Raw genomic sequence first — 132,023 nt, 5'->3', positions numbered from 1 at the left:
AAAAAAAAAAAAAATAAAAAGCTACAAGGAGTGGTTAGTCTTGAAGCTGCAGAGAAGCCTTGTAAGGTAAGGAATGAAAAGGTGTGTGTGTGTGTGTGTGTGTGTGTGTGTGTGTGTGTGTGTGTGTGAAAGAGAGAGAGAGAGAGAGGGAGAGAGAGAGAGAGAGGGAGAGAGAGAGAGAAAGTGATGGCAACTATGGGGACCTAATTAGAGCCAATGGATTGGGGAACACAAAGACAAATCACCAGTAAATGAGAAGGGAAGAGGAGGTGAAGAGGTAAAGATGGTGGGCAGAATATGATGCAGGGCTAGAGGTGAAGGACAACATTTTATTTTTGAAGGAATGGAAGAAGCTAGAATCTTTTAAAAGATGAGGCTTGGAGATTCAGGGGGTTGCGATAAGAGAGGGAATAGGAGAACCAAGATCTTGAGGAATTTTGAGAAGAGACTATTCCAGATATGCAGGGGAAACTTCCACCTCCACTTTGCCAGGTTCTGATTAAGTCTGAAGGTGGCAAAGCAGCAAATGAGTGAAGTCTCACCTGAATGCATTCACTTTCCAAGTGGAACAAGGTCATAGTATCGGTCATGCTGAGAATAGAGGGGCGAGATGGAATAGTAAGCCCAAGAAAAGTGAGAAAAAAATGGAAATCTGCAATATTCCGAATGGGAAACGAAAGCAGAGGAGAGAAACAAAGATTTTTCCGGCACTGTTTATATGCTATGTTCACATGTTAGGGGGGTGGAGGTGGAAGAAGAGGCAGATTGAATAGACAAAAAAGAGGCATAATTGATGACTCCTGGAGAAAGTGCTCAGCTTTGCATAGGGGGAGGGTAATCTTTTCCTCTGACATGAGAAGGAAGAAAGTGAAGGTTTCTGGACAAAGCCATGTACTTTGTAAATAATCCCTTGAGAGCCTTACAAACAAGGTGGAAAAATTTGGACTGGATGCAAAGGCTATTAAGTAGACAAATATCTCATTGAATCAATGCTGATTAATGGTTTGATGCCTGTGTGGAGGGAGAATTCTATTTGCATGGCCAAGAATTCTGTCCTTGGCCCTGTCCTGTCAAGCATTTTTTTTTTTTTTTAATTCAGTGCCTTGGATGAGACACATAAAGCTTGCTCATCAAATATGTGGATGACATGAAGCCAGAAGGGATAAAGATGACAGAAATATGGGATGACAGAATTAGGATCTAAAGAGTTATTGGCAGGGTGAAATAATTGGTAGAATCTAATAAGACAAAAGTAAATAAAAATACATATGCAATATTTTACCCAGAAGAAAAAATAAAACAAAAATCAACAATGAAACTAAACAGTTTCAGGAAGGTGTAGGAGGTACTTAGTTAAGCAAGGTCACACATAAACAAATGTTTCAAAATGTCATTTGGAGTAAATAAGTGATATGATAAATGACCATATGAACTTTTGCAAACTAATTGTTGAATTTTCAGGAATTTTGCAAGCTAGTTGTTAAACACAGTCATTATTAAAAGTTAAACTACACAAATTTAAAATTAAGTAAGTTATATTAAAAACAAATTAATAAATACTCAAAATGTATCACTTGGTTTGATTTGTTTTTACTACTGTCTAAACTGTGCAGATTATTTATTTCTATTGTATCTATTTGCTGGGAACACTATATAATGCTGTTTGGCTGTGCATGTCTTCCCAGCTCTACATTCGGTGATGACACATTTGTAGCTTGACATGGGACATGGTGAGAATATTTACACCATTGAAATGGGCAAAAGCTACAAATCATTTCTGCCTTACCCCTAACCCCTTGAGAACCAGTTGTTAAACATTTACCAGCACACTCCTGAATAGGTTCACAATTTAATGGTATGGTGGTGGGACACACATACACACAGATCTTACAGGTCTGTGATGTATTGATTGATATTGAACATCTAAAATTACGGCACTGATTTATTCCTTTCTCACTTCAAGGGTAATTATTAAGTAGGGATGCTACATTTTAAGGGCTGTTGATAAATTATAGTATGTTAAAAGGAGGTAGGAGAAAGCCAGAATGAAAGGACTCAAAATCTTGTTAAATGAAAAATAGCTCAAGAGATGCTTGGTATGCAAAAGTCAGCGAATATGGATGAACTATATTAAAACACTTGCTGAAATAGTATGTGAAAGAGATATTACCCAAAGTGGCCCCGAGGTTTACAAACAGAACTAAAAGTGGGAAACAAATATCAATTTCTATAGGAATAAATAAGGACAATGAATAGGGACAACAAATATCCCAAGCATTCTCAAAAGTTAAAAAAATGAAAAGCTTTGGAAGTAACATACTTTCCTTCAAGCACAGCGTGTTTTAACATTTGGTAACATCAAACAAGGACCTGGGCCAGATGACCTTACAGGTATCATCCAACCTTCTGGAATCTTTGAAGTTCAGGAACATTTAATGCAAATGACTGAAGACATGCCCAGTCTAGTTTCTGTGAAACCAATTACTTGAAGACTTATTAAGAGGGGTCCCATATCCTCATTTTCCTTCAGACCATTAAACACATCCATTCAATGAAGGCCTCCAGAAGACAACAATATGCTAAAATGAGGGGAAAAGACTCCTTTAGGAGTGAGGATGAGATATTAGGAGTGAGGATGACAAAACCTGAATGAGAAACTCCCTCATCTTAAAAAAAAAGTAAATAAAACTTGAGTCACTAGTTAGTTATAGGGACATAGACAAGATGATATTTTTGAGCTCCCATTTCAGTACCTCAAACCTTTCAATGCTGTGCAGTCTAAATAAATGGATTAAAATACATGTAAACTAATGTGAATATAATATCACTTTCTAGTAGTAAACATCTTTATTGGGTCAAAGAGACTATGGTGTGGACTGAAGTGTAGTGCAATTATAGATGATCTGGGAGAAATAGTGCATGCTAATTTTGCCTGGGAAAATCAGAGAGGTGTATTTCAAACAACAGAGAATCTTAAAACTTGAATGGTGGAATTTTTTTGTTGAATTTTAGAGAAGTTGGAAGCTTTGAGATGAAGGAAAGAATAGAGACTTGGAAATAGAAAGCCAAATAATCAGCAGAGCAATTTTGGAGGAGCTAACAGGTACTAGAGGGGATTTAAAGGAATACCAGATGAAAATTGTTGGAAATAAATATCCCAGAGTCTTAAGGACAGAGAATGGGGAAGCCTGTTCAAGAAAATTCCGAGGACAGAGTACATTAGCCCCTCTAAGTATGTTTTGGATGGCTTCACTATGAAGAATTTTAATGTAAGGAAGAGTAGATTTGGATTTCAGACAGAAAAAGATCAAAGTTGTGTAAGCACAAAAAGCTGAGTTCTAGACTTGGCAGAATCATGGTGGACAGGGGAAAGGGAACAGAAGAAAAATAAACCAAGGGATTGTATTATAGGATGAGCTGCCTGTTTGAATGAAGTTTGAAATTAATAATGTTTAAGTGAAATCTATCAATGCTTCAAGTCAATGTGAGCAAATTAAATAATATGAAGCCATATATCTGAAATTTCTCTTAATGTCCAACCACACGTTGTAGACTATACAACACTTTCCAAAGCCTATAGTCTATCAAAAATAGTAAAAGAGGTATCACAAGACATGGGAGAGGATGAAAGGTGATGAGTTTAGGGGTATAGTCTTTGGAGGACACTTCTCTGACTCCCCACAGAGTGGCAGTTAACATTTAATGGAACACAAATGGGGAGCCTCATGTTCGGACCCCACCAAGAAGGCTGCATTTTGTCACTTCCCCAAGCCATGTACACTCTAGAAGGAAGTTTAGAATGGGACAAATTCAGGATAGGAGTGGAGTTGGTGAGAAACAGCCATTCTGTATAGAATAAAAATCACAATTACGGATTAAAACAACTGGGGATCCTGAAAGTTAATGTTTGAAATTTAGTTTAAACAGCCTTCCTCCCTCTTTTTTTCCCCTTCTCACCTCCTTTTTTCCCTTTTACTCTCCCTTTTTCCCACCTTCTTATTCTTCAACAAGGGTTTATTGAAGACTTAATGGCTCTGTATCAATACTAGAAACCAGAAGCAAATTTACAAAGAAGCTAATTCAGCTTAAGTTTTAGGGCTCCCTACTCACATGGGCCATGAGCCACAGGTTTGTACATTTGTATAAAATTTGAAAGAGTCAGATATCTTAATAACAACCCATTCAACTTCTGTCTGTTTCTACTCAGACTTCCCCTCAACCTCATTTCCCCTCAAGTCAGGTTGTGTTGAGTTGCTGTGGGCAGTTCCTGGAACTGGGTAAGATGTGGCTGTATTGGTGTTACATTTAAATTGGATTTAATGGGATATATTTATGTTTCTTCTCAGGGTTTTTATGTACATAAAGTTATTGCTAGCGATTCATGGCTGCAAGGAATACAGGGAGCCAACTCACTGGGCATGGTCACCTGAAGTGCAGAACTAGAGGCTGAATTCAAATGCAAACATCACTTGGCTTATGTCATGTAGCGCCTGAGTCATGTGGTAAAGATGAGAAACAAGATTTGAAATGTATGAACCAAAATCCAGTCTGTGGGGAATTTTTCCAATCATCGGCTGTGTAAAATTTAATGTGAGAGAATCAATTTTTACCAAAGCCTAACCAAAACCGAAGTTTTTTTCTGTTAGGAATAAATTTGATAATGCCACATAATTAATAATTCATAATTTATAAATGTACCATGCATATTTTTTTTCTCTTTCTGGAGCAACTATTTGGAATTTCTCAGAATTCCTGTTTTGTATTACCTCTTGTGCCCTTTACCAAAAACACATCTGTATGTGGAAGTCTCATGGTTTAAGCCCCACAACTATCAAGAATAAAAACAAATCCAGTCAACTGTGTTAGAGGAAAGACTAGATTATCTTTCCATTCTCCTTCAGAATATTGCATTACAAAGTCATTGTTATACAAAGAGATGATGAGAAAACATGCAGACAAAAATGTAGGAATTATAGAGATATGTTAGACATGTAGTATTTTAAAATACTACATTTTGTTCTTCTGAATTTTGTGGTATTTATGGTAAAAATCATTTTATATATATATATAAATTCTTATTCCAAATAAATATCCATTTTCATACTGAACTTGTATACTTTTTCTTAAGGAAGTCTCCCCTAAATCATAAAAGCTTTAAGTCCCATAAAACCCACCTATACCCCTGCTAAAGACAGGAGAAACAAATTTTTAAAAAGTGGGGGGGCTCAGTTGGTTAAGCCACTGCCTTCAGCTCAGGTTGTGATCCTGGAGATCGGAGTTGGGGGATGGAGTACCGCATTGAGTTCCCAGCTCCACGGAGAGTCTGCTTCTTCCTCAGACCTTCTCCCCTCTTGTGCTCTCTCTCACTCTCTCTCTCTCTCTCTCTCAAATAAATAAAATCTTAAAAAAAAAAAAACAACTAAGACGTGCAGTCAGAAAAAGACAATTATCATATGATTTCATTCATATGTGGAATTTAAGAAACAAAACAGATGAACATAGGGGAGGGGAAGGAAGAATAAAATAAGATAAAAGCAAAGAGGGAGGCAAACCCTAAGAGACTCTTGACTATAGGGAGTAAACTGAGGGTTGCTGGTGGTGGGGGGATGGGTAACTGGGTGAGGGGCCTTAAGGAAGGCACTTGATGTAATGAATCACTAAATTCTACCCCTGAGACTAAAAAAAAAAAAAGAAAGAAAAAAAGAAAAAGAAAAGAAAAGTAAGTCACGGTTCTTGCCGTCCAGGAATGCACACTGCAGGGAGGAGACAGGCTGGCAAATAAGCTATCACAAAACTTCAGGGGGAATAGAGAAGTATGAGAAATATTCTGTGGTTCTTTTCATGACCAATTCAAATGAAACTTTCATTTCAGCCCCCGATCCTGTGTTGGTGGTGGAGGTTTGTGTAACCTGATGGAATTTTTCACATCACCTGCTATTAATACACTCCCAAAGCCCCTGAGTTAGATCTGTTCGCTCAGGCAATCACAAGCTTCCTCAGGAGCTGCGTGGGGACTGAGTCTTAACTTGGTGGGCCACAGGTCTTCCATCTCCTCCGGTGCCACCAGCACAGCACAGGTCTCATCACTGAGATTCCTGTGTTCTGGGATATTGACTACTCACAGACTCAGATGGCCTCCAGTGCGCTGCAAGGAGAAACTCTGAGGGGATTTGAGGCAAGTTGGGAACGATGGATCGAGATCGAGGGGGTCCTAAAAACCATCCAGGTCCTTGCCTGTCAGCAGGAAGCAGGATGAATTCTGGTGGTGAGGCCATACCGAAATGCTATCAGCCTAATTAATGTGGTGACATCATTTCACAGAGGCTTCCCTCTCTCTGGATCCCAACGCAGCCACGTCTGCCTGGAAACCTTTGGCTGTCTCAGACAACTTCTGAGTCTTCTTTCTTACAACCTGATCCTGCGATACACTTGAAACTTGAAATGCTTCCTGAAAATGGATGCTTTCAGAACTGACTCATCACCTCCCTCACGGTACCAGCCCGTTTTCTGGACCTCCTCATGCCTGGGTTTGGTATTTTCAGTCTCCAGGCTGCCAGGCCCAATCTCCAAACCACTTTCAGTTCTCCCATTTTCTTCTTCCCCTAGGAGATTCTTCTGTGAGGTGAATGAGACAAAACAGGGAGAGTATGATATACATGGTACCTGGAACATACTAGGCATCAGCAAGTGACAGTTCACTTTTTCTCCACCTTTCCTCCCAGAACTAGGCATTAGAACAATTCCACGATTCTCTCACCAGGTCCCAGTGTGTCCTTCTCTCTATTCCATACTATACAATATTACCACAAGTGTTGTCTAAACTATCCTATAACAAACTTTATGTCTAATCCCCTGTAGGAGGTTGACTTATATTCCTCAAAAACCTATCTAAATCCTAACCACCCCTTTCTATGAATGTGACCTTACTTGAATAAAGGATCTTTGCAGATAATTAATTTAAGGATCCTGAAATGAGATCATCCTGGATTTAGAATGGACCCTAGATTCGATGACAGTTGTCCTTATAAAAGAGGAAAAGATAGAGGGAGGGAAGGCCCATGTGGAGATGGAGGCAGAGATTGGAGTGATGCATCTTCAGACCAAGGAATGCCAAGGACTGCCCACAACCACCAGAGACTAGGTGAACGGTATAGAATGGATTCTCCCCCAGAGGCTCCAGAAAGAATTAATCCTGTCAACATTAAATTTCAACTCCCAGAAATGTGAAAGAATAAAACTTTTTTGAAGATTTATTTACCTCAGAGAGAGACAGATAGAAAGAGCACAAGTTGGGGGAGGGACAGAAGGAGATGGAGCAGCAGGCTCCTCACTGAACAGGGAGCCCAATGTGGGTCTCAATCCTAGGACCCTGAGATCATGACCTGAGCTGAAGGCAGATGCTTCACTGAATGAATCACCCAGGTGCCCCTAAACCAATAGTTTTATGTTGTTAAGCCCCCACGTTTGTGGAAATTTGTATAGCAGCCCTAGGACACCCCGTTTGCCCATCTGGATGTGCCTGCCCTGCTAAATTTCTTTCTTATGACCATCCTGTACAACTGTCTCTCTTCTCCATATTGACAATCCCTTAATCATGCAGTGAGACGTGGTACATTTTACCTTTTCCAGTATGACCCCTTTCCTTTCTCTAAAACTCAACATGTCTTCTGTACTTGTCCAAATCCTAATCATGAAATGGAAGGTCAACCCTAGTCCACGGTGACTTCTCTTATGTTCTAAATTCTTGTAACACACATGTGATATTGAATCATGTTTTGTCCAAACGGCATTTGTTTCGTTTTTCACATACGTCTGTATCTCTTTGAGGGTGGGATGTTTTTGTAATACAGAAAATGTTGAATAAGTAAGTGATGTCCAAAAGCACTGATGGAGAATGCAGGAATTATGGGCAGAATTGGGTCCTTCGAAAGACATGTTGAAGCCCTAACCAGTACCTCAGAATGGGACTGTATGTGGAGACAGAGTTTTTTGAAGAGGGAATTGAGGTTAAATGAGGTCATATGAGTGGGCTTTAACCCCATACGACTAATATCTTTTAAGAAGAAGATATTTGGACACACAGAGACACCGGGAATTCAAGTGCATAGGACAACCATGTGAGAAGGCAGTAAAAGGGTGGCCATCTACAAAGCCACAGAGAGAGGCCTGGAATAGATACTTCCTGTATAGCCCTCAGAGGAAACCAATCCTGCCATTGGACTTCCAGTTTCCAGAAGAGTGAGAAAACAAATGTCTATTGTTTAAGCCACACAGTTTGTGGTATTTTGTTATGGCAGTCTTAGCACCAGAACACAGCAGGTAAAAAGCTAAGACTGAAAATCAAAAAAATAAACTCCTAAAAGGGGGAGTAAAAAGATGAACATATTTTCTACCTGCACTGCCAACACTCTTCTCTCAAGTGCCAGTCTCATTCCTAAAATGACATACTCTCTGATGGAGCCCTTCATAAAGCCCAGAGTCTTCCAGGTTTATTATGAAAACAATATCACTTTAGTATGAAGTTCAAAGAGAACTGAGAGTGGAACTGGCGCCTGACCTCCACCACTCTTCACCCTCTTCTAGAATGATGTTACTGCCTAATCTACAGGTAAGAAGTTACCTGACAGTCTCATGAGATGACGTGCCAATTAAATTATATAAAGTTCAACCTTGGGGCTTAAGCCCAGGCATTTTCTGGGATTGGTTGTCAGAGGATGAGGATTAGTGGCTCCACGGAACAGTTGGCAGGTGGGCATCAGGACAATACTGATATTTTATTTTATTTTTTTATTATCTTATTTTTGTCGTTTTGTTTTATTTTATTTTATTTTATTTTATTTGCCAAGATCAGATCAGTGTGTGCTTTTCTCCTTCTCATTCTTTTACCATCCTATAACTTCCATTGCTCAGGATAAAAATGTATTGGAATTGATTCCATAATATTTAAACTGAATTTGGAATTCTGAGCTCACGTCTGTAAAGTAATTTTAGAGTTCATTGACTGAAGGTAGTATGTCCGGAGGGCATTCAGAATGGCAAAGACCCCAAATACAGAGGCACCTGGGGATGTTTGAAGTATATGATGTTCGGTCAGAAGTATACAGAGGGCTCGCTGTTGGGTGAGGGTATCAGCTTGTTCTCCATGGCTTTTGAGGTGAGGGCTGCATCTGTTAGGTGGACCTTGCACAATGCTGGTGTCCTTTCAACACAAAGGCTTCCACTGCATCATCTAATCCCCTAAGGACCAGAGGTAATGAGGTGGTAGAGGTCCATTCAACGCCATGTAGCTTAGTGGATAAGAGGGTTTTGGAGTCCTAGTTTTACCTCTTATTAGCCATGTGACCTAGGCTAGGTACTTAATTCACCTAGCTTTAGTATCCCTACCAAAATGGGATTAACAATCACACCTCCCTCATTTGGGTATTAGAGGAAATAGTGCATGTCAACCACTGGAGAAACTGGTGCCAAGAGGGAGGTTTAATGTATTTAGTCACAGAGTCCATCCACGCCTATGCCTGGTTTTGAGCTCTAGTCTCTGCCTGACTTCATTATGTCACGATGTTTCCAAGGTCCCTTCCAAAAAATAAAAGGGAAAACAAGATATAATTGAGAGGGCGGAGGGGAGTGAATTGAAAAGGAAAGGACTTGTCCCCTTTCTATGGCCAACTTGGTTGCCATAGTTGACAAAATGGTCTTATCAGTGAAGTGATGTATCTGTTTAAACACCAAAAGAGGCCATTCCATTTCTTCTCCTTTGTCCCCAGTCCTCATCTCCTCAGTTCCTTTCTTTTCCACTCTTCGGCCCCAGGCAGGCAGGTGGGACCATCATCACCCGTAACTGGAATGTCTCTGATGGAGCTGGTTCTTACCCATTCTTTGTCCTCCTCTACCACTTCCAAGCAGAGAAGGTTGTTTTTGAAAGCTGACTCTGACTAGACTCATTATAACATCAAAAAAAATATTAAACTCAGAGTTTAACTCTGTTTCCTATCATAAAATATGAAAATCAAGAAGTAAATGGGAGTAAAAGAACGTCATGCTCAGAAAAACCTCTGGGGGTAATGTATAACCATCACCCCTTGGGTGTCTCTCTGAGATAGTCCATTCTGAGAGGGATGTACCTTAAATTTTGTTAAAATGTATTAAGCACCTATTAAGCTCAGTGATCCTGATAATATGTGTGATAATAAGCTGTCTGGTTGACACCTATTAACTAGGCTTGTGTCTAGGAGAGACTAGAAAGAATGTGAGGTGTTTAATTGGGGATGCTGTCACTAATGGGCAACAAGAAATAGTTTGGTAAGTTCTTTGAGATATTTACTTTAAAATGCCATCAAAATTTCAGAAAAGTACAGTCTCAGAGGTAAAGCTAGTATGTAGTAAGAATGGCTCCATTCTAATATATGCTTTACATACATTATATTACTTGGTCCTCACAACTTGTTGGCATTATAATCCCTATCTGACAGATTAGAAAATTAGGTCAGAGAGGGTCATTAACATTCTCAAGATCACACAGTACCATACATCTAAAAATCATTTTATATACACTTTTTCTTAAAATATTTTCCTTTACTCAAATTATGAAAGAGCATAGAAGGAATTGAAGACATAGATATCACATTATATGGTTTCTTCTTATAACAATTAAGTTTTTAAACTTTTTAAGGATTTTATTTATCTATTTGAAAGAGAGAAAGAAAGGGAGAGACAGAGCACAGGCCAAGGGGGAGCAGCAGAGGGAGAGGAAGAAGCAGACTTCCCAGTGAACAGGGAACCTGAAGACATGGGGCTATCCCAGGACCCTGGACTCATGACCCGAGCTGAAGGCAGAGGCTTAACCGACTGATCCACCCAAGCACCCCTACTTTTATTCTTCTTGGCCAAACTATAAAATATCATTTTGGGTGCCATTAGTATCACAGACTTATTTTTCAAATGTGTTGCACTTTTTAAGTAAAATTAGAAGAAACCCCAATTTTCAAACAGGTGTGAGTGCATTAAAAACCACCATGTGATTTTAGATATGAATGCTGACTCTAAACATTAATTATCATTTTCTTACCTTACGTGCTTCAAATGTTTAAAATGCTACATATTCATGTGGATTTCTCAAGGATATTTGAGCATATATGAGATATGTTTTTTGTGCATATTTAAGCTTATATATATGTGTTTTAGATTATATGAAGACTGAGAACAGTATACATAAGTGTCTATTTACATATTACTTCATTTTTTTGAGACAACATAACCTTCACAATTATTAAATGCACATAAAATCTAAATAGCAAATATAACTTATATTGGTACAGGTCTGACTACGGTGTCCTTTGCTCTTATATTATCAGAAAAGAGAAGAGTTAGTAAAGAAATACAAGCTTTCCTCAAGCCCCTCTTCCCTAAAACACATTCCATCCAATCTCCTGAACTGGCTGGAATATCCGTCTCTACCCCCACCCCACCATCTTCTCAATGCAGTGGGAAAGTCGGTGGGTAATTGGGTCCAGATTGGAGATATTTAAATATTCATGAGGCTGGCAGGGGACTGGGAGGGGGTGACTGTTTAGAATAGGGGTGGGGGCTGGGGAAATGATTAGTCATTGAAAGCTAGTGAACAATTCTGAGAAAGAGAAAGGGAAGAAAAAGACAGACGGGGGGCAAAGGGGGAGAAAAGAGGGGTAGAGAGGGAAGAGGAGAGAGCCCGAGAGAGGGAGAGGGAGCGAGAGCGAGCGAGCATGTGCGATGAGCAGTAGCTGTGGACCTTACAGTTGCTGCTAACTGCCCTGGTGTGTGTGAGGGAGAGAGAGAGAGGGAGGGAGGGAGAGGGAGAGCGCGCTAGCGCGAGAGAGCGAGTGAGCAAGCGAGCAGAAAAGAGGTGGAGAGGGGGGGAATAAGAAAGAGAGAGGAGGAAGGAGAGAAGGCAGGAAGAAGGCAAGGGACGATACAACCATGCTGTGCTGTATGAGAAGAACCAAACAGGTAGAGCTAAAGATTTTTACTTCTTGCTGTTGTGAAATTACCAGACTACAATATTTCCCTGTAAAGGCAGAAAGAAAAATATTTTAACTGCTTCTGCTCTGCCCATGGTGCTCGCGTTTCCTTAGCATATGGTAACTGATGGTTGCATCCCAGCTTTTATTCCATTCTGTCTTTCATGCTCTGGTTTGGGAACGCTGCTACTAACTAGGATGAGGTTAGGGGAAAAAAATATGCCTGTTTGGCTAGAAATAAGATTTGGGGGGTTCTTAGTGAATGCTTAGCGTTTTAGCTGTCTGGTTTTGCGGGTGTGGGTACAGAAAGGGGTGTGGGGAAAAGATGTGGACTCTACCTACAAGATGGGGAGGCAATCCTTTAAATTCTTTGCAAAAAGCGGGGTTGAAGGAATCATATTCAGTAATGAGTGTTGCTTGTTCTGTCGTACAATTTTCTCACATGTGCTGCGGAAGAAGCCTTATTTCGTACATGCATGAGCTTTAAATGGGCGCAGGTATTAATGGAAAAACATGTGAGGATTTATTTATTTATTTTTCAATGAATGAATGAAACTGATTTGGAAGATTTTTTTTTTTTTTAAAGTAGATTTTAAAGACAACTGGGGCTGGGGGAGAAATTGGCCGTGTGGAGGGGGAAAATCCCCTTCCCAAGATCGTAGCCGATTGTGCACCAGCTGGTCGGAGGAGAGGGTGGACCACGCCCCTAGGAGCTTTGGGTTCCGATGGGATGGGAAAAACGAGCCGAGTATTACCTGTTGGAAATCAGGTCTTTTCCCTTCTCCCTACCCTTGCACCTTTCCCGGGATTGTCAGTGACCGGAGATGGGCTAACATTTTGGATAATAAGCATGGTGACTCATTTTCATCAGAAGAGGGACACATAGAAGCTTACCGAGAATCCGCGTCCCTCCCTCCCTCCCCCACTACCCAGGTTTCTCTTCTATTTCAAATTGCTCACTTATTTCTTGAAAGACATTTTAGAAACTTGATTGGGCTGAGGGTGGGGAGGAATGACGAGTTCAGTATTCTGCAGCAACCGACAGTGCCCTGGCATTCTCCAAAGGAAGCTTTCAAACATTTATTGGAACATGTTTGAGTGATTTTGGCGAAGGTTAAAGAGAAAAATGGGTGTGAGATGTGGGTGAGTGTGTGTGCGCCTGTGTGTGCATACTCGTGGGAGGGGAGGCAGGTCTTGGTCAAAAAAAGCCCTTTGCAGATTGATTGCCTTAGGGGTGGGGTGCAAGAGATAGGATTTGGGCATTATTCCTGTGCAGGTATTGGATATTGGGCAATTTGTAATACATTCGCTGAATCCGAAGGGGGTGGAGGGGAGCGCAGAAGAAACAGCCTGCCAGCTTTGCACATTTAGCCATCGCCCTGGAAGGAGGGGTGGGTGGTGATGAGATGAAAAAGGAGAGGAAGGGGAAGGGAAGCAGAAGCAGAGTACCAGAGCAGTGGGTGCAAGGGATGGAGAGGCATGAGAAAAAAAAAATAAGTTAAAATAAATAAACAAATAAATAAAATTTTCAAAGCAGCAGACACCCCAGGGTTTTGTGTGTGGTGTGTGTAGGGGGTGTTTGAAAAAAAGCATGTGGGTTTTACGTGTACCACTTCCCTAAACTGCTGTAGGGTTCCAGAGATTGATGCTTCCACGGGCTCATTTCTCAAACCAGGACATTTTCTTTCCTTGTCTTCCTCCATTCTAATCCATAAATGCAATGGATACAGGTGGCTGGGTTAAGCACACTGTCAAGGAGACGTTCTGAGGTTACCCCACTGGTGAGCCGAGGAAATAAAATTTAGGAAGGCGGAGCCCTAAGGAAGCCAATGCTATTCATTAAAAAAGGTTTAATTTTGGATAGAAAACTATGCCGGTTTACAACTTTTTGCCACCCCATGTAGACACATATAAGTATACACACACCCCCTCCAACAAAAGAAACCAAGCATAATTTTAGAAAGGTAATTGAAGCTAAAAGAATTCCCTTCCCCAAAAGGGGGACAGCTGCCTTCGCTTGGGTTCTATCTCACTAACAGCCCCAAGCGTTCACGGTGATGTGCAAAGTGATACAGCTGAAATTGTGTTTAGGGAGTTGTAGCAATTCACATGTGAATGTGCAGAGCATTCGCATACTTCATGTACAACAGTCATGCATGTACTCTGCACAGATCCCACATGCCCGCATGTGGTTTCGCATAAATCATATTCAAGAGAACTAAATGAAAGGTATGGAAATGGTCATATTTGCGCATGCATTTGATACATGCGTACTTCTGTGTGAAATGGCCATGTGCCCTATTGAGTACTCTTGTGTCTCATTCACGTAAGTCAGGATTTAGGATAGCATTAAATCAGACAGAAGGAAATGGTGTGTTCAGGGCGTGGGCTCCACACTACACCGACTGGCATTTATATAGTGTGAGTACTTAAGTCTCACACAGGTTTCCTGCTTGTGGGTGAAATGATCCTCTATCGTTCAGGGCAGAACCCGGTTGTGTTTATCCTTCTGCCATCTATTCATCATCCTAGTCCTTAGCGGGGAATAAAACAAGGGCAAAAACCTGCAAAGGTCTAAACTCTGCCACACCCATGAAATCCAGCAGAGACGTGGGAGGGGGCTGGAGGGACTGCACTTCCTTCCTCTTCCACTTGAGCGGCATAAAAAAGCAGTCTTGCTTGGATTTCTGAGTGGTAATACATGGCCAGTGGGTGAGAAGAAAGCGTTAATGATCTTTATTAGCCATTAATTACCACTATGGATTATTATAGCAGGAAGGAGAGAATGCAAGTGGGGTGGCGATGAGAACATGGTAAAAGAGTGGGCAAAGGGGAAATAAAATAAAAGAATCCCTGAGATTGTATTGGTTTCTGATTTTCAAATATCTTGGGGCTAACTTTAAATAGCTTAATTACCATGCGTATTGCAGATGATGAAAAACTTGCAAGATGTGATCTGTGTCCACAAAGCCAGAACGCTGAGGTGTTTCCTTTGTTTAAAGATAAGGATTTTAAATTGTAATCGAAGTGGAAAGAATAGCAGTGCAAGCAAGGAGCCCCTTCATCCCCCACTTCTCAACCCCACCAACATCTGCTTTTTTCCTCATAAAATAAATAATTCTCATCAGAGAGTGTGATCTGTGGTTTGGAATTCCAGCCTCACTGCGCCTTTTCCCTTGCAGTGCTGGAAAGGTGTGGAAGGATGCCGCCTTGCTGCCCGGTGCAGATGATTCCTCCTAGTGATAAATTGGATTCCTCCTAAATCTCCCTGAGCCACACCCAGTGTCACCCAGGGACTAAGTGAATTAATTAAATAGAGGCATTCTACTTAATATAATTGAAACTGTATTTTGGTTTTTTTAATGGTGATTTCTATGACACATTTCCAAATTTAAACAGAAGAAAAAAATCATTTAAGGGCTTTTTTTTCCCCTGCCAAATTATTTGGACTTGCAGAGAACCTTAGAAAATTCATGGTAAATCTAGAAATGAGTTCATATCTGGTGACTGTAATTCCTTCTAAACCATGCCAGGGTGCATACACAATGAGCCCAGCTCCCTCCTGCTGTCAGTGTGCAACCCCCACCCACCCCCCACCCCCAACACCCAGGCTGAGGCAAAGGGGATAAGAAAATGTAGGGTTAATTTTCTCTCTTGCTGAGTTGGCAAAACTACAGAAACTTCCTTTCATGTTTTACACGAAAGGGAAGGGCCGAGCTCCAGTTCACTGAGAAGGAGAGTAGCTTGGGTCTCCTTTGCCTCCATCATGGTGAAATTGTCAGTGCATTGCCTGGGGCTGATTAGTCCACATACTTCAGTTTTACCTGACCCCATAAAGAAGGCGGGGGTGTCTTCCAGTCAACAGGAGTGCATATATATTAACCAAATGGCCCCCTATTTTCATTGATAGAGTAAGACAAGTCTAAAATCATCCTCTGATATGAAAGGAACATTTCAAAGGATGTGCATATGCAGGTCATCTCAAGAGAAGATACAGCATCTAATTAATTAATTAATTAATCTGTTAGCTATTAGAGGCATTCCGGCATCCAAGCATGTCTGTTATCAATCAAGAAAGCGATTGCGGGCAGTTCTGCCTTCTGAATTTCTGAAGTGCATTTGGATTGCCTCTGCACCCCTGTATTGAAGTCTGCTTAACATTCTCTGAGGTGCTGGGAAGAGCACTGTGCTGGGAGTCCTTGATATCTGTTTGGCATTTTGTGTTGTGGTCCGTTCCTCTTCCTGAAATTCTTCCCTTGGCTCCCATGAGAGCTGCCTTGGGTCTCCTCCCTCACAGATAAGCTTTTCTCAGTCTCCCTTGTGACTTTTTCTTTCTCTTCCTCTCAAATATCAATTTTTTCTCGTTAATGATCTTGAGCCTCTTCTTTTCTCATTCAACACATTAATTCTAGGTGGTCTCATCCATGTTGGAAGTTTTAACCACCAGGGTGATTCCCCAACCTGTAGACTAGGTATCTTCCCTTGGTGGCTGATCCATGGATATCACTAGGTCTAGGTATTTCAGAGACACCGAACTCCTTAGGTACAAAACCAGACTCAGTGTCTTTTGTGTGGTACCATTTAGTCTTCCTCCAATTCCAACCCTTATACTATAACACCACCTATCCAGCTTCCAAGCTCTAGAGACCTGGGAGTAATCTAAAGGCAGTCCTTGCTTTCCTTCCTCACATCTAGATACTAAACTTTTTGATTCTAGGTTAAAAAAAAAAAAAAAAAAAAGCTTTTGAATCCATCCTCTGCTTTCAACTCCATCACAAATAACCTGGTTCCAACTTTTGTTACCTCTCATCTGGACCAAGGCAGTAGCTTCTTGCTTGGACTTCCTATCTCCACCTCGCTCTCCAATTCTCCTTGTATAGAACACCACACTTACCTTTACCTAATGCAAATCTGGTCATATTATTTTCCTTGTTAAAATCCACAGTAGTCCCCTGTTAACTATAAGCTAAAATACAAAGTTCTTGCCATCGATGAGATGATCTAGTCTTGCCTACTTTTCCAGTCCCATCCTCAAATACCCGCTCCTCCAACCTGATGATACCACATCTGTATTTCAGGCCTTGTTGCTTTTGCTCATACTGTATACTCTGCCCACATGACAGAGTATATGGCTGGAAAATAACTCTGAGGTTAGCAGAGTGCCAGGTTAGACACATGGTTACAAGTCTTGGGCTTCTGATGCCCTTCCTTTAAGACCCCACAGTGCTTACACGTGGTGCTTTGCTCCACAACCCTTCCAAATAGAATTTAACTCAATCTCTCGATACTTAGTTGATTTACCTCATTGATAAACAAACTTCCAAAAATACATGAAGTGTTGGCTTGTGCCTTGGGGTCTGTGCTCAGGAATCAATTTTACCTTCACTTGGGTTTCTTTCCTTCCCACTGAAGCATCCAATTACTATTCCACAAAGGGAAATTTCTCATAGAGGTAAAAGGAGGTTGAATGGTAAGTAGCCCCTCAAATGTCTGTTACATGAATGAGAATCAGATCAACTTTATCTTTCTTACATTTGAATGGACTGAAGGGATTTGGATTCTGAAGTGGGCCTATTGTGGTTAATATAGGGCAAATTGCAACCACAGCTCTCCATGAAAATGCTCTTTGCCAGACTCTACGTGGTCTATTTTCTCTGACTGAGTTGGCATGGCCTTGAGAAGAGCAGTAAGACAAAATGGTTTATAGGTTAAGTTTGTCTTCAACCACTAAAGTTGGGTAATGTTTTCTCATCTCCACACCTTTATTCCATATCTTGCTCATTGTTCTCAATCTCTTTCAATCTCTTTCTTTGAGTTTTTCTTTTTTTCCCTTCTCAGGTCCAGGGAGAGTTTTCTGATTATGTAATACCAGCCCATGCTAGTGTTTGAGGCATGAGGCTATGAAAAGAGAACTTTAAAAAAAAAAAAGAAAAAGAGGGCTCCTACCAACTTTCCAAAGAGGTGTTTTAGACAAAATTGATACTTTAAGCTATGTCTAGCACATAGTAGCTTCTCAATAAAAAATGTTCACTGAAGGAATAAAAGTAGGAAAGGAGAAGGGGCACCTGGGTGGCTCAGCTGATTGAACTTCCGACTCTTGGTTTCAGCTCAGGTCATGATCTCAGGGTCCTGAGACTGAGCCCAGGTTAGGGCTTCCCACTCATCAGGGAGTTTGCTTCTTTCTTTCTCCCTCTGCCCCTGCCCCTGCTCGTTTGTGCTCTCTCTCTCTTTTTCTCTCTCTCTCTAAAATAAAAAATTAAATAAAATCTTAAAAAAAAAAAGTAGGAAGGGAGAGATCATCATAATGGATAATGGGCCATTAGGGAAGATGTTTTGGAAGCAAACTATTCCTGTGAGCTTATTCAAAGCTGGCTTTGTGTAAATGCATACTCAATTCCATTGGACCTCCTCACAAGATGGTTGTGGTCAAAGTTAGAATTCCCTTTCCTGTCTGCTGAGATCAGAGTGCCACACTTGCAGAGAGTTCTGGTTATAGTATGGGAGTGTGACCCTCCAGATTTCTTATCCTTAATTATTTACAGATCTTATTCTTTTAGATGTTCTTTGTTTAATGTCCTGTTTCATGTCTTTGTAGTGAAATAAACCCTTCCCCAGAGTTCTAGACCTGGCTCTGCCAATTGCTTGTCGTGTGACCTTGGGTAAGTAAATTAATCTTTCTGAGCCTCAGTTTATCCATCCATAAAAAGAACACTCCATATTTTGACTTGCCTTTTCTACTAGGTTGGTGTAAGTCTCAAATAAAGTGAAAAAAATAAAAGTGTTTTGCAAACAATGTGTTTTTCAAGTGTAAGATATTATTAACTGAGGAATTCCACATACTGAAGCCCAAAGTGTTCATGGTTCTATGTAAAGAAGTACCCTCGCTTTCTGTATAAAATACATATATATGTGTATTTTATATATATATTCACATTCCCACCTCTCCTTATTCTCTACAGAGTAAATAGTAACCAAGCTAATGGATGGGAGCATAGTATATCTTTATCATTTCCTTGAAAAACTTTAGTGGCAGAATTTAAATAAGCCAATGTTCAAACTGTCATTCAACCCCAAGGGTCAGCTCAAATGCATTTAGAAATCTCCACTATTTTCCTTTTTATCTTTTTCTGTTTTAGTCTTTACTTCCATTTAGATTTCTTCTCTTCTGCATTTGCTGAACTGGCTGCTTCTCCCCCATCCTCATCCCCACCCCCACCTCACTTCTAAAGCAGGTTCTCAGCACTCAGATTACCAGGCATGCTGTGCTCACATTCATCACAAGAGGGCCCAGTCAGGCAGAAGAATAGGAATGTGGGGCTGGTTGGGAGCGACTGACAATGGGGATGAACCCTGATTGGTGGAAAGCAGCGTTCAAAGATTATCACCTGAGCACCATCTTGATACAACTTAAAGGTTCCTCAATGCATCAAGAGTTAACCTTGATCAGAAGAAGTGATATGCAATCCTGAACCTTTTCCAACCCAACTCTAATGCCATACATAATCTTCTAAACTCTCAGGATCTCTACAAAGGACATTTCAGTTCTCCTGTGTCCCTGATTGATAGACATAAACTACCAATTTAATAAAAACAAATTTATCAAAGTCTCATATAGACAGTAGAATTTTGCAACCTAAATAATTTGATTTTTAATATATGGATAATATTTGAAAATATTTTAAAGTGTAGTAATTGGATCAAGTTTGTCCAGGAGATTCTGTTTATCCTAGAAGTAAAAGTCTAACAGGAAAATTAATATCACGTTTCTTTTGGAAAATCTTTCATATGTCAGGCTCATATAGAGTTTAATAGAAAGGCATATTAACTAGAAATTTCAAAATAAGCTGGTGTCCAGAGAAAACAATCATATATTTGATTATGTTTAGAGTTTATTAAGGGTCAGTATCACTCCTTAATCCCTCACTCTCACCACTTCTCTCTCTCTGTCTCTGTCTCTCGGTCTGTCTCTCTGTTTCCCTCTCTCTCTCTACACACACACACACACACACACACACACACACACTTCTATTATTTATGTGTACTTTGATGGGGTATAAGTAATGGAAACCAACTTTAAGTCTATAAAAGGAACCTCTCAAGGGGAAACTAGGTATCACACAAAGTTAAGAAGTTGAATAGCCAAGCTTATAGAAACCAGAGTCAAAGTGGGAACCTCAAGAGAGGAATTCATAGACTTTATTTCTGGAGACCTGAATTTAAAAGACTCAGTTACTAATAACCTTAGCTTTTGTATCTCACAATTCAAAATTCTAAATGAGAGATAAATATATGTGTGTGAGTGTGTGTGTGTGCGCGCAGGCGCGTGTGTGTGTGTGTGTATCATCTGTTCATATTCAAAGAGAGAGAGGATACAGAGAAAGAACTAGAATGAATGAATCTGATTGGTCCTTCTTGGATCAGCTAGTTACCAGTAGACCAATGATCTCTGATGGGCGGAAGGGCCAAGTCGAACTCCAGACACAATTTCTGGAGGCCCACACCTGTGAATTTAGTAAGAGAGTAAATTGGCTGAGAAGGAGTCTCCTGTATATATATGTATATGTGTATAATAGGGTAGCTAACCAGATCAGGAGGCACTTACCTCAGATGTGGTGGACACTAATTTTTCCCATTGGTTGCTTTTAATTTGTCCTGTATTGTGTATTCCTAGTATTGGTAGGGTTATCACCCTGACGATTCAAAAAGGAAGCAGTAATCACACAAACAACTGATCCCATAAAAAAGAAAGTTTAGGGCAAATCTTCACACCTGGAATTGATAAGCGCTGGGTTTTCAAGGTCTTCCTGGAGCTGAACTCTGGCAGATACTACCTGTCTAAGAGGAATACTAGTTACAATGTTTCTTGCTAATTTCATGTAGGGTAGCTTTGCTCTAGTTTTTATTTTTTAGTTTTTGGGATCCATTTCTGCAAAAGGATTGGGCAATAATGGGTATAAAACATCTCCCTTGGATTTATATCAGAGAAATGCTACCCCTTGATATTAGTCATCTCATTTTGAATGTCCTTGAATTAATTCCAGCAATAATCATCATATTTATCTATTTTTAGCAAATTGGCACTTTCTAAAATATTGAGCTGTTGTCTCCATATGCACCAGTTTGCTCTAAATGTAGAATTTTGGTAATTAGCCTTACATCCATTATTTATAATCTCAGTTCCAATAACTATTCAGAAAATGTTATTTTTAAATGAGAATTTGAAAGACCCTAAGATCATTCCATTAATGACTGTATAAAAGAACTAGATGAGGAAAATAAAAAATAAATTAATTAAATGATCTCCAAAGGTTAAGCAAAAATTGGCTGCTTCAGAATCTAAATCTAAATGGATTCAGAATCCAGTAGCACAACTGGTCTAGGAACTGGCCTAGAGTAGGAGCTGTTAGAATGCAAATCCTCTTCTCAGTCTTTGTTTTGGTTCAGAAACCAACTTACCTGCTTGAGGTATAAGATGAGAAGTAAAATCTCCTAATTACCAAACCAGGTTCCTAACAGCTATTCCAAAGATGCCTTCCACAGTTCCATCTAAACTCCAGTAGAGGAAATTGTCTCCATTATTTACCTCCCCACCCCGCCAATCAAAACAGGATTTCTTTAAGAAGAAAATTCTCAATTTCTAATAATCAACTTGCAGTTAAATTTCTAGGTACATGTCCTATTGAGGGCAGCTCGATTTGGCTATCCAGACTCTCGCATGTAGGGTTCTAGCAGGGGAAGGGCAATAGGCATTGGGTATGATTTGGTGAACATTGCATTGAAGGTCCTTTCTCTTTAATAAAATCACTTTTAACAAGGTGTAATTTTATTTGAGAGATGTAAAGTAATTGTGAGACTTTATAAGTGACCCATCGTCAACTTACCCCATTTCATCTTTACCCAGGCATTTGGAGAATTTTTTCTTCCAAAATTTTATTGGATTGTTTCTAAAAACTTCTGAGATTTTCAAAAGGAAGGAGAGCATGATATCATCTCATTAAAAAAAAAAAAGTCGCTTTTTCTTTAGTTGGATCCGACGTGGGGGTTTGGTTTGTTCAAACGTATTTTGTTCTGAAGAGTACCTTTTGCAATCTTCCCTTCACCTTGCCTTTCAAGGACTTGTTTACTCAGATCACCTGGGAAAGCTACTCTGGAGAAATCAGGTTGGTATTTAGTATTCATTTGAATAAGTCTTTCATGCTAATATAAATTCAGTGTTCCTCATGGCTTTGATTGCCTTTGATTGAAAGACACTGGGGAGATAGCTTTTGATAACTCAGCCAGATTTGTGCTCCATACTGAGAGCTGTATAGAAAACACGAAGACTTAGTTTCTTGCATATTCTTTCTTCCATCTTGAAGTTCATGCCTTACACCTCTGGGGTGAAACCAGGATAAAGGAAGGAAATGAAGATTACTATAATTGAAAAGGGAGGAGGAGCTATAAAACAGAATTACTCAGTTTGGAATTGGGCCATAACCCTTTAGTAAAAACTGTCATGGGAACTTTAATGACCACAGATGGCTCCGACTTCAGATGGCTTCTGAACTTCAGCTGGAAGATGCAATTAAGCCCACAGTAAGACCAAGAACATGCGTCTTCAGGAAAGAATCTAGGAAGTTTGGGCATTAGTATACTTAAGGATGTTCAAGCACACTCAGGACCAAATTCAGGTTTATCCTCACTTATGTGAGGAGCTGTGTAGTAGTGAAGACACTACTGATTCTTTTCTCCTACTTTTTTTCTTTTTTAAGATTTTATTTATTTATTTGAGAGAGAGTGAGCAAGAGAGAGCCAGAGCATGTGCAGGGGGAGGAACAGAAGGAGAGGGAGAAGCAGGGTCTCCGCTAAGCAGGGAGCCTAACGCTGGGCTTGATCCTGAGACCCTGGGATCATGACCTGAGCCCAAGGCAGATGCTTAACGACTGAGCCACCCAGGCACCCAAAACTACTGATTCTTGACTTAGAAATGCCAATTTTGTCATACAAAGGTATTGTCCTATTTTACACAAGACTATATCTTTCAATACTTATGGGTTTTTCTGCAGGCCTCTCTAACTCTATGTTATCATTAGTAACGTTGGAAACTGGCTCATGAACAAAGTGAAACTTATTAAATATATTTTATCAATATTGTTCGACGGAACTTGGGTATATTGTAAAAATCCATCCGTAAAGAACCAAAGTATAAGAACCATAGGAAAACCAATAGAAAATTTAATTTTCCCTTAATCAAGATTTTCAGATACTAGAAATATTTTTTTCTTTTTATTCTTTTTTAGTGCCTCAGAAAGTCTCATGTTAAACTAATTATCTTCTCCCTAGATTAGAGCTCTGACTCCTCTACTCTTGATAATGTCTTTGAGAGATAACAGCACATTCCCAGTTTCCCAGCTCATAACCTGGGAATAACTGATTATTCTTCCTTCCCTCACAAAAGCCAAAATATCAGCTACCAAATTCTACTTGCGGTAACTCTCATATCTGTCCTTTCCTTCTTCTGCCAGCCTTTTTCAGCCAGCAATCTAAAAGACAACCAAGCCCTAAGGCCCATGATTATACATAATGAATTAACCTCTTTCCTGTGCATCTAGACGGGTACTAGAAACACAAGATCCTTGTAAGAATGGAGAAGATCATGACTCAAGGCCTTTATTTATGTTCTGTGGTTCACATGAGAAGCCTCAGGTGAGAAAGGCTGGATAGTCACCAAAATTCCTTGCTTTTGGCATTGACTTTGCACACTGCCTGCTGGTTAATCTTATATTTCACTCCCCTTTTTCTCAAAATGTCAACGGTGTATTTGTTTACAGAGTCAATTCCAATTTGTTTATTATGATCATTTTTAAGGGCTCCTCAGAATCCGGAACCAATCTCCTATTCTTGCCTTACCTTCTACTCCTTCTGTCATTGATTAGGCTTGTGGATCTAAACAAATTTAATCTTTCTCGATTGTCATCTCCTTTAATACAAAACAAGAATATAAGACTAAGTTGTGTCTAAGGCCTTCCAACTTACAAAATAACATGTTTTGTAGCTAAGCTGATCCCCTACTTTGGCATTCTGTCCCAGCCTGACTTAATATGACTTTAAGTATTCATTCCCCTGTACTTTTGTTCACTGTCATTCCCACTACTTGCTAAGTCCCCTTTCTGCCTACTTCAGTCCCACTGAATCTGAGTCCTGAACCAAGAGTTATCTCATTTTGATGGCCTTTCTGACTACCACAGTTCTCTGTGACTTCTTCCCCTCTTAGATCTTCAGTAGCATATACCACCTGTCCCGTTTCTTCCACATACATTAAACAGAGCTTCACTGAATTGGCCATGTGCATTTATATGTACCTGATTTCTCCCAACTAGTTACAAACTCTTTGAAGGTAAGTTATTAAATTCAGTGTCTAGTTCAAGAAACATAGTTCAAGAAACATATCGATTGACATCTTGATATCTCCTCTTCCATAGCTCTGCATTAGACTCTGAGGCAGTATAAAATATGAACAGAAGTCTCAGTAAACTCTGGGAAAGACAAGTGGAACTATCTGATCTTGCTGGGACATCTGAAACCATGCAACATGTCTTCTCTCTTGAATATCTTTACTTTCTTGGCTTCCATAATCCCTGTTTTAGCTGCTTTTTCCTCTCTTGCTGAAAACTGAAAAGTTGATGTTACCCAGGCTTTTGTCCTTATTCCTGCATGTTCTTTCACAGCAGAAGCTCCATGAGTAATCTAATTCATACCCACAACACCTGCATGGACTAGTGGGTGTCAAATTCTCTAGGCTTTTCAGTCAAACCTACCTAATGGGGTCTAGAGCTTTATATCTAATTGGCCCATAGAAATCTTTTCCTTCAGCCAACAGGTTCCCCAATTTCAACAAACGTTAAAGATCAGTCATCATTTCTTGTCCCCAAATCTCTTCTTTCTCATCCAGTCATTTAAATGGAAACAGAATCCTAATTCATTTCTCCCATCTCTCTTTTATCATTAGATGCCCCTATTTTTTCCAGTTTTTATAAGTAAAAAGCCCCTTTCATTCTTCCTTTCCCTCACTCTCTACCTCAAAAATATGTCTTGGCTCTCTCCACTTTTCTCCAATTTCTCTGTCATTGCTAACCCATTCATCTCTCATGGAGACAAATGCAATAGCTTTGCGATCCTGGTGGCTTAGTTGGTTGGGCATCTGCCTTCAGCTTAGGTCATGATCCTGGGGTCCTGGGATTGAGTTCTGTATCTGGATCCCTACTCACCAGGGAGTCTACTTCTCCCTCTGCCCCTCCCCCCAACTCAGGTTCTCTCTTTCTCTCTTGCAAAAATTAGTAAATAAAATCTTTAAAACAAACAAACAGGGGCACCTGGGTGGCTCAGTGGTTAAAGCCTCTGCTTTCAGCTCAGGTCATGATCCCGGGGTCCTGGGATCGAGTCCCGCATCAGGCTCTCTGCTTCGGCAGGGAGCCTGCTTCCTCCTCTCTCTCCTGCCTGCATCTCTCCTACTTGTGATCTCTGTCTGTCAAATAAATAAATAAAATCTTTAAAAAAAAATAAATAAATAAATAAATAAAACAAACAAAAACTCAAATGCAATAGCTTTCCCTTCTAATCTCTTTCCTTTTAACCTCAGTCCCTTACAATTGTTCTCTCCTCAGTAGCTAGAGTGGTTCTTTATAAAGAGTCTATCAGATCATGTGACTCTCTCACTTAAAAACTTTTGATAGCTTTTAGACTGCCTGGGTGGCTCAGTCGGTTAAGTGTCTGACTCGATTTTTGCTCAGGTCATGATCTCAAGGTCTTGAGATCAAGCCCTCCTTGGCTCCATGCTGGGTGTGGAGCCTGCTTAAGATATCCTCTCTTGGGACGCCTGGGTGGCTCCGTTGGTTGGGCGGCTGCCTTTGGCTCGGGTCGTGATCCCAGCGTCGTGGGATTGAGTCCCACGTCGGGCTCCTTGCTCGTCGGGGAGCCTGCTTCTCCCTCTGCCTCTGCCTGCCATTCTGTCTGCCTGTGCTCGCTCGCTCTCCCTCTCTCTCTCTGACAAATAAATAAATGAAATCTAAAAAAAAAAAAAAAAAAAAAAAAGATATCCTCTCTTTAGGGCACCTGGGTGGCTCAGTCAGTTAAGTGGCTGCCTTCCACTTAGGCCCTGATCCCAAGGTCCTGGGATGGAGCCCCACATCAGGCTCTTTGCTCAGTGGGGAGCCTGCTTCTTCCCCTGTCGGCTGCTCCCCCTGCTTGGCTTGCTCTCTCCCCTCCCTTTCTTTCTGTGTCGAATAAATAAATAAAATCATTAAAAAAAAAAGATTTCCTCTCCCTCTGCCCTGCCCTCCCTGTCATACACTCACTCTCTTCAAAAACAATGAAAACAAACAAACAAAAAAACAAACAAACCAAAGAACAACCATTTTTTAAAAAATATTTCATTTATTTATTTGACAGAGAGGGAGATCATAAGTAGGCAGAGAGGCAGGCAGAGAGAGAGGGGGAAGCAGGCTCCCCACCAAGTAGAAAGCCCGATGCGGGGCTCAATCCCAGGACCCTAAGATCATGACCTGAGCTGAAGGCAGAGGCTTAACCCCCTGAGCCACCCAGGCACCCCAAAACAACCATTTTTGATAGCTTCCCATTCCACTTAGAATCAAAACCAAACTACTATCACCAAGGCTTATAAAATATGTTCTTGGTCTACTAGACTTTTAGTTTTTAAAACTCATCATACAACATTAATTTTTCAAGGTTTTTGCATGGATTACTCCCTCTACCAGGAATGTTCCTTCTCTGGCCTTTCCTTGAGAGGTCTTCTGTGACAAATATATCTGAGTGGTATCCAGGAAGTCACTTTCTAACACATCACCTCACTTTTATTTTCTTTTAGGATTGCCCTCAATCTGATATAAAAAAAAAAAAAAAAAAAAAAATACCTGTTAAATTTTTGGTCCCTGCATATCTCGTTGAACTTCAAAATCTACCACTCTTCACATCTACACTCTATTGCAATTGTATAATTTCATGGAATAAGCCCATATTGTTTCATCTTTTCTCTCTTTCTAAACACTGTTCCTTTTGCCTGTAATGTCTTCCTTTCTCTTCTTTTTATATAACACACTTCTAATTTATTTCCATAACGTGGCTGGAGTGGTTTTCTTCTTTGTGGAGACTCTCTCATCCTCTGGGCAGATATGATGATCCTCTCCTTTCTGCCATATTGTATTAGTATACATTTCTGCTACAACTTTCAACAGACTTTATTATAAATATTCATTTACATGAATGTGTATCCCTTTTACTATACCAGGAACTCCTTTAAAGTAGTAATCATGTTTTATTTATTGCCTATGTATAGATAGCCCTAGTTCAATGCTTTGCACACATTAGGCTCCCATTGAATAAAAGTTGAGTAAATGGAGCCTATGCAAAGGGACAAATATCAGTGTCTAATGAGTAGTATGTGATGGCAAAATTTGGTTAGATCTAAGGCAAAAGTCTCCCAGTTCCCACTGATCAATCATGGAACCTGCTCACTCTGGCATGGTTTATAATTGGGCACCTAATAGATATCTCACAGAACTAAGACCACACAGACTTGGATTTCACCCAAGTAGTGCCAGCTGGTTGCTTCAGCAAATAACAGGCACCATTTTGTAGAGAGATACTTCAACATTGACAGAAAGATAGCCATACTTGACGCTATGAACTTCTTATGATCTGGGCTAAGGATGAGATAGCCATTTAAAATATATTGCTATAGTCTTTTTCACCCATTAATCTGCCTCCTAAGCCTAGTGCTAAATATCAGCCCTTTCCTGATGCCTAAAACTGGTGTCTTCTGGTATTGCTCCCACAGGAATCTTGGTGAGTTTTCGTATCTTCATCTTTGTTAATGATCTGACCTAAATATCTATATATACATGTACACACTGTCCCTCTCTTTTCACTCTTTTAAATTCCTAGTTAGAAAAAAATATGCATGTTTAATTTTTTTTTTTCTGGTCCCTATATATGCACTATGGAAGCATTCATCTGTCTGATGTTGTTGTATTTATCCCCCAAATTGGTAAACAAATGGAAAGACACTAGTCCATTTTCCTACAGGGGAAGGAAGAAACAAATGGCCAGGTAATCATTGCATTATCAACATCTAACTTATGTCTCTCACACACAAAAATATTCTTCTGGGGAATGGAGCTGAAAAGGAATGGGCTCTCCCTTGGGATTCTGGAGAGCGAGAAATGTTCTTCAGTTTAGTCTGTCTCCTCTTTAAGAATACTTATGAGAATCAAGAAGAGAGAAGAATGATCCATGCAGGGATCCACAATGACTAGGGAAGGGGGGTCCTTTTAAACCAAAGGTCACTTTAAAGGGAGCAAGGGGGTCCCTTTAAACCAAAGCTAAATAACATAGAGATTAAATAAACTTTTTTGGTCTGGAAAACTTAAACACTTTTTCAAATTTATTTCTTCAGGAAATGATATTCTAGGTTTCAAGCTGCTAACTTGCAAAACAAACTTTGGAAACACATCTCATTTATAGGTTGGGGTAATGCTCACTCTAAAATCATATTTGGGAAGGACCAAAGAATATAATTTGCCTGCTTAGGGAATGGGTGAACATAAGGAAGGCAAGATGAAACAGACTTCAGCTGAAAAAAAAATGAGTCACTTTTCTCAGTTGTACATTTTATTATTTTCGTGATTATGTGGGAGGAGAAGATGCTTGAGTAGTTCGGGTTGCTGAGTGAGTAGATGAGAGAAGCAAGTATTCAGCTTCGGAGAGGTTGGTTTGGTGGGATATGGCGGAACTTTGAGAGACCCACCACACGTAGTGGGACCACTTTGAACCATTTCTAGAAGGGGATTCATTTTCCGTCCCACTAATCTAGCCATATATTTTTTGTTTCTGCTTTCTACAGAATTTTCTATAGACTTTTCTCTCAACAGAGCCCTTAATAGGGTGGAAAACCATTTTCCCATCAAGGTTCTGGGCTTCTCAGTTGATGTATACCCAGAGACACTGCATTGTCAGGCCACTATAAATTTAAGTTGCCAATAATTTTTTTAAAAGATTTTATTTATTTTGACAAAGAGAGACACAGCAAGAGAGGGAACACAAGCAGGGGGAGTGGGAGAAGCAGGCTTCCCACTGAGCAGGGAGCCTGATGTGGGACTCGAACCCAGGACTCTGGGATCATGACCTGAGCTGAAAAAGCAGATGCTTAACGACGGAGACATCCAGGTGCTCCTGCTGCCAATAATTTTATTATACTCCAGGAATAGCCAGTGAATCTGGGTTGTTCTGATTAAACCAAATTTCAGCCACACTGGAGATAAGAGTTTCTGGATTCCAGTGGAAGGTCTATAATTTGACCTATAGACCTTGTACCTCTGTCAGTACGAGAAGACTAGAGGATAGAATGGCGAACCCTTCAAGGCACTCTGTATATACAAGTTTTATTACCTCCTACAATTAAGCGGTGCTATTTTCTCCACCTGAAAGATTTTCTTTTCCTCCATTCTGCCAAACCATGTTCTGCCTCCAAATATTCTGTTGATATATCACCTTTATAAAATCATTTCAGACATTTCCTCATTCCCCATCTGCTTCCATACTGCAATCACTATAGTAACCTCCCTAGTAATTCCTCCTCCCCCATATTGTTTGTGTATATGAGTATATGTTGCATAAATAAACATACACACATATACATAGTCAGAGAAAGAGAGAGAGCATTTATATACACTTTATATATGTATTTGTGTGTTGTCCTTTCCTGTTTCCCTAGACACTGCTTCAGTGTCGTTCCTGAGTTCTCTTTTAGATTTCATGAGGCACTGTACGATATTTGCATATCCTGGGTCTGCAGTTTACCCTACTCTCTTTTTATTTATCTCCCAGGGAAAAGTTTCATTATAGTCTGATGGTGATGGTTATCATTGACTAGTAGAACAAAAGGGATTTTTACAGTTTATGTAGTTGTTTGTTTATTTAATTTCTCTTTAGCCACAGAAACTTTTTGTCCCAGATATTTATCAGAATCCTAAATACGTAAAACAGATAAAGATGCTGATGTGACTATACAGAGTTTGGTGGTTCAGAGATCTGTCTGGTCAGCACCCCTCTCCTTCCTCTGAGACCTCTCTGAGAAAACCTAAGGAGCAGAGTTTTGGAAACACTGATCTACGCCCAGTCCTTCAGGGTGCAGATGTTGGAAGCTGTGTGATCGAGGTCATTCAGCACAGGGAGGACTGAACAGAAATTCCTTCCTATATCAGTTCTACTTCTTTCAGAGGATGAAAGAGGATCATGCTCTCAATTTCTACATGTACAAATTCCTAAATATTCCAAATTTGTGATGTGAGCATTTATGTGGCTCATCAATAGACAGGATTCTTCTATAAATGAAGACAAAGTTATTTTTCTTTTGTCCACTTTTTGACACCTTCATCTTATTTTTCAATTAGTCTTCTTTGTCAGGATGAATTTTGGGGGATAATATTTTCCTCAAATATTATATGGATGTCATTCATTCATTCAGCAGACATTTATGAATCATGTACTAAGCCAGACACTATGTGAGATGCTGGAAATAAAGAAGTAATTTTTTAAAAAGGAACACTCTTTACCCTCAAGTGTATGTGGTAGACCTATGTGTGTCTCTTTTAAAGTCTGTGTTCTAGAAAGTGCTCCTAAATCATTTTACTAATTTCAGTTGTATTTTCCTATTGCTCAGGGAAGCTTCCCATTATAGGAATAAACTAGTGTTTCTTCTCATTAGATATGAGTACCCAACTTGCCTTGGAGGCCTGGAAGGTGAGTTTTATGAGTAAGAGAACATTCACAAGTATTAATGCTTAAATGCCAGAACTCTAAAGGGTTTTTAAGGATTACGTGTGTTAATTCATATAAATACTGAGAACTATACCTGGCACATATAAGCACTTAATGTTAGCTATTGTTTATTATAGTTGATTTTGTTGATGATGGTGTTGTATCTGTATCAAACAAATCCTATGTCTCAGAATCTTTTGGTAGGAATTCTTCAGGGGCCAGTTTCCGGACTTTGGGGTGCATGTGTGTGTGTGTATGTGTGTGTGTACATGTATGCATGTCTGAGGTTTAATGAACATCCATTGGTTGACTGAAAAATGAGTTATTAATGTCACTGATTTAGATTTTGTACACTCTGCACTCTCAGTGCTCTTTAAGGCTAATTAATATATATTGGTTCTTAGAGTCTAGAACTCAGGGATAAAATTAGCCTATCTTACAGACATGGCCAATAAAATAGGAATAGAAATTTGAGCCTGCCTCATGCTTAGAAGCTAAAGGAGTCCGTCATTTCCAGGCAACTGGAAAGAGAACATTTCAAGATCTAGACTCAGACACTTCGAATCTTTAAGGAAAAATGGAAACATGCAGTGACAATTCTAAATTATCCTCAGTGGTGTGGGCATCCAGGATCCGGTGGCTCTGGTGCCCATAGTCTGATGTCCTAACCAGTCGGTGGTCTTGGCTTGTCTGTGTTTCCTGGGTTTAGCTTGCTTCTTGCCTGTTTTTCAAGTGGCGTTCTCTGCCTTTCCCATTACTAATGTCAGCTCTAATATTGTCCTAACGTAGTCTAGTTTCTACTGCTTGCACTCCGAGTTTGACTGATGCAACCCAATACTCAAGAAATCAGGCCCAAGCTACTATTTTTCCACCTGGATTACTGCAAGAGCTTCAGGACTTTGCCCTTGCTGTTCCTTCTGCCTGAAATGCTTTGTTCACACCTATTCTCTTGACTCACTTCCTGACTTCCTTATGGCTCTGCTAGAATCTCACCTGTGTAGATCTCATCAAGGACACTTTCTCTCCTCACTCCATATAAAGCAGCACCCACCCCAACACACCCTTTCCGGACCCTTTTATACTTTTCATTTTTCTCTCTAGCCCTTGTATCCACTCAAAGTATTCATTTATTATTATCGGCTCATCCCAGGGCCATGTAAACACCCTGACTCTTAGTTGCTGATATTTTCTGACACCTAGTACAGTGCCTGGCACTTATTAGATGCTCAATAAATATTTCTTGAATGAATGAATGAATTTACATTCTGCTCAGATGCAATAATAACAGTAAGCTAAAAATGTGCTATAGCTAATACCTCCATTCCACTTCCTCCATATCTTTCTTGATTTCTGTCCTTGAATCTTGCCCAGTAGCATCCTGTATATGTCTGCCTATGTGTCAGTCTCAGACACATGATACAGTAGATTTGCTAAGAATAATGAAAGAAAAATTTGGCCCTGTCTACCACTACAGAATGCTTATTTATTTCTTCTCTTACATTTTAATTGTTTAAATATTTGAGGAGGATTTTCCTGCTGTGGTAAATTTATACTCATTAAATTGTCAAACGTGACGGTATTAGTTATTTATGTATTGTGGGCGCTGTAAGGGGAAATGCTTGCTTTTGCCACAGGCACCATCTGGCTTTGACTGATTATTGTATTTTACCTGATAGTCTTTGGACAGGACTATCAGGGTGATGAATGGGTGAGAGTGGGAGGGGTTCAAACACTGGTTGAGAAAGGATAACAAACCTGTAGCAGTAAGTCAGACACCAGGAGGCATTCTAAACACTGAATAAGATAGAACATCCATCGCATGTCCTATTTGCATTCCAGGTTAATCTTCAAAGAGCCAACATGGCAAAAACATTCCAAGATAAAAATAGCAAGATCTTCTAGAAAAGATTCAAGTTGCAATGAAAAAAGAAGAATCCTTTATGGTTACTGATGAATTCTGTGTATATCTTTTAACAGCATCGGTGACTTATAAATGGAAATTTTTTTTAAATGAACCTTTTAAAGACATTCCAAGACATTCTAAGAAGAAATTCAATTTGTAGGAATTGAAGATTAAAATGTATAATGGCAAATGGCACCATGTCAGGCACCGAGTTCTGTGGTTATAAGCTGATCTTGAATCAAAATCTAGTTCCTCATTGGCATTCTCAAAGTCTGGTTTTCATCAGAGGCTTTATTCCAGACAGAAGTATGGTGATAACTCTGCTAATGTAGGTTATCTTCAGCCTAGCTGGATCATTCTGACAGTCTTGTGGAAGCAGGAAGCCTAAAGAAGCTATTATTTAATCTTTCACCTTTCCCCAGAGAAAGATATCTTTAAGGCACATGTGTGACTGTTCCTTATATTATTTTGGTTTATCAATAGATCACTTAACTCTTTCATAGTGTCTCAATGTTAGAAGAGACTTTAGAAGTCAACTCATCCATGAATCCTTCATTTATTCATCAGGAAATATTTATTGAGTGCCTACTACAAACTAAAAGATGTAAACTGAACATATGAATTACATATGGTTGTCCCCTCTATGGGATTCATTAATTCCTCCTCATGATATTCTTGTTAGGTTGGAGTTCAACCTTTGCTGGAGTTATCTCCAACATTTCTTGTGTTGCTATTCATTTACAACACTCTTCAAATGAGAGAAATTAGGTTAACCTCACTTACAAGAGTAGAGAGGCCCAACTAAAAATGTGCTTACCCCTCATCATTTAAAAAGTCAGATGCAAAGATCAAAGGAGACTCCTTAATGCTCTGAACAGTTAATTTAGTGACCGTTTCTCCTTTATATTCTTGTCTTGGTCCTGTCAAACTTCACTGTACTTGACCATTCTCTATATTCACCCAGAGATGGGAGATAAATACTAAATTTTTATATTTGTAACCCAATGAGTATTAGTCTCCTTTTGCCGCAAAGAATTTCCCTAACCCTCTTAATGTATTTCAGAACACTTTCCCTTCTTATTGAATGAAACCTCATTAACTCACATTAGTTTTATTTGCATAGAAAAATTAAGCTTTGGAATAAATCTATAGTATTAAAATGAAATTGCTACATTTGTAAAATGTTTAGAAACATCTCAAGAAAAACATTTCTTAAGGCTTCTCAGCATTGGTCTTGGCAAGAATTAAGGCATTAAAAGTTCCCACAAAATGAAAAGTAAAATGGCATGCAAACACATATATATACACACAAACTCCAAGTATGGAATTTTCGGGATTATTGAGGTTTCTAGATTGGGTCTAAGGTAATGGTCAGTTGTCACATATCAGAACATTGGTTCAATAATAATTTAGAAAAACTAAACATTGGACTAACTTTTAAATTTAAAATATGATACTAAAACCAAAGCTATCAGATTATGCCTCTTGATAAGATTAAACCATGATTTCAGATTCTCTTAATATTTCCTCCCTGTCAGGGTCCAGAAACTCAGGGCCAAGGGTAAGTCAGCCTTAGATAAACAGATTGTCTGGCCTAGGCCACCAATCTGTCCAACATTTGTGACCTATAAAGATTTTTCCTGCAAGCAACTCTGCTTATGCCAACTGTTTATATGCACAGTGGAAACTTCCAACACTATCATTCCCAGGTTTGCTTTCCTTATACAACTAATTACTACTGCACTGGGTCATTCTTTCTATCTTTCTTTATCTTTTTTTTCCTTTCCTTTTCTTTTCTTTCTTTCTTTCTTTTCTTTTCTTTTTTTTTTTTTGCTATGTATTGGAGCCAAGAAAGGCTCACATAACCTATGCCTATGCCTATGCCTTTTGGTCAAAGATAGAAGCCAAAGAAGAAGACCTAAAGATTATAGTGTTTAAGCTTTGCATACTATGCCTTGGTCATGTAGCAAGGACTTAGGAACGATTGCTGTAGGTGGAGATTCAGAAAGGGTATAAGGAGAGATAGGGAGAGAGAGACTGAGCACATGCTTCAGATCATTCTGAAGAAATGGAAAACAGTAGAAATAATTCAAGACAAAAGAGGGAAAGCTCAACAGGTATCTTGGATTAAACATAAGCCCTCAGAAGTATTTGTGGTGCCCTAAATAGATTGCCATTTCTTATATTGATGATATAATCAGGAAAAACCCTAAACACAAGAGACCTCTCCACTGAGACTCACTTGCAATTTGATATCAGATGATATGTTAGAAATATTCTCTCACATTGTTTTATATATTAAGTATCTTTTTCCAGGAAAGTAACAACCAACTTGTGTTTCCTGAGCCCCTGCTGTGGGCCGAACTCTATGAGGACATATTGTGATGGCTAAGAGAATGTAAACCCCAACATTTAGGAGAGGAAAGAAGACTGATATTTAAGAAATATATACAAACTGAGGAATGACACTCATGAAAATAATGAAATAAACCAGTCTGTAATTAAGGGACACAGGTGTTATGACAGATCCTTGTTGGAAGAGACAGGGGAACATGAAGACTTAAGGATGGGAAAAGTAGAGAGTGGCCAAGATGAGAGAGGAGAAATGGTATTCCAGTTACATGGGATGACACAGGGCAAATTGTGGAGCTTTGAGGGGACTATCCTGAGAAAAGTGAAGAGTGTTTGATGGTAAGAATTAGGAAGGGAAATAGGCATGTAGATGAGGCCTAGCCCCACCCCCACCCCTCCAAAAATGGCCTCTTCTGGTAAAAAAGTTGTGTCATCAGCAGCTTTTGGCTAAAGGAGTGACATTATAGAAGAGGTATTTAGGGCACAAGTGCACTTGACATTACCTGGGGAGACTGGAGGTGGGAAGGTGAATTCAGAGCCCAGTATTTTTTCATATATGTGTAGGGAAATGAAACTGGAAAGTTAAGAGCTGGTTTGTTAAGGAAGACCATGGTTTTGATTTCTAGCATGGGTTGTATGAGTAAGGTATCCAGAAATAAATGCTTAATTGAAGATTCAGAAGTGGTGGGAGAGGAGACAGGGGCAAGTGACTCAAAGGATGATTGGAATCTTATTCAGCTCCATGGGCTTCAGTTAAAGAGAGTTAGAAAAAAAAAAGCTGAGAGAAAGGCTTACTGTCCCCTCAATGCCAGAAGATACTTCATTAAAAGAAAATAAATAGGGGTACCTGGGTGGCTCAGTTGGTTAAACATCTGCCTTTGGCTCAGGTCATGATCCTGGAGTCCTGGGATGGAGCCCTGTGTTGGACTCCCCGCTGAGCAGGGAGTCTGCTTCTCTCTCTCTCTCTCTGCCTCTCCCCCACACTCTTGCACTCTCTCTCTCAAAGAAATAAAATCTTAGAGAAGGAAGGAAGGAAGGACGGATGGAAGGAAGGAAAAGAAATGAGTTAGTAAAAAACTAGCATACAGAATCAAAGAAGCCAGTAAGGAGAAAGCTCCAAAATAGAATGGTCAGCATGATTAAATCAGAGTGATCAAGAGGGATGAGAATGGAGAATAGACCACTGCATGTGGGAGGACCATTGATAGCCTCCAAGTGGGCAATTCAGTAGAATGGTGATGATGAGAGCCAGATTGGAGGGACATAGGAGGGGATTGAGGTGGAAGAAATACAGGCAATTGGCAGAGACCACACACAAGGAATTTGGCACTGAACAGAGGGAGAGAGATGAGATTGTAGTAAAAGAGTGTTTTTTTCTGAGCTGGGGAGAAATCTATGTTAAAACAGAGAGAGGAATAGAGAAGGGAAGACTGAAATGCTAAGGCAGGAAACAAAAGTGACATCAATGACCAGACAGTTTCAAATTACTAAATTTCAAGAGGGTTCCTCGTGGAGAAATATCTTTTGGAATAAAAGGGAAAAAAAAGATGATGAAATATTTGTTGGATTGGGATGGTGTATATTCAGGGGATCCTGTCAAAATTCTAATACCACTTCCTTTTTTCTCTGGGAAGAACTTCGGTCTGTTGCTCAGAGTGAAAATGAAAATTAAACACGGTCAGGAGAGCTTACTAAGCAACAAGAGTGAATTAAGCAGCATGTTTCCCAGTGGTTTATGAATTTGCATCACCTAGAGGTTTTTAAAATGCAGTTTTCTGGAGGAGAGACTTCATTTACAAGCTCCTCAGATGATTCTGAAGCATGTGAGGTCAGGAGCCAGTGCCTCACTGAGAGGTGGAGCCATCTTGAAAACACTGAATTTAGGAAGCTAACAAGAATCTACACTGTCTTCACCCTGTGGCCATTTTCATCCTCATAGTCCTCAGAGTGCTTCCTTTACTAGGTGTATTTGCCTGAGAAAGAGAAGGAAACTCATTCCAGCCTCCACTGGCAAGAGCTCTTGGTTAGGTCTGTAACATCTGGGAAAGCGCCAAGGTGTACCAACAACCAAGAAGAAAATCTCAATACTAATTAGGTACACACCTGAAGTTTAGAGGATGAGGTAACCACTTATTTTTTCCACTGAATTTCCTTTTAGTTCATTAGGAGTTTCCTTTGGGCAGGCATCTTGGAGTTCCCATCTCTGTCTGGGCTCCCTTATTTTTTTCTTTCACTCATCCCCATTTTCTACCCCTTTGTTCCACCTCTTCCCAGACTTGAGATGGGATATTAGATCTCTGTAGTTTTGTACCTGCTCTATTCTTGAGGGTCAGTGTTAGAAGCTTCAGACATTTGGTCCCTACAGTTTTCAAAGCTGCGCATCTACATCAACTGACATTTGCTTGGTAATCTTGCCACACTCTCTGTAACATAACTTTGATAGATTATTTTATATTTAAGAAGTCAGTGTTTCTTAATCTTGTCTTATTCCTCATAAAGAGTAAAGGGAAAGAAAAAGTGTGTAGAAGAAAGTAAAATTCAATTCTGCCACACGGGGATACCTTTCATTATTTGAAACTCATATACCAGGAGGCCCACAATAAGAGGAACATAGGATTTGTGGTGGAGTTCTGGGAGTTGTAGCATTATTAGTTTCCTACAAAGTGGAGTCTTAGTCTCTCCCTCCCTCTCTCTCCATCTCAGACGTACATATTTTATTTTGTTTGAAAAGTTAGGTTTAGTGTTTGAAGGTGATCTCATTAGTTTTTAGTTTGGTTGGTTGGTTGGTTGATTGGGTTTTTTGTTTGTTTGGTAGAAAAAAATTTACTACATTTAGGGTGAGGGAACATTAACACTGAATGCTGGAACACCGAATTGGACCCTATCATCAAAAGTAAACACATCTTAAACTCATTTCATACGAAAATTCTATATTTTTCCTTCTTTACACTGCATTCCATTTCATTGACCAATGCAGAAATGGGAGGTTTTAGTTTCTCTATTTCCTTCAACCGATATACCAGAGAGTATAGTAATTTCCTCCATTTTTATCTGTCCCATGCTTCTCTTAAACACAGGTAACTGGTCCTCCTCACCCTCCTTCCCTTTTCTAAAATTGCTGTCTGATGTCCTTGGTGACCTCTGCATTTCCATTTCCGAAGACCTTTTCTCAGTTTTCTCTCAACATTTTCACTGTGTTAGACTCTGCTGGACACACCTTCTTAGGATTTGCTCTTCTCTTGGCTCCCATTCTGGTTCTTCTCAATGCTTATCCAGCCTGGTTTTCACTGGATCAACTATCTCCTCCTGTCTTCTGTATACAGATAACCCCCAGAACAAGATCTTCATCTTTCTGATCTTTTACCTCTAATTTCTTTGTCAGAAATCTCATTCACCTTCCTACCTTCAGTGATCACCTTTTCCTAAAGGACTCTCAAGTTTATGCTTCCTGTATTAAAATGCTTCTTGGGGCACCTGGGTGGCTCAGTGGGTTAAGCTTCTGCCTTCGGCTCAGGTCATGATGTCAGGGTCCTGGGATCGAGCCCCACATTCGGCTCTCTGCTCAGTGGGGAGCCTGCTTCCCCACCTCTCTCTGTCTGCATCTCTGCCTACTTGTGATCTCTGTCTGTCAAATAAATAAATAAAATATTTTAAAAATGCTTCTTACTGGGTATCTCTAGTTGAATTCTCCTTCCAGACCTTTGTGATCAAAACTGAACCCATCATCTTTCTCCAAAACCCATCTTCCCTTTTGGAATCCCCTCTTTCTGGTATTTCCTCCAGTCTCAGTGATGATTTCCTCATGTGAATTTCTAAAGCACATACTAACTGTATCACCCATTTAATTCCGCTACTTTGTGTCATTTATTTAATTCTTTCATTTTATTTCTTGTTATCATTTTATTGCTTGTTTACTTAAACACTAAATCATTTGAGGGCAAGAATTGCATTTTTTCCATCTCTATATTCCTGATTCTGATCTAGTGTTCAATAAATTATTGTTAAGATGTTTCAATGAAGTTGCTAATATTTTGTATATATCTCTCATTGTTGTTACTTTTGAAAGGTTGACAGATTTTGATAAAAATTAGTAGATACGAAGATTTAATTGTGTTCAGATCACCATCCTGAGACAAAATGGTGGCTAGTAAATATACCGTAGGAGAATTTCTGTAACATTATTAACAGTGGATTCTTTTTTTTTTTTTAAGATGTTATATATTTATTTTAGAGCACATGTGCATGTGGGGAGTGTGGGGAGGGGCAGAGGGAGAGGAAGAAAGAATCTCAAGCAGACTCTGCAGCTGAGTGAGGAGTCCCACATGGGGCCTCATCTCAAGACTCTGAGATCACTATCTGAGCTGAAAAAAAGTTAATTGCTTAACCAGCTAAGCCACCCAGGCACCCCAAACAGTGGATTCTGTACATTATACATGTTTACACTGAATGTGTCCTGTTATTCATAACCTGTGGTAGAGGGAAGCTACAAGTCAAAAAATTTATGAGGCAAGCTGAAGGGTCCAGAGTTAGGTTAGGTTAAACAGACAACCAAATGAGAGGTAAGGCTGAACTAAGAATTGGACACTGTAATTCTACACCACATTTAGAAAAATACTGACATCAGGGGACCTGCATTTTCTTATTCTTTTCTTGACCAAATTATGGGATAGTTTTTCTAGTGTTAAAGGAAGCTAAGGAAGGTCTGAGAAATCGTTTCTCCTCTTGCTTTGTGTTTTGTGCCATTAGTTTACCAAGAGTAACCTCTACTTTAACTCCTCTCTTAGGAGTAGGTTTATAGATTCTTAGAATTAATGAGCTGGAAAAGACTTGACCATCTAGTTGAAATCCCTTGTTTACAGATATGCAACCTCTAGGCCTTACCCCTTAAGCCTCAACTTAGTACTAGTCCTAGAGTTTGGGTAATTCCATCCAAATGAAAATATTGCTGTTATATTAAAAACACTTTAAATTTTAAATGCTTTGCTTGTAGGTTAGGTTGAAAAAAGTAGGTTCACTTATCACTGTTCAGACACTTAACATATGAAATTTAAAAATTACTCCTAAAGAATATTTCCCAAAATAAATGTTCAGAACAATAGCAAAAAGGAAATACACTCCCTTTCTCCTGTCCACTTTTCCCTCTATCCCAAATCCACTGTATATAAGCATTTATGCATTGCTTCTGTGATAAGATAATTCTGCCATTCTTAAGGCTGGAAAACTCAGTTCAGTTGACTCTTACTGGTTTTAAGTTTTCTGCTCCGTTGTAAAATAGTTTTCCATTGTTTTCACTTTAATTTTTCAGTTGACCACTAACTATATAAAACAGAATTGGTGCTCAGAGGAAAGTACCAAGTGATTCAAATATTGACTATTATATTCATTTTTAGTATGACTTTAAGCAAATCGCATACTTGTCCCCTTAGCCACCTGCAGTGGATGAAATAGCAAATCACACAAGTTTATCTGAAAAGTTCTTCTCTGGAGAAAGAGACTTAGGAAATACAAACTCTCTCTTTGTTGAAGAGCTCAACTCTGCCCAGGAAGATCTGAGGAAATGGTGAGCAAACCCGATACTACTTCAGCACACCTCTCTCACAGTCTTTTTTTTAAAGCCCTATTTTATTTGAACACTGTGTTCCTGAGTCAAAAGAGTACTTCAGCACAATCTTCTTTCCTGGGGGCAAAGCAATCTCATACAGTCGCACTCTCAGAAAGGCAGATACCGCTCAACATTGACTGGACAAAAGATGTTGTGTTGTGTTGTGTTTTTTTTTTCCCCTCCAGCAAAAATTACTCAAATTGCTTGAGAAAAAGACACAATATGATGTTTATCCCTGTTTACAGATGTTTAACCAGTGCCCCTTCAGAGGGTCATGTGCCTATGAACATTATCGTAGTAATTATATCCACTGCTGCAAAGAACAGATGTGTAAATTGGTGGTTTCTTGGGGGAAAATAATACCAAGTCCACTTTCCAGAAATGTACACAGTGCAGTGCAGCTGGAACATTCAGTATGGAGGTCTCTTTAGTGTCTGTAACTGAATGTGCCTACATTTAAAGAGTACGACAGTTCCTTGGGGCATCTAGTAGGGATGTCCAGGGGCACCCAGAAAATAATTCAGGTTGTTTGGTGGGTTTAAAAATTCTAGTGATATTAGACAAATTTTCATATCCAGAGAAGGTAATAACAAATATTTGATTCTAAAGTTTTTAGGCAAGAAATATGGATTGAGGAGAAAGTGGAATTAGAAACCGCTATGCATTTAAGATATAAAAACCAGACTTCAGTGAAACCAGATTGCATCAAGGTGATCATACTTCTTCTGACCTGTGAACACCAGAATATTCCTAAACTCACCACTGCAGGGGCTGTCAAGGATTGGGGGTCCCTAGATCCTCCCCGACAAGTAGAATTCAGTAGTTCCTTATTTTAAAAGCCTATGTTACCTTGGATAGAAGAAGAAATAGATGAAATTATTTCTACTATTGGATTTCTTGTACTAAAAATACTTGCTCTCCCTGAGAATGTATATTTATGTGACTATTTGGATATCAGTATTTAGACCCCTAAAAATTAAAACAAAACACAAACTGAACAAGGTAAGCTTATTGTTTTGGAATAGCTTATTGAACAGGTCTGTTATCACAGATATGGATATCACTCTAAGCCTCACTACTGTTTTTTTTTTTTTTAAGATTTTATTTATTTATTTGACAGAGAGAGATCACAAGTAGACAGAGAGGCAGGCAGAGAGAGAGAGAGAGAGAGAGAGAGGGAAGCAGGCTCCCCGCCGAGCAGAGAGCCCGACGCGGGACTCGATACCAGGACCCCGAGATCATGACCCGAGCCGAAGGCAGCGGCTCAACCCACTGAGCCACCCAGGCGCCCCCACACTACTGTTTTTCTGTATAAATTACCTTCCTCTTAAAATGTGTCAAATTTCATGTGTAGAATGTTATACAGTGATTCAGTGTGTGCCTCAAGGATGTGATTTCTCCTGGACCCAGGCTATCTGTACCTTCACATGTTCCAAAACTTTGCAGAAGATCAGTATGTATCCTACAACTTAGTAAATGTGCTAAAACATTGTCAGTTAATTTGCATTTACATTACAAACTATAATAAGCAATGACATTATGCTGACTTGGGAATTTTGCTTCTGGGGCAGAAGCATAATCTTCTTTTTTCAAGCTATGCTTTTCTGCATTCATGATTCCATACAAACTACCCAGCAGCACCAAACCATGGGTCTGTGATTGAAATGTAACAGAGGAATGATCTAGTGTGCTAATCTGGATCATTCAGGACCAGAATGAAAGGATTATAAAGATACCTGCCAAATGCCTTAGGCCAAAGCATGCCTTTTGACACTAATGATCTAATTCCATTACCTACTTTGTTCTAAATTCAGCCTTCTCCTTTCTTTGCAGCCTTGGGGACTCAAACAAAAACACAGAAGGTGATCAGGCTAGCCCCAGCTCTGCCTCACCTCTAGTCTTCTGATGCCTCACCTCTAGGTCTCAGTTCCCGTGGCTGTGAAATGACATGGTTTGATGACCTCTTCAGACTTCATGTCTGTGTTCACTGTGTCTGCACATACTGGAATTTAGAATAGGAATTCTTGGTCCTATGCGTGGGTTAGTGCCAACTGTCTCTAAAATCAGGAGACAATGGGGTAGGAATAGAAAATTCTCACTGTTGCTTAATACAGACATTTTCAATAATATCAAGGAAGCTATTTCCAAACTTGGAGTGTAGGTCAGATTGGAGCCCTTATTTTGATCTAAGTCCGTGGGTGTATTTATTAAAATGCATTTCAGGTGCTCTGCAGCTAGGTCTATACCAAACTCCCTCAGCGAGCATCATGGGAGGCAGGGCCATGAACCTGATTTACTTAAGCACTCGTGGTGGTAAATATGTATGCGGAAGTTTGAAAACCCCTAGTATTGATAAAAGAGCACTTTTTCTGCTAATCTGAAGTTTTCTTGGGAGCAAAATCATTTAATTTGCCCTAAACCTCAATTTTGTAATCATGGAAATATAATGGAAACAGTATTAGGGCATCCGGGTGGCTCAGTTGGTTGAGTATGACTCTTGGTTTCCACTTAGATCATGATCTCATGCTTGAAGGACAGAGCCCTGCATTGGAATCTGGGCTCCCTGCTCAGCAGGGAGTCTGCTTCAAATTCTTTCTCCCTCTCCCTCCTCCTCTGCTCCTCCCCTCCAGGCTCATGGCTCACATGTGTGGGCGTGCTCAATAGCTCTCTCTTTCTCTCAAATAAATAAATAAAATCTTAAAAAAAAAAAAAAAAAAGGAAACATCAGCCTTTCCCAATTTCCCGGAAAGTAAAAGAGTTAGTGTCTTAGTGGAACAGCCTCTTAGAAAACAGCTTCTTAGAAAAGCAAGCAATTTCCTAGTTACAAATGGATTGTATTTCAAAAGTGCAATGTTAAACCTGAAATATACAATGCTTTCTCCAGAGAAATAACATAAAATAGTCTTAAGATTTCTAGACCTGTCTATAAAATTCAGGTTAAGCCAAATGTAGCTAAAATTCAGTACATTTGTAATGGAAGCACAGGAGAAAACAATAATGTTACTGGGTTTTGGAAGGTAATAGAACCAGTTTTTTATATCTAATTTCATTTGAAAAAAGGAATACCCAAACTTCCCTATTCTGGTAAGGTGTTTTGCTACCCCAATGAACAGTGGGAATGAAAACTACAGCAAAATTCTTGTTTATTAGGCAACTTTGGGTCACAATGGGATTCTCTCTCTCTCTCTTTTTTTTTTTTTTTTTTTTTTTTTAGAGAAGGAGAGAGGGAAGGGGGCCAGGGAGAGGGAGAGAGAATCGTAAGCAGGCTCAAGGCTCAGTACAGAGCCTACATGTGGGGCTTGATCTCATAACCCTGAGATCATGACCTCAGCTGAGTCAGACACTTACCTGACTGAGCCACCCAGCAGCCCCATATGGGATTCTCTCGAGGAATGAAAAGAGGGGGTGGTTAAAAGGAAATTTCCAATGCTGACTGGGTAAAAGTTAGGAGAAATACCATTGGTATTGGGAGTGGGGTAAGGTCAGGGCAGTGAGAAAAAGAGGAATTGAGTGGTTTATGCGAGTGTGTGATGACCTGAAGTGGAAGTGTAGGAGAGGTGAGTTGCTTAGGTCTAAGGAGAAAAACTTCTGGTGCCTGTTTACCAACCCCAGACAGAAGAAAAGAATGGTGGGTAAGAGATTTTGTCAATTACCTATATTTACCACCAGATGGCAAAATTGATCCAAGGCCTCTTGGGTACTGGTCAGTTTATAGAGAAGGGATAAGATTATGCAGTATTATTTTTGGTAATTCAGTTATCTACTCCACAAATAGTTATTGAGTTCTCACTTTGTCCTACCAACTATGCTAGGAACTGGTGTAGAAATGGCTAATGGAAGTTCTTTTCCTCAATGAACTTACAGTTGGGTGCGGGGTCAACCAAGCACAAGAGTGGGCCTAGACTATTAGTTAATATTCTTGTACAGTGAGATACAGGCTTGCTCCTTCGGTGACTTGCCTCAGTGTCAGCCCAGACAAAACCAAAGATAGGCCAGGAATTCTTTTTCTCCTCTCACTTCCGCGTCCACAGGTGGCTGGCGGTCCCTCCTGAACTTCTACTCCAACCGCATTTCTTGGTCTTTCAGAACCAAGTCTTCGGTCTTCCTTCAAACAAACCTTACCAGCCTTTGGCCTTTTTCCTTCAAAATATCCTGGTTAGGGTGACGGGTATTAATCTGATTATCCAAAAAGAAGAGGTGTTCCAGAATTCTGCCACCCGGGTTATCCTTTGCATGTTAGGTGCGTTTGTTCTCTTTTTCCTGTTCTTTCCTACAATGCCTCTGTCTAGTGGCATTTAATCTCTTGGGGGGGGGGGGAATGGACACCTCTTACATTCTTAGTAAAGGTATGGACATTCAACAGAAAAATAATCGTACCAACACAATTATATAAACAAACTACATCCCACACTCCTCCAGATTCAGGAACCCATCCTTAGAGCACCCCAGGCTTTTTTTTTTTTTTTTTTTTAAGAACTGACAGAAATCGTGGGAGTTTGTGGAACAGCATGCCGGGGAGCAGCGGCGAGGGTTTAAGCAAACTTTTTTTATTTTTCCTGGGAAAGCTGGTTCTGCCTGGTCTCTCCGCACTCCGTTTCTCAAGGCACAGACAACTGTGTGCCTGGCCTCCCTTTCCCGAGTCGGGCGTCCTTGCTCAGCCTTTTTCCCCCGGACCCCTCCCCCTGCACTTGGACTCAGGTTTCCTTCCCACTGCCGGGCTTCGCGTCTCCTCCGTCCCCTTTAGGCGTTTCCTCCTGCCGCTCTTCCGGGTGACCTCATCCCTTTGTTTCTCCCCGGCTGTACCGCCGGCCCCGCCTCGTTCCTCTGCCCCGCCCCGCGCCACCGCCCCGCGCCACCGCCCCGACTCTGGGCGGAGCTTCAGACGCGGTGGGCGGGACCTGATCTTGGAGCGCTGCTCGGACCGCACCGCCCCTCTTTTAAAGCCAGGCTTCGTGGGTTGGTTTCCTGTTTTCCAACGCGCCAGGAGTGCTGTTTTACCCAACCTCCGCAAACTCCTGTTTGGGCGGTAGTTGTTGCTCTCGGTGGCCCAGAGAACAAAAGCCCGGGGCCTGGCCACGGTGGAGGAGTACGGGGCGGGGTGGGGGGGGGGCGCGGGCTCCCTCCCTCGCCCTTCATTAGTCTTTGGCGTTCACCCCTCGCTTGCAGGAGCCCCCGCAGACGGCTTGCAGGGACTGAGCCCTCAGTCGTGTCAAGGTTATTCTGCGGGTGGGGAAGGAAAAGAGTGAAAGGTGGGTCAACTGGAAGTCGCAGTCGTGTCCCTCCCAGTTTTCCTTGCCTGCAGGCTGCAAAAAGCACATTAGCATTCCTGAGGCTGTGCGGGCCTGTTTCTCCAGTACCGAAAGGGAGGAGAGGTTTCTGTTTGACGGCAAAAGAGCTTTGGAAACTAAGCAGCAATGCCTTGTCATTAGAATATAACAGAAGTGAGAAAACCAGCTAGGTCAGGGCCAGAGACAATAATCCTTAATGATTTAAAAAAAAAAAAAAAAATTTTTTTTTTTTTTTCCTAGGCTGCTTCATTTGAGCTTACCATTTCCGACGACGAAATGGAGCTCCATAGACAATTGGGGAAGGATGGTGACTTGAAGCAGGCCCAGAGAAGTTAGATGACTTCTGGAGATATGGTGGAATTTAGACTTGATGTGAGATTTTCTCTTAAGCTGGACACACATGGTACCACCATGTATTTGTTCATTCATCCGACAATATTGTTTAAAAATAAGGAAGTCAATTTAGGTGTTAAAAACGGACTTTATTTAACACTTCATGAAGCCTGCAGTCTTTGGTCTCAAGGGTCCCAGGGAACTGCAAAATGGGATGAAAGGAAGCTTTTATAGGGTAAAGAATGAGGAATACGGAAATAAATACAGAGCCTAGAGATGGCTTGACATTTGGGGATGGGCTGATGGGATATACCATGTTTCTGGTTAAGTGGAGCACTTACAGGGACATGAAAACAAACTTTCAGGTTATTGACATGGCGCCCCAGGCAGGAGTGTCTCCATCTTGGGCCTAGAAGTTTACTTCAAAAATATGTATTGAATATTGAGCGCTTAGTCTGTAACGGGCTTTGTCTCTGGCTGTTACTTCAGGTCCACTTGAGAGGAAAGCTCCAAGGAAGAGGAGGGGAGAGCCAGGGTGTGGCGTTAGCTCCTCTAGGGCCTGAATGGGCCCCTGCCCCAGGGTCAGAAACTGTAAAGCAACCTGGAGAGGAAGACCTAAGTGATGAGGGTAGGAAGCTGATGGGACTTAGAGTTTTCTCTCTTTTTCTGACCTTTTTTTCTTGTTTAAATAGGTTAAAACCAACTGTGGCAGAGAGTGAGTGACTTGCATCTTGTATTTGTTTATTTTTAGCAGTCTTGGTTTTTCCCCCCAACTAGGACAGTAACTTTCATTCAGATTTTCCACACAGACTGATAGTGAGGCCTTAAAAATTGTAGAGTAAGATGTCCTTGAGAATAGCTTCACTGTCTCACATCAAGGCTTTTGGGAAGGTAGGGAAGAGGCAAGTTTTGGCCGATTGAGGAATGATGTGCTCCCGCATTCTGAAAGGGTTGAAATTAGGCGCCAGAGGAAGGTGATGTCTGCTTTCCTGATGAGGCAGGTCATGACTAGTTCTCAGAAGCACGTGAGCAAAGTCATCCTGAACTGCGCAGACTCAAGAGTCCTAGTGCATGGGAGGCTGGTCAGTGGACAGACCCTGGGCGCTCTCGGTTTGGTGATTCCCTCTGGAGATTGGCACATCTTGAGAATGGTCTTAGTCTCATTAATGGTCAATGTATATGGTTAATTTTAGAAGGTAAGTGACTGTGTGGGGGAGACCCTATCCATTCTAGGTAGTAGGATTGGATGACAGCCAACTTCTCTGTGACCCTCTTTTCTAGGGAAATAGGAAAATGGAGCATATATCCATTTGTACACAACTAGGACTCTGATACTTAGAATGTTTGAGTCTTAGATCTCCTAGTCAACCCTGTTCATATACAGACGCAAAAGCCAAGGCCCAAGGAAGTGAAGGGACTTCTGTGAGTTTGCAAGTTTGGGCTGTATGATGTTTCTAGCCCTGCTCTCCTGAGGGCTGCTCTCCTGGCAGGGCCACAGCTTCTGCTACTCTACCTGCAGCTTTCTCCGTGCTTTGTAAGAGAAGAGAAGCCCCTCTGAAATTATACTTCTGTCGAAAGCAATATTCAAAAGAAACTGTAGATTTCCTCGGACGGGCCTGTTTGGTCTGGGGGTTGTAGGCCAGTACTTTTCACATTGTGATGTGTGGAAGATTTGTGAAAATGCAGATCCTGATTAGTAGATGTGGGGCGTGGCTCGAGTGCACGGCCTCCCAGCTTTTGGCCCTACAGACACTGTGGGTCCAAGTAGATCCGAGTGCTAAGCGGCAGAATGGCAAAGAGCATTTAGTCCTCACTCTTCTTTCTCACAGATAGAACAGCCCTGGGAATTTAAGGAGCCCCTTTTCCCCCTGATACCAGGTCACTGTGTTCCTTCCGCTCATCCAAATGCTTTCCACTCCCTTGTCCTCACTCAGCCCCGAGACTGTTAGAAACAGTACCTGGAGACAGGTAGCTTGAACTGGAGGGTGTGATCTTTTGTCTAGTGACTTAGCACCATCTAACTTGGTTACACAAAAGCTTTCGCACATAAGCAACTTACTCAACTCTGACGGTAAAAAAAAGTCTTTTTTTTCTCTCCCACAAGTGTCCTCCCAGCTTTAGCTCATTTCGATCCTTCTGGGAGTGCAGCTCTTCCGTGAGTGGCTCACAGGCACGGCCCTTCCCCTGGGGCTCTTCTCTTCTCTGCGTGTTTTTCCCAACGCTTGCTTCTGCCCTGCATTTCTTCTCAGGCTGTGTGTGATACCTGGATTCAGGTCTCAGTGTCTTTGTGCCCCTTTTGAGTTGAGCAGGCAGCGAAGGGATGACAGGACAGAAACACCTCTAAGGTAGGCAAGCTTCAGTGTCACTCAGTTTTCAGTTCTCTGAAGCTTTCCTGCCCTGGAAGGGCCTCCGCCTTTGCTCTCTAAGTTGCTCTATGAGCTCACTTTCAATCTGCCTTGTTATTTCCTCACCCGTAAAAATAATAATATCGTTTCCTCACTAAAAATAATAGTACCTCCCTCACACAGTTGCTATGGTACTTTCCATGTAACACGCTTAGCTCAGTGCCTGACACAAAGTGACACAAAGGCTATAAATGTTAGCCTCTGAAAGGGTTCTGAACCCAGTTCGGGGTGCGGGGAGTGGGTGCCCTGTATTAGCAATGCTCCAGACACCAGCTGAGTAAAATTCAGCTCGATTCTGACACTGTTTATTTGGAGATAGCATCAGTTTCACATTTAAAAAGGCTCAGCCCCCCAAAATTGCCTTCCTCTTCAGACACTAATGGCAAGTTCGGGTTGTTAACCTGTACTTCTGAACAGCTGCCTGTAAGTCAGAGGTTCCTAGAACCTCCTCTTTGGGTTCAATTAATTTGTTAGAGTGGCTTGCAGAACTGGGGAAAACCATTTATTCACTAGATCCCCGGTTTATTATAAAATGGTATAACCCAGGAACAGCCCGGCAGAAAAGATGCACAAGGCAAGGTTTGGGGAAAGGGTGCAGGGCTTCCATGCCCCCTCCCAGGACGCCTCTCTTCCCAAACCTCCATGCATATAGCAACCGGGATATTCTTGAAACTCTGATCTTGTGTTTTCATGGAGGTTTCATTACTTAAGACGAATTGATTAAACCACTGGCCACTGGTGATGGATTCAATCTCCCGGTTCCCACTTCTCCCCAGGGGTCAGAAAGTTCCAACCCTCTAATCACTTGGTGGTTTCTTCAAGCCACCCATTCGGGCTCTAGGTGCTCTCCCAAAGTCACCTCATTAACATAACAAAAGCTGCCTTTACTGCGAACAACTTGGGCAACTCAAGGGTTTTAGGAACTTTGTGCCAGAAATGGGGAGAAAGACCCAATATATATTTCTTAATAAAAGTCACAATATCACAGCCTCCGTTAATAAGACAATACTCCTGCCCTCAAAGATCTTATAAAATAAAGGAGTTTGGGGAATAAGTCCACCAATAACTACAATACAAAAATAGTTAATGAAAATACAAACAAGGATGCTGTGGGAGCTTAACGTAAAAGTATACCCTACCCCAAGATTGGTAAGTGATAGTCTGTAGGCTAAAAATGTGTTGTTGTTTTTTTTTTCCTACATTTTTAAGTGGTTGACAGGAGATCAAAAGAGTAATGATATTTTGTGACCCTTTAAAATTACATGCAATACAAATTTCAGTGTTCACAAATAAAGTTTTATTGGAACACAGCCATATTCATATTCATTTACACAGCATCTAGAGTTTTTTTACACTACAACGACAGAATTGAGGAGTTGTGACAGACACCATATGGCTCAGAAAACCAAAAAAGGAAAAAAAAGAAAGAAAAAAGAATTACTTTCTGGCCCTTTGCAAAAAAAATTTACTGACTGTTCATTTACGGTGATACGAGAAAACTCTCTTCCTGCCAAGGAGGTAAGGGTTGGGATGAGCCATGAAGGGCAGGTGGGGTTTCAGCAAAGGACAGAGAAATGTTTGGCATATTATAAGTGAACTCAGAGAAGCTGGGGAGTGAGGCGCGTGTTCAGTCAGCAGCATATCAGTTACTTGGCTAAAGTAAAGGGTATGCTCACGCAAGAAGTTGGAAGGGCAGACTGGGTCCATTCCATGAATTTCTCGAACGCTAAAACAATGCATTTCTGTCTAGTAGGATAAGCAACAGGAATATTTTAAGTGTTTTGGGAGGAGCAGAGAGGGTGTTTTGGGGTGGCAGAAGTGAACAAATTGTAAAACTGTAATTCTGTTTTCGCCTAATCTAATAAAATGTGTAGCAGAGAGTGTCTGTAGTTTCAGCTTTCAGGGAATAAGAATAATAAGGGAATGAGGAAATCATGCTCCACCGTGGAATTTCAGACTCTTGGCAAAAGAGAACCTTTGTTTGCGTTTTCCCTGCACACCCCCTCCACTCCCGTTGCCAGCCACCCCCATTATTCCCTTTACTCTCCACAGTGATTTAAGCCTTCTGTTGCTTATTCCTGGCTTGCTTGTACACCATGGGCAGCCAGACTGTACACACACCAAGGCCACAGAGGTACAAAGCAGTTTTACTTTTTTAAGCTCACTGGCTTTTTTTTTTTTTTTTTTCCCCTTAAGATTTTATTTTTAAGTAGTCTCTACACCCAGCCTGGGGCTCGAATTTACAGCTCCAAGATCAAGTCACACATTCAACTGGCAGAGCAGCCAGGGGTCCCAGGCTCACTGGGCTTTTATATGTGACTTTAAACTGTGAGTTCAGCCTGGGTAGGAAGTAGGGAATTATTCTAGCTTGGAGCTGTCAAGTTGCCCCAACTTGAGTTGCCCCAACCACAAGGGAAAATGCTTATTGGATTGCCCTTGAATCTTTTATTCGTAGTCTTGGGTCTAGTCCTGAGCAGACACAGGCATATGGGGAATCACTGACTTCCAGTGAGTAAATTGGAAGTGACGAAGCATGGGGGCATCACGCTACCTTCGTGGGACTTTGAAGCTCAGGACAGTTTCCAAATCCTCTCTGTGTTGTGACACATCTGTAAAGCCCATCATTTTTTGCAGTTTCACAGTGCTGGGCAGACTTGATGCTCTGTGTGGCTCTCTGGGTTGTATGATACCACTTATGAGAGGGTTATGGCACACCTCATAGCTGTCTATGCCTCAACAAGAAAGGAAAGTAATTTTCATTCACCTCAAGACCTCAGAATAAAACTTAATATTTCCTTATTTTTATGAATTCAGCCTAATTATTCTGGCTCAAAGATCAGATTATAATAAATCCCTGTACGGCTCATACAGACTAATTCAGAAGTTGTAGAATTTGTCTTGTCTAGTTTCAAAAACAGAGTAGAAGGAACTTTCTTTCTTTGGTGGCTCTAAATGTTGCATTGTTTTTCCCTACAGAACCACAAAGTGGGAGGTATGCTGGTTCTTTGTGCCATGATGAGCCCTGTTACTAAATTCCTCCAACGAACTATGTGGCATAAATAGTATATGACAGTTTTTGAGAATATCATCAGAGCAGTTAGTATGACATCCATGGAATGTTCTAGATGGATTTCCCTGTTTGTTTCACTACAATTGTGAGAGAAAACACAGAGTAAGTAGTTGGTTCAAGGAAAAGGCAATGTCTAATTCAGGAACTCTGGCTGAATTAAATCCTCAGATTTGGGAATAAGTCACAGAACCTGCTCTGTACCACCTGCTCAACCCCTTCTTTTTTTCTCATGTAATTAAATAGCCGTAATTCCCGACTTGGAGTCCTCTCCCTACCACTTTCCCCAGTATTGCTTTCTCTGATCTCTGTTATTTTCTCTCTCCTGCTCCCAGTACCCAGAATTGGGTAATTCTCCCAGTACCAGAATTAATAAGGAACCTGGTCTCTGGGCCGTTCTCAACATCTCAAGTGTGACTCTTCCCTGTCAACATCTTCACAAGGAAAATGAGTCATGGCATCACCTGGGTGATGAGGTCACACCGTCACAGCCCAAGCTTTGAAAATGTATTTGTGCTTTTCTATTGTAAAGAGATTTTTGAAAGGGGAAGATGAAATTGTGGTGACAGCTCTGAAGCCTGGTCGTTTAGACACTCAGAACTAGCCCGGCCCTAGCAGGTAGTGGCCTTGAGAAAGTCCTGCTCTGAATCTCCCCATCTTCCTCTCCACATTTCACCTTACTGGGAGCCTGCAGGGAAAACCTGGCAGATCAGCCCTGTCTTTCTGGGATGATTTTATTTCACATGCAACCTATACAAGTCTTTTGAATTCAAATCCTGACTCTGCCACTTACCAGTTGTATGATTTTGACCAGTTACTTAATGTCCTTGTGCCTCTGTTCCTTTACCTGTAAAATAATAGTTCCCACTGTATAACCTTGTTAGAATTAAGCTGGTCAACATATATAATACATTTAATAAATATATTTGCGTGTGTGTATAAAATATGTAATAAAATACTTGTAGTACTGGGTACATAGTACTATATAATTTTTTCAGTTTATTATTAGTATTATTTCCTTCAAGGATCTGATGGTATTTTATAGTCTTTGCCTTTAAAAAGTTTTGTTGTTGTTGTTTTGGAGGGAGGCATTTATTATTTTTATGAAATGTGCATAGCCCTGAAAAAAAATTCCTTCGTGAGCTATCAAAGAAAGAAAATCACAAAATATTTATCAAATAATGCGCTTGGTCCCTAGTCTCCAGAAAGTAGTAGTTTTCACTTCACTCATAATATCTTCTTCCAAACAATTATTTATGGAGTTCTCAAGTATCAGGCACTACAAATACTATTTTCTTTCATCTGAAAGAAAATTTTGGGGGCGCCTGGGTGGCTTAGTGGGTTAAGCCTCTGCCTTCGACTCAGGTCATGATCTCAGGGTCCTGGGATCGAGCCCCGCATCAGGCACTCTGCTCGGCAGGGACCTACTTCCTCCTCTCTCTCTCTCTGCCTGCCTCTCTCATAATCTCTGTCAAATAAATAAATAAATAAAAATATTTAAAAAAAAAAAATCATTTAAAAAAAAAAAAAAGAAAGAAAATGTGCCCAGTAGGTATAGTATCCCAATCTGAAGATGAAGACAGTGCATTCTAAAGAAATCAGTTTACTCTGGGTTATACATTTGAGTAGTGGCCAAGTCAGGATTTGAACTGTGCCAGGGAACTTGTAATCAGTGGGTGTCAGTGACTAATGATCATGAGAGAACTAGATGCCAAAAACAAAGGGAGGGATAAGAAAGAAAGAATGACAGAGACAAACACATCATGAGCACATTTAGACTCAGTTATGGTTTACCATCTAGTAGCTTGGGAGTAGAAACCCCATTAAATGGAAGTCTGTTTGTCCTCCAACTCTGTGCCCTTTACCTGACATTCCTGCGGCACCCCCCCAAAAAACACTCCATTGTTTTTTCTTCACATGGAAGAATACCGCAACGTATTTTCTAGAATCAGAGAGAAAACATACTTGCACTTTTTTTTTTTTTTTTTAAGATTTCATTTATTTATTTGTCAGAGAAAGAGAGAGTGAGAGTGCAAGCAGGGGGAGCAGCGAGCAGGGCCTCTTGAGGGGCTCGGGCTTAGGAGCCTGGGATCGTGACCTGAGCCGAAGACAGACGCTTAATCGACTGAGCCACCCAGACATCCCCATACTTGCGCTTTTTTTTTTTTTTTTTTTAAGATTTTTTTAATTTATTTGACAGATCACAAGTAGGCAGAGAGACAGGCAGAGAGAGAGAGAGAGGAGGAGGAGGCAGGCTCCCTGCTGAGCATAGAGCCCGATGCGAGGCCCGATCCCAGTCCTGGGATCATGACCTGAGCCGAAGGCAGAGGCCCTAACCACTGAGCCACCCAGGCGCCCCAAAATTTTATTTATTTATTTATTTATTTGAGAGACAGAGTGTGAGAGTAGAGAGCTCAGAGGGAGAGCAGACTCACTGCCAAGCAGGGAGCCCGATGTGGGACTCGATCCTGGGACTCCAGGATCATGACCTGAGCCGAAGGCAGTTGCTTAACCAACTGAGCCACCCAGGTGCCCCGCGCTTTTTTTTTTTTTTAAAGATTTTATTTATTTATTTGACAGAGAGAGAGATCACAAGTAGACGGAGAGGCAGTCAGAGAGAGAGAGAGAGAGGGAAGCAGGCTCCCTGCTGAGCAGAGAGCCTGATGCAGGACTCGATCCCAGGACCCTGAGATCATGACCTGAGCCGAAGGCAGCGGCTTAACCCACTGAGCCACCCAGGCGCCCCCATACTTGCGCTTTTTGAAAGATTTCTCAAGTCCTGCTGTAAATGGGAAGTCATTTACCTGGTGACTGAGCTAGTACATTAAGGTCTGAGCAAACTATTGCTGATCAGTAGCAGTGGCCCTATAAAATCATCCCAGCAGCCACCTCATGTAAATAAACCTATGGTAAGAAGCTTGCCATACGAGTGCAGTTTCGGGCAAAATCACCTAACTCCCCTTCCAAACAGGTCTCTGCTCATATCCCCTTATACATAGAGATTCTGGAGCTGCTCTGTTCGGAGATCTGAAATACAGACCAATTCTTTTAATTGAGAAGAGCTGCGGGTAGTCTACATGCTGATGGGAGGGTTGCTACTTCTTCGATGATACCTTCTGAGTGTTTAGTGTTGAATTCTTGAATTCTCTTTTACATTCCTTAAAATGTAGGAGATTGGAGGCCTAGGGTTAAGACCCATTCTGCCACTTGTGGGCCTTTCCATTCTGTTTCAGATCCTTCATTTTGCAAACGGGATAGCACACTTGCTTAGCTTAGACGGACAGTTTTATGAAGTTGAAAGTTACTTCGTAACCGGTAACACAAAAATTCAAGTTATTGTCTTTTTTTTTTTTTCCTTAGCAGATGGAGTCCTAGTTCTCATCCATCTCCCATCAGCGAGGTTTTATCATGACATGCACTCTGATGACACATTATGTACCCTTACTAGATATGAGGTACAAGGATTTTCAGAGGTGTTCTACTAACTATCCAGTGGGGGCGTGTTGGATAGAGCTGGAAATCCCAAATCATGAAGTCCCTCTCTCCTCAGGATCAGATGCTCCTAAGCTAAGCCCCACAAAATGTTGGGCAGCTCCATCCACAGCTTTTATGAGGTAGGAGTATGACCAGACATGAGTAAAGAGCATAGCCCTCAGAACCTATGCAGGCAATTGTTTCACTGATGTGTAAGGTCTAGAGCTTGATCCACGGGATAGATATATGAAATAGCAGCTGAATGAGATTTTTCTTTTCTTCTCTTTTCTTTTCTTTTCTTGTGTGTGTGTGTGTGTGTGTGTGTGTGTGTGTGTGTGTGTGTGGAAGGGTTGTTGTCAAGTAAAGGGCATATATTTTGAAAAGGAATAGACTTGAATTTTAAATGAATTTTCATCACCAGATGCTGGACTACGTGGAGGTTTAGGGATGGATATAGTTAGGGAGGATTGTTGTGTGTGTTTGGTGGCAGAGGAGAGGGATTATGGTTTATGCTTGACGCTGGGAACAGTTCCTCCCCCCTTCTCCAGGATAAAAAGAAGTGGATTGAGTATTGTGGCACATTTTAGACAGATTTCTGCTTATCTCTTTGAGGATAGATAGCTCTGGAACACTGTAGAGTTAAGGAAATGGACTCTCTCCTCCCTGGGTAAGGATACCAGTAATCATGGAAATGAATAAGGTCCTCGGGCCAAACCTCATCGGTATGGTAGGGAGGGAAATTTTTTTCTGGTACATTTCAAGGTCCTTCAGCTTGACTAAGTATTAAATTAACATGAGACAGGAGAAAAACCCAAAGCTTTATTACATGTGCATAGAGGCCCAATAATGAAACTGAGATCCAAAGAAATGACCAAGGTGGGCAGTTTTCATACATTTTAGACAAAGAGATGATAAATGTGTGAGAAATTGACAGGAGAAAGACAACAGGTGTTTGGGAAGTTTAAAAAGGAATCCTAAACAGAATTTAGGCTGAGGTAATAGGTTAGGGGAAAAAAAAATAATAACAACAAGGTTTGTTTTTACAGCTTTCTCAATTTTAAAGTCCCTATCTCTGGTGATAAAGATATCATATTACTTCTTAGTACAGGGAGGGTATTTCTCATATGGGAGATTTGTTTCCTGCTTTTAGGGGGACAGAGAAGGGCTTGAATGTCCTTGAACTTGTTGTTTCCCAAGTAGTTTCAGTTCAAAATAACTAATATGCCAGTGTGGTATATTTTAGGGCAGCCTGTCTTGGGCCTCTATAGTACTTATCTTATTAATATGTCTTAACTTAGTTTAATGATAATGTAGAAATTAAGTGTGTATGCCTGGGTGGCTCAGTTAAGCATCTGCCTTCGGCTTGGGTCATAATCCTGGGGTCCTGGTAATGAGTCCCACATTGGGCTCTGCAGGGAGTCTACTTCTCCCTCTGTCCCTTCCCCCTGCTCATGATATCTCTCTCTCTCTCGCTCACTCTCTTTGATAAATAAATAAAATCTTTAAAAAAATTACTGTGTGATGATAGTGATAATGATAATGATCAAGATGAGAAAAAGTTGCAGCTAGCCCTTTTTGAACATGACAGGGACTGTGCTAAGAACTTTATCTGTCATCCTCGCTCATGTGACCCTCACTCATGTGATCCTCACAGCAATCCAGTGTGAGGGACTTGTTCTCCCGCTCTGTCCTATAGGTAAGAACACTGAAGCTGACCAGCCAAACTCAGGAATTGGGGATTAAGTGACAGAGTTGAGATCCAACCTGACGCACATTGGACTCTACAGCCTGTGCTCTTAAATACCAGGAAATCCTGGCTTGCTACGTTCTTTAAAATGCATTGGATGAGGAGTAGGATTGAGGGAGGATCCGGTCGCTTCGAGGCTGGATAACACAGGTTATATAATTCTGTGTCCTCAGTTACCATGACTATAAAATAGGCACAGCGATGTGTTCCTCACATGGTTATGATGAGGACTAGATTGACATACTACCTGAAAATGTTGTCTACTCGCTATACGTGTAAGAAGAGAGCGAGGGATGCCAAGCGTTAGTGTCCCAGAGTGGAGAAAGGACACCTGGCCAGTCAGCTGGCTGCTGCTCCTGGACATATCCTCTGGTCACTGGCACAGTGTGGCACAGAGTCACATCACAACAAGTACAAATAAATGTTTTTGGAGCATCAACCACGAGCTGGCACTGTTTTAGCTACTGAGGTTTTGAGGATTGTAGAAAACTGACAAGGTCCTGCTTTCCAAAAATGTATAGTCCAAAGAAAGAGTCAGTTAGTAATGAAATAAAAATACATCGGGTAATCATAAACACAAAGAAGGAAAGCAAGGTAAGTAGACCAAGAGGAAGGCTGTGTATTAGAGTGGTTGAGGGAGGTCTCTCTCATTCCTGTATTCATTGAATGAAATACGTCAAGTACGACTGACTTAGAATATAATTTATGAAAGAGGCTTATTAAGAAGTAACAGACCAATAATCACTATTGAGTATAAAAGGAAGAATATAGTAATTTATTTAAATACTTATTGTGTCTTGTATTCCTGAATGTCCAACAAGAGGTATTTGGAGTATCTATCTGGAAAGAGGATAGTTTTCTATCAGGTTCCCTGGGCCCTAGGGCTTCTCTTCCTCCTGCTGGGCTCTGAGCAGCTTCTCTGGCAGCTTGGGGCATGGTTTGCTTTTGGGAACTCACACCTGGGAGCAATTAACCTGTGATGGTGGTATGAGGGACTGTCTGTTGATTGGCTGCTTTTCTGTATTTTCCCTGATGTATTGGCTGCCTACTGTTCTCCCTCTTTGTCCAGGTGTTAACAGAGAAGCCTCCCAGTCCCTCTCAGTCCCCTGTGTGAGCCATCTTTTCAGCACTTGTTGCACAGTGTTTCCCTTTTGTTTCCTGCTCAGTGGTCCCCATAGGCATGGAGACCTCTCCAAGAGCAGGATTTTGTGTCTCCCTCACCTTGCCTGCCTTTCCTTCCTTTCAGTGTGCCCCTTGTAGAGGTAGTGAATACTTACACAGGTAGTGAACTACAATGGACAAACTTGTCAGAGGGGCTCGTCCTACTGCTCAAGAATGCAATGCCTTCCTCTCAGACCTGACTTTAAGCTAGTATTTGCTTGGGCACCATGTTTGCTGGACTCAAAGGATTTCTGAAAGAGTTTTGTCGAATTCTGTCTATCACATGCCCTGATAGATGGACCAGCATTAAGTATGTGCCTCATCTCAACTCGGGGCTCTCCGCAGCTTGTAGAGGGAGAGCTTTCTTCTTTGAATAAGTAAGGGATTAATAGTCATCCCCAGCTCACAATCATAGGCCCTGGAGCTCATTATACAGATTAAGTATAAACAGAGGGGAAGGGGTGGAGTCTCCTACAATCCTCAGTGCATATTTTCACCTGTTTTACTAATGGAGAATCAGAGATATATATCAGAAAAATAATTTGATTGGTATGACTCTAGCCAATTCATAGATAACTATGAATCTGTTGTTTTTATCTTAGATTTATTGCCATTTTCAAGTGCCTTTTTGAAATTTTTAAAAAAGATTTTATTTATTTATTTGAGAGAGAGACAGTGAGAGAGAACATGAGAGGGGAGAAGGTCAGAGGGAGAAGCAGACTCCCCATGGAGCAGGGAGCCTGATGCTGGACTGGATCCCAGGACTCTGCGATCATGACCTGAGCTGAAGGCAGTCGCTTAACCAACTGAGCCACCCAGGCGCCCCCTTTTTGAAATTATTATTATCAATGCCATTCTATAGGTTTGTAATCTCTCTTCACGTCTGATTTCTACTCATTCATTTCTGTAATTGTCTTTGTGTTCAACCTCACCATATGAGGTCACACACTCGGGTATTGGGGGACACATGCCTATTTTAGTCAGATGCTCTTGAATTCCATCCCTGGGAAATGAAGGATTTTAAGGAAAGCTGACAAAATGGAACCCCAGACTTCCTTGCCTGTCATCATCTTTCTGAAATGACACTAACACGTTCAAATTTTGGATTCATTCAATAAATATTAATCAAACACCTACCATATGCCAAACGCTATTCTAGAAATTGGAAATCCTGCTGTGAGCAAAATGGGCAAGGTCTTTCACATGCCGAATTTTGTCTGTTAGAAACCACCAATTATCCTATGCCCTTAACCTCTTCTTTCTGTCTTTGTGGGACAGCGTTACAAATACATCATATAAAATAAAAGATAACTCTTTTGAAAAGAAACTGAGTTCTCTTCCAGTAGCACCTTCCACTGTGTTGCATTTGTCACCTCGTATTCCATAGCAGGTCAGCTGCACGTGTCCAATAACTAATACATGAAAGTGAGCTGAAGATCCATGTCTTGATCACTATTATCTGAAAAGTTAACATTACTATTCCAGTTTTCAAAAAGGGATGTTTAGTTCTCTTATTTAGTCAGTAAACAATAAGCATTTCTTGCTCAGATATTATAACTCTGGAGCTATAGTAATATGCAGCACCCTTAACTTGAAGGGAAAAACTCACTACCAGTCTGCCAGGATTTGCAAAAATCACTCTTGATGTCTTACATGCTCTTAGTCATTATATATTTCCTACTTGACCAGAAACTTTAAAAAAAGGACTTTGCCCTGGACTGAAAAATCGGAGTTTTTTGTTTGTTTGTTTGTTTGTTTGTTTGTTTTTAAGAATTATTTATTTATTTTTGGTGGGGAGGGGCAGAGGGAGAGGGGAACCAGACTCCCTGAGGAGTCAGGAGCCTGATGTGGCTCTGTAACCCTGCTGGGAGGTCATGACCTGAGCTGAAACCAAGAGTAGATGTTTAAACCACTGAGCCACTCAGGTGCCCCTGAAAATCAGAGTTTAAAAAATGTGATGACAGTTGTTGGCAAAAATACCACAATTTCATAGAGCTCACCTGTATTCTGCTCCTCCCACCCATTGCCTCACACCCTTAGTTAAATCTTCAAACCAGACTGAGTGTTGAGGGAACCTTGTGTAACCCAGCTGCATCAATTCATCTTTTTTTTTTTTTAAGGTTTTTAATTGTTTATTTGATAGAGAGATCGTAAGTAGGCAGAGAGGCAGGCAGAGGGAGACGGGGAACCGATGCGGGGCTCATCCCAGGACCCTGAGATCATGACCTGAGCTGAAGGCAGAGGCTTAACCCACTGAGCCACCCAGACACCCCTTAATTCATCTTTTAAATGATGCTTTCTTCATTCCAAAAAACCTGAAGGCATTTTATCTTCACAACTGGGGGAGGTTGGTCCATTTTCCTTTTCCTCCTCCATAAGGGGCATTTCACTGGATTCCTGATCTTTGACTAGGTTTGAAGAAATACAGAAACTTCAGCATGAACTTTAATGCTTGGGCATTTTTTTCTAAAGTATATGCCATCTATATTTAAAATAAACTATGCTTAAAAATAAAGTGAAATTTTCTATGTGAATTTTATCTCAATAAATTATTAATAAAACTAAAGTGAGCCATTATAGATGTCTGCCAAATTTTGTATATATCATCAATACTTTATTCTGGTTCCTTTAAGGATTGTATAAGATCCTGATAGGCATGAAAACTATAGTATGATAAAGAAATTGTTGCTTAAGATCTCTCTGGCCCTTCGATTTTGCTTCTTAGAAATATTTTTTGCTCAGAAAATATTTCAATTTATTAAAGATGTTCTTAGAAGAATTAGTATACAAAAATGATTTTAAAAGCATTTATAATTCAATCACATTTAAGAAAAATTTTGAAGTATTTTAATAGTAGTATTTATGGCTGGCAGAAGTAGATACCGGGCCCGGTTTTTCTGTGCTTGGAAGGTTGAGGCAGTCGTATGATAACTGGAAAACATTGAATGAATTGAGATGTCCCAGTTGAACAGATGATGTTATTTTAGTTATGAAAGTCAGGCATTCATAGATTTTTGCCTGAAGTTCTTTTGCAATTTAATAAGTGCAAATGTTTGGACATCTTAGAATGAATCCTGAGTTGTACCCCCCCACCTTCCCCAGAGGGAAAGTAAACTATTAACCAGGGCAACAATGTTGGATATTAAATAACTGCATCTATGTTTGGCTTTGTTACCTGTGATTCATAAATACGGTTGAAAATTACTGCCCTTTCACCAAATGGGTTGAGAAATTTGATTGGATTCCAATGAGTTAGTATGATGGGATCCATCCTCAGACCAATATTAATCCAAGATTTCAGCATTGGATGAAAAGCAGAGATTTCACATATTTTGAAATCTTTAGGACTTTATAAGTTACAGAGCTCCCAAACAAATTGGTCAATAAAAGCAATAAGCTATAGAAGTGAAGATTCCTGAAAAAGTTATTGCTACTCATAGTGAGACTCTTCCTACATATAATGCACTGCACTGGAATGTCATCCTCAGTTAATTCACAGATAGCAACAATCCCATGTAAAAAATGAGAGAATTTTGAAGTTCCCTCAGAAAACATCAGAGCTCAGCATAAAGTTTATTTGTCGTAGGACTGAGTTGAAAAAGTGAATGTTTATTTTTTTATTTTTTATTTTTAAGTAATCTCTATAACCAATGAGGGGCTCAAACTCACAACCCCAAGATCAAGAGTTGCATGCTCTTCAACTGAACCAGGCAGTCACCCCCAAAGTAAATCTATCTTGAGGAGACTTACGAACTGAATACCAGGATCCTCTTTTCTCCAGACTTCATTTATAACTCACTGTGTAGACTATTGGCCTTACTTTATAAAATGGGCATAAGGTTAGATGCCTAATGTGAATCCCTGGGAAACTACTGATTGTTAAGGCAGCATGAGGTTATCACCCCCCCCCAAAAGCATATTTCAAAAAGAATCTTATGTGGGTGGATACAGTACCATCTGTTCACTAGTGTGTCCATAGTGCCTAGCATAGGTACTCAGTATTGTTAAATGAATAAGTGAATGGTGGTGTTGACATGATGCTTTATGGATTATCTGTCACAAGAAAGCCTAAGCTATTCCAGGTTACCAAGGCAATAAAATCAGACTTGGGTTTGGGTGGGAGGGAAGATGACCAGTGTTCAAATACAAGGTGGGCCACTGACTCACTTATGCTATAAATTTAGGCAAGTCACTTAACTTCACGGAGCCAACTGAAAGAGTTGTGCTGAATTTGCTGAGTGATCTCTGGTTTCTCTGGGCTCAAATGACCATTGTCTTGTGTTAGTTCTTCTATTTCCAATTGGAAAAAATCTATGTGGCTTGACACGTTGGGATTACCCTGAAGGCACTCTTGGGAAACATCCTCTTCTTTCTTGCTTCTCTCTCAAGAAAATATACTCTTAGTCCAGTTACCTCTAATACTCTGAAAGGAATTTTATCAGAAAATAACCTGTATTACCTGTATTTTAAGTCATATTAATAGAATCGATTACAAGTACAAAAGAAAGACATGCACACTCACAATCGAGTACTTTCTAGCTTAAGACTCAGTTTTTACTTAAAATATTTTTTCTTTGGATATTTTTATTCAATCACTTACATCTGACCTTATCTTAGACTGGTTTCTTCCCTTTCCTCCCTCCCCTCTTCTCTCCTCTGTCCTCTCCTCTCCTCTTCTCTCTTCCCCTTCCCTTCCATCTCTCTTTCCCTCTATCCACAACATTTATAAGTTTTTTTTTTTTTCCGACCAATCTGTAAAATCCATTTTCTCTAAATGTCTAATGATGTTAAGTGGTCCAGCAGTTTCTCCAGAATGAGATGCGAGCCCATGGAATACCTTCAGCACCTCTTTGGTTCTACCTGCCTATTTGGTTGCCTAGCTCTTACAAGATTTGCCTTCACCTCTCCCCTAACTTTGGTCTTCCCTGATTCTCTCCCTTCCCACCTACCCCTCCTTCTCTTGTGTTACTTATGCTCTTGAATTGTTCCAATGAAGGTCATCCCCCGATCTTGGCGCCCAACCCTAGTCTGAGTCCTTCTAAATAGATATTTTAACATAGATGCTATGTACAAACCTCCAGCCCTGATCATTTGGAAAGTTAAAGTGGGAGATCATCTGAAAAATTAAAAGGGAAGGAGAGGTGGGTCGGTTGGGGGGAAGAATCAAGAGGAGCTCGTGCTTTATCCATGTGAAGTTTCTTTCACTATAGCATGCAGAGTCTCAGCTTCCTTCTTCTTATGTTTCCAGCTTTTTAAAAGTTTCATCCCCTTTGCTTTGTGTTTCTTAAAGAAAAAAAGGGACCATAAAATTGTAGCTTTTTTTATGCACACCTGCCCACTCTGAAATATGTGGTTTGTCTGCTCTCCAAGGAGCAGTATTTGTATAAAGAGCCACTTGGCATCAATGCCCAAGTGCAGATGTCCTATCATATAAGACTGTGCCTCATTCAGAAAACTCAAGATAGAGTAAAATAAATTAACAACATCTTGGCTCTGTGCTCTATTCACAACTGTTAATTTAACAGGGTTATGCTTCCATCTCTGAGCTGAGAGTTCCTGGCAGGGACAGATGCTCCCGTGCCCCACATTATGCTGCGTGCCTCCCAGTAGGAGTTAGCAAGCAGCAGGATGGAGGGAAGGTAGTAGCGCATCAGAGAACTGAACAGTGTCGCAGCATGGCCCCGCGAGAAGGGAGAGGAATGGGCCTCTCCGAAATGCTTTTCATGCACTCCTTCATACTTTGTACAGATACAAGCACTGTTAACTGAGGAGGAAGAAGAGAAACTTGTCTTAAATTTTACTGGAATATTGTCAGTCCTGCTTTTACTCTCATGTGTGGCCAATTTTCAATACCTTTGTATATCCACTAGCATGTTGATGAACCTACATAGCAACGGGCCCACATGCCTGTGTGAAGGATGTCAGACAGACCCACGTCATGATTCACAGGATCTGGGTCACTGGGGCAGAGCGGGTATGACAGATAGAAAATATACCCTTGTATTGGCCTGCTGTGGCTTACCTCCTAAACTGGAGTAAAGGCCAAGATCAGGCGAAAGCCAAGACTGGGGCCAAACATAGGACTTGGTACATGATAAGCACTCTTCTATTATTAGTCTTTCGAAGAAAATTTGCTGCATTGTTCACCACTGTATTTCCTCATTGCCTAGAACAGTGCTCACACAAGTGTACAAAGGTTAAAAATTCCAAAGTTAAAGGAAGAAGTGAATGGAGACTGTAAGTAACCACATTAGGGCACCATGGTGAGCAATGTAGTTATATATAGAATTTTGTGTACTTCCTTATACATTTCTTTCCATGACTATACCTTTTCTGCCTATCTTCTCATTTAATTTCCATATGGAAAAAAATTATTTACAGTACATATTATTCTATAAATGTTACAACAAATGGTAAAAAAAAAAAAACTGTATTCTAGTCTCTTGCCTTCAGTATCAGGATGACTCCCTTAATGGTAATATAAAACTAATTTTAGGTTTAAATTGCTTTGGGAATAAGAAATTGTGATTCAGTGAATATATGCTACTCTTTCAAATGTGGAAACAGTGTTTTCTATTCTGTTGTTTTTTTAACTCAAAAATAATGGCCATGTTATGCATTCAAATTTTGAAGGTCTCTATGTTGATTACTGATGTTAGAACACATACAGGTGAAACTAGCTATCCTTTTGTGACCAGCATTCTGAGTGGTCACATTCTGAACAAATCCCTCCAAGCCCTGAAACTCATTTGCATCTTGCACTAAACCCTGATGGATCTGTTGTCTAAACCTTTATTTATCATACTCTGTGCCTCCATCTGTTGATTTCCTGACCAGATTTGAAATCTTGGGGAAACCAATAGACTTTCCCACGATAATTTCTAAACCATCATGTGGTTTTTCACAAGTTCTCTTTTAGGAACTCAGAAACACAGTATCTTTTGGAGCTCTTTGATTAAAACCTAGGATGAATGTAATTTGAGTGATCAAGTTACATCCCCAAAATAAAAGGCTGATTGAAGTTTGGTAATGGAGAAACATTGAGCTGGGGCAAGAAATCCGTACAAAATAACACCCGTGATTCTGAAAGTCCAAAAGGACATTAGTTTTCCCATAAGATAATCTGTGCTCTACTCAATTTCCCCATCAAGGAGAGAGGAAAGACTTGATTCGAATGCAGGGTATTGTTGATCCCTTAACTTCAAATATGGAGCCTGACACAAAAGAAGTCACTTAATGAATATTTGTTGAGTACTGTGATCTGAAGGAACAGAACATCACTTCACCTCTTCTTCTGTTTTTTTGTTTTTTTTTTTAACCCCTCCCCCTTCTCCACAAAGGTTGAAAAAAACGATGAGGACCAAAAGATCGAACAAGATGGCATCAAACCTGAAGATAAAGCCCATAAGGCCGCGACCAAAATTCAGGCTAGCTTCCGTGGACACATAACAAGGAAAAAGCTCAAAGGAGAGAAGAAGGGGGATGCCCAAGCTGCTGAGGCGGAAGCGAATGAGAAGGAGGAAGCCCCCGTGGCCGATGGCGTGGAGAAGAAGGAGGGAGAAGGTCCCACTCCCACTGACGCGGTCCCTGCCTCCGGCCCCAAGCCTGAGGAATCCGGCAAGGCAGGCGAAACTCCTTCGGAGGAGAAGAAGGGGGAGGGCGCCCCTGATGCTGCCACAGAGCAGGCAGCCCCCCAGGCAACTGCCCCCTCAGAGGAGAAGGCCGGCTCTGCTGAGACAGAAAGTGCCACTAAAGCTTCCACTGACAACTCGCCGTCCTCCAAGGCCGAAGACGCCCCAGCCAAGGAGGAGCCTAAACAAGCCGATGTGCCTGCTGCTGTCACTGCTGCTGCTGCTGCCACCACCCCTGCTGCAGAGGATGCCGCTGCCAAGGCAACAGCCCAGCCTCCTACGGATTCTGTGGAGAGCAGCCAAGCCGAGGAGAAGATAGGTGAGCCGCCGCCAGGGCCCGCGCCATGGGTGGGTGGGCCACAGGGACATGGGGGGGGTGGCGGGGAGGGAAAAAGTCTAGAAGCCTTTTCAAGAAATCCAGGGAAGCTGCACTTAATTCTCCAAAGTGACAAGGCAGAGGGCTGACTCTGGTCGCTTACATTCCCCAGAACCTCCAAGCCTGAGAGAGAGCTCGGGCAGATCCGCATAGCGGCTACTAGAGAGATCTGGCAATTATCTTGTTAGCTGAATCAGCATAAACAGTAAAACTAGGTAGTCCTGTTGGAGAAAAAAAAAAAAAAAAAAGTATTCAGTGTGCTGGATGCACTTAGTTTAATAAGTAATTACAGAGGCTACATATATTTTTATAGATGGGAATTAGCTAATATGATTATTTGGCTCTTGGAAGTGCCTGGTTAAAAGTACAGCCAACTCCCTCTTGATCCAGATGATCTATTTGTGAATTGCTGGCAGCAAAAACATAATCTCAGACCACCTTTGCCTATCCCTCAGTATGTTTCTGGGCATTCTCCCCACCATCAATTGGTGAGTAGTGTGCGTATGTGTGGGTACGCTCAGAGAATGTTAATTGTAACATTGAATCAGGGTCAAACTAATTAGGAAAATAAGTCTGCGGATGTTGCCAAAAACAAAAGAAAACCCCAAATATAGAACATGCTGTGAAGTCAAACATAAATTATCATTTTACTACTGAAGATACTACTTTATACCAAATGCATAAATAATTGAGGGTTGACTATGATTACAAAAATGAACTGGATTCTCTTCGGTTTGGAGCTTTAACTTGAAAGCTGGAGTGATTTCGCTATTATGGCCCAAAAGAGCCTGTGCCAAATTAGAATAGAGCATCCCCCGAGCGAGGTCAGTTTAATAGAACGTCACCTCTGGAGACTAGACCCATCCTTCACCCTAATCATCCAACTGTAGTGAAAGAGGCCAACAGTCTCCAAAACTGTTCTCCAGTCTAATATGACCCATGAATACCTTTCAGCCTCAAAGACTTTAAAGTTAAAGTTGCTTCTGTGCCTGTTTGAAAGTTTGGGTTCACTCCTTTCGAATTTTGTGAATTTAACCCATGACCTGTCCAAGGACCTATATTTGGACTGGACCACATTGTGCCCTTGAGAAAGGACCTACTACATGGGGAAATGTTGGGCATCTGACCATTATACTGACAAAGTAATCATTGGACATTTGCCATGATATGCATTTCAGATACTAAATTAGATATTACAATTGACAGGTGACTATTATAGGTATATTTCAAGTCTACTTCTTTCATCTTACCCTCAAAATTCTGTGAATAAGAAGCCAGACTATATTCATTGTTATCATTATTAGCATTCTCTAACTCCAAACAAATCACACACCTTTTTCTATCAGTGATTCATTCTAAATCATTATTCTAACTACATACCTGCCCCAGGGGCTGGAACTTGTGGTTAAGAAGATGGGAGTATTTCCCTAGAAAAGGTAAGGCATGTGATAAAGAATGGGGTGTCGGTTTTAATTTTCTGAGCAAAACCAACCCTGTTAACTATTTTTTGTTCTTGTTTTGATTTGGTTTTTTAAGTTTTTTAAGTTTTTTTTTTTTTTTTAAATTCCAGTTAACATTCAGTGTCATATTAGTTTTAGGTATACAATATAAGTGATTTCAATACTTCCGTACCTCACCTGGTGCTCAACACAGCAAATGTGCTCCTTAATCCCCATCACCTATCTCACACATCCCTCCATCCACCTCTCCTCTGGTATCCATCAGTTTGTTCCCTGTAATTAAGAGAGTTAACTGCTTCTCTTTAGGCTTAAGGTTATAATCTCAGATATGATGGCTGGAAATTACGTTCTCATAAATTTAGAAATTAATCATGATTTTAAAAACAAAATATTTGAATGGTTGGAGTCATATTTTTTAATTGGAATTTCTAAAGTTATGAGAATAAACAAAGACACGATGTGATTTTAGGTATGTGCTCATGATTTGGATTAATAGAAAGAAGGAGAACTTGAATCAATGAGAAGTCTAACATATATTTTTAAGGAAATTCAGTTTTGTTATTTTGCAAAATATGGTAATTCTGAATGAATTAATGAAGTATTTTATGTAGTACATGCTCATTAAATGTCACGTGATGAATGAATGCATGAAATTGACTAGATTTCATTTATAGGTAATGATTTGTTTACGCACTCTCATTCCTCCCGCAACCTTGTTTACTCATTCACTTATTTAATTAAACAAAGCATTTGGTTTTTGAAGGCAAACAGAGATTGTGCTCTGTGCTAAGTTTTACAGATTCCAACTGAAAAATGTCTCAATTAGTCTAATTTTTAATATGTTCATCTAAAAGTAATTGAAAGTGTAGATGAAGTTCAGCTTGAAGGTAATTATGAAGGAGGATTTATTTTACATTGTCTCTGAGTTTGGGGTAGTTATTGTCTTCTTGGTTAGATTCTGAAATGCTGCCTGTAGCTTCTTTCTGGACTGATGTGTCTATTAGCCTTGCCTGCTGTATGTGACGAGCACAAATTACCCAGATGTGGTGAGTCTCAGGAATCACAGAAGCTAGAAGTGACAGGGGGATCTAACACAGTATAGCAGGCCCAAATTCCCAGGAGCCCTGTGCCACATTTTCTTCTATCTACCATTGGATCTCATTCTAATCCAAGTTAAAATAACAGTATTTCCAATTGAGCGCCACTGTCTGGAAGTGGATGTCTAACCTGGGTGGCTGTAGGATTCTGTGGGTGCCTGGATGGGTATAGAGAGACAAGCAGAGAATGTGAAACAGGGTTTGGGGCAAAACAAGTCACTAGAGAGAATTCAGGACAATAATTTCTGTCAGCAGGAGGGTAAAAAAATTTGGACCAAATCTGATCACTGCTTTAATACAAATGGCAATTCTTTGTAAATTATGAATATGTTATTTTACTTCCTTTACTATTTATGGCTTTATTACACGTGGATGCCATTTACATGAACCTTTGGAGCTAGTTCGTTTTTTCTTTCCTTTTGTTTTTTAAAAGCCCCAACTATATCTCCCTCTCTCTGGTTAGCCACTCTACCTGCCTATATTTCGGTATGCCTATGACCAAAAGATTTCAGTGTATTTCTGATGACAATTCCTATATAGGAGATGGAGTGTTTAGGCATATCTAGGACAGTGCTTCCCTTTAGCCATGAGGAGAGAACTTTCAAACCAACTTCAGTGATAATGTCCTTGGTGTCTCTTGCTGGATAGTGTTGCTCTCCTCATTAAACTCTCAGTGAAGGAATTCTGCTGTGTCTCTTCTCCATGATGTTATATTGACTTCCCCCAGTAGAGACTCCAAAATTTCTGCTGTAGCCGTATTCAGTGATAGAGTACTACCAAAGTAATACAGCCAGGTGGCTAGAAATCAGAGAGGTTGAAGAGGTGGTTGCCACAGGGTACTTGACTAATACTCGTGGGAGGTGTAACTCTGCATTACCTTAGGTTTTCTGTATGTTGAACTTGGCTGCATTTTATTTCCATGGTCTCATTACTTCTTTCTAACTAGAGTCACCAGTAATGACCTTCAAAACATAAGAGTTTTTTTTTTCCTCAAATTTTTATTTAAATTCTAGTTAGTTAACATACAGTATAATATTGGTTTTAGGAGTAGAATTTAGCAATTCATTACTTACATATAACAACCAGTGTTCATCACAATAAGTGCCCTCCTTAACCCCCATCACCCATTTAGCCCATCCTCCACCTACCTCCCTTCATCAACCCTCAGTTTGTTCTCTATGGTTAAGAGTCTCTTATGGCTTATTTCTCTCTCTCTCTCTCTTTTTCCCTTCCCATGTGGTCATCTGTTTTGTTTCTTAAATTCCACATCTGAGGGAAATCATATGGTATTTGTCTTTCTCTGACTGATTTATTTCACTTAGCTTAATACCATCTAATTCCATCCATGTCATTGCAAATGGCAAGATTTCATTCTTCTTGACGGCTGAGTAATATTCTGTTATATATACATACCATCTCCTCTTAATCTATTCTTCGGTCGATGGACATCTGGCCTTTTTCCATAGTTTGGCTGTTGTTGATAATGCTGCTATAAACCTCAGGGTGCATGTACTCCTTCAAATATTTATTTTTGTATCCTTTGGGTAAATACCTAGTAGTACAATTGCTGGATGGCAGGATAGTTCTATTTTTAACTTTTCGAGGATCGTCCGTACTGTTTTCCAGAGTGGTGGCACCAGTTTGCATTCCCACTAACATTGTAAGAGGGTTCCCCTTTCTCTGTGTCCTTATCAACATCTGTTGCTTTCTGTGTTGATTTTAGCCATTCTGACAGGTGTAAGGTATCTCATCGAGGTTTTGATTTGTATTTCCCTGATGACGAGTGATGTTGAGCATCTTTTCCTGTGCTGAAACAGGGGAGTTTTGTCATTGTCACACCTCTTTTCCTTTTCCATTTTCTGCTTCCTACCTCCTTCCCTCTCCCCCTTCCTTTCTCTTTTGTTTTTTTTCCTTCCATTTATATTAACTTTCTACTGTGCTAGGCATTAAGATCACAGAGATGAGTAAGGTATGGCCACTGATCTTAAGGAGTCTCAATCCAGTAGTGCGTGTGGGGTGAAATTTAGGGAATGGTGTTGAAAACAATCATAGTAATAATCTCAACTAAATTAAATTCTTCAAGAAGGTAAGGACTACTTCTGTATGCCAAGGCACCATAGGACGAAATATGAGTGAGACAGTGCTTTATGCAATGTGAAGCATGCTTAAAAAAAGTTTCTTTATTATGTGTCTTTATTGCCAAATTGTTAGCCAAAAGAATGGATGCAAAACTTATAGTTTCTGGAATCATACTTAAGTGTCCAGCCCATGTTTCTGGATTTGGGGCAATTCTTTCTGTTCCTCCAAACTAAGTTTTCCTACAGCCCAGGGTAACCATCCATAACATGTTTAGCTCTCCGAAGGACAGGTCCTCTTCCCCAAGCACTGTTAGATGTGAGATTTCCCAAGGATATTTACACTCTTATGGCAGGGTGCCTCATAAACAGTTTTGATTTGAAATGTGATTTCAACCATTTTCCAAATTTATACACAACTCCTAAAGAGTGAAAATTTGGGTTGTACAAGTCCATAAATGTTGTCTATAAAACATGGGCCCCCTGTCAGATACCCAGTGGCATGCCGCTTAAAACTGTTGATTATTAAGTTTTTATGGAGCATTTTTATATTGCCCGAGTAATCATTTTTATTGTGTTTTCTTGACAACAATCCAATGGCACTTGAAAATATTTTCTTTTCTGCTTTTATATTCTGAGAATAGGGGCAAAGTAATGCATATTCTGCCCAAAGACAGCCAGTGATGAACCAGGGGTCAGACTGATAGGACTCTATATCATCCCCTTAGTTTTAGCCTTACAGTTCTTTTTTTTTTAATATTTTATTTATTTATTTGACAGAGAGAGAGAGAGAGAGAGATATCACAAGTAGGCAGAGAGGCAAGCAGAGATAGAGGGGGAAACGGGGTCCCTGCTGAGCAGAGAGCCCAGTGTGGGTCTCGATCCCAGGACCCAGAGATCATGACCTGAGCCAAAGGCAGAGGCCTAACCTACTGAGCCAATCGGGTGCCCTAGCCTTGCAATTCTTTACATCTCTTTTAAGGTGCAGTTTTATCAATTCCTGCATTTTCTCTTTTTCTTAGCAGTTGTGACATTTTTTGGTTATTGTTGGACAGCACCAACCAGAACTTTCCTGGGCTGTTCTGGGTCCTGTGTGCCCAGTAAGATGATGCAGAAGAAAGAACACTGGGCTAGAATAAGGAGACTAGGGTTCTACCTCAATATTTCTGCTAACCAGCTGTGAATTTTAAGCAAGTCATTGCTTCTCTCTAGGTTCCAGTTTTAAGAGGAGGGGCTGGGAGAGTTGGCTTTTAAGGTTTTTTCAAGATTTAAAATGCATGGTTTTTATAACAGCTAGCACTTAAGCAGCATTTGTCAAGTGTCTGACCCTGTGCTGACTGCTATATGGGGGTTACCTCTATTTAGTCATCAAGAGCACTCTGTGGTATAAGTACTTTGACAGAAGAGGAGTCTGAGGTTCAGAGAGATTGTAGCACCTAATCACTTTCAACAGTTAGCAAGTAGCTGAACCAGGTGCTGAGCCTTACATTGAACCCCGATACCACTACAAGTACTAGTCCAAAAAACAAACAAACAAAGACAAGGAGGAGATCTAAGAACCCCAATATTGTGTCTTAATCTAAGAACATCCCTTTCATTTGTATAATTGGATCCTCTAGGCTCTTGTCCAGGAATCATGAGTGATCACTTTTACAGATGAGTAACTAGTAATTACCCATACTCCTGGCCATAATTCCCTCATAGCTCCATCACCCCAAAATTATTCAGAATATTAAACTAGTTCTGAGTTTGGGGTTCCTAGTTTGAAAATCATTAAGTACTACTGTCTTATTAAGCCTAATCAGTTGAAATTTGTTGTTCTTAACAGAAGTACTACTAACTCCATTGAATATGTTGGGAGAGCTGAACATTAGAAAGTGAAATTTTCAGATCTCAGTTAGATGAAAGTAATTTCATGTGTTCTAGGTTATCCCTACCCTGAATTTGGCTTGTCAAATTTAGTATCTTTTAAAATTCTGCTTACATCTTTTTCTTCCCTTTTGGCAAGTACATTTTTTTTTAAAGATTTTATTTGTTTATTTGACAGAGATCACAGGTAGGCGCGGGGAGGGGGGGAGAGAAGGCTCCCTGCTGAGCAGAGAGCCCAATGCAGGACCCTGGGATCATGACCTGAGCCGAAGGCAAAGCCTTTAACCCACTGAGACACCCAGGCACCCTGGCAAGTACATTTCTAAAGGGCCCCAGTACCTTTCTACTTGTGACTAAAATAATATGAAGAACATAATAGAGCAGGTTGGAGAGCAATCACTCTTCTTTTCAATTTAAAAAATGTAAGCTGACAAAAGGTAAGAAGAGATGTTTTAGAGTCCAGAAACTCACATTTTGAAAACTTTCATCTATTCTTTCATAGCTCATATTAAATAATCACTATTGCCTCATAAAGGAAGCTAATAATCAGAAAGGCATGTAAGTAGCTCTAATAATTTTAAACTGTAGAGCTATATTTGGAATTGAAAATGAAAGAGTATTTCTTAAAATACAGATGACTTTCAGATGCTAGTTATATTCATAAAATATATTTTCTCATTTTCTCTACACACATACATATGCACACAAGATTCCAGAAGGATTAAGAGGAGGAAGAGGAGGAGACAGAACTGAGAGCAGCAAGGGTTACACAGTCCATTTGGCTAAGCATGGAGAGAGAGGAGAGCACTCAATTTAATGGACTAGAAAGCACTGAGTGGTCATTACTCTTATTTTCTTCTCACAGTCATAGCTTCATTAAATAAAGAATGGAAAGCTTTCTATAACCAGACATAAAAGGAGGGGAAGAAGGAAACTAGTAGTGCTGCTTCAAGCTCCAGAACCTGAGCCCTTGAAGGTCTCCCAAGATGATATGGTTTACAGCATGCAGAAAGAGGAGGGAGGGGTGTGAGAGGATGTGTCCGTTTTGCCAACCCTCTTAGTCATGTGTGAACTTTGTGTCATAAGGCGATGACTGAATCAGGTGCTGAACCTCAGACCAATTCCTGTAAGCAAGAAAATCTGAATCTCTGCCTTTTCAAAACAGCTTTTGCCAGTTATTGATCTCACAGTAATAAAGCTTGGCTCTCTAAGCAAATAATTTATTTCTGGGCTTATTTAAAAGAATTGCCCATAAATTGTTTTCATGAAGATGATGAATAAAATCCATGCTTTTAATAGATCCAATATCTTACGGGCAGTATTTGGTGCAAGGGCTCTGTATTTTCAGCATAAATAGACTGAACGCTACCTACAGTCAAGAGAGTTGGGTCCTCGTTCAGGTTCTGCTGTGATTCCAGGCCAGCCCTTCCACTTCTGGGCTTAGGTCCACACCTGCAAAGTAAGTGTGTTCAACTAGGTCTGCTCTGCCTTCTAGTTCCAAAAGGCAGGTATGCAGGGATAGACTGAAGATGTGTCTTTCAAGTGTGGTCACATGGCCTCTTACTCAATCCTCCTTGCTTTCCTGCAATCCCTTATTTTCTAAACTATTAGAAAGTGGGTTTAGGGGACAGGGCAGATAATAAGTCTAAACAGAGAGGCAAAGAATCCAGGAAGAGTTAGCTTTAAGAAAGTTTATGGTTACACTGAAAGCCCAGGAGACTGCAGTAAATAAATAAATAAATAAAACTTTTCTAACTATTTTAATAAGTTTTATTTATTTATTTATATATAAATAACATATATAAATATATATAAAATATATATAAATATATATTAAAAAATAAGTTTTATTTATTTATTTACTAGAATAATAAATAGTTAGAAAATTTTCTAACCCAAAAAATGAAATTTTCTAACCCACCTTATACTTGAGATTGAAAATGAGGAGATGACAATGATGTTTTCTGATATCATTAGATTCTCGTTTATCTCTCTCCTGACCCTGTCTCTGAGATGCAAAGCTATAGCTACAGTGGCCATAATTTGCTGTTAATAGTTTCACTGTCATCTTAGACTTAATTCACTTTTTATTTTTATACCCATCTTATTTATTAAAATAATTAAAGCAGCTCCAAGAGTGCACGGAGCCTTGGATTCCCGTGTAGAGCGATGGCTGCATATCTGCCAGACAATTGTGGTTGATAAGCATTTTAAAAAATTTTGTCAGGAGAGTGTCACTAAAGCATAAGAATTATATGGATAGGCCCAATACAGTGTTCCTTCAATTCTTTTATTCATTCTACAGCCACAGAAATTGAATCTTAGACCATGAGTGAAATTAGGTAACAGACCTAAGTGGCTGGATTTGGGCTCTCAAACATTCCAAGAAGAGCTGATGCAGGTGAGGAACAGGCTAGTTGTGTGTACTTAGTAATTCTTACGCATATTTTCAATCTTCAAAATCACAAATTAAGGGAATGTAAAAGATAAAAGATTTCAGTTTGATCATCTCATACTATTCTGTTTGGAATAGAATACCATCTTTAAGGTATCTTCAAGGGGAAAAAGTACCCTGGGAAGGCTAGTTGCCTTTTTTCTTATAAATCATGTTCTTTCCTGGAGGCATATATATAGTCAAGTAAGTCCTGAGGCTAGTTTTTTTTTTGTTTTTTTTTTTTTAACCGTTTTCCAGTATTAGTTAGTAGAAACTTCTGGATTTTGTAATAGAAACCAGAAGGCATTCCCCTAAAATAGTCCCTTCTTGCTGATGCATGGTGAATGCGTGTATTTCTCAGGTAGAGTAGAGATGAACATTTATATAGCTTTGCAAGAATCTTCTCTTTGGGATATAAAGAGATGAAAAATGTAATTTAGACATGTTTAAGCATATCTATGTACAGACATGTATCTATGCTTGTAGCCTACTCTTCTGCCAATTCACTAGCACATATGTACACACACACACACAAACACACACACACACGTACACAGATCTCACATATAGGGAAAGCACTGCCCATGAGTTCAGGCTGTAAGAGAAAATCCGGAAGAACAATGAACTACATGTTTTTCCACTCTTAAGGCCATCAAGAAGCCAAGAGTAGGGGAGGGGGCAGATGGCTCTGGGAATGCCTGTGAGTCTCTCAGAGGATCTGTGTGGAGAGCACCCCTGCCCTGCTTCTGCTGGTGGGTGTGTCCCTGGAATGTGTCTGTGAGTGTTCAGTGAGTTGGAGGTGCCAGGAGTCAGGACAGAGGCTATCTATGATGAAATTTATAGTGTGTGAAAATGAGACTTCTGTGTAGGCTAAATAGGGGAAAAGAGCCCAGGCAGACTTCCTGGGGCAGAGGTCACCTCTGTTGAGTCTTGAAGGACAAGATGTATCTACTAAAAAAAAAAAAAGCCAAAACTTGAGAAACTACCTTTCACTTGAACTAACACAAAAATATAAATAACTCAAGTCCTAATTCAGCAGTAGCTATTGAAGATGAATCCATAGTGGAGGAAAGAGTTCCATGATATGTTCTGTTTATTGTCAAGTCCCTGGCTCCTGTAACAATGGGAAATAGGAGGCAGCCGGTAAGTATTTGATGAATGAATTAAGAATAAGTGAAAAATGGTATTATAATAGAAAAAGTCCTAAACTGACCTAAGAGACTGGATTCTAACCTGAATGTTTGGGGCAGGCAAATTCCTTGCATTCTCTGGGAGTGAGCTTACCCTTTCATGGAACCAAAATGTCGGACAGAGGCTCTCAGGATCCCACTATTTCTAAAACAGCTCAACAATTCCCGTTTATGACACATGCCAACCTCTAGGTAGATTCTAAGTGCTTAACCAGGAGGCTGTGCTGCTGTCAACCTTTCTGCTGTTTTGGAGGCTGAATAAAGAGCTTGCTGGAAATTTTGCTGTTACTCAGAGGCATACGTCATCCCTGAGGTAGCTAGATTTCAAGCCATTCGGAGACCAGAGTGAGCATTTTGCCTCATGTTCACAAACATATTGAAAACTAGAGGAAACCGAAGCTGTTTCCTTCTGAAAGCAGGTGATTAATTTCGTTCCAGCCCCGTGAGTGACCTGTGTGAGGCTCGTGCCAGTGTGTGACAGGTACACCCGGAGAAGGAATGATCTGCCAGGTTCCTTGGCTCCTTTTCCTCATCTGACATGTTTAAGTAATCTTCACAGGGTGTTAAGAGTCTCCTGAACCTGCTGTGCCCCACTATAGGATGAATTGTTAATATGTTCCCAAGCCCACAGTGTTGGGACAGAGACCAGAAAATGGGCTTTCCCACTCCTGTTGCCTAGTCTCCTTTCCCACAGCAGTATAAACATAATTTGTGTACGGCTTGTGAGCTGTTCAGGCTACAGACCATAAGGAACGCTGAAGTGGATGGTTGAATAGATTTCTTCCCACATATAAACTCTCACGGATTCAGTAAAAAAGAAAGACAGGGCAATACTCTATGAAACTGTCTCTTGTCCAGTCAAAAGGGCTAAGCAAGCACGGAGTTCAGCCATGCATTTGACACATTTTCCCATCAGTGTAATCAGATCATTCCAGAAAGAAAAGCAGCAGGGGGAAGATGTTTGTTTCCCTCCTTTCTCCTTTCACCTGGAAAGTTTAACTAGGCTAGGTGGAAAGAACCTGTCTTCCCTTGAAAAACACAGGTCAATTTCCTCTTTCTTGCCAGTTTTTAAGGAAAAGCAGAGGGTAAAAATGAAGCAAAATCTTGCCACTCTCTGATTAACTATTTATGGATGTTTCTCAGCCCAGCAGAAAGGTAGATCTTTAAGATGTAGCACTGTTTTTGTGCTACATTGAGTGTGGTCTGGATACAAGGTGGGTGCAGTTGTTAAATTGTGTATTGTTCTTGAACTTCTATGAACTGAAACCCTTCTCTACTTTCCTAACATTCTGATAGAGCAGGCTTTTGCAAGAGTATCACACAATAAATGAATAGTTTTTCATGTTCCTATTAATCTGGGAACTCCGGCTGCCTCACATCAGAAGTCTCCACCAGAGGATTAGTTTGAAAGATGTGTTAGAAGGAGCATTTATCACATTTTCAGGTATTATAGAATAATGTTTCTCTTTGTCACTCTCTCCCTATCTTCATTGTAGTCATTGTCTGGCCATTGGCCCTGAGTTTCCTGATGATTGCATATGGATATGGTTACAGTGTAACAAACAAACAAGCAAACAAACCAAACCATAAATCGTTCATGATTGATTGCTTTATCAGATATCTGCAGTGATGTACTAGTAAACTGGCTCTCCAAAGCAAAACAAAACAAAAACCCAAATTGAAAAAGCCCTGATTTGTAGTATTTGCCAATTTCAGTGGTATAAATACTCCCATCGTAGCTGATTTCAGGCTACCAATGTGTTGTCACTGAACACACAGATGGGAAGTGATGCTAACAACTTACTTTCAGTAGCCAGTGTGAGCCAGCTTCATCATATCCCAAATGAATATATTCTAGAAGTTAATACACTTTACTTTTCGTGACTAAAATACTGGAACAGTAGTCATCAGCTCCCAGTGTGTTGGTATAGAAGCACATAAATAACTTTCTATAACACTCACAAACGTGTGTGTGTGTGTGTGTGTGTGTGTGTGTGTGTGTGTGTAACATATGCCTTGAGAACTAGTTTTAACATTTGCATTGATTTCTGTTATGCACTGTACACTTACCAAAGGTTAAGGAAAAGGGTGAAGTTCAGAATCATACCTGCTATACAACTAGGAAAATAGTTGCTACAGAAAGAATTGATATATTTATTGCTCTTAAAAGTGTGATCTCAGCAGCATCTTTTTAATTAGTTGAAAGACTTTTTATCTTTCCAGTGGTGAATTCAGGGTTCAGACTGAATCATGACCATGCTGGCTTTTCTGGCCTTTAATGTAGAGGAAACGCTGCCTCTTTCCTTTCCTCATACTAATTTTTAGGGAGCATGATGCTTTTATTCCTAGGCAGAGCTTTGTGACACCATGAAGCCACAGAAGGTGGGATCAGACTAGTGAGGAATTATTGAGGACAGAAGTCTTAAAAAGTTTTTAGCCAGGGTACTGTTTGTTCAAATGAGTTTCAAATAGACATACACAAAACCCCCAAACCTAGCTTATCTGGTTGAGAATGGCAGGGGGATATGAGGCCCAGGGCTCCTTTTACTCTGCTTCTATCCTTGCGCTGTAAATGGGAAATACATTAAGAAATCTCTCTCTTACTTTCTTTTTACACATGGCCAGTAAAATGGCCAATGTCAGGCACAGACCTGTCCCTCTCAGTAGTGCAGCTGGTTTTCATGATAAGTATGGACCCTGCAGCCATGTTGATTTATACTAGATTATGTGTATTATTTAGAAGGTCAACATAACACTCCCCCTTATTATAGTCCAACTGTTTAGACACAGATAGAATTGGTCTGAGTAGCCTCTCAGCATGGTGTTGAGTACACGAAACAATGCTCTGTTGTTGTTGTTTTTTTTTTTAATTCTAAACAGTATTGAAGTGATGCCAAATTTATTTTGTAAATCAGACATCCAAGGAAAATTTATTTTCTAAAAACTTGCTTTGAAACCTTAAATCAGTGAATTTTGACTGTGTTCCTTAGAGCCCTGAAATCCCATGGGGTAGCCCCTCAGAAGTAGTTTCTGGAAATTGGGTTGTCTTGCTGAATCAGGCGAGCAAGGATCTGGGTCTTCCACTATCCCATAATCCCCTTTCCTCCACTAACTGTTTCTGGCTCTTGGTAAAATTTTGACATTCTAACTAATAATAACTGAAAATTATTGTTCTACACTTAAGGCCAATTTCGAAAGTCCTTGAATGTTGGCATGATTCAGACGCCACTGAACATAATTCAGAATTCATCTTTTCATTCAGGTGTCCACTCTATGTGTAGCCTGAATTGTTTATTTTATCAACAGATGCTCTTCCCAGATATATTATAGGAATTGTTCAAATTCTAGTTGTTCAAATTCAAATAGGAGTTGTTCGAATGGTTGAAATCTATAAGCATTTGCTCATATTGCAAATTGTAAACAAATGGAAGTTAGGAGACTCACCCGGGGTTACTAACCAAGGCTAAATAAAACTACTGCATCTGTAGCTTCTTGGTCTTTGAGAAAAAGAAACAGATTAATAATGCAATAATATTTTTTAGTTCTACTCCAATTTTCAGCATAATTATATAAACAAAACATCCTCTGTGATGCGATACCACTTAAGGAATTCCATCCATGCAGTTTTGAAATATCTACCAAAAAAAAATATTTCTAGAAAGCTAAGCCCAAAATCTGTCTCAAAAATTCCAAAATAATCTGCCGTTTTCTTCCTTCCACTCCTCAGCCATGGTGGATAATAACTGTTTATTCCTCTGTCTAAAAGGATGCCTAAAAGGGAAACACACCCATGGGCGATGGGACCAGTTCTTATTTTACTCCAGAGATTAGCATCCTAAATGTCACTTGAATGATTACAATCACAGTGTGAAATAGCCCATCTGGGTGAAAGGAGTAGATTCAATCATGCCTTGATAATCTAGGCTTAGGGTTTGAGGGGCTTTGATTTCTTCTTAAAATTTCTAATTAAACTTTTTTTATTTTTTTAAGATTTACTTATTTATTTTAAGGGAGAGGGGCAGAGGGAGAGGGAGAGAATCCCACTCCACACTGAGTGTGGAGCAGACGTGAGGCTCCATCCCATGACCCATAAGATCATGACATGAGCTGAACCCAAGAGCCCGATACTTAACCGGCCGAGCCACGCAGGGATCCCAGTATAACGGGTTATTCTGAAGACCACTCATACAAAGCTACAAATGTATCCCTACAAATGTATACCTTTAGACTGAAATCTAAAGGATTACCATGGCCTCTAAGCCCCTGTGTGATCTGACTTCTGCTTACCTCTCTGATCTAATGTTTTTCCACTCTGCCCCTCATCACTCTTCTTTAGCCACACTGTATTTATAATGTCTCTAGAACACACCCCGCGTGTTCCTGTGTTAGTGACTTTGCACTTCATATGCAGCTTGAGAAAAGGACAGAAGTATTTCAGTTTTCAAATTCGAAGGCCCACAATAAAACTTACGGGTTTTTAAGCCAAGAATCCAATTGTATTGCTCACAGCCCAACTTGTTTAGCTTTATAAACCAGGCACCTCCTTTTGATGACTATCTGAATATCAGCCAGGCACCCAGACACTTTGCAACTGGAGGTTTGGCTCAGAAGGGAAATTGGTTGAAGTATGAGAAGAAGTCGGGGTCCCAGAAAAACCAGGTAGGGTATGGGTGGGGACCCTTCAGTGAACAAAGAGGAGAGAGGAAGTAGAAGGGGAAAAGAACAGAGGCTGGAGACTAGGAGAGGAAAAAAGGAGTCGAAAAGTAGATGAGGACCGGAAATGAAAGTATCAGGGGACCAAAAAGAATAAGAAAGTTAGTAGAGAAAGAAGAATAAGTAGAAAAAAGGAAGAGAGGAAAGCATGAAGCATGGGTGGGGCAGGACTGGTAGAGACCGGGACCAGCAGAGGAGAGGCACAGAGCTAGGCACCAGGAGACGGGGGCTCTGCAGCTTTAGATCGAACATGCGCTCTGGAATGGGTAGGACACATTTACCTTCCCCTCTGATAAAAGGATACGGTTTTGAAAGTATCTTCCATCTCTAGCCCTCTCTGTTCTTGACTTCACAAGGAGCAGGCCTGAAGAGCTCCCTAGCAAATGGATTTTCTGTCTCTGAAGTGGCAGATGGGGCTGGTCCCCAAGGAGGAACCTGCCCCCCCAGCCCCCAGCCTGGGTTCACTGTTGTTAGGGTCCTCTACAGCATCAGTCCCCCCCCCCCCCACCAGTGCAGACTCTGCCACCAAGAAACCAAGGTGTTTCTTGCTTCCAGGCAGCAGAGGAAAAAGGAGTCGAGCTTCATTACCCCACAAGTTTCCATGCCTGGCTCTTTTCATACAAACCCATTATAGATTCCAACGCATATTTCAGAAATATTTTTTTAATGTAATATACGCCATAGGCAGACAGTACTGGGTCCTGGGTTCATCCCCAAGTTTCTTCCTGTGTGGCTGTCATGACTCTTTTAATGCCCCCATCTCTTCATTCCTAAAATGGAGGTAATAACATGATGTTCAAACAGTTGTTGTGAGGATTTAGTAATGTAACATATTTAGAGAAACTGGCACAGTATAGCTCCTCAGTGAACATCATTTTGCCTTCCCTCTCTTCTGATAATTGGAAATAAATGGTTCTCAATGCTCCCCTCTTCCCATATGGAGATCCCCTGGGCAGATCTTCAAATTGGAGATGATAGAAACAAGGATTGTCTGTCATCTGTCCATAGGTAGAACAGAGGAAAAGATTCTTTTCATCCAGTAAATAAAGAGAATATTTTTTTTTTTATCCAAAATAAAGTATCTCAAAGAGTATATAAGTACTACAAAAGAAAAAAGGATGCTTACTGGATACTGCAACAGTAGGCAGAGAATTGCAACAGCCCTGGATTTAGCCAACTCTCTTCCTTAGAGATTTGCGGTGCAAGGGGAAGATCACAGGTGTTAGAATTAGACCCATCTATGTTTGAATGAAAGGCCTGGTCTCTAACCAGCTTTATGCCATTAGGTCAACATCAGTTTTGTCGTCTCTGAAATAATGTAATATTCTTGTTGCTGAACCTGGTGGTTCTCAGCATTACATAGATCACGTGTGAAGTGCCCACTATGGTATTTTATTGAACACATAGTAAGTGCCTAATAGAAAGTCACCGTTGCTTCTGGTTCCTTTTGGCTAAAGCTATGAGGAAACTTTTTCCCCCCGTGGCATTACACTTCTGATTTTATAAAGGAAATTAATGGGCCAATAGGACATGTTTTATGACCAGCGAGAGAGGTACATAATGATTTGCAGTCTCTTTTGGGAGTCAGAGACTATTCTATTTGGCCTACCATGTAGCTCAGCAAGATTACTGAGTCCTTACATTATTAACAATGATTGAGCCTGGAAGTCAGCCAAGGCCACAGGTAGTGATGTTAGGATTAATTTAGGCTCCATGTAATTGGTCCCTCGGAAACTGTGATGTAGGGATTCAACAGAAACTGTTGGGGTCCCTTAAGGAAAATTGCTAATACACTCTTTCTAGGTAGATACCAGCTTATAAACTGTAACATCTTGGATTTCAGTCTTACATTCTTAGACCTACAAGGAAACTTAAATATCGCATAGACCTGTGAAATGGGGGGGAGGGAGGGGAGAGGCTTTGAGAGGGTCCTTTAATCCCCTGAAATCATTTGCAACATGTTATATTGTGTGTGTATATGGATGACATTCGTATGTCCTTGTCTTTCATCAGACATTCAGCTGGGACTATGACACAAAAGGATTAAGATCCATTGTACTCAAAACTATCTTTAGGAGATATGTGTTTTAATGAAAGATGAAACATGCTCAGGGATTCAGGTTGCATGGTCTGCCCATGGTCACACAATGAGTATGAGAGTAGAGACAGGAAACCCAGATGGCCCAACAACTGAGTTTTCCCATCATTCAACTGATTTTTATTTTTAGTATGTATCATTTCCATATTGCACTAGGCAATGGGGGATATAGATGTATAAAACCAAATATCAGCTGTTACCAAAGTTGCAGTCCGGTTGAGAGAGGAAAAAAACGGGGAGCCTTAAAAGAAAAAAGAAACTGGGGCGCCTGGGTGGCTCAGTGGGTTGCGCCTCTGCCTTAGGCTCCGGTCCGTGGTCCCAGGGTCTTGGCCCGCATCTGGCTCTCTGCTCAGCGGGGAGCCTGCTTCCTCCTCTCTCTCTCTCTCTCTGCCTGCCTCTCTGTCTACTTGTGATCTCTGTCAAATAAATAAATAAAAATCTTAAAAAAAAAAAAAACAAAAACCCACAACCAGGACCAGTAAAACACAATGTATCTACTTGCAAGCTGTGGGCTATAATTGCAGAGAAGGAATTCAGAAGGGATGGTGGATCTGCTGGGCCTGCTTATTAAAAAGCCTTAAAGTGGCCAAAGGACTTGATGGTGCCAATGAATAGAGGGTGCCTTATTATATTATTTTTCTCCACGAAGGACTCTGGTATTTCTACAAGAGCTATACAAAGCACAATCTACACTTACTAATTCACTGCAAAGCCTAATAGTAATTTTAGTTTACCCCTTAAAGCAGTTTAAATGAACAGCACTTGGACTGTTGAATCATTTCCGAAGGACTGAAAAATAAAAATTAGTTTCAGGACAGCGTAAAAGTAGGACCCAGTCACAAGAAGTTGTACCAACCCTACTGATTGCATCTGCTCTGTGGCTCGCCTGGAGTCATTTCTTCCTGGAGAGTAATTCCTGATTTTAGCATTCCACCCAAGCTCCACTTCTGGGAACGGAATTACGCTGGCGCCCTCTGCTGGGCAGAGATGGGAAGTTCACAGGAAACAATGGTGTCTGGGTCTCTGCAGTGTGGGGGCGGCGTCCGGGATCCTGAGCCCACAGCAGCCTCCAGGCTGGATCCATTTAGTGCTCTTCACAGCTATCCCAGTCTGGTGTGCTCTGGCATCATGCCTGAATTCATGGGCCAAAAGCAGTCTTCGGATTTTTGTTGTAAGGAGGTTGTCAGTTAATTTTTATTTATTTTTATTTTTTATTTATTTATTTTTGTTTCAAAGATTTTATTTATTTGACAGAGAGAAAGATCACAAGTAGGCAGAGAGGCAGGCAGAGAGAGAGAGGGGAGGAAGCAGGCTCCCTGCGGAGCAGAAAGCCTGACATGGGGCTCGATCCCAGGACCCTGGGATCACGACCTGAGCCACCCAGGACCAAGAATACTGTTCCCTTCTACTGAGCAGTTAGAGAGCTGGACTCTCCTTTCATCGAACACAATACCATGACTCATTGTGGGTGGTGGCCATCTTGCTACAGAACAATAACTCTTGAGAGTCCAGTGAGAAACTCTGAGGCCATGATTTATTTATTTATTTATTTATTTTTGCCTGTTCAATTATTGTTTTTTTACCGGTGGGTAAAGCACATTGATATTCATCACTGATTTCTTGGCTCAAATAATCAGAATTAATGCCATGGAGTTAAACCAAATTTGGAGTGTCTACTCTGGTGTTCCTGTAGTACCCTGCTCAGCTGATTTTTTGCTAGAGGTGAAAACACATCCAGCTGTAATTAAGAAAGGGGTGGGGGAGTGCTGAGCAGGAAAGCAAAAGAGAGAAGAGTTGTGAGTTCTCCTGTGTGCACATTGGAGGCGAACTTCTGAAATAAACGATGGGAAGAGTGGATGAAATGATCATTTCCAACACTCCACTTTTATTTTATTTTATGTTTTTTAGGATCAATAGCATGGACATGGAGGTCTGCCTCTGGTTTCCATAACAACCTGGCTTATTGAAAGACTGCAGGCTCCACAAATCCCCAATTATCAGCCTTGCAGGGCTTATTAATGGAGCTGAGGATCCCAGCGAGGCAGGCAGCTCATTGCTGGCACGTGCCTAGTGGGCTGGTGGGGAGGGTGGAGGAGATGGGAAGGGGAGATGTGTGGCGAGACAGCAGCCATTTGTCCCCCTGTCACTTAGGGGAGTGCAGTCATTCAGGAGGCTGTGTGAGCATCCCTGAAGCCTAGAGTGGCTGTGGCTGTCCTTGCAGGCAGCCCAGAAATCGGAGTGGAGGCTGTTTTTTCCAGCCCCACCCTGAAAGCCATCCATCTGGAGTAAATCCATATGAATATATCACATACCCTGTATGTTTATTGAGCTCCTATAATTAATTGAGGCTTCCTCACAAAGACAATGGCGACTCTATATTTGTAAAATAAACTCAAGCCTTAATTAACATGTGAAGCCAATGCATATTTACATCTAATGCATATTTGATAGCTCTGAATTGCTCGGTCTTTGGTCTGATCCTCACCCTAGAACAACTGCCCCAGCAATAATAAAAGTACTGCCAGTAACAATACAGAGAACACTTAACTTCTCTTGTTCCAGGCTGTCTGCTGTGACCCTCGATTGGGCGGCATCATTGTTCCTTATACGGAAGTAAGAGAACTTAAATAATTTAGGCCACATGGCTAGCCAGCTTCAGTACACGAGGGTCTCATTCCTACTCTCTCTATATAATTACTTTTATTCTTCCCATTTTATTTAACTCGGGTGTCCTCAAGATAGAAAAGAAACACCCCATTTACAGTAAATTCTGTGTTCTCCAATGTGATTGGGGAATGGAACATTCTGATTAATCAAATGTTTTGATTAATAATTGCCGTCTGAGTTATAATTGGATTTCCATTTGGGAAAGGTTTGGGACGTCATAAAATATACACAACATTAGAAGTGTAGTAATCATAGTCATAAAATGCTTCGGGATCTTTATACAAATGTCAATTTTTATTGTAATGCAGAAGTGTTAGTTGATAAAGATGTCTGTTTGACAGAATGCCAGATGAACTGTTCTTGTAGCATAGACTCATCAATGCCATAACATTTTTGAGTGTTGTATATTTCTAAGTACTTTATGTGAACCACCACTGAAGCTTAATGGGATTGGAAAAAAATCTTTGGGGATCTTTCAGAGTTAAAGAATATTAGTGCTTGGAAAAGCTCAAACTCATTAAATATTCTGGATCACTGTGTATTTTGTTAAACTGTTTTTACTAAACCAGAATGTTACACTGCGTGGAAATGAGATATGACATTCCCTTGAGGGAGTTCGATCCAAATCTGTCATAAAGCACTAGGCATAGATCAGGGTTAGCAGAATTTTCATCATAGTTGCTCAATTTTTATGATTTTAGTCTCCAGAACCAGCAATAGGTCCCTATCTTATTGAAGATTGAGAAAATCAGTGATAAGGACTGTTTTAGTTAATACTTAGCATACCATCTATACATCTTATGTCTGATACAACAACCCTATGAGGTAGGCACTGTATCCCCATAGTCTAGATAGAGAAATCAAGGTCCTGAAAGGTTATACAACTTGTTGGGAGGGACACCTGGGTGGCTCAATTGGTTTTAGCGTGGGACTCTTGATTTTGGCTCAGGTTATGATCTCAGAGTCATCCAGCCCTGCATTAGGCTCCGTGCTGCTGAGCATGAATACTGCTTGGGATTCTCTCTGTCTCCCTCTGCCCCTCCCACCTCTCAAAACAAAACAAAACAAAAACAACCAGTAAACAAAAAACAAACTTGTTGGGAAGTAGTAGTTTCCAGATTTAAACTCAGCCTGTCTAGCCCATGAGTCTGTGTTCTTAACCAGAGTTGTCTATACTCACTGTCTGCAATTTTCTTCTTAATCTCTCTTGAATGCACAACAATCACATCTACCCTCCCATCCTGCATGGAAACAACTTTTGCCAAAGTCACAAATGACCTCTACTTTGCTAAGATCCAGTCGGCCCATTCTAAGACCTCATCTTCTTTGGGCTGCCGACAGCATTTGATTGATAGTTGATCACTTTCTACTCCTTGAAATGCTTTCGTTACCCCTCTTCCTGCCTATTACCTCTTCCTGATTTTTCCCACATGTTGTCTATTCCCTTCCAGTTTCCTTTGCCTTCCTTCTTCATCTCCTGGCTTCTAAATGTTGGGGTACCCCACCACTCAGTCTTGGACTTCTTCTTCTCCATTCACATCTAGTCCTTTGGTGATGTCTCCCAGTTCACGGCTGTAATTATTGTCACAATCTGATAAATCCCAATGTTCGTCTGCAGCCAGGACCTCTGTCCCTGCTCCAGACTACTGCTTACTCTGCAACTCAACTTGCTTATATAATAAATACCCAAAACTAAATATTTTGAAAACCAAACTCCTGCCTTTTCTCCCTGAACCTGCGCCTTCTTGAGTTTTTCCATCTCAGGAAGTAGCAGGCCCATTTCTTCCTGAGGCTCAGGCCATGTATCTTGGAATTATCCCAGATTTTTTTTTTAATGACATTAAATCTGTCAGCAAATCTTGTTGGCTCCACCTTCAAAATACATCTGGAACCTGAGCCCATTTCAATTTCTAACACCCACCCGGCTTCAACAAAAGCCACAGTCTGACAATGGCCTCAAAGCCCTCCTCAATTAACATCCCCCTAGGTCCCTGCTGATTTCATCTTCTTTCACTCTCCCTTTCTTGCTCTGTTCTAGCAATACTAATGCCCTTGCTACATGTCCAGCAACCATGTGTGCTCCCAGCTAGGGAGTATGCACTTCCTGTGCCCTCTGCCTGGAAATCTTCCTCCTCTAGAGGCTCATATCGTCCAGTCCCAAGCTCTCCTCAGCTTCTCTTCACATGTCACCTCCTCAGAGAGAATTTCCTTCTTTCATATTGTCACCCCACCCTCATCCCAGTGTTCTCTATGCTCCTTCCCCCCATGACTCTCTCTCTGTCATGGCGCCTGACGTGCTATATGTTCCACTTACCTATTTACAGTATAAGCTCCACAGAAGAAGGGAATGTTTGTTCCGTTACTGTTTTGTACACTGCTGTATCCACAGCAACTAGAACAGGTATCCAGTGCTCAATAGGCATGCGCGATTCATCGGGTGAGGGAGAGGATACCTACTTAGTCAAACAAAGTAGCTGAGTCATCCCGATGGTCAATGCTCGGGTGGCAAAGGTGACCCTAAATAACTCTCACATTCAGCTGGTTCACTCCTCATTGCCACTAAAGAAACTTCTCCTCTGCCCCCTGGATGGATGTTCCCCCATCTCCCTTTGGCCCTGCGAGTTCCTTGCTGGCTCAGTTCTCACACGTGATGCCGTCCCTCCTGTTGACCAGAGATGGTGGCAGCTGGACAGTGACTAGACCTGGCCCATGTCAGTGGCACCAGTGGACCAGCCCCGTGTCCTAGTCTCACTGCTTCACAGTCATTCCCTACAGGAAGCACAGGTCAGAGGGCCGAAATCGGTTTCATCTCCCCATGCAGAAACACATCTCTAAAAGCAGAGAATCGTTTTAGCAATTCAGAACCACTAGGAATTCTGCCCTGACTGGAAATAGCTGACAAAAACACACCTTTGCTTGGGAGTGAGCTGCCTTTCTCTCATGTGAAATCATCCAATCAAAGTCATGGAAGCTTTTATGTCTAATAAAGAGTCCCTAGTGGATTGAAATGTTCTATTTATCATAAATTATAGTTAGGTCAGCATTTACCCCTTAGTAGCCCTTTTTCAAGGATGTTGAATTTGCCTAATGTTGATTATAGCTCGATATGGTAATGATTGGGGCTCCCCACCCCCCCCCCCCCCCCACTCAGGAGCATTTTAGGAAGAAACCACTGTATACAGATCCATTTTTCCCCCCCAGGCATCTCTGTTGGTTTTGATTAGTCACAGTGGCAAGGATTAACTCTCACACCATCTATAAGCTTCGCACAACTGGAAAGCAGTTTTGTGTCCCAGATACCTCTAATAAAATCCTCAGGTCTTCTATTAGTCTCTTAGGTAGGCAAGGTTGCCTGAGTAAAGGCAAAACACCAGGAGACAAGAAAATCGAGTCTCTTTTGCTGTGATGAGCTTTGGTGAGAAAGGACTGTTCTACAGGAGCAAAGAACCCGGAGGTCCCTGGGGGTCTGTGGTGAGGTGGAATGGAGACATGTGGGTAGAGGGTGGGGCTGGGGACAAAATGAGGTGACGAGAGGGTGTGGGTAGTGCTTCCTGAAAATCCCAATACAGAAGGAATGGGTGGTGGAAGGAACCAGGATAATAGCACTCAACTGGAAAGCTTTAAAATCTATGGATTGGAAACCTCTGATGATAGGAATCTGTTTATGAATAAAGAACAAAATATATTAGTATGATTGATGATTTTGTTCAAGATTGGTAACTCCTCATTTCTTACTCACTCTCTCAAGATTCCCACCACCACCCTTTATTTGAACAGCAGCCCAAACCTTGCACATAACGGGGGCAGGGAAATGGGAGCAGCGGGCAGGGAGGACACTTCAGGTATAAAGGGCTGTGATTAATCTTCATTGCCGAGGGCTCGTGAAAGTGGCCGCCAGTCCTGGGGATTGGAATTCCCTACTCCCAAGATTTCCACAGACAATTGTTGATCGTGTCTGTGTGCTGTGGAAAGCTTTAGTTTACTGAGGAAATACTTCGGCACTGGCAGGAGGCTGATGGGAATATAATCATTCCAGCTCAGCTTTTCATCTTTAACAACCTGTGTCCTGACACCTGCTGGGAATGGCAGATTTGTGCCTTGTCACCATGTGTGTAATGTGCATGAGAAAACCAGTAACAAGGTTAATGCCACCCTTTCACAGAGAGAGTTTTGTTTGCTCTCGCTTTCTCTGATACTACTCTAATGCTCTTTGCCGTTACTCCCACCTTCCTTCCTCCACCCCCACCACCATGTTCCCACCGGATCTCCTGAGAGTCGTTACTCCTCAGCCCATCAGACAAAGTTAGTGGGTTTCCATGGTTACCAGGCAGCTGGTGTCTAGACACGGAAAGATGCCTTGCAATTGAGCTGCAAATCTAGCTTCTATCTTACACACCCCTATCTTCCCTCCTCCTCTTTCCTCCCATTTCCTTTTTATTTACAGCAGGCATTAATGCTAACACAGGATGGAAGTTCCTTTTGACAGGCCATTAAAGGAAGAAGGGGAAGAGAGAGAGGGTAGAAAAGCCAAACTAGCTGTCTTGTCCTATCAGTGAAGTGCAAAAACAACTGAGGTGGCAGACCCTGATCTGACTTCTCTTTCTTTTTCACAAAGGATTTTATTTAATCAAAATATTTTAAATTAGAAAACAGTGCCACTAGTCCATTGGGAGCCATGAGCATCTTTAAGAGCCCATAAAAGCATTTCAGGGTAGTCTTCAGCTGATGGCACTGAATTGAGGTAGAACCTTTCACCGTCTCTGGACAATCAATGTAATTTCTCTTTCTCTGATGCTCGGGGGAATCATACATCCCTGGGTATTACCAGATGGAAAACTCTGGAGTGGGAAAGAGGCACATACAAGGAAGGGCTTTAACAGCGACACATCAGATCTGGAAGAGTCAAGTTTGATCTTCCCTATTTCTTCTGAGAATGAGGAAAGCCGCTCCTGGTAACTAGGAGCTGGCCTGGCACTCACAGACAGACCTTGGTATTCTCCTGTTGAATAACCAATTTTACAGAATGCCAATATCAGAGTTTGTGTGATGGCTCAAGACAAAAACAAGACCACAATAATCATGTCTGAACGCAGACTAATTAGGGGCATTGTCTAAACCATAAAATGGCCAGATATTTCCCTAGCTGGCTAATGGGAGGGCTGATACCCACCTCATTCCTTCCTTCCTTCTAGAAGATGGGGAAACATCTGTCCAGATGCCCAATCATAAAATGACCCCTGTTTCATGGGGTCCAATTCAGACCAAAGCTCTGCTTCCTTGAATCCAGCTCCAAACCCCCTAGCACGAGTCCAGATAAATCCCTTCTAGCCCTGTCCTACTGTGATGTCTCATGGCTTCCCACTGTCTTTGTTCTCCCTTGGAGCAACATGTCAATAAATCCAACTTCATTCAACTACAGGTGTTCTTGGTAGTCCTTGGCTGGACAGTACTGATAATCCATAGGATTTCCTTCTATACTATAATTTATAGTTTAATTACTTCAGTCAAAAATCTTTTTCTCATTTTCTCCCACATCTTTTATTTTCAGTGCTATCTTTATCCCCAAATTTATTACTACATCTCCCTGAGTTTACCAATTCTCCTTCTAAGATCTCATAATAATCTAACTTAGAAAACAAAATTAACTCCTAATTTATCTTTCCTATCCCTAGTATTTTCTTGCTTTTGGTCTCAGCATGAGACAAGATGACCCAGGCCCCTGGATGAGTTTAAAACCTCTCTACCCACATGAAAAAATGTTCAACGTCACTCAGCATCAGGGAAATACAAATCAAAACCATGATGAGTACCACCTCACACCAGTCAGAATGGTGAAAATATACAACTCAGGAAACAACAGATGTTGGCGAGGATGCAGAAAAAGGGGAACCCACCTACACTGTTGCTGGGAATGCAAGCTTGTGTAGCCACTGTGGAAAACAGTATAGCGTTTCCTCAAAAAGTTGAAAATAGAGCATCCTACAACCCAGCAATTGTACTACTAAGTATTTATCCAAAAGATACAAAAATAGTGATTTGGAGGGGCACACCCCCTCCCAATGTTAATAGCAGCAATGTCTATAACAGTCAGACTATGGAAAGAGCCCAGATGTCCATCAAAAGATGAATGGATAAAGATGTGATATATATAAGGAGATATTACTCAGCCATCAAAAAGAAGGAAATCCTGCCATTTGCAATGACATAGATGGAACTAAAGGGTATTATGCTAAGTGAAATAAGTCAGCCAGAGAAAGACAAATACCGTATGATTTCACTCATATGTGGAATTTAAGAAACAAAACAGATGAACTTAGGAGAAGGAAAGGAAAAATAAAATAAGATAAAAACAGAGAGGGAGACAAACCATAAGAGACTTTTAACTATAGGAAACAAATTGGGGGGATGGGGTAACTGGGTGATAGACATTAAGGAGGGCATTTGTTGAAATGAGCACTGGGTGTTATATGTAACTGATGAATCACTAAATTCTACACCTGAAACTAATAATACACTCTATGTTAACTAAATTGAATTTAAACAAAATATTTTTTTTAAAAAGCCTCCGTACTACTCTTTGAAAATTTTGTAACTAGAAGCAGCAGTGATGGCAGATGGGTCAGAGTACAAACATTGAACATGTTTAAACAAAATTATAGTGAGACTATGACCAAAAAAATTTTTGATTTAGTACATTCTTATTTAAAACAGGAGGAAAGACATGTCCCCTGTTTCAGACTCCATGATGTCAGATAGCTTGTTGGGGCAGGAACCATCTCTTCTCCCTTTCACATTATCATTTGCTGGCTTTAAGTAATGATTTTAGCTACCACTATCAGTGGTAGGGAAGATACTTTCAAGAGGGCCACCTTGGAAACAGAAAGACACTTGAGAGATGACTGCATTGGTTCAGACTTTAATATCTCCACTGCCCCCTGAAATGCCAGCCTGGTCCACTGCCATCTACCCTTCCAGGGCCTCACTAATGACGTCACTTGCATCATCTGTCTTTCAGGTTGAGTTCTATGCCTGGTTCTGGAATTGATGTCATTCTCATTCCTAGACTAGGTAAATTTAAAGAGCACTATACCTAATTAGCTTAGCATCAAGTCAAGTTTGCCCAAACACCAATAATTGGTCTCCTACTTAGGAACAGTTCCACTAACTAGACTTCTGCTTGGTTTGCTTTACCTAAGTCCCTGTCTTATTCATCTCATTTGTATTCTGGTTCCTTTGAGACTAAGGCTCTGCCATATTCTTATCTATCCTCTTAAAAATGGGAAACTTGTTCTTGGATCCATGATCAGAGGGGCCCATTGCTGCATAGTTGACTTCCCCACATGTTCATGGTCTATCGATACTGGCCTCCAACACTTGTTGAGTACTTCTATTGTTGACCTCCTATTTGACTATTGCTTTTATCTGTATACTTCAGATATTGTGTTATTCTTACCCACATGTACTCCCTTCCATTCCTTACTACTGGCTCCATGTCCCAGCAGTAGTAACATGACTAGTCTCTATTCCTTTTGAGTTTGGCACATTTTTCCCAAAAAAGTATAAATACAGTTTTTGGTCTTACTTTTTCTTTCCATTTCACAGTCTCAAGTAGAGAGAAATGTTGGGAGAAAGAAGAATCAACAGATATAAATACGTCCAAATAAAGAGAAGATTTTAAGGAATGATAAGGCCAAACTGGTTATATTTGTAGCAATAGTGATTGTGTGGTGTCCAATATAGAGTGAGATATAGGTTTGGAACCAGGAGTAGATCCAAGGACATAGAGAAATATTTGGCATCAGAAATTGGAATTTAATGTATATGAGGTCACGTGTTATTAAAATTCTGTGTTATATGTTCTCAATGATATATAAAGATTAGTAATATGATAGTTATGTTATAAATTGGGCATTTACCTGGTTATGAGGTTAGGGTTGAAGTCATTAGAATGTTTTCTGTTGCAGAGCCTACAGAAAAAGGTAGAATTGATTCTTGAATTGCAGTCATGTTAGGGGATAGGGAATAAAAACTAGACCCATCATGGCAAGAGAAAACCTAGGAAACAGCAGAAGTAAATCTAGAACACAGTGTTCCCTAACGTTAAGAAAAAATGAATGTTTGAAGAAACAAAAGTGTACCAACAATTAAAGAGATTAGTGTATTTAAGCTGTTACAGTCGATACTCTAACTCCCAAGATCATAGTGGCTTGGTGGAGAATAGTTTTCCCTTAGACTTATAGGGAGGAGTAGTCTAGTCAGGTTACAGGTGGGGTGATTTACAACGTGGGTTGTTGTGCAGTCCGTGAAAGTATAGCCGGTTAGCTGAACAGGATTTGTTTATCTCTGTGTGTAGCTTATTTCAAAGAGACAAACAGTTCTAATCTCAGCTACTCATCAGACAAAAAAAGGGGGAGTTGGAGGGTCTGTGTCTGGCTTTGTTACCAGGTGCAGGCAAAGAGGGTGGGGAAGAACTATGGCCTTATTACAGGTAAACGAGGGAGTCGCCCATGAATCTTCTGGGAATCATGAGAAAGTGTGTACAGCATATCATGGGGAGAAGGGTGTTTTGCAGTGGGCCATTTTCTGGATCACAAAAGGGTGGGGAGGCTTCAGAAAACAAAAGGTTGGGGGAATTCCTTAACTGTCACTGTATTCTGGAGCATGAATCTCAAAGGTCAACACTGTCAAAAGAAGTAGTTGTCAAAAAAAGCTCTAGAGCAATGGTAAATGACAAAAGACCTTATGACTTAGAATATTTTTTTTTTAGTGAACTTGAAGAGAGTACTGTCAGAAAAATGATAAAGTTAAAGTCAGCTTATAGAGAAATAAAAGATGATATGAAGAAATGATAGTGTAACTAAAACTTGATTTTTCATACAGTTTGATCAAGGAGGAAAAGAACAGGTTGGTAAACTTCTCGAACAAGGAGGCTGTTATCTTTTTGTTTTTGGAATGTCTTGTACATATATATATATATATATATACATATATATATATATATAAATGTGCATATATATATTTACATATATATATTTTTTGTTCCATGTTACTCTAGAATAGAAAACTCCATGAAGGCTTAAGGGAGGTAGATTTTAGCTGGATATCAGGAATAAGTTACTGTTAAAATTGGAATGGCCTGTTGAAGCAGAGGCTATCCATCTGCTAGGAGTGTTTTAGGGGATTCTTGTATTTAAGGTGAGGCATTGCTGGAGGGTCTCCAAAGCCCCTTTCTACTCTACGTTTTCTGTATGTATGTAGTCTGATTACCTTCAAATAAATAGGGTTTTGGAAAAAGGAAGAGAGTAGAAGGTAGATTTTAGACATAAGATGTGCCTTGGAAAATGGCTTTCTTAGAGAAAAACACTGGGTGGAGAAAAGAGAGAAAGCCTTTGGTGGGATGAGTTTTCAAATGGGAGAATTATATGACAGCAGGACATATGATTGTATATTTATCCCAGGCAAACTGCAGGCTCCCTGTGAATCTTTATTCTTTAACTGCTTCTTGTCCCAATGTCCTCAAATAGACAAAGCTATTACATTCTTTGCCACTAAATAAAGAACTTTCAGCTCTTTGACTAAAGAGAGAAAAATCAGTACACATATAAATATTACTTTTTCGATATAGTTCTGGTTGTGCGCCAGTGTGTGCTATTGATTTTTAAAGCAATTTTTCACTCAAAGGCAGTGCCATAATTTAACAGGCCCTAGGAAGCCAACACACACAATGAGTGCAAAACAAATCGTCCCAGTAAGGAATGGGGATTGCATTTATTTACCTACATGCAAGCATATAACACAAACACCTTTTATTGGGCTTTCTTGTTACAATAATATTTTAAAAGTTAATTTCAAAATTGAGTTAAACCCTCTCAGTTGGTTTTTTAACACTGCTTCCATTGGGAAGTGAAGGGGGTGGTAGGTGAGGGGATGACATGGATTTTCTTTTCCTATTCAGGACATAGTAATGGTCTTTTTTTTTTTTTTTAAAGCATGAGTGAGGAGAGGGGCAGAGTGAGAGAGTGAGAGAGAAGCAGACTCCCCACTGAGCAAGGAGCCCGATGTGGGGCTCGATCCCAGGACCATGAGATCATGACCCGAGCCGAAGGCAGAAGCTTAACCCACTGAGCCACCCAGGCACCCCTACTAATGGTCTTTTATAGGTTCTTAGATATGACAGCATTTGTCGTAATTTTAGCAATTCTAGATTTTACTTTCTTTTAACTCTTTAGTCATTTAGTTTATGAAACCTACCATAGTTGATGATAACTTTTCAGCCCATATTACTAATTTTAGAGGTCCCCATGTTTTTCCTCTCTGCATAGAGTATCTGCTTCGCCCCTCACAATTGGTACACAATTTATTGAAGTTCGATACAACAGTAATCCTTAGTCCTGGTTCTGAAAACATCCAGAGTATCTAAAAGTACTTCTGGTAACCTTTAAAGCAATTATATTGAGTTGCCTTTCCTTTCACAAAAGAGAAAAGGAATGGAGGTAGGGAGTGGTGAAGGGAGGTGAGAGAGAAAGGGGGAAGGGGGTAAAAGCAGATTTGGGAGGGGGTGGAGAAATGGATTTATGGAGTGCATTTAGGACCACTGAGGAGAGATGCAAGTTAAAATTAAGCAGCAGAATCCACTCATCCCCAAAGGCTGCGAGAGGTACTATGGTATTATGGCAGGATCTGAATTCCAATTAGCTGTGTGACTTTGGGCAAGTCACAGAGACTCTCTCCATGGTCAGTTTTTGTCAGAGCTAATGAGGGACTGAGATCAGATAACCTCTGAGACCTCCTTCACCTTCCACTATGCTGTAATTTTATGAACAGTTACAAGCTAACTCTATGACAATATATATATAGATTTTGTATTTTTGTCCTGAATTATGTGGTTTATCCACTTGCATTGATAAAATTAGCAACTGCCATGCCTTTAATTTTCTAAAGTTCTAAAGTATAGTTACAGCCATAAGGGAAAATTAAGCAACAAAGTTAAATAATGGTTTAGCTAATCTCAAGTACCACCCAAACACATCATAGCGAGTCACAGCAAGGCACAAGTTGAATATGACTCATAAAAGTAGTGCTTTTGTTTAAAAATCTGTCACCTAAGCAATAGATATTCACAAGTAGGAAAAATTTTAGGCAGCTATAGTCATTGTTGGAGTGACTCCAACAGAGCTACAATTACGTCTAGTTTCGGTTTCTGTATTTTAACCCTGGAGTCAGATAATCAAATCATTTAATCAAATATTAGATCTTGGGATTTGACAACCTAGGATCCGTTTTTGTTTTTAAAGTCAAATGTTGAAAATGTAATCTTTGTAATAGTCCTATTACCTCAGTCTGTGTTAAAACATTACAAATGATTAGTTGAATTTTTATTTTTTATTTTTTTATTATTTTTTTTTAATTTATTTATTTGACAGACAGAGATCACAAGCAGGCAGAGAGGCAGGCAGAGAGAGAGGAGGAAGCAGGCTCCTTGCCGAGCAGAGAGCCCGATGCGGGGCTCGATCCCAGGACCCTGAGATCATGACCTGAGCCGAAGGCAGCGGCTTAACCCACTGAGCCACCCAGGTGCCCCGAATTTTTATTTTTTAAAAATTTTATTTATTTAAGCAATCTCTACAGCCAACATGGGGCTCAAACTCATGATCCTGAGATCAAGAGTTGCGTGCTCTTCTGAGCTAGCCAAGCACCCCTGATTAGCTGAATTTTTAAATGAAAACCGGTATAGCCCAGAAGAGTGTTCATTACATTTCTTAAGGTTTGACAGACACAAATGACTTCACTTGCGTAACTGATCACTAGATGAGATCTATGGTGACTATAAGAGAAATGCCTAAGGAAAAACAAACTTGAAAAGGCTGGTACGATGTCTAAGCAGCCTGTTTAAATGAAAATGAAAAGCTGTGAGAAAGAAAAGCTGAGAAGTAGACTCAATGAAAAATGACCAACAAATGATAAGCCGGTTTAATTTTTCCCATCTCCTAAGTAGAGAGCTAAATAATTAATATCAAATACTTGAGGGTCTGATTTCTTTTTTAAATTTATTAACTTTCTCCAGAATGCAGCAGGAGAAATTATAGATAAACTTCGGTGGGGGAATGCTAGGTTAGCCATATTTTAACAAGATTCCGTAAAGTACGGTATTTCCTTGCCTAGACTTTTTAAAAGAGAACAGCCCTTTCTACTCCATCTTTACTCTATCCTTCGAAGTCTGCTATAATTCCTTGCTTTAGAAGGCCCAGAAATGAGAGAATGTTGTACATAGGTAAGAAGAAAAACCTATCAGAACAGTTTCTACACAGCCCCCCCACCAAGGACTTATCCCCCAACATAAGCCCTGTCCCCAGATGACTACAAGCCTTCCAGGAAATGAAAAGATCTTTCTCATAATGAAATTGAAAAATCTCACTATATCTAATTGTATCCTTAAGGTTAAAGGACAAGAAATTTTAGGCTTCTTTCAAGTCTTGGATTTGGTGATTATTACCAAATGAGGAAATTTTTCTGAAAATTGGGTATGATGTCTTGTGCCGGAATTGCCATCTCCTCTGTAAGTTGCCTACTGGAGGCAAGATTTACTACACATTGGGGGATGGAGATGACTTAGTTCTTGTTCAATGCAGTAACCTTTTGCTACAAAATTTATGGAATCAAATGAGCTAAAGCCAAATATAAGGTTATTTCCTTTTGAAATCAATTAGCTGCTATTCTTGGGTATGAAATGAGGAGATTGTTTTGTTTTTAAGCAGAGGCAATGGCAGAGAAGCTCCTGCCTTTCGAAACATTACTATCTAGCAGCCTTGATTCCTTCATCATTCTTCATAGAATCATGGCCTTCAAGTTTGGTCAGTCATCTTTGCTGTTGTAATCATTTCGGGACTTTGGCCCTTGACTTCAAAGCCTTTTTTTTTTTTTTTTTTTAAGATTTTTTTTTTTTGACAGAGAGAGAGAGAGAGAGATCACAAGTAGGCAGAGAGGCAGGCAGAGAGAGAGAGGGGAGGAAGCAGGCTCCCTGCGGAGCAGAGAGCCGGACGCGGGGCTCAATCCCAGGACCCTGGGATCATGACCTGAGCCAAAGGCAGAGGCTTTAACCCATGGAGCCACCCAGGCACCCCTCAAAGCCTTTTTTCAAAGAATTATTTTTTTTCCCACTCTACCAGCAAGAAACTTTATAAGTCCCAGACTTTTCCTTTCCTTTCTTGGGTTATTTGGAAAAAAAAAAAAATTTGGATCTGTGTACTAAGATCGGGTAAGTATGAATCAGTGAAGAGAGAGAGACGGTAGCTTTCATTTCTTAGGCATGTAGGTAAGCAAGGTAGTGGCAGTCTCGTTTGCTCTCATTTAATGCTCATCACAAGTCTATGAGAGAAGTATTACTATTATTTCCACTGATGAGAAAATAGAAAAGCCAGGGAAGATGCATATTGAATACCTCTATGTGAAACCCTTTAATATACTGCTTGACACATAGTAAACCTTAAGCCAATGTTAGTTCCTGTTCAGTCACTAGTAATAATAGTCAACACTTATTGGGCACTTACTGAAATATGACATTCATTGTTAAATACCTTAAATAATTAACAGACTTAAATCTTATAACAACCCTGTAAGGTGGACAACAATACTAGCACCAATTACAGATAAGGAAAATGAGGCTAGAGGAGGTGAAGTAAACTCACTTCAAGTCAGGGTAAGTGTCAGGGAATTTAAATGCAAATATCTGACTCTAGAACCAGATTTCTTATTCACTACTCTACGCCATCATCTAAAAATAGTTATGCTTTTAGTACATATCTGTTTTTTTACATTTGTTTTTTTTTAACATGAGTAATTTGTTATAAAATTAGAAAATAAAAATAAAATTCAAGCTAACAAAAAAAAAAAAAAAAAGAAGGAGGAGGAGGATGGGATAATGCTTTCCTTGGCTCTGAGCCAGGATAATGTTGAGGTTCTTTTTCATAATCCAGTGTTTTGAAATTCAGACAGGCCCCTACAATTCAAACATTACAGGTCCAGAGTTTTCTGCTTGAGGCAAGACAGGTTTTATCTACATGTCACAAAGCATTCTTAGGATTTTCCCTTTTTCCATATTTTCTTTCCCCTGTAAGTATTAAATGTGTATCTTGTGATAAGTATGATACTAAAAGTTGGGGTTAATGTAAAAGAATTGATTAACTAAAATGTATATATGTTCCATGTACTTTTCTAGGCATGTAGGACTTATTAGTGAATAAAATAAATTTTAAAAAAATCTCTACCTGAGGATCATAACAGAGGAACTGGTCTACAGGATCATGGATGACTTTCTTGAAAAGTTAGCCTGGATGCTGAAACCTAAAAAAACCAAGAGTGGTGTGGGTTGGTGGGAGTGGTCTTCTCTGATGAAGGGAAGTCCTTTATTATTTACTTTGTTTATAATTGTCAGAACATGGTTTTAATAAAAGGTAGACCAACTTAAAAAAAAAATCTCTGCCTTTGTGAAGTTTAAATTCTAGCAAATGTATCCTTTTCCTTTGAAAAGTTAGTTCACAGTCAAGAAGACTTAAAGGATACCACAAACTGATATATAATGCAAGCAATATGATTTCCATATAAATAAAGAGAAGGAACTGACTAATTATGCCTAGGATTGTTTTGGAGGTGGGGAAACAACATTTGAGCTGTGTCCTGAGGGAAAATTAAGCAGCAAACTTTGATTCAAATCTTGAGGACTTAGCTGTGCACACTGACTGAGGTAATTGGCCTGCCTCCCAAGTCCAGTCCTTACTTTTTAGCTAAAGGAGTAACTTTGGTCCCATTATGTAAAATCTGAACCTGAGATGCTGGTGGAAATCTGGAAGGGAGTGAGAAAGAAGAGAGACCAAGGGAAGAAGACAGTCAAAGATGTGGGTTCATGAAAAGTCAAGTCTCAACCTGATCCCACAGAGAGCTCTGAAGTACCAACTACCACAGCCAAACTGTTTTGCCCAAAAACAAAGGCACAGAGTCATGGGGAACAAACAGGGCATCACCTTTCAGCACTTCATACCCCTACTCAAGGAAGAAGAGTGGGCCATTGGCAGCCAACACCCCCAGCATCTGGGAGATGGCAAAGGGGATCTGAGAGGGTACCAACAGCATCTGTGACAAGGAGCGTAGGACATCTGGAAGGCCTAAGTAGGGGTGTAGAGATGTAACAAAAACTTGAATGGCAAGCAAAGGGAGAAATAACACTGTGAATTAATTTTTTGCTACCTCTTTTTGCTTTGGTAGGCCATTTATAAAATCTGATATAGCATGGCTTATTTTTTACTTCATTCACTAAAAAAAATCTTGAAATATGAATACAGATGGTCCCCAACTTACGATGATTTGGCTTACAATTTCTTACTTTATAATGGTGTGAAAGTGATACACATTCAGTAGAAACCATACTTTGAAGTTTGATCTTTCCTCAGGCTAGCAGTATGTGGTACGATCCTCTCTCGTGATGCTGGGCGGTAGCAGCGATCTGAAGCTCCAGCCAGCCAGGAGATCGCAAGGGTTAACAACAGATACACTTCCCACCACTCTGGACCCGCACAGCCGTTCTGTTTTTCACTTTCAGTACAGCATTCAGTAAATTACATGAGATATCCAACACTTTATTATAAAGTAGGCTTTTTGTGAGATGATTTTGCCCAACTGTAGGCTAGTGTAAATGTTCCAAGCCTTTTTTAGATAGGCAAGGATAATTAAGGATGTTCAATAGGTTAGGTGTATTTAAAGTTTTTATTTTTATTTATTTATTTGACAGACAGAGATCACAAGCAGGCAGAGAGGCAGACAAAGAGAGAGGAAGGGAAGCAGGCTCCCTGCTGAGAGAGAGCCTGATGCAGGGCTTGATCCCAGGACCCTGAGCGGAAGACAGAGGCTTTAACCCACTGAGCCATCCAGGTGCCCCAGGTTAGGTGTATTTAAATACATTTTTTACTTATGATACTTTCTTTTTTAAAATTTATTTATTTTAGAGAGAGAGAGAGTACCTACAGGAGTGAGCAGAAGGAGGGGCAGAGGGAGAGGGAGACACTCCCTCCACTGAGCTTGGAACCCTGCTTAGGGCTTGATCCCCAGGACCCTGAGATCATGACCTGAGCCAAAATCAAGAGCTGGCTGCCTAACTGACTGAGCCACCCAGGCACACCTGATTTATGATACTCTCAAATTACAATGGGGTTCTGGGGACACGACCCCATTGTAAGTCGAAAACTGTAATTTAAGATTAGCAAAATGGAAGAGGCATTATTCTTCAGTACTCCTGATTTAAAGTTGGTTCTTGAAGACAAATACAACTTTTATTCTGATTAAAGGGAACCTCTTTCATTTTGAAATCAGAGTCCACAAATATATCTTCTTAGTACAATTAAAAAGTCTTACTCTAGATACCCTGCCTCCTTTTATTTTTCCAGTGAGAGTGTCTTAAAAATTTTGTATGCCTTTTGACCACCACTGGTTTTACCAGTGGCCAGATTTTTCACATTAATGTTATCTGCCTGGCTTCTAAGACAATTGAATTTGTAAAGGCTAGAGACACACACCTAAGCCTTTCTCCCAGCTAGGATGCTCCTCACCTGGGATACTGTGAAGTGAAAAGGGGCAGTACAGAGTTGAACTCTTATCAGATGGAATTTTGAACTACTTAAAAAATATACAATTTTACAGAAGAGAGAAAACAAACTCAGTTTCTAGGCTAACCTGTTTCTGATCATCACTATTAGGAACACTCAATAGCACAACATCCACTTTTCCATCCCTAACATGGCCCTTCTCCAAATTTCTCAGTGTCATAGGAGCCATCATTGTTTGTGCTGACTCCCCATCTTCTACTCCTCCCTCAGACTAATGATCTAACAGAAAAGAGTGTCTCACTGGATCTCCAGATTCAACTGCCAGCTCAGCACATAGTTTAGCTAAGGGGAAGAATGAAGGGGTGAATCTACCTGATGGTTATGCTAGAATGAAAATCCCCTCAATTTTTGTTTTCATTTTTAACCTTTAAAAGTTGACTCATTCATTGTGAAAACAGTAAGAAACAATGTTAACACTGTTTAATTTTATATATTTATTCCATCTTGTCCCAGAAATGACTAAGGGCAACTATGCGAGCCACATAAATTACAATTAAAAAAAAAAAAAAATCTTTCTGCGTGTTCCTAATGGGGGAAGAAGATAGAGCACTCATTTTGATTGTTTGGCAGACATTTTATAGAGAAAATGTTTAAAAAGTTTTCAAGGCCAGTCAACTTGTATGTTCTTTGACTTTTGTTTTAAGTTTTTTCAAAAAAGTTTCTGGGTCGTTTTTCTTTCAGGAAAGAAGGATGGAAGGGAATGAGAGAAGGAAGGAAGGAAGGATGGAGGGAAGGAAAGAAGGAAGGAAGGAAGGAAGGAAGGAAGGAAGGAAGGAAGGAAGGAAGGGAGGGAGGAAAGAAGGAAGGAAGGAAGAAAGGAAGGAAGGAAGGAAGGAAGGAAGGAAGGAAGGAAGGAAGGAAGGAAAAGGAAAGGAAGGCAGGCTAAAAAAATAACTTTTGCTCCAAATGTTAAATGTCTTAGATTCTTTCCCAACCTCTATAACTAAAGAGCTATTTAAATAATCAGTCTCTTGTATCCTTATTTTCTGATCAGAGTTATAGACTACAGGAACATTCTAGGGGAGAATTTTCTTAATCTTTTTTCTGGGAAAGAAGTTTTTTATCCTTTTGGGAAATTTTTCCCTCCTCCTGGCATGAGAATGTTAAACTTGATGGGTGTTTTTCACCCGAATCTCATAGCTTGGATTAAAGTCTCAACATACTGCATTTTACCCTTTAAATTTTATAAAGCCTTCTCAAATGCTTTCTTTCAACTTCTAAACAACCTACAATAAGGTGGGGGAGCCAATATTATTTGTATTTTTTATAGATTAGGGAACTGAGGCAAAGAGAGAAAAAGTAACTTCTCTGAGATCCTATGGCTTTTTGGTGCAAAGTCAAGGTTGGAATACAAATCAGCTTCGTCCTAAGCCTAAACTTTTGAGACACGTAAACATGTGTATGTATGTGTCAGGTATCACTGGGACCCCACCACCATGCTGCCTTTGAGTTTTCTGCTTGGTTAAATTTTTGTTTGTTATTCTTTGAAACTCTAAAGTGAATAGTGTTATAAGCAATAGAACTATCCTTTTTTTCATAAAGTGTGAAAAAACAAGAGGTGGGGGCATAGGTAATATTTGCACCATTCTGCTGACAATGGTGTATACTGGCTCCGTGCTTTGAAAGGAATTTAAACTGTAAAATATAGTTTTAAAAAAGTTGTTCAAAATGTGGATGCCAGTGACCATCCAAAGCCACGATCCCAGGCTCCAGATTGACATCTGGTCCGTAGCTCTTGCTCTTAGCAAGACCATGTGAGCGACAAAGGGATGTATGCGAGTTAGCTACAGAATGTTTTTTTTAATTACTTTCCTTTGAGCCTTCGAGGTGATAATGTTTAATATTCAAGAAAAGTGAAAATAAAAAGGGAAAGCAAACACGGCAGCCCAGTGTGATTGGTAGAGTAATTGTGGGCATGGCCCCAGGATGATAGCAGCTTCTATTTAATCAATGTTGACAAGGCTGGGGAGAGCTGGGCAGGTCCCAAGAGATAATGTTTTACTCGGAAATCCACTCAACCTAATTTCAGTAATGTAGGGCTGTGGAGGGGCCTGGAGCCGAGCCAGTAAATAGGGCCATTAGAGCTGAGGGTAGGCGATGGCAGCTGGGAACACCGCCATCCGTCTAGCAACTCTACAGCCTGCAGCCGGCCGCCCGACTGAGCACACGAGCAGAGGCTGCTGCATATGCTCCTGCTGTTTGCTCACCAACAGAATGCAGACGTGCTACTCTCACCCTTTCAAGGAATGAATGGGCTGCTAAAGTCAAGAGTGTCTTCTAGACTGGATTTTGATAAAGATCAGAAAACCAGTTTGGCATGTGTCTTTCAAGGAGTACTGTGACATCATCCACGTGGGTCTCCCTTACTCTTTTAGGCCACCACCACACTGTTTTAAGTGCATAGAGAAATGACTTCCCTCTTTCTTGCTGTTTTAATGTGGTCTTGATATTTCCCAGGAATGGTGGTTACAGATCAAGAATGTGAAAACTGTCAGGGTTTTCCATATTTTGAAACTTAGGTGACTTATTAAAGATGCTCAACTTCGCAAATCCAAGAGAAATGATGCCCCTTTGGGCTGAGTTCTTCTTGTCCAGTTACAACTTTCTCCTTTACCATTCCTTCTGCAACAAACGATACACATGAGAGTAATTACTGTCATGGAAATATGCTAGTGATTACTAGCATATGAATCTCAGGAAGGTAGAGATTCTTACTTGGTGTTTTCATTGCTGTAGTGCCACTGCTGTATTTGCAACGCGTGGAATGGTGTGTGACACATAGTGAGGCTCGGGACCTTTCACCAAATAAATGAATGAATGAAAACATTTTTTTCTTCCCTTTTTTAGTGTCTCCAACTCTAGAACATTAAGAATACATGACTCTACTGTCCATGATGTAATTTTCCTCTTAACACAGACATGGTAACATTTATGGAACTCCCTAATGAACATATCATTTCTAAGAGGTCTTTGGGTCTGAAAAGTAACGGTTTGGGGGTGCCTGGGTAGCTCAGTGGGTTAAGCCTCTGCCTTCAACTCAGGTCATGATCTCAGGGTCCTGGGATCGGGCCCTGCATTGGGCTCTCTGCTCAGCAGGGAACCTGCTTCCCCCTCTTTCTCTGCCTGCTGCTCTGCCTACTTGTGATCTCTCTGTCAAATAAGTAAATAAAATCTTAAAAAAAAAAAAAGAGTAATGGTTTTGTCAAGGCTAAAATGGCAATGCCAGAGAAGGTTACAGTTCTTTACCAGATGCAAATGTCATCTGTTCAAATTGACTACATGTAATTTTTGATCATTTAAATAGTTAATATATTTAATATCAATAATTATAAAAAATTTTCTAATTTCATTTTTTTAAAAACAACTTTTTCCCCCTTCAGACCAGACTGCTAAAATGCATCATCAGTTTTTGGTTTGGGGTTTTTTTTGTTTGTTTTGGGGGGATGCATTCTGCCTTATTATAAAACTGAATTTATGGGGTTGATTTCCCTCGGTGAAGACTGATTTGGGGGAAGAAGCCATCGTTAGGTAGAAAATAGTCATGGCTGTTAATGAGAATAAGTTACTGGTCACCTGAAACGCCTGTGATTCCTGTGAATGACCTGTAATTCCTTTAATCTTGTTTTTCCTGTAATGTCTTAACCATAGTATTAGGTTTCCATGTGTAATATGAGCAAAAATGCTCTTCAGAGCCAACCCAAAAGAGAGAAACCATCTTCTATCCTTTAACTCTCTGGATTTCAACAATCATGTGAACAACTCCAAGCTTTCCTTGTTTGCTAGCCCCAGGCCCATTTACTTACACTTGCTTGTTCTGTGTCACCGGGTACAATCTTTTGCTTCCGCAGCCTCTTCTCAAGCAGTAACTGTCTCAGAGGGAGGTTGATCCTCTAGATGGGAAATGTGATTATTTACCCTAATTGGATCATGATAATTGGAGTGACCAGCTGGCCTCAGCCATTCATCTGTCTCTGACATTCACCATGGTGATCAAAGTTTTTGCACAAAATACTAAAGATTACGTATTAACTCATCTCTAGCATTTACAATTATGTAATTAGTGCCAGAGAGTGCCAAGACCAGATTTCATATTGTTCAAGACTAATCAAGATTCTTCCCTGCATTCTGAGCTGCTTTTTTTAAGGCCAGTTTTTGGACTTTGTAGGCTGCAGGCGTAGGTACCCGTGGACCCCCCCACTCTAGTTTCCACTCTGAGCCCACCCATCCTTTTGGGCAAAGATAAGGGTGGTGGAGGCAATCTAAAATAGAAGCTGCCTAGATGTCTCTGTCCTAGTTTGAAATTTACTGCTTGCCATTGACAAACAGTCCACCCTTCAGTAAGCTGCTTCATTTCCCAGTACCTCAGCTTCCCCAGCTGTAAAATGGGATGATTAAAGAACTGCAGTGATTCAATGACATGACACAACTACCTACAGAACTGCTTTGAGTGAGCATATAGTAAGAGCTCAACTATGTTAGCTACAGCTAAACACTTGATACAATGGGTCAGCAAAGTCATAATTTGCATTTCTTTCCAGGCAGTGAGGCTGTTGAATAGAACATGTAAGAAACTAAAGATATACGTGTATATGGTCAACATGATTTATTAACTAAAGTGACTTGTTTAGAGTTGGTATCAGAAGGAGAAGGAACAAGTTCACAATATCTAGAAGTTCTCCTGGCATTCAGGCTCAAATGGACCCATTTATGCATAGCTCGGATTCTGTTTCCAATAACTTCCCTTTTGTCCAAAGTTAAAATCATACACAGTCTCATACACAGTCTCCCATAAAGTGAATCTAGCTAGAGCAGGCCTGTTCTCCACATCTGATTACCATTTCCTTTATTTGGGTATAGGTTTATTTTGGTTTGTTTGTTTCTGTTTTTGTGTGGGTCCTAAAAAATATTCTTATGAGTTCTTATCTTGCCTTACTTTTGTGGTTGTAGAAGATTCTTAGTTTAGATTGTTTCCTTCCTCCATATTTTTCTCCTCATAATTTCCTTCTGGCCTATATACATTTCTCTGAATCCACTGACTTGACACATTTTATTTCTACCAGTCAGTCATCCCTTCTAACACAAAGATGACCCCTTTTTTCATTATTCAGTAATATCAAGTAAATAAAAATTTAAAAAACCCTCTCATCTCATATAAAATATAATGTATATATGATTGTATGTATTCAGTTAAATTAAGTTCCAGCTAACTGACTGACATGTTCCCTTTTGTAGTCAAATAATTGAACTTCATCAGTTTTAATTTTATGGTTTTTATTTTAAATTTTGGAGCCAATAATTCGTTTTTAATCTCAGAAATTTCATAGGTCACTAAAAGCCTGTGGACCCCAGTTACTCGTTTCTAATGCTGAATTGATAAAACTGATTTGATCTTGACCTCCTCTGTCAAGTTTGGCCACCTGATATAATGGGGACACCAAGATTAGTAGAACTTCTAGGCTTTAGTCCTGGGTAGGCTATGAGAAAAACATAGAATTGTGGTCATAGGGAAATACCTGGACTTCTGTTTCCTCACCTATAAAATGAGGATGTTCATTCATTCTGTCATTCAAAAAATGTTTACTGAGAGCCCTTCCTGCACTAGGTTCTGTGCTAGACACAGGGGAGTTCAAAGTTGAGCAAAATTATATTGTTGTTAGCCTTGAAGAGTTGTGTGTAGTGACTAGATGTTCTTTGAGGCCCCTCTCCCTGCCAGCTCTATGATTATGGATTTAATTGTTAAAGGTGTATTGTTGAAAGGTTTAAGTGAGAGCAAGAGTATTTGCTATTTTTTTCACCTCTTCTTCTCAACATCTAGAAGAATGTATGACACATTGCAGGTGTTCAAAAACAACTTACTGAACAAGTAAATGAATAAATAATTATATTTCAAATACTTTGAAGATTTGGGAAGAAAGAACATGTAGATATCGAAGCTCTTTTAGTAGTGGGTGGACAACAGCCCTTGCTGTCACCATAAACAGATGGATGCCACTTTTACCCTCTCTCCCAGGCCAGGGCAAAGGGTGACAGGACAAAGTATGGGAATTGAGGAGGATTTAACCTGATTCCACTCCAACAGAGGACAGAAAGTGTGGCTGCTTCTCAGGATTCCTTGAATCTTTGTTCTTTTGTTTTCCCTTTTGGAATGTTGTTTCCTTATTCTACAAACAGTACTTCTCACCTTCCCTCTCCTGCTTCTACCTTTCCTCTCAAGTTTTTTAATCTCACTCAAAATGACCTCATAGCTCCAAGTTTTTATTTTAGAAAGAAAGGCTTAAAGTCTTGTCTTCTTCATACAACTGAAACTTCTATATGCTTCTAGCCACTTTAAATCAATATTCTGTGTCTTCTGAGGTTGGAAGAGGGCATTAAAAACATTGTTCTCTGGGTGGTAAGGATAATGAACCACTTTGGGCATACCTGTGGTATCCAAAGCTTTGGGCAGCGCCGGGGAACAAAGTAAATTCTCTAAAACAATTCCAAATTGCTATAAATGAACCTCATTGAAATAAACCTGAAAACTTTCTTCTAGCAGAAAATCAGCTGATTCATTAGCGCACCAAAGTTCTGTAATCCATGGGAAACAATGCTGGTACATAGAGTATTACGAAGATCAGAACTGAGTTAGTCTTCATACAAAAATTTTCCTGGAAAATATGATTGGTATGCTGATAATGTTCAACTTAGAAGGTTATAGCCTGAAAATATCTTTATGAGTAATGGTAGGTAGACTTAAAACTGTAATAATTACATTTTGGAAATAACTTATGGTCAACGACAAATCCCCAAAATAAATCAGACTTAAAAACTTTGGTTAAAAAATGAATCATTATAGGGGCGCCTGAGTGACTCAGTCAGTTAAGCGTCATTCTCTTGATTTCGACTCAGGTCATGATTTTAGAGTCCTGGGATTGAGCCCCACTTTGGGCTCCCCATTCAGTGGGGAGTCTGCTTGTCTCCCTCTCCCTCTGCCCCTACCCCTCAATTGCATTTTCTCTCTCTCAAATAAATAAATAAATCTTTAAAAAAATGAGTCATTGTAACATTAAAATAATCCATCATAGCTGCTACCTTATTTAACAGACCAGCCTCATTTGATTCTAAAAATCAAATCTATTTTCAAGGAGGGAAACATTTTCTGCTACTGAAGGATTTAAAAGAATATTGTTAGATGCTTGTTGCAAAGAATGAGTTCCAAAAACGTATTTCCAGTGGCGGTCTTATTTGGATGTGGACGTTGAGCTTTATCTAAATACAAATATATAGCTGAATGATTGGAAAGAGACGTACATTTATATGAACTCTTCTAAGGGTCTCCTATAAGGCTCCAATTTCTCTAATCTCAACGTTTCTCAGTTTTTAGTAAGGCTGCTTGTGAATTTGATCCTTGGCCAGCATCTAGCAACTCGGATTTTGAGAGAGTTCTCACCATTCCCTAAGAGTCTTTACTGTGCCTAACTCTTTTTGCAAACAGTGCAGTTTATGCTGGACATTTGTTTTCCTTCTGGGAGTCTGGATTTGGTACATGCTAGGTAGAGGGTACCCACATGACCAGCCTCCTGTAAGAACTCAGTATAAAGCTCAGGAGAGCTTCCCTAGTGGATGACATTTCATACATGTTACAGTTCATTGCTGGAGGAATTAAGCACATCCTGGATTACTCCATAGGGAAAGGACTCTTGGAAGCTTGTGCATAGTTTTCTCAAAACTTCACCCCGTGCAACTTTTCCCTTTGCTGATTTTGTTTTATATCCTTTACTGTAGTAAGTTATAACCATGAATAGGACTATATACTGAATCTTGTGAGTCCTTCTATCAAATTATTGAGCCTGGGGGTAGTCTAAAGGACACCCAACACAGGGAATTTAGGTTGCTAACACAGGTGATTATGAAGCAAAGGAATTCTCTTCTTACTAGCTGGCGTATTAGTAAAGTGACTGTACTATGAAATCAGTTGACTGACTTTATCAGGAAACCAGGCAGAAGAGTTAGAAAATTTGCTTCTTCTTTTTTTTTTTTTTAAGATTTTATTTATTTATTTGACAGAGATCACAAGAAGGCAGAGAGGCAGGTAGAGAGAGAGGCAAAAGCAGGATCGCAGCTGAGCAGAAAGCTCGGTACGGGGCTTGATCCCAGGACCCTGAGATCATGACCTGAGTTGAACGCAGAGGCTTAACCTACTGAGCCACCCAAGTGCCCCCAAAATTTGCTTATTTTCTGAGGAAAAATTATCCTTCAAAAAGACACAGGCTTCCTTGCTAAGCAAAGCAAGCACCTTGCCTTATGGATAAGTATATTCAGTTGGAATGTTCTTTACTGTAAGAAACTAGAAACTACTATGGCTTAGTTTAGAGGTTAGCTATTTTTCTCATAATAATAATAATAATAAGTCTGAGGAAAAGATGTGTAGGAGTGATAGGTCACTCAGTGACAGTTTTTTCCCCCATCTTTCTGCCCCATCATCCTTAGTGTATAGTTTTTGTCTTCATGATTATGAGATAGCTGCCACACTACCTGGTGCTGCTCAATATTTGTGTCATCAGGAAGAGCAGAAAATAAAGGGTAACCACATCCTCTGGGATCCTCCCTAAGGAATTCTGTCTCTATATAATTGGCCATCACTGTGTTACATAGACACCCTAGCTTCAGGGGGATCTGGAAATTCAAGTATTTTACTTCCCATCCTTTATAACACCACAAATAAGAGGCGAGAGAGTTGGGATGGCTGTCAGTGATCCACAAAAACTCTGTCACAATTAGCCTGACATTGATGGAGAAGAGATACAAGATTGTTGTCGATTCCTTATTCGAAGAGCCTACGTAAGGATATCTTGATTGCAAGGCTGAGAGATTAAAGACCACAGGAATTTCTGTTCAGTGGCTCCTTCCCCCAATACATAACTTTGTTCCTGAGCTCATCCACACTAGTCACTGAATAGCCTCCTGGAGGTACCATCTGCTGGACTTGGACATTATATTACTGGGGTAGCAAAATCTCTTTTTATCTTAAATCTCTTATGAAATGGTATGAAAAGGAGAAATGCATTGCATTATCATATGAACAGATGAGACAAAATACTAACCCCCTCTTCCCCCTCCCCACCTTGTTTTCTTCCTCAGAAGCTGTAGATGAAACCAAACCTAAGGAAAGTGCCCGGCAGGATGAGGGTAAAGGAGAAGAACGTGAGGCGGACCAAGAACATGCCTGAACTTTAAGAAATGGCTTTCCACGTCCCCACCCTCCCCTCTCCTGAGCCCTGTCTCTCCCCACCCTCTTCTCAACTCCACTCTGAAGTTTCCCTTCCTATCCTGCTCACATCCGTGAGTCTGTCCTCTCCTACCCACTAGCCCTCTTTCTCTCTGTGTGGCAAACATTTAAAAAAAAAAAAAAGCAGGAAAGATCCCAAGTCAAACAGTGTGGCTTAAACATTTTTTGTTTCTTGGTGTTGTTATGGCGAGTTTTTGGTAATGATGATCCAATCATTTTGGGAAATTCTTGCACTGTATCCAAGTTTTTTGATCTGGTGCGTGTGGCCCTGTGGGAGTCCACTTTCCTCTCTATCTCTCTCTGTTCCAAGTGTGTGTGCAATGTTCCGTTCATCTGAGGAGTCCAAAATATCGAGTGAATTCAAAACCATTTTTCTTTTCCTCCTTTAAATGTGATGGAATGAACAAAAAGGAAAAAAATCAAAAACCCAGTTTGTTTTGAAAATAAATAAACAAATAAATAAATAAAGCAAATGTGCCAATTAGCGTAACTTGCGGCTCTAAGGCTCCTTTTTCAATCTGAATATTAATAAATCATGAGAGTAAGCAAACTCCAGTGGCTCTGTGTTTCTGTTCCACCTTCTCATTGGTTGGTTTGACATATTGGTGCCTCACATTTCATCTTCTTTCTGGCGTCCCAGTCTGACATCAATGACCCTGATAAGGAAAAGATGGATGAAGCCTTAGACTCTGGTCAGGACCAATCGCTTTGGCCCTTGATGGGATTGTTGGGGGCTGAGTTAGTTTGCTAGGGCACTATAACAAAGTATCCCAGCCTGGGTAGCCTAATCAACATAAATTTATTTTCTCACAGTTTGGAGACTGGAAGTTCAAAATCAAGGTCTTGGCAGGATGGGTTCCTTCTGAGGGTAAGGAGGGAAGGATGTTTCAGGCCTCTCTCCTCAACGTATACATGACCATCTTCTTCCAGTGTCTCTTCGCATCGCTAATGGGTATCTCTATGGGCACATTACCCTCTTTTAAGGACACCAGCCGTATTGGATTAGGGCCCACCCTAATGACCTCATCTTAACTTTATTAACTTTATTAACCCCTGTCAAGACCCCATCTCCAAATAAGGTCACATGTGCATTGGGAGAGGAGGGGCACAATTCATCCCATAACAGGCACTAAGGTTTGCTTCCACTCAAATCACCTTAGAGTATTTTCATGACTCTGGAGAAGTATCCAGTAAAAGGTTATTCTAGGTTTTGCTAAGTTGAAGATTATAGAGAAAGATATAACTCTTAGAAAACTCCTGACTTTTGTTTAGATGAATTATTTTAATCCAAGTATTGACATAGCACATTGTATCTTTTTCAGCTTTAATAAATTAATACTTCTGTTGGACTTATCTCCTCCCAAGGCAGCTGCCATATTCTCGATCATTTATAATCATTGTTCCTGCAGTGGTGATACTATATAAAGAAAAGGTACACATTTAGCACATCCATCCTTTCCAAATTTCCTTCTAGTTCCCATTTTCTAAGCACTCTCTATCAGAAGGTAAACAGTTCCCATGAGAAACAGCAATGTTCCTAAATCTTGAAGTGTCTGTTGCTGTTCTTTTTCCCCTCTAAATTTCCTAAATCAATCCCAGAGCAAATTCCTAACAAGTCCTACCCGGCCTTGACTCTGAGTCCCCTCATAGACAGGCATGGCCAGTGGACTCCCTTCAGCTTCCTATACTTATCTACACATAGAAATCCCTGTCAAGGAAAAGAAAATCTTTCACAATAATGGAGAGCATGGAAATAAGTGATTTTAGGAGGAACAACCTATACCCTGGTAACTTTACTCAGCTCTGTGTGGAGCTGGAACCTACTTAATTTAAAGAAAACTGATGTCACATAAGGGTTGAGTCCTCACTGGATCAAGGGGTCTTTCCTTGTCACTGATACTGAAGGAAATTTTCACTGGGAGAAGCAGCCACACAGAAAAAGGTAAAAAAGCATCAGTAACATATCCTAACAATTTAAGAGCTTTTTTTACTTAATTCTGAGTTGGTGTGATTTCCACAGAAGACTTTGGAGCAAGATCTGGGACTCAATCATAATCTCATTAAGGTCTCAACAGGTGTGAGATTATAAGGTGTTGGAGAAGGTCATCCATGTGTTGGGAGTCATATTGGCAGTATATTATCGAGGCATTCTCTTACCTTCAAGTTGTTTTGGTAGGATAAATGCTTTCCGTTCTTCCCCAAATCTATACTTAAAAGTAACATCCTTGTGACTTAGCATGGTTCAACTTCCTTTTCAAAGTATAATTCTAAAATTCTTCCCCTGAATCCATGGTCACCCTGCATTTTAAGTCTATACTAATATACACTGGTGATCTTACTGGTTGTGTCAGAGTTGGGATTTTGTTTTTTCACATGTGAATATCTATTTTTTGCTTTATAAACTCTTGGTTCCTTAGTAGAATTTTTAAGGTGGGGGAGGATACATCAGAGAAGCTTGTAATAATCCTAAAGGATATACCAGGGATAATTGCAGTCCTCACACTGACACAAAAACAATGCGACTCAAACTTATACATAACGCATACAAAGTCAGGGTGATACTGGCTAGTATAGACCAAGATACAGAAATAAACAGATTCTAAACTCGGGTCAGAAAGCAACATAATTTGTTGATTCTAAAACATCTACATCTGGAGTACTTAAAGGAGTACTTAAATAAAAATTAAAACTAGGCTGGCCTTTCTCTTTCCCCCATCTTGCAACCTGTGGAGGCCTGCAGTGAACAGGACTCCTAAAAAAACAAATATGTCTGGAAGTCTGGTCCAAGGACATTTTTGTTGGCTAAAAGTGGGGTCTCTGGAACCAGAGGGAGCACACAACTCGTCTTAAAATTGAAGGTGATTATACTTGATGGAACCAAATTCTATCTAGGCAAGAAATGTGCTTATGTGTGCAAAGCAAAGAACAGCACAGTGACTCCTGGTGGCAAAATAAACAAAACCAGAGTAATCTGGGGAAAAATAACTTGTGCTCATGGAAAGAGTGGCATGGTTCGTGCCAAATTCCGAAACAACCTTCCTGCCAAAGCCACTGGCCACAGAATCTGTGTGATGTTGTACCTCTCAAGGATTTAAACTTACTGAAAAGTAAATTAATAAAGGTATAGATTTGTTCTCATATTTTTGTTAAAAGAAAGTTAGGGACACCTGGGTGGCTTGGTCACTTAAGTGTCTGGCTCTTGATTTTGGCTCAGGTCATGATCTCAGGGTCTTGAGATTGAACTTTGAGTTGGGCTCCATACTCAGCTGGAAGTCTACTGGAGACTCTCTCTCCCTCTGCCCCTCCCCCAGCTTGTGTGCTCTCTCTATCTCTAAAATAAATAAATCTTTTTTTAAAAATTAAAAGTAGGTTGAAGACAAGTAGAAAAGCCTCAACATCAACAGGTGAATCTTTCAGATAGTAATAAAACCATATTGTGGGCACTATTCCCAATATTCTACTGATAGCAAAACTATGGCTGTGTCTACATGAAGTAATCTTTTGATTGAGCTATATTATTTGGGTCTAAAATGTTCAGTCATGATGTAATACAATTCCTATGATTCTACTCACACTTTGCCCACCATTCAATCTTTCTCCTCTATCATCCATTCATGACTTAGTTCAGGAATTTGGAAAGCAGGCTGGTATCTCTTTTCCTCATATAATATTTAATTATGAGCAAATTATGAGATAAACTTGTGCCTGCTGCTCCGACCACACCCTCAGTTTCCTTGGTCAGTATTAGGTGTTCTGGGGGTCTTTTACAGTGGTCCCAGCCCACATTCAGCTCATAGAGAGATCAGGGAGGGATTCTTAAACTCTCTGTCTCAACTTCTAAGGAAAAAAAGACACTTTGGAGCTCTCAAAAATGTGTCATTTCCAACATCAGCCAGCCCCAGAAAATCCAGTTCTACAGTTGGCATGGAAGCCTGAGAAATAGGAAAATCAGATTAATGAATGATTTCCATAGAGTATTATTGAGATCACCACAAATCCCATTAACTTTTTTTTAACCTTTCCATACATTGTCTGTTGTCATGGAAACACAGCTTCTGCTAAGCTGCCTATAAAAATAATTTAATGATTCTAGCTAAATGTTAGCTAATAAGCATTAGAAATGTGGGCTTTCTTTATTTCAAAAACATGAAACAAAACAACCTCCCCCCCAAAAAACACCTTCACCTAAACTTTTTTCCTAGGGGATTAAAACTCATGCCTGCCTATCATGTCGGTAAGGCCTGCATCCACACCCACCACCTCTTTCAGTCACATATTTACTCTGACATAATTGCAATTTTGTCCTGTTTTCCTGGAAAAATATTCACCGTCATCAGCAATGAAGGCAAGAGTATAGCTATGAGGATGATGAGCTACTAAATGCTCTTGGAGAATTCTACTAAGGCGGCAAACATATTTTGACTGTACATTTTCTAGCGGATTGATTACTTGATTTGTTATTTTACAGGTATGGGTCACTGTGGGTAATTACAGCATATTTAGTGTTGCAGATGGTACCTTCATAAGTACCTTTTTGTTGAGGTGAGATGCTTCCATACCAAGAAAAACATTTCTGGTTAACATTGTATCACATGTGATCAGACTGTGAAAGCACACAGGGTTGTCGAAAGAATCTTAAAATAATTTTATTGTTTAATTACCCAAATAATACTGTTTCATTGTAGAGAGGTAAAAAATATTAAAAAGAAAAGGAAGATAAAAATACTCCCCAGTTTTCCATCCACAACTGAGCATTTTAACATTTAGAGATATAGCTTTATAAAATCTGTCTGCCTGCTTATCTGCCTTCTTCCCTTTCTATCCACGTATCAATTTATCTCTCTCTATATAAATACATATATGTATATATATATTTAAAATAGGCTCATGCTGCACATATTTTGTAAACTCCGTACTCCACACAAGACAGACATTTTCAGACAGATTGCTAAATGACTGACAGACGACTTTAAAACCCCTGGTTCCCACTGCTGCTTCCCAGTGCTTTATGGATGCCTGAGGTAAAGGGGAAAATGTGCAACTCTATACATATACACTTATTAGAACATTATCCTATATATTTTTAAGATTTTATTTATTTATTTGACAGAGAGAGACAGTGAGAGAAGAAACACAAGCAGGGGGAGAAGGAGAAGCAGGCTTCCCCCTGAGCAGGAAGCCTGACATGAGGTTCGATCCCAGGATTCTGGGATCATGACCTGAGCCGAAGGCAGACACTTAATGACTGAGCCACCCAGGCACCCCCTATATTTTTGAACCAAGGGCGAAGGCTAATAAATCTCTACAATCAAGGACATGACTCTATACAAAGTCTCACATTGGTTGCACAATCTGTTGGCACACCATTGTCACCCTTCATTAAGCCACCTGCACGTGACCATGGGCTGCTTTCCCTTGTCAGGCCAAGGAACGAGGGCTAATTGAAAAGAACTGATGTCCTCCTGCAATAATACAGGGTTGCAAGCATACAAACAGAAACCTGTCTTTATTTGAAATTTTGATATTTTGTTTATCCCTAATGCATTTATCATTGCATTCATTTTGAGTTTTCAAATATTGCATTAAAATATGATTTATCTTAATTATGGAATTTTTTTTTTTTTTGATGTGACCTCAGAGTTCACACTTGGGGGAAGCACCTCACTTGCCTCACCCTGATCCTGGACTTGAGGCTCCCAAAGGGAATGCTGGAATTGTCATTTTCTAAACAGACACTTCCTGCTGACTGGCAGCTGTGACTCTGTGGGCTGTTAGGGACACCCAGGGACTGTAAGGCTTGAGAGCGGGTGAGCCCATGAAGACTTCAGAATTAAAGGTCTAATATTCCTAAGACGTTAATAGAATTACTTTACGATGTTTCCTCGCTCTCAAGAGAAAGTAGAGAGGGTGAAACACGGGGACATAGGCAATATAAAGTGGTCTAAAGCTGGTCGGGGCTGTGGCAAAATGAAGAATTTATGCCCTACCTAAATACTATGGAAATAAACTTTTAAAAAGTACAGGAGAAGAACGCTGACCTGCCAAACCACCAGTTTGCGATGCTGGCCGGGCTTTCACCATCCCTTACTGCCTTGGAAGTGCTGGGCCTTGAAACTAGACTTGGTCGGTTCAAATCTGGTGTTGGCAGAGAAGCTGATCCAACAGGGCCTCTTAGAACCTGGAGCTAATGGGTACTAAGTGTTGTGAGAACTAAATGATCGTTTATTAACTCACTATGAGTGCAAATGTATGTTTAAACTATAGATAAAAAGAGGAATATTTCACATTATACTGAGGGATTAAAAAAAAGAAGGTATCTCTCTTGTTTGGATTTTTTTAAAGCATGGGAGGGAGACCACTGCTTTTTAAAAATTTCTTTTTGGGGCACCTGGGTGGCCCAAAGTGGGTTGAGCCTCTGCCTTGGGCTCAGGTCATGATCTCAGGGTCCTGGAATCGAGCCCCGCATCGGGCTCTCTGCTCAGCAGGGAGCCTGCTTCCCCCTCTCGCTCTGTCTACTTGTGACCTCTCTCTCTCTCTGTCAAATAAATTTTTTAAAAAATCTTAAAAAAAAAATTCTTTTCCACCATGTTGGAAAAAGAAGATGCAGGATAGAAACAAAAGGAGAAATATTGTGTCTCTCTGTCCTTGTTTTCCCACCCTCTGGAGCCCTTCCCCTCTACCTTGAGGAAGTGGAGGCAGGGAAAAGCCTGGAGATGCTGGGGGGTTCAGTGAGTGAGGGGGAATGCCTAGCAGCAGCCAGAGAAAACCACACCTCCAGCCCCGGAGGGTAGGCGGCTCCCGCCTTCACACAGGAGATCAACAAAAGTGCTCTGCAGAGCTGCCCATGCTGACTTTCTGACCTCCTATCAGCCTGGGCCAATGAATCCTGCTTTCCTCCCCCAACCCCTGCCAAGGTAGCCGACCCTGTCTGTGTAGACGACTCCTGCCAGACCGTAGACCACTTAGGTGTGGGATTTTTGTTCTACTCAGTTTTATACTCTGGTTACCAGTGTGTCTGAAAATAGCAAGTGGATATCAAGTAAATGCTTCAAGAGCACGCAAATGGGTGAATGAATAGATGAAGAAGTGGACTGTGATTCTTGCCTGTCAGTCTCTACCTCCCTTTCCCTTCTTTTAGTTTTGTAAACTTCCCACAGGAGCTCCAAGTTACAACTAAAGCTCTTGTCTAAGAAGAGGAAGAAGTACTACTTTAAGAATTCAGCACGCTCACATATCACACCCAGGGATGAACTTGGAGCAGCAATGGCCCTGTCAATCTTACAAGTTGCAATTCAGTCACTAAATAATGGATGGCTGAGAGGTTCCGGCTACAGTCTCTCCCCTGTCCCTGCTTGTTCCACACCTGACTTTGCATCTTGGCCCTCCATTACTGCATCATTGCCTTTGCACTTGCTGTCCCCTTCTGCTGGGAATGTCCTTTCCCTAAATACCACTTTCAGGTCTTTTCTCAAACAGCATCTTCTCACCAAAGCCTTGCATGCCCAGCTCACTCAATATTTTCTATTACCCTTTCTTGTGAAAGTATTTCGGGTGGGGACAAGTCTTGTCTCCATTTAAAATACTGTTTCCTTGGGGTGCCTGGATGACTCAGTCTGTTAAGCGCAGGACTCTTGATTTCAGCTCAGGTTATGATCTCAGGGTTGTAAGATGGAGTGCCATGTTGGGCTCCATGCTGGATGCGGAACCTGCTTAAGATTCTCTCTCTCTGCCCTTTACCTCTGCCCCTCCCCACCCCTCCACCACTCAGGTTCAGCGCTTTCTTTCTCTAAAATCAATCAATCAATAATAATAAATACGATATCCTTTACTCAATTGTATTATTCACCTGTTTTCCATCATTAGAATGTAAGCTTCATGAAGTTAAGAACTTCCACTGTTTTGTTTCTGTCTTCAACTCTTAAGACAAGAGGGCATTGCATAGAAACTCAGTAAACAGCAAATGAGTAATCTCTCTCAACATGGCAACCACAAAATTTACTTAAGTCTTTTATTTGCTCCCTGAATTTAGCACATACTTTTTGATCTTCTCACTTTTAAAACTGGTTTCCCCTGTGAAGTGTGTAAACCTGGCGATTCACAGACCTGTATCCCTGGGGATAAAAGTATATTATATGTTTATAAAACAAAACAAAACAAAACAAAACAAAACAAAACTGGTTTCTCCTAACTATAGCATTCATCCATGGACCACTTTCTCACATCATTTAGTAGTGGACATTGGTTCACCACACCTTTTCACACTCTTCCTGTAATAAACTACCTCTTCCTTATATTGAATCTATGCCACTTAATTTGAATGCAGCTGACGCTGGATCTTTTCCTTCTTCTCCTCAATGGAGAATAGATATTAGAACCAGGCCTGGCCAGTCAGCACATCGCATCTCCTATTTTTGGCAATTAGCTTAGGCACCAGAATGACCAGAGTTCTCCTCTGGGATTTTTCTCTTATAAATGGCTGTTTGTTCACCATTTGTTGGGAGAAAACTTGCCCAAGAAATGGCAAGAGACAGAGTCCTGGTAACATTATCTGGTCACCTAGTTCTAACAATGCCTGAAGCAAGTACTATTCTTGTACTCTTCAGTTATCTGTGTTAATACCCTTTTGTGCTTAAGTGAGTTTGAATTCTATTTATGCCATGTACAACTTAGAAGATTCCTGATATACCAAGCCCTCTATGCTTGCCCCAGTTCCAGTCACCTCCTCCATGTAAGTAATCCCCTGGGCGATGCTCCTGGTTTCTGTTGGCCCCTGGAAATTTTCACATCTGTGGCATAAACATGGTGATTTGTTATCCAAGTATATAATATATCACTCCCCTCCACTGCATGTTGATCACATATTTTCAAGATTTAATGCATAAACTGAAAATGCTGAGAGATAACACCATTATGTCTACAGAGGAGGAACACATGATAATATAGAGTTGAGATGGGAAGGGAGGTTCGGGATGCCAATGATACTTTTTCCAGGCCCAAACTCTGACTTAGAGTCATAAAACATGCTATATGCTTAGAAGAACAGGATCTCAAATGTGATCTACTCTTGAAATCATAGGTGTCTCTCTCAAATATCAAACCTTAATTTATATCAAAACAGCATATGGTATGAAAGTAATTATTTATCTTAATGAACATGAATCCTTTGCTATTAGCAAACTAGGTTGAACAAATATTTTAAAATATTTACTCTGGGTATATTACTGTTATGCTGAAATAGAGTGGGTGTTGAATGAAATACAAATTAGTATATTTTTCTTGCCCAGAGTAGAATATATGTGAGTATGTATGTATGCATACAACACATAAACATAATATGTATGTGTGTGCATATATATATACATGTATATGATAATTTGATAAGATACAGAAAATGAGATAAGAAACTAAAAATTGAAAACAAAAATAAAACAAAAACACAGAAGGCTCACTTTAACAGCTATAATACAGAATCAGTTGTCACTAGTGTCTATCCTGGATCTCTTCCAAAGGAATTAGGAAAGAGGAAGAGCTCATTTTGTCCTTAAAATAGGGATGATTAGCTAGCACCAAAAGCCTGCCTGGAAGGGGGCTTTCTTGTATATTTGAAAAGACAAAGTCAGGTTTTATTTTTTCCCCCTTTTAGCTTGACTTTCTCCAAATAGTCTTTCTGAGGCCTAAGTCGGACCTACCACATCATGTTGTGTAGTATTAAGCAAGACCCCATCTGTTACTTTAACGCTATTATCAGGGCAACTCACATGGGATCACATCTTCTATTTCTCCACGCTCAGTCTAGAAGCTACTCCAGGTTCAAGTCTTCATGGGTTGATTCCACAGAAATGAGTTAAATACTTGTACTGCCCAAACAAAGGAGATACTGCAAGAAATAGGATGTGGTCCAGAAAATCAAAGGGTGCCAAGGTAAAACGAGGGCAGTGCAAGGTTCTGATGCCTACTGTGGAGGAACAGTGCTGTGAAAACCAGGCAGAGGTGCACCCAAACTGTGTACACAATAACAAAGGCTTCCTGGAGGAGGGGGAGAAATTAGAGACATTTAGTCTTTAGTGATGTAGAAGTTTGTTGGTGAAGAAATAGAAGAAAGAAGTCCTTCCTAGAGTGGCCACCTTTACAGACCTCAATGTACAAGAGAATAACAGATGCATATGCTTAGTCATCTGCCAAAGGATCTAGGGAACAAAAAAGTTTACGAACCTTATACTACAGAAATTTTAGAGACTGGATTTGTGGTTTAAGAAGAAAACTGGAAATATCAGTCTATCTCCTGGAGAATTCTCTCTTACTTAGGGAAGGGTCAAGCTTTTTATCTGTTCAGACCTTCAACCTACTGTCCAATCAGTTGAAGGTCTGAACAGATTGGACTCAAATTGGAAAGTTGGCTATTCTTGGTTCTCCAGTGTGATGGCTCTCAAACTCAAAGTAGAATATTGGCCCTTCAGAGTCTACAGTCTGCCAGCCCACCCTGCAGATTTTGGACTTGTCAGCCTCCACAACTATGTGAACCAATTCTTTGTCATCAATCTCTTTCTCTCTGTACACGTGTCCTATTGGCTCTATTTCTCTGGAGAATGGTGATCAGTACATATGATATGGTTAAGGGCTGATTCAACAAAGCTTGCTAACAGACTATCTGGAGAGTAAGGAAGAGGGAAGTATAAAAGATATTTCTCAAACTCTTGTCATTAGCAACTGCATACAATGGTGCCATTTTCTGGGAAAGCAAAGAGGGAGGGAGAAACAGGTTTGAAAGATTAAATGAGTTTAGTTTGCATATGTTAATTTTGAGATGCCTATGATACATTTAATTGGAGATGCCAAATAGGAAGATAGTTTTAGGAGTCTCTAACATAGAAGAAAGAGCTAAGCAGGAGCTATAAAAGTTAAGTACTATAGACAGTATTTCAATTGACCTGGAGAAAGAGAGAAAATGCTCCAGACCAAGCCCCAGAGCATTCATAGATAAGAACCAGTAAGGGAAACCAAGAAGCAACAGCCAGAAAGGCAGGAGAAAAACCATGAAAGTGTAAAATTCTTGAGAAAGAAGAGTGTTTCAAGAAGGAAAAAAATCAAAAGTATTAACTATAAAAGCAATTTCATTGATGTATAATATACATGTAATTAAATGCACATATTTTAACTGTTTACTGTTCAATAGGCTTAGAAAAATGTGTATACCTGTGTAATCTGTAATCCTTATGACAAGATATAGAGCATTTCTATTATCCCCCCAAAATTCCTTTTTAGCTTTTTCCTGGTCCATTTCCAACCCTATCCCAACTCCTCAACACCAATGGATCCTTCTTCTATCACTATATATTTGAATTAACTTTGCCAGATTCTCTCATAAACTGAATCACATGGTGTCTGGTTTCTTTCATGCAGCATATTTTTGAAATTCATCCATGTTGCTTAGTGTACCAGAGGTACCAGTAGTTCAGACTTTTCTGTTGCTGAACATTATTCTACTGGATGGATACAGTATAATTTGTTTAACCACTTACCTGTTGTTGGACATTTGAGTGATTTCTTGTTTGAGACTATTACGAATTAAATTGTTATTAGCATTTATGTACAGGTCTTTTTGTTAACATGTGTTTCCATTTCTCTTGAGTAAATAACTAAGACTGAAATTGTTGGACCACACTGCAAATGAAACGTTTCATTTCTTAAGGAGCTGATGACCTGTTTTCCGAAGTGGTTACACTATTTTCATTCTAATCGTCAGCGTCAGCAGAATTCCATTTGTTCCAAATCCTCTCTCGCCAATGCTGGATGTTATGTCTTTATAATTTAAGCCATTGTATTGGGTATGTAGAAGTATCTCACTATACTTTTAATTTGCCTTTCATGGATGATTAAAAATAAAAATCCCAGCAAATTTTTTTTTTAAGGAAAGATTGGCAAGCTGATTTTAAAATTTATTTGGAAAGGCAAGGGGCCTAATGTAGGCAGTGTAATTTTGAAAAACAACTAGCTTGTACTACCTGATTTTAAAATTCACTATAAAGCTACAGTAATTAAGATAGTATGGTGTTGCCATATCTCAAAGGAAGAGAATAGAGTTCAGAAATAGACCCACACTTATATATTCAATTGATTTTTGATAAAAAACCAAGGTAATTCAATGGGGAAAGGATAGTTGTTTCAAAAAAGGGCACTAGACTGATAGATATCTGTATAGAATAAAATAAACCTCAGCTCTTACACCAAATCATATACAAAATTTAACTTAATCCAAACTGCATTTTGAAGATGCAAGGTAAAAACTAAAACTATAAAATACCTAAAAATGTAGGAGAAAATTTCTGTAATTCTAGAATAGGCAAAGATTTCTTATATAGGATACAAAAAGTATGATTTATAAGAGAAAAAAATTGATAAATGAATTCCATCAAAACATCTGATCTTTGAAAGATAGTATAAAGAAAATGAATAGACAAGCTGAAGATTGAGAGAAAATTTTTATATTTATATATATTTTTATGTATTTCATGTGTATTCTTACTGTTGAGTTGTAAGAATTCTTTGATATACTCAGAGACATAAAAATATAACCTGAAAAATGACTGTATCCAGAATAGACAAAAATTCTTACAATCAATAGTTAGAATACATATATATGTGTATATATAATATTGTATCATCTAAATTTAATACATATATGATTCAATTAAATACTGGCCAATCGCTTCTCGGCCTTTTGGCTAAGATCAAGTGTAGTATCAATTAAATACTGGCCAAAATACTTAAGCAGACATTTCACACAAAAGACCAAAAAAATAGTTCTAAATAACTGCTTCTTTAAGATAAATAAAAATAAAAACAGGGGGGGCACCTGGGGTGGCTCAGTCATTGGGTGTCTGCCTTTGGCTCGGGTCATAATCCCGGGGTTCTGGGATCAAGCCCTGCTGTTCAGCGGGAAGCCTGCTTTTCCCTCTTCCAGTCCCCCTGCTTGTGTTCTCTCTCTCACTGTCTCTCTCTCAAATAAATGAATAAAATCTTTTTTAAAAAATTGAGGAAATATGATGCTACCTGCAGAATGGCACCTCCCTCCACATCCTTGGTCTCCTGCTGGTTAAATCTTCCTTAACCAGGTTAAGCCCTTACCCAAGAGATTCTCAAGTCACACAAAGTACTAGCAAACTAAATCATACATAATTGACAAAATTTCCAGATCATTTCTAACTGCTTGGTCTCTATTTCATATTTCTTCATAAATAAAAGAAAGAATAGATGGATTTTCTGTTACTGATAAAATTTATAATGCTGACCACTGGGAAAAAAGAAAAGAGCATATTCTGATTGGTATAACCAGGTGGAACATTAAGAGATTGAGTAGAGCATAAATCCAGAGTCCTCAAAATATATATTCATATTCTGTACTTATTCTTCTCCATCTTTTCTACATTAAGTTGGTTAATGTAGCAAAAGAAAAAGGAATTTTAAAAAAATCTTTCTTTACATTTTTGTAAGGAGCTAAAAGAGGGAAACCTGTGTGGGGAAATGCTGAAGCATCGTTATTATGAGTAGGATTCTCTTTACTGTTATTCCAGCTTTATCTTACACCTTCAGAAACAATCACATTTCATTCTTCCTTCTCCCTGTGCTGGCACCTGGCAGGGCTAAATTGGCAGTGGCTGAAGCTGCATAAGAAAAATGGCTTTGCCCTGCTTCCATGACATTGACTTCAGCTCTGAAGACGATGGGGAAACATGTCTATTTCAGCAAGGTAAGCAGAGAGGAGGTTCATGATTACACCAGCCAATGCTCCTGTCTTCCAGACAACCACCTTCTTGGAAATTTGGTTTTTTAGTGCACTCTTGAGAAATAACACAAGGAAGAATTTATCCGAAGTTGGTGATAGATTGCCAATGGGATGGAAAGGGTGAAAAAGAGAGAGAAATGGAGGGTGGCTGTAAGGTTATGAATCTGATAATTTAGAAGGATGCTGGTGGCAAAGAAGACAGATGGAAATGTGTGATTGTAGGAACATTTGACATTAGATAAACAACTTGGCTGTTTGCCTCTTTAAGTCCCATTTATTACTACTTAGACTGAATTGATTTCTGCATGACAAATATTGACTCATCTTTCAAAAACCCCAGCTAAAATGTCACCTCCACGGAGAAACCTTTCAGATACTCCCCAGGCATTTAGTTGCCTCTCCAGGGCCCACAGAGTACACACTACATACACTATTCCTGCTGTTATATTTCCCATGCTGTAATTTGCTGCTTACACATTTTTTTCTCTCTGACCAGTGAGTCTATATGCCATGGTAGAAGAGCACTATTTTTGAAATAGACAGATCTGGTTCTGATTTCAGCTCTGTTACCATAACATAGAGACCTTGGAGTTGGGGGGGGTTTCACAAAATGTGGGGATACTAGCAATTTTGTAGGATCACGATGTGGATTAAATCAGAAATATACCCCCGAGCTTGGCACAAAAGTGGCACTTAATTCATGCTCTTGTCTATTTCTTTATCTAGTCAAGACCATGTGATGCTTGAAGGCGGGAATTGTGTTCTTGGGATCCCTGGTTCCAAGCACAGTGTAGGAGTTCAATCAATGTTTCTTGAAGGAATGAATCAGTCCACTCTCTGTGCCCTTTGGCTCCATGAAGTCACCTCTTCTTTTATAGTCATGGTACAGTCTTTATTTGTCCATCTTCTTCAAGACACTCTGAGCTACTCAAAGGCAGCGGACCATTAATACCCAGCACCACCAGAACACTCCTGCTGTTCACCAGCTCCCCATGGCTCTCTGCCTTCTGGCTACAGGTTAGGATTGTATTTCTTGTGGCTGTGTATGGATCATATGACTAGCTCTAGCCATTGAGTTGTAAGTAGTAGTGACTTCCTGACAGAAACAAGTGTGTGCCTATGGGAGACTCTCAAATTCTTTCTTTCATGTCTCTGCAACTGGTAGCATTCAAGGTATTTGGGCAATTTTTTGTGTCCCTGAGTAACTATAGAGCAGAGTTGTCATTTCCCACACATGCCTAGGGGAACCAGTTAAATAACTAAGGATATTCCTTAGTTGGTTTCAGTCACTGACATTTTTGGGGAAGTTCATTACTACAGCCTAATCTCACCTATCCTGAGTAATGCAGACAGCAATGCACAGAATGTCTAGCATTATATTAAATAAAAGACAATTATCAAGAGGCATGCTCAGTAAACCAATCTTATAGTAGTTTACTATTTAAGAAGCATTTTATAAGTATTCTACCATTAACATTACAAAATCCTATGTGGTGGGTAAAAGAGGGATATTATCCCCATTTTATGGATGGGGCACCTGAAATTGGCAATTGTTATTCATGAGATTTTCAGTAAGTCATGCCAACACTTCCAGAACTGGAAGTAGAATCCATGGTTTTTGTCTTCTAGATGGGCAACCTTTGACAAAATCTTACAGGAAGTATTAGAATTGCAAAATTCACCTTGCTAAAACCTCTACTCTTAAGAAGACTACAATTCCAATGGGAGTGAAAAGAACTGAAATAGTTGCATACCAGTTTTAGCTTTAAACTATAGATATACATGTATCAGCTATAGAAGATCAAAAACAGGGGAGATTCATTTTCGATAGAAAGAAGAGCTGGGGGGAATTTTCATAAAAAGATGAGATAGGAGATCAAGTATGTAGTCTTTTATTTGAAAGAACTTTCTTTGAAGAAAGTGGAAACTTGTGCCATGTACCAAACAATTGGTTGATTCATTCTCACATTTCAGGACTCAGTTCAACCACTGCTACTTCTGAGAGGTCTTTCCTGACTCTCCCATCCACTTTTAGGGGGCCTCCCACATGTGTCTTGCCATAACTTCTATGCTAGCCCTCCACTACATTATAATCACCTGCTTTGTTGTTTGCCGGGTTAGTTGCCCATTAGATATAAAATTCAGTTGTCTGTTAGACTCCAAGACATTAAGGGCAGGGACAACTAAAATGTTCTTTGCATTGCCAGCTTCCAGTACCAAGACTATAAATAGTCATGTAATAATGTTTGTGGTGTGGACTAAATGCTTGGGCCACACTCCCCACCTAAAAAAATTCTTATGTTGAAAATCTTATATTTTGGAATTAGGAGGTAGGGCCTTTGGGAGTTGCTTGGGTCATGAAGGGAGAACCCTTAGGAATGGGATCAGTGCTATTACAAAAGAGGTTCCACAGAGCTCCCTTCTGCCACGTGGGGACACAGTGAGAAGTCAACAGTCTACAACCCAGAAGAGCATCTTCTCCAGAACCTGACCACGCTAGCACCTTGAACTTGGACTTCCAGCCTCCAGACCTGTGAGAAATAAGCTTCTGTTGTTCATAAGCCACCCAGTCTGTGGTATTCTGGTAGAATGAATGGAATGAGGGCAGTTGGTGAGTAAGAACCGCAGTATTTTTCAATGACTCAGAGAAAATTCTGGAATCTGAAGGCTGCTTTACTGATTAACTGATTCCAAAACAGCTCCGTCAGTATCTATGCTCATCACTGGGAAGATAGTTCCCATTTCTTCTACTCTAGCAATGCCAGCCTTTAAAAGAGATACCCACTTGGACTCCGAGTTGATAATGACAAATGTGGATGGTTGGACAATTCAGAAGTGATTTTTACATTGTGTGGACGTAGCTCAAGAAAAGGGAAGAAGAGAGGCTTATTTTCCCACCAGACCAGAAAGCAGAAGGTATAGCCTGTTCTGCACCTGCTGATTTAACCATTTCTGACAGCGCAAACGCTATTAATGAAGGCTGTCCAGCCTGTTGCATGCATATGTAGGCTTAAAAGCCTGGTTCCCCTAGGGCCATTAGACAGAGGACTGGGTCTGCTGCGACAGATGCATCTGTCAGGCAGACAGGCTGTTGGTTCCAGGAAATGCCAGGGCTGGCCCCTGACCTGACCGACGGGCAGAGGTTTTGCACAGCTGGAGTTTGGTTAAGAAGCTGGGAGAAGAAGACAGTTTCTATGCACTTAGGAAAAGAATGTAGAAGAGGAATACATGACACAAAGAAAAATCATTCCCTAGGCAAATAACCTGTGCTCTGAGGTGTATGTACTTTGCCATACATGATTCTCGTCACACTATTCTAAAGTGGGCATCATTATCACTGTCCCCCTGATTCTGAATTTTTTCATGTTCACACGCAAGTGAAGTGCCATCCTGGGTAATGCAGCCAGTCAATGTGAGAAACCAGATTCCAACTGAGACTCTTAGACTGGGAAGGTCTGTCCTTAACCACTGTCCTATATGACCTCCCACACCGCTTTGTGTGGTTGGGCACACGAATGTGGGAAGTCTGAGAAGAACTGGCTGTGAGGGAAGGCTGGAGAGAAAATGTAGGATTTGTCACAGTGAGAAGCATTTTATTTCATATCTGCCTGTCTTGCTCTGAAATCGCCTTAGCAGCTCTGAGCATTTTATTATTCATTCTCTTTCCCCATTTACAGAAGAGTGTACAAGGTTTAATGGAGTCCCTTGGCTTTTCCCTTTGAAATATTCATGGGCCTTTAGCAGTTTCTTCCATGTTCACCTTTTCCTCCATTAGGAAAGAGACCTTGAAGAGAAAGGAGAGGAAGCAGGTGCAGAAGATGTGTGGGTTGGTGGGTGTGGCGGGTGCTTAGTCTCAGCTCCAGGAGGGGAGAGAAGGTGCTCTGTCTCCCCAGGAAATGCCTGCTCTCCCCAGATCTGAAAGAAAAGGAGTGTGGAAATGGCCCATTCTGGGACAAAGGATGTGACTGTCATTTCTCTGCCTGTGTCTACTCTCTCCACTAGATGAGAGTTTTCCAGGACTCAAAAGAAGATTAAGCAATTGTCTCCATGGAAAGGGTTTGGTGAAGGGTCAGAAAACAAGAATAAAATAGGAATTGACCTCACATTTCTCAAAATAGCACCTTCATGGGTAGCCTCCGGACCCCTGCTCTTCCTTCACACCCACCCGCCCAGCTCTCTTCCTACTACAATCCATGTGCCCCTCTCAGTCATAGAAGTGACAAAGCCATCACATAGGAGCATAGCAGGGTCCCCCCAGGGATTTTAATCGTGGCTTACTGAGGTGGAAGCAGATAATCAATCAATCAACCAATCAATCAATACTTTGATCAATTTATATATAGTGCTTTCACATAAAAGCTACTGCCTATCTACCAAAGATGAATTTCTTTCTAGAATAAAGGCCAGCCCCTTTTAGTAGCTATCCTTTACAGAGTACCCATTATGTGCCAGGGACCCTAACAATCTTGAGATTTTCAAGCAAATATAAACCTTTCTGAGAGAGAAGGGAATGGAGGAATGGAGACTCAGAGAAATGAAATAATTTTAAGCTTCTCTTGGAAGGGCTGAGATTTGAAGCCCACTCTGATTCCAAAGCACAAGCTCTTTTTATTTTTCTGCCTCTCCTGCTAAAGGAAGTTTGAGAGTTCCACCCCTTAATATCATTTTTTTTAAAGATTTTATTTATTTATTTGACATAGAGAGAGAAGCAAGAGCGAGCACAGGCACACAGAGTGGCAGGTAGAGGCAGAGGGAGAAGCAGGCTCCCTGCCAAGCAAGGAGCCCGATGCGGGACTCGATCCCAGGACGCTGGGATCATGACCTGAGCCGAAGGCAGCCGCTTAACCAATTGAGCCACCCAGGCGTCCCCCCTTAATATCATTTTTTAAAAAGTGAACCAAAAAAAGTGTTTTGCAAGCAGAATATAGATATTCTAATGTCAAGCTTGGAGAACCCATGAATAACCCCCAATTAAATGAATAAGTTAAAAATAAATTAAGAGCATAAATTAAGTAAAAACCATACTAATTGCTCATTGTAAGCTTATATAAATATCATGAAATCAGACTATAAATCACGTGATATGGAAGAATTCCTGCGGGAAGAAACTAGGAAATTGCATTTATGTGCACAAAAGAAAAACTACATAAAACTTGAAGATAGAGTAGCAAGCAAGATAGCAAGATAGCAAAAAAGCATCCAGGAAAAAAAATTTAAAAAAAGCCCTGAACTATTTATTAATACTGTTTCTTTAGGTTCTAAAAATTGTCCTCCTTTTCCCAAGGAATTCTTCCATTTAATTTAATCTATAGTCAGATGATATGATACTATTATAACATTTCTTTCTATTTACTGAACATATATTTACTGAGCAATGATAACTAGTATTTATTGAGTACTTATGCTCTAGGCACTCATTTAAGTATTATATATATATATGGCCAAATTTAATCTTCATAATAATATGAAGTAAACATTACTTTTATTGGGACGCCTGGGTGGCTCAGTTGGTTAAGCAGCTGCCTTCGGCTCAGGTCATGATCCCAGCGTCCTGGGATCGAGTCCCACATCGGGCTCCTTGCTCATCAGGGAGCCTGCTTCTCCCTCTGCCTCTGCCTGCCATTCTGTCTGCCTGTGCTTGCTCTCTCTCCCTCTCTCTCTCTCTGACAAATAAATAAATAAAATCTAAAAAAAAAAAAAAAAAAAAAAAAAAAAACATTACTTTTATTGCCATTTAGAGATGAACACAGAAAGGCACAGAAAGGTTATGTAACTTGCCTGAAGTCCTCAACATGTGAAAGACACAGAAACCAAACTTGGGAAGTCAGTTTCCAGATCACAATAACTGATCCAGTGTCCTACACTCCTCGCCTAAGTATCAGGCACTGAACTAGGCCATGAGACGATGAAGGGACACAAGACACTTTTCTAAGAATCTCACAGTTTCACAGGAAATGAAGCCTGGATAGGCCTCTCACCTATGACCTCTGACCCAAGACCCCCAAATATTCAGTGCTATGTTGATATCTCAGTGAAAACAGGCCCAGAAACCAGAAAAATTAAGTTCATTCTCCCACAAGAGGCCAATGTGGAGTTGCCACCAAATTAATTGTGTAAAAAATGTCAAATAAGGGGGTGCCTGGGTGGCTCAGTCATTAAGTGTCTGCCTTCAGCTCAGGTCATGATCCCAGAGTCCTGGAATCGAGTCCCGCCTCAGGCTCCTTGCTCATCCCCCTGCCTACCACGCTGCCTACTTCTGATCTCTCTCTGTCAAATAAATAAATAAAATATTTTTTTAAAATGTCAAATAAGTACAAAAGAGCATTAAATTATTTTACACCATTCTTCTATAACACACCTTCTAAGGTAGAAAAGTAAAAATTGACAGGTCTCAAAATGAGCTGTGATTTTATCTGAAAACCATTTGGCTTGCTTGCCCTGATATGCTGAAAAGGCAGTTCTGCTTGGCCATATAAAAATAGAGCTTTCCCCCCTCAATTCTATAAGGAGGCGGTAGGCTCCTGCTTTAACTACTGAGATAAGAGAGGCAGAGACGGGAAGTGGCACAGCAG

General features: G+C 40.3%; 1 protein-coding gene across 1 annotated transcript; it reads left to right on the top strand.

Annotated features, from left to right (window-relative positions):
* The first annotated feature begins 11,882 nt into the window (after positions 1-11,882).
* LOC111150771 (growth associated protein 43) lies at positions 11,883-112,213 on the top strand. Its single transcript, XM_022508367.1, has 3 exons — positions 11,883-11,982; positions 65,479-66,088; positions 111,521-112,213. The coding sequence occupies exons 1-3, from the start codon at positions 11,953-11,955 to the stop codon at positions 111,607-111,609; spliced, it is 729 nt and encodes a 242-aa protein (XP_022364075.1). The 5' UTR covers positions 11,883-11,952; the 3' UTR covers positions 111,610-112,213.
* The last annotated feature ends 19,810 nt before the right edge of the window (positions 112,214-132,023 follow it).

This window comes from Enhydra lutris, unplaced genomic scaffold, assembly GCF_002288905.1.
Source record: "Enhydra lutris kenyoni isolate GAN:26980312 unplaced genomic scaffold, ASM228890v2 scaffoldscaffold2, whole genome shotgun sequence".
In the NCBI taxonomy this organism is placed as follows: domain Eukaryota; kingdom Metazoa; phylum Chordata; class Mammalia; order Carnivora; family Mustelidae; genus Enhydra; species Enhydra lutris.
Note: the sequence above shows the minus strand (reverse complement) of the source record. Positions and strands in the feature narration are given on the sequence as shown.

Excerpts from the sequence above, each read along its gene's own strand:
- LOC111150771 (XM_022508367.1), top strand. The coding sequence starts at position 11,953 with ATGCTGTGCTGTATGAGAAGAACCAAACAG. Across the intron at positions 11,983-65,478 it reads GTATGAGAAGAACCAAACAG|GTTGAAAAAAACGATGAGGA; the intron begins GTAGAGCTAAAG and ends TTCTCCACAAAG. Across the intron at positions 66,089-111,520 it reads CCAAGCCGAGGAGAAGATAG|AAGCTGTAGATGAAACCAAA; the intron begins GTGAGCCGCCGC and ends TTTCTTCCTCAG.